Genomic DNA, 129,186 nt, shown 5'->3' on the forward strand with positions numbered 1-129,186 from the left:
AGGAGCAGAGACACAGGAGATGGAGCAAATGGAGAGTGAGGAGGAATCCGAGGGGGGTGTAGGCAGTGACAGTGGTCAGAGAGATTCCACGAGTCTCTCCAGCGAATCGGAAGATTCACAGAAAGGAGCGCCGATGGCCAGGGCAAGGGGGGTGCCAAGGGGGAAACCCCAGAAGGAAGGGGCCAGCGGGGACTCCCTGAGCAGCAGTTGGAAATCAGGACCAGCTGCCCCAACAGAGCGCAGTGGGGGGGAGGAGTCCCAGGCATCAGTCCCACCACCAGAGAGAGGAGATGAGTCAGGATTGACCACGCCTCCATCGGAGAGCGGGGAAACGGTCAAGAGGAAAGTTACAGGCTGGGCGCGCGCGCCAAGTTCAAATGTACAGGCGAGCGGCACAGCAGGTAGTCTGGATAGGGAGCCAGGTCCTAAAGCCCGTCGGAAGGAAGGGCAAGACTCAGGGGGGTCAGCATCAGAAGAGCCCAGGAAGGAGGAAACCCCAGGGGGCAGGAGGACCCAGAGGAGGAAGGAACAGCGCAGGAGGTGGAGCCGGGCTAGGATCTTAAACTGGTGCGGAAGGGATAGTGACTCAGAGGGGACTTCGCCGATCTAGAGTCAAGACGTAGGGCTGCACGCTCTGGGGTTTGAAATGGAAACTAAACTTCAATAAAGACTTTTGTACATTACATCAACCGGGCGTTGGTCCTCTGTGAGCTGGGACCTAGAGGCAGCTCTGACACCATGGTTAACCTGCTGGGCAGGGTGTACACATAACACTAAGCCATGGCTAGGGTTTCAGGCAGGAATATTTCCCAGTCCTACTTGGAAATGCTGGGACTTGAACTTGGGGTTTTCTTCATGCATAGTGGATGCTTTGCCACCTACTGCCCTGTTCCCCACCTCACTGGCCAGTGGCCACCACTGAAACTTCAAACGTGCTTCACAAATACCTGTTCATTCCAGCAGGGCTTGTGCAGAAGTACTTCCTAGTAGACTGTGCCCTACGGTAAGCTGTGGGAGGAACCACCTGGATTTTCATCTTCAGGCACCAAAACATATTGGACAAAACCATACTCAGCAAAATAAATAAACCCAAGTCTGAAGGCTGTGGAGGAGGGACATCAGATGGAAAAGGACGGGACTTGTCAGAAGTGGTAAGCAGAGCAAGGAGGGACTGAGTTGTGACTAGCTGGGCGGAGGCCTTGAAAATAAGCCAAGGCTGGATAGGCGGATACCAATAAATTGCAGGTACTGGATAAGGATCTTCAGCATCTGAAGCATGGATGTGATGAGCCAGGAAAGCAATTCCACCACACTGGCGAGGAGAAGCACACAGGCAGTCAGGAAGGAAGCCTCTTTCACACGCTGAAGGTGAGAAAAGAAAACAGGTGGAGGAGGTTTGTGTTATTATGCTGCAGGCCAGCATGTGAGCTGTAAACATTATAATGCTCATAGAATCAAACTGAGTTACTGTATTTGTTGGGATTGTTATGTTTTGAAATGATGTAATATTATTGTTATTATATTGTTATTGTAATGGTGTATCCATCTGCATTATTTTGTTCTGTCATGAAATGCTTTGAGCATACACATTTAAATATTAAATTAAGCAAGTAAGGTGATCTGTAGGTGCCACTGTTGAATAGCAGCTGAAACAAGAGTACAGGTAAGCAGCAGGCAGGCAGGTCTATGAGTAAATAAGGAGCCTGGCAGATTGGGAAAGCAGTAGGTAACATGAATTTGGGATGATGGCCGCTGTCTTTTAAAAAGGTATTGGGCAAATGCTTGGAGAAGTATGGGTCTGTCAGTGACCACAAGCTATGACCACTGACTGCTACATTCTGAGTCACTGTTAACACATAACACTGGTTACTAAAGCAGAGCAGGACTATTGCCTTCAAGCCCTTTTTGTGGTCTTCTCAGAGGTATCTTGTTAGTCACTGCAGGAAGCACCATGCTGGACTAGGTACCCACGTGGGGTTTTTCTTTTGTTCTTAAGCTGAGAGAGGTGGGGAGAGCAGGCAGATACCTGGTGCAAGAGAAGGGAGACGTAGGGAAGACAGGCCCCTGGACAAAGGCCCAGACCTGAAAGCAACAGTTCCTCTTCTTCTTTTGAAGTGCATCTTCAAAGGAATAATCTAACCCTGTGGAGCCTGCCCTGCATACGTCTATGTAGTGCTAATTAGGTCAATAATGAGGATATGTTCCCTTAAAAAATTGTCCTCTTGGTTCCTGGAGGCATCCAATTGCCTCAGCACAAAATGTTCCACCTGTTATTTGCCTTGAAATAAAAGAAAGGGGAGGCATTTCCTTTAAATGCAAATAGCAGGCAGGGTGGGCTCAGCCAAAATTTGGATCATAGCATAGGGGGCAAGGGGTTAGAGCCTGCCTCTCTGCCCAGCACACCAGGGTCCTAATCTAGATTTGGGCTTCCTGTGCTTGCTACTTCTACTTCAAATGCCTTTCACACATTTTCTAATTTTGTGTATAGTGTTTTGCTGCCTTGGCCCTGATGCATGTGGGTTGCGTCTGCCTATCGTTGGCTCTGGCTCCATGTACTTTTGGTCTCCCTGCCTTTAACCATACCAGTCCCAAGAGGAACAAACCACTACTGGGAATGTCCTCCTGCTTCCTTGTGCTGTAATGCAGTGGTCACTCAGAGACTCCCTAGAATTTTTCCTGTCCAGCTCTCCAGGTATAAGGTATCAAATTTTAACTCAACCATTGCACTAGTAGATGCCAGCACAAATCCTGCTAGGGTAATGGGGATTTCACCCTCTCCTCCCCCATGTGCCCTCCCCAAATCAACTCTGGCTTGTTGAGAAAATCCCCAGAACAGTACATTGTAGGAGGATGCAGGAGATCCTTTAATCTGGCAAGCAGAAATGCTTGCCCCGATGGAATGAACGTAATAGTATGGTGTTGCATTCCTCCAGAGGCATCCAACTTGCTGCTGGTTTGGTCTTAAGTATCTGGTGCTTGTTTTTGAACATTGCTTAAGTGTCCACTATATTTCTGAAATGGAGGAGGATGGGAAGTAAACAAGTAAGATGAGTATCTCTATTGACTTTCGGGCTCTACTGTCCATTAGCCGCCCTGCTCACTGGCTCACTAGCTCCAGTGGTCATCAGCCACTACAGTGGTACCTCGGGTTACATACACTTCAGGTTTAATACGCTTCAGATTACAGACTCCGCTAACCCAGAAATATTACCTTGGGTTAAGAACTTTGCTTCAGGATGAGAACAGAAATTGTGCTCCGGCCCATTAGCTAAAGTGGTGCTTCAGGTTAAGAACAGTTTCAGGTTAAGAACAGACCTCCAGAACGAATTAAATTCTTGATTCAAGAGACAAATGATTCATATGGGTTGATTTAACATTTTGGGGTTGAATCAGGCTGGGCAACTTTGGGAAATTATTACTATGCAGGCAGAGAGCAAGACTGTGATCATTGTTGTCCATGCATTAAGGTATCTGCCTTATATCAAGTCAGAACATTGGTCTGTTTGGCTCAGCATTGCCTATACTGAATCACAGCATTTCTCCGGGGATTCAGACAGGGAAGTTTCCGAGTCCTGCCTGGAGATGCTGGGGGTCGAACCTGGTACCTTCTGCATGCAAGGCAGGTGCTCTGATACTTCCTCAACACCCAAGTGTTTTTCTGCTGTTAATTACACAGTAATCCTGGCAGGGTTTCTACTGCAGGTATGCAGTCATGAAAAAAATAAAAGGTGAGTGGGTGTGTACCACTCTCTGCCGAAAGTGATCAAGGTGTTCTAATTAGCCTTGCTATCAGGAGATGCAGCCTGAAGTTGTTGGCGCTCTAGTTGGGCAAGCACATCTTGGGAGTTACATGACTCCCCTTTCAGAAGTTACTGTGTAGAGCTGCTCTGAGACACGTGGCCACCTCACCCCGCAAGTGGCTACTCTGTGGAATATAGACTGTTTAGGCACATGAGGCTGCCACCTTGAGTCCAGCCATTGCCTGAAAGGGTCTGACTTCATGGCGGTCACATGTATCCTGCCTTGAGATCCATGATGGAAGAAAGGTGGAATACAGAAGACAAGATAGTTAAATAATTAATTCCCTGATGAACACTGTGTTGGATGGCTGCACTCTTGCATCCACATTCACAAGTGATATGCTTCTGAATTCTAGCTGCTGGAAGCCAAAAGAGGAGAAAGTGCTGTTGCACTCAGGTCTTGCTTGCAGGCTTCTCATTGGGGCATTTGGTTGGCCACTTTGAGAACAGAGTACTGAACTAGATGGACCACAAGCCTGCTCCAGCTACAGGGTTCTTCTTATTGGGCAACTCTCATTTCCCACTGGGAAAACTTCCTGGTGGCAGTGAAGGGTGCTAAATGCAAGGTGGTTGAATTGAGTGGTCTCCCATTTTCTGGTGTAAAGGGACAGCAGGGAGCACACCCTGTCTCTTACACTCCTTTTCAGCCTTTCGTTGACAAAAAGTGTGGAAGGCATGCTCCTGTGGTGGCCTGACCACCAAGAAATGGAACAATAGCTCAGATGCTCTACAACCTATTGCCTTCTAGTAGTTTTGAACTAGAACTCACATCAGCCAATGGATAGGAATGATGAGAATTTTAGTGCAAAACATCTAGAAGGAACCAGGTTGGTGAAGGCTGCTGTACACCTTGGGTAGAAGCCTGTGACTCTTCAGGTGTTGTACCACAGTGAATTGGATCTGGAGTCCTATGGCTGTTGGGTGGTCACAGGTTCTTCGCCCTCTTCTCTATGTCAGTCTCCTGATTCCCAGTGTGGTGTAGTGGTTAAGAGCGGTAGACTTGTAATCTGGTGAACCGGGTTCACGTCTCCGCTCCTCCACATGCAGCTGCTGGGTGACCTTGGGCTAGTCACCCTTCTCTGAAGTCTCTCAGCCCCACTCACCTCACAGAGTGTTTGTTGTGGGGGAGGAAGGGAAAGGAGAATGTTAGCCGCTTTGAGACTCCCTAGGGTAGTGATAAAGCAGGATATCAAACTCTTCTTCTTTTGGCCCCGACTAAAAATAAAAGCTGCTGGAGAAAAATAACTGTAATGCATGAGGCATGAGGAATGGTGCCTCTATCAGCGCACAACTCACGGGGGGAAGGGAGAGGAAACTTAAAATGAAGTCTACCAGCCCCACCCAACCCTTCCCAATTTTAGCCAAATCAAGCTCCCTTCTAAAAACAGTTGTTCATCCTGTTGCTAGGAGACTTTCCTCTTCCCCCCTTCCGAAAATCTCCCTGTTCCTGTCGTGTTTCTCCTGTAACATAACGTCAACTTCTGTTTGTTTCCACATCTGTTATTTCTCCACATAAACACGTCATCATGACACCAGCTGCTGTCCAGCCTTACTCCTGCTATTTTTATGACTTATCTGACCACAAGTGGGGGCTGAGAGCTAAGTCAGCCTGTTGTCTTCAGCTCTTAACACTCTGCGTGTTGAAGTGAAGGTCAGACAATATGTGATGCAGGAGACACATAGTGCTAGCCCAAACGTACTTACTCAGAAATGGGGCTGACTCTTAGTAATTCTGTAGAGGATTGCATCTTCAACTAGCTATTAAAATAAGGCATAGGGGCTCTCAGTTTGACTAGAGCCATGATGTCAGAGGTGGGGGTGTTACCACATAACTCAGTGAAACACACAGGAATAAACTCCTACTTTCACTGACAGGGAGGAAATGCAGGGGCTTTTGTTGTATCCCCCCCCCCAGGGGCAAATATCAGATTTGTAGCAGGAGGGTGCACTAGACCGGGGGGGGGGGGAGAAGGTGTAGTGGGAAGGTTTGAAAGCCTTCAAAATACAGAGCCTTCTTTTAAATCAGTTGAGACACCTGATTGTTAATCTTCTATATCAGTGTTCTGCACGTGTTTTAAAACTGTGGGATGTTAAAAAGGACAGGGAACCTTTTTGGCTCCACAGGCCAGTCCTTATCAGGATCAGCCTCACTGGCCAAATTTGACAGGTGGGGAGGGCTACCCACTTGTCAGTTGCATGACATTACCAGATCACCTGATTGACAGACACTGACCACCTGGAAATATTTTGCTGGAGTGATGTTAAAGATAGGGAGGGGGAAATGCTTCAGAGAGGCAAACCACTCTCTAAAGCACCCCCCCCAATTAAAGGTTGCTCCAGTGAGCTTTAATAAAGGGAGGGAGGTGCTTCAGAGAACATCCACTAAAGGTCTCTCCATTAAAAAGGTAAAGGGACCCCTGACAATTAAGTCCAGTCGCGAACGACTCTGGGGTTGTGGTGCTCATCTCGCTTTAAAGGGCAAGGGAGCTGGCGTTCGTCTGCTTCCGCAGACAGTTTTTCCGGGTCATGTGGCCAGCATGACTAAGCCGCTTCTGGCAAAACCAGAGCAGCACGCGGAAATGGAGAGGTAACTATTTATCTACTTGCACTGTGTGGTTTCGAACTGCTAGTTTGGCAGGAGCTGGGACTGAACAACGGGAGCTCACCCCGTCCCAGGGATTTGAACCACCGATCTTTTGATCGGCAAGCCCAAGCAGCATAGTGGCTTAACCCACTCTCCAGCAGGATGTCCAATATGATGTCTGGTGCAGGGTAGGCAGGCACAGCTTGACCAAAACAGCCTAGTGGGCCAAATTGGGGAAGCCAACAGGCCAACATTGGCTCACATGCCAGAAGTTCCCCACCCCTGATTTAAAAGGTAGGAGCTGGTGGGAACATCTGGAAGACATCAGATTGGCAAAGGTTTCTTTCCAACTGGCCAGGACCCCTCAGATTATAGTGGTGTTAAGGAGCCAGACTTTTTCAGTGGTCCATTTGGGTCTGGAGTGCAATGATGTGTGGTCTCTGGGAGTATATAAGTATGTTCAAGTAGAAAGGAAGCATTCCAGAAATATGAATACCAGTCCACAGCAACAGATTCTGCAAAACAGGTCCAGAAGAATGTATGGCCCAGCTGCAGTTTCTGCAATTGCTGCAGTAGCTCCCAGCTACTGGAAGCACTAAACACAGAAACCCAACTATACCTGTGGGTGGGTTGATTCACCAATTACATCCAGCATTCCCATATTACACATTGTGGCTAGTTGCAATTTTATCAGTGAAAGCCTGCCTGCTCTCACATTCCTAGCCTGGCCACAGGAGCATATGAGCCACACCACACCAGGCTTCTTCCATAGTCTTATGTATTTGAAGTGGGTAATGGGGGCCCCTTGGACACAATGCTAATTACAATGATCACCCTCAACAGTTATTTTATTTCATAGAATTTATGCACCGCTTGGTTGTTTCACACAAACACAGAGCAGTTTACAAAAGGATAAAGCAGTGATATTATCAGTAAAAGCAACATTTTAAAACAATCAAAAGCAGATTGGCACCCAAATCAGTATTCTAGATATCTGGGTAGGCTTGTCTAAACAAAAATGTTTTTAGAAGGTGCCAAAAAGGGTACAGTGAAGGAACATGCCTGGTGTCAAAAGGCAGGGAGTTCCAAAGTGTAGGTGCTGCCATTAAAAGATCAGTTATTATAAATGTGAAATGAGTAACAGTGCAGTGCCACATATCAAAGTGGTTGAGTGTGCATATATGGGGTATAAAGTGTATAATGTATTTCCATGGTAAAGCATGGGTTTTCCCAGGGGAAGTGCCAGGACCAAAAGAAAAATGGGGGAAAAGAAACCACCTGGACACGGGTCTGGAAAACACAGACCTATGCCTAGAAAGTGTGGAGCAAAGTGTGAATGAGCCCTTAGTATATTTTCTCTCTCTTTATGGTCTAGGCTAATACAGAAAAGGGTTGGTGTGTAGCTAAAGATTTGTTCAACACTAACGAGCGAGATTTACAAGATTATCAAGCTCAATTAGCATTAGTGTCGCCCTCCAAAGGTGCTTAGTATGGTTTTCTTGCACTAAACTTTTAAATCTGGTATTATGGAGAATAGCTTTTAAAATTACATTATGAAACAATTAGTTTCAAGTTAAGACTCTAATGATCAGGATAAACCTTTTCTTTATCCCAAATTCTCCATGTGCTAAACCACTGTGCTCTGGTGCCAAGAATCTGTACCTTACAAGCTAATGCTGCGAGGTTTTTCTGCAGATCCACTTCCTACATGGGATCAGTTCTGGTTTTTGAGGCCTACAGATCTGGACAAGCTGCTTGCGGCTGTCTATCTGACTTCCTTCTTGGATCTTGCCCAACATAGCTCTTTTGGGCAAGGCAATGGAGAAGTAACCAAATGAGTCCAGAGCATGAGGAATACATCTTTATTAAGTCAATATTTTGATTTGTGCCCAGAAACACACTGGGAGCCACACTGGATGTGATCCTTCCATTCACCCAAACCTCCAGGCTTCCTAGTATGTATCACTCCTATGTCTATTTATTCAGATGACAGGAGGGCTGGCAGGACTGACATGTGCTGAGCTGTCCCCATAACACAAGAGGTGATATTGGGCACACCATCCTTACACTATCTGATGGCACACTCCAATTTGGGTTGCTTTGTCCAGGCTTCCAGTTGTGCAGCTTTCAAAAAATGAAAACAGAAGTGGCAGACTCAACATACCCTTGGCTTGTCTGCTGTTGTTGTGTTGTTGTTGTTGTTGTTGCTGCTGCTGCTGCTGCTGCTGCTGCTTGGGTGTGTCTTTCAACTACTTTGCAAGGGGCTGGGCTGTGTAAATGGCAGCTGTTATTTCTATTTGTAGCACTAAAAATAATGCACTCATCTCCAATTAACATAAAACAGTAATTTGCATTGCCTTGAAATGACTCCAAAGGCTTCAGAAACAAATAATTTTTCTGCCAATTAAGTACTGAGTAAGCTTTCTTAGAGTCACTAATAACAATGTAATTATTGTAATTCTTAGTATTTCAAATTGTAGTTTCCTATAATACTGAAACAACACTATGCTATGCTTCTATTTTTACTGTGATTCAGGAGCCCTCAGAGAATGTTTCCTGAGATGATTGCTGCTATATTAATTACTAAAATTGCCTGTAGGTAATATATATTTTATTTTATTTTCGTCTTGGTTTTTGATCCAGAAGGATCCTCAAGGCAGCTTACCTAAAATTACTAACATATAATTACGTTGTTGTTGCTTCTCTCTCCTCCAACACTTAATGTACCTTGGAAGTAGCATCTCTCTCCCCTGCCTCTGTTAACATTAGGTTGTTGTGGCAGCTCCCATTGGCTTTCATCCTAGCTCATCCCCCAGCTGCAGCAACTGTGTGGTCCTCTGTCAGGTGATGTGCTTTTTACTCTTGTTGTCCTCCATGGACTGATGCTGTTTTACTATCCAATGGCCAAAAAGAAGGAGTCAAGTGCAGCTGTTGTGCCTCAGGTGAATTTGTAGTTGATGGCATTTGGATGGTAAATCCTTAAAACATATCTGGTACATCATGAATACAATCCATCCAAACTTGCAGTGCAGTGTTAAGCATGTTTACCAGGGCTCATCAACCTGGAAAGGGAGCCCATATAGAAGAAGAAAAACTCTGATCCTAAACCTTTGCTGCCTTGCAGAATATCTTCAGGACAAGAAAAGGCAAAGGAATAAACCCTACACAAATCAAAGTGGAGTCCCTAAGAGTGGGTGGCACATTGTACGTCTCCTTCAAGCAACTCCTGCAACCAAGCTGGTGCCAAAGAAATTGCTTGGCTTTCCTTTGGACCGCATCAGTGAGGCTGATGGTAGGGGGTCTTGTCCTCTGAGCAGAACTCTCTTCACCTCAGCGGACAAACCTCAAGATACTTTGGGCAAGGGCTTACCCAGGGGTCAGCAACCTTTTCCAGCTGTGGGCTGGTCCACTGTCCCTCAGACCTTGTGGGGGGCCAGACTATATTTTGGGGGGTGAAATGAACGAATTCCTATGCTCCATAAATAACCCAGAGAGGCATTTTAAATAAAAGCACACATTCTACTCATGTAAAAACATGCTGATTCCTGGACCGTCTGTGGGCCGGATTGAGGCGACTAGGCCGCATCCGGCCCCCGGGCCTTAGGTTGCCTACCCCTGGGCTTACCGATTAGTGATGCAACACCAATACAGTAATAGAGAAAGGATGTCCTCAGATGCTTGCTAGCAAATTTCTGTCTTCTATCTACTGCCTTCCAAAAATATTTCAGGAAGCGCAGGAGGAAACCTCAATTGCCTAATGGCTTACAGTACAGACAGGAAGGGGGTGGGGAAGACTGGATGAATGAGAAAAGCACTCTGCTGTTCTAATTTGTACATGCCTCTGGCCTCTCTTTCCAGTTTCCCAGAACAGTGTGGGCCTCCCTCACACCTTCTGAAATCTCTTAGAGAATGAAAGAGTTGTTTCCATAACAGTGGAATCCAATCCAGGAAATGCCACTGTGTGTAAGAGACAGAGACAGAGACAAAGGGAGTCAGATTTGTAGTGGAGAGAGAGCAGTGAGCAAAAGGATTTTGTATTATTGCCCTCTGTCCCTTGCTTGTGTGCCATGTTTAGGAGTTGTACTTTGTTAAGGGGGGCCAATAATAAATAAAGATTATTAAGCCATTTGATTAATTATTAAATAAATTAAGGTAACCACAGATAAAAATTTTGTTCACTGCGGGCTAAAATGTAAAAATCCTGGTGTACTGGGTTTTAAAACTTCTGTTTCATTCATGATACTATTTTTTGAAAAGATAATCTTGTGGATTGTTCCAGGTTCTAAGGACATCCAGGCAGGGTAAACTTATGTTCTTTTTGCTAGCTACTCTCATTAAGCAAAGTGGCAGCATCAGCCAGGGGGCAGGTGCTGAGGGCTGTGGAACAAGGAGTGCTGCAGTTTGCTTTGCTATCACCCAAGCTAGTCTGCTGCCCTCAGGATCCTGCCTCAGTAGTAAAGTAAGATTCAAGTGCCAGTCTGACTGGCTTATGTATGAGGAATGGACAGTTGCATGATTTTGTCCTTATCTTCAGGCAGCAAAATGACTCAAGACTGGCTATCCCAGTCTTCGGTTTACCTGCTGAGGTACGTCTCATTGAGTTCAATGGGGCATATTTGCAGGGAAGTACCGGTAGTGTTATGTATTGAAGTTCTCACCCTGGCCACCAGGAGTATCATGTATATAGTTTTCACTCAGGTCCACGTCAGTTACTTTAGGTGGGAAACCCTGGGTTGTTGTTGCTACAATGTTGACAGCCGGCTGCCTATAAAAGCAGGCCGGCTGAGCTGTTTGCTGTTCAGTTCTGTTCTGGCCTGTGAATAAACAAGAGCTGTTTGAAGAATCGCTGTGTCGTCTGATATGTTCACCCACAACTTAACAGGTAGGTAGATTGTTGCAGCCATGGTTAGCTACCCTCAGCTGCCTGGCTTTAGAACAGCACTGTGAGTGCTGTTACCAACGCAGCAGGTGCTATGGTGCTTGGAAAACTGGGCAGACAATAATGACAAGGGAAACCAGCCAGTTCATTTTTTGCTTTGCTTTCTGGCTTCTTGCCAGAAAAGCAAAGGGCAAGACCTTTTCCTTTGTTTTCACTTTCAGCTCCTTTGTTTTTAAAACATATTTTTGGTCTGCTGTGCCCAAGCGTGAAAATGCACTCTTCTCCACCCACACAGTTTGAATGACCTGAGGCTGCACAGTGAGCTTAACTGCTGCCAATTGACTTTCCAAGTGAGAGTGGCAAGTCCCTTTGTCACCAGAAGCCATAACTCAGTAAGGGCTCTTCAGCCACTGTTGCAGCTGCCCACCCAGTACTGTCACTGCTCTGCCACTATCTGAAAATGTTCCCCCTTTGCTTGCCTTTGCTCACTTCCAAGTGCAGCCCACCTGCCTCTGCCATTCCTGACTGGGATAGCAAGCTGAAGCAAGCACTTGGAGCTGGGGTGTGGTGCATCTATGGGTCTGGATTATCTGGACTTTGTAAGGTGTGAGTGTTGTTGTTTTTGGTGTGTGCATGTGATGATGATGTAGTATAATTTGTGTGGGTTCTATGCTTGTGTGAGTCAGTTAAGATGAGATACGGTGGTTTGCCCAAGGCTTTCTAGGGAGCTTCATGTTTGAGAAGAGATTTTAAACTGGGTTTTCCATCTTCAAGCCCCAACCTGAGCCACACTAGCTCTGCACTCGCAATTAACAATTAAGGGTACCTCAGTCCTACTAGAGTCTAGAACTATTTAACAAAGCAAGGTGTCCATTATTCTGAAAGATAGATCTTTTTTCTCCTGTCATCCATTAGGCCTTGCCACTGTCTTACTTAGATCTATGAGGAACGTAGCCCAGGAACACAGGGAGCTGCCTTAAGTCAAATTGGACTGTGCGTCCATCTAGGGGATTATCCATACTTACCTTCCCTCTGCTCTTTCAAGGCATGGTCTGCGATTTAAAGCTCCATGTCTGGGCATTCCCTTTCTTTTTGCTCCACAGCTTTCCCCACAAAAACCCCTGCCCTTTAAAGTCTAATCAGAACAAACAGCAACCTACAGAAAACCTAAATTGAGATTTGCTCTGATTGAGGACTAAAGAGTGGGACTTCATGGGGCCAAAGAAAGAAAGAAGGTAAATGTAGATAAGCCATAGCTCAGCATTGCCTATTCTAGTTGGTAGTGGCCTTCCAGGGTCTCAGGCTTGTTTTTTTCACACTTTCCACTAACTTGTTGACAAGGATTGAACCTGATACCTTCTCATGCACAGCATATGCTCTACTGCCACTCAACTATGGTATGTCCCTAGAATTCTCAAGGTGGGGGCTTACATCTCTCCCAAGCTCCATGCCACACATCTCTGTTGAAGATTTAAGACAGCAGAGGCCCTGGTAATCTTCACTTCCTACACACTGCAGATCCTGCTTGGGTTCCCTTTTGGCTACTGCCATTAAAAGAGGTGGGAGACCAGAACTTCTAGATGCATTCATAGATCTAATATCATGACTGTTTGGGCCCTTGCAGAGAGGGGAGAAAGAACAGCTTTGTGCCCCAAAGACCTTACAGTCTAACAAATGTCAATAGAGGGAGGGGAGGTGAAGATGAGAGAAACAAGCAGCAGAAAGAAAATAAAAATGGGAGAGGCTGAGGAACAAGGGACACCAATGTGCCTGATTGGCATTTGCTTATTTTCATACCCTCCAAACTGACATTGAAAGTGTTAGTTTCTCATTAAAAGTTAATCTTTAATGACCTATAGGGAGCAGTAGTCAGAGCCCCCAGCTGCTGGGACAGGAACAGTGCCTGGGAGAAATGGAATAGCAACAGGTGTGAATTTATGTTCCTTGGGCACACAACAATTCTCATTCAAAGAAGCTGAGTGGAAGGCAGGCTTGGCTACAGAACACCATAGAGGAACATAATCAGGTAATCAGGTAATCAGAAACCCCAAATGCATTATGCTTTGACTATCGTTTTTAGCAGGGGTTGCCAATCTTTTTGGGCTTGTGCACAAATTTGCAAACTGGAGAAACTATCATGGGTGCCACACACAAAATGCAACCAAATACACAGCACAACTGACTTTATTTACTGCAGTAGAAGACTTCTTTCAAACCTAATTTTGGCAGAGGTAGTGAACTTTGGGAATCAGGGAAGCAACCTTTTATTTTATTTTTTAATTCTTTACATTTATATACTGTTTGATTGCAAGGGGGAAAACTTCCTCAGGTGCACGTTCATTCATAGTCACCACAATGTCTCCAGCAATTAGCAACCACGGAACCATAGTATTGTAGAGTTGGAGGGGACTATGAGGGTCCAACCCCCTGCAATGTGGGGTTAATCTCAATCCTGAGATTAAGAGTCTTATGCTCTACCAACTGAACTATAGGAATCTAGGAAGGTGCCTTACGTTGAGACATAAATTGGTCCATCTAACTGTATTGTCTACTGAAACAAAGTGGCTCTCCCGGGTTTCAAACAGAGGTCTCTCTCAGCTTAACAGTAAGGAAATTCATTAACAACAACTCCTCATTAGGACTTTGGCTACCATTATTGTAAAAGGTAAAGAGACCCCTGACCATTAGGTCCAGTCGCGGACTCTGGGGTTGCGGTGCTCATCTCGCTTTATTGGCCAAGGGAGCTGGCGTACAGCTTCCGGGTCATGTGGCCAGCATGACTAAGCCACTTCTGGCAAACCAGAGCAGTGCACGGAAACGCCGTTTACCTTCCCGCCAGAGTGGTACCTATTTATCTACTTGCACTTTGTGCTTTCGAACTGCTAGGTTGGCAGGAGCTGGGACCGAGCAACGGGAGCTCACCCCATTGCAGGGATTTAAACCACCGACCTTCCAATCGGCGAGCCCTAGGCTCTGTGGTTTAGACCACAACGCCACCTGCATTCCTACCATTATTGTAGCCAACCAAAAATGTCACAAGATAGTATGCAAGCTTTCAAGTTCTCTAGAACTCTTCATTAGGCTAGCATACCACCTAGAACTAACATCCAGCTTTGCACATCCAGCTTTGCATCATTTCCTGTGTTTTCTTCCTATCAAGGAAGAATAACAATTAGAGTTTTATATTCTAGAGATGTGGAATTGGCCATGGTATGAAATTTGAAAACTGTGTAGCACCTAACAGAGCCCACTTTAAATGTCTGCTACCTCCTCCCACATGCCATATTAATGCTCTTACCAGATGCAGACTCTACTCACCTGTAAAACCAGTAAGTCCAGGGTCTAAGGTTACCTAGCTGCACCCCTGAGCACAGGACAGGCTAGGAAGTGCAAATGAACACAACAAAACAGATTATTATCCTTCAGCAAAATTATGATGGTGGTGATTCAAAGCCTCAGGAAATAATTGTTGACATGAGAATGGGGTTGTTACAAGTGTGTGCCTACTTTCACCTGTGAAACGTTGGAGGGGTGGGTTGTTGTTTTTTTGGGGGGGGTAGGCTTCCCGCCCTTCTAAAAAAGAGGACCCTCTCTTGGGCTAATGAAGGTTTATCTGAATTGTCAGCTCCAATGTCATCTTAGACCCCTCATTGTTTTCTCTTGTAGGATTAGCCAGCAATGCAACTTCTCATATGAATTGTCAAAGACAACACACACACTCATGGATTTCCTTCCATCAGTGGCACCACGTCACTGCAGCCATAGCAACCGCTTTCATCTTAAAGGCACAGGAATGCGTAATGCTCCAGTTGCATGAATTCAAGGCAGCCGCTTTGTTAGCCTTCTTCAACAAGACAATGAATGATAGATTATTATGTCCCGTCTGGGAAGCGGTGGGGGAGAAACTCTCCTCTGGGATGGTAGTGCTGACTCAAGGATAATTTATTTCACTGAGGGAGGGTGGTACAAATCTCTTGGTAAGAAGAGAACAAGAGCAGCACAATTTGTGCCTCCCAGCCTGCATATTTTTCTTGTCCGCAGCAACAAGAACCAACTGTTCAGAAATATGCTGCCGTCACCAATATGGAAATAGATTGTCTGATAAGGAGCTACTGAAATAAACTTGCTTTGTAAAGACAATGGAAGCGACAAGTACCTGAATGAGAGGCTTTCACTGATTCTATTTTGTAATTCTTCTAAAATACTGAAGAAATGACCTTTAATTCATAGTTGTCCTACTATTGTATTTTTGTATTTTTATTCATTTTTATCCCTTGTGGCTTTAAATTATGACAAATACAATGAATTTCAACATGACAAAAAATAATGCCAGTGTTGTGGAGTGTTTTGTTCCTAGCTGGCTGTCCGGAACTCTGCTCTGTTCCAGGATATTCCGTTCTATTAACCCTTGCCCTTGGAGGTTTCGTGCCAACTCCTCCAGCATTCCATGGCCACTGGGCATGCTCGGTCTTCATTGAAGGGATTTCACACATGAGTTCCCCTCCCCCCTAAGTTTTTTGGTACTTCTGCAAACCCTGAGGTTTACCTAAGTCTGCTGCTACCTCCCTCTTGATATTCTTGATATCCTCTTAATAGACATTCTATTAAGGAGTAGAATATCTTTATCATTACTAAATATACAGCTCTTTATATTCTGAACTGAAGGCAAAGTTTATTCTTGTTGCTGAAGAATACTGTTCCTAGCAAACCCAAGATCATTGGATAGAATAACGTTTTTAACTGTAGCTGCTTTTAGAATGTTTTTAACTCAATTGTTCCCAGCATGTTTTAACTGTTCCACAGTGTATTCCTTCGGGAGGAAAAGAAGGTCAATCAATAAAATCATCCAGTCAATAAAATAAGCTGTGTTACATATCTAAGCAGGCTCAATAATAAAAGATCTCTGGAGGAAAGGACGCCAAGGCACAAGATTGCCAGTGCATCAGATTTATCATCAGAGGTCCCTCTCCAGATGCATCTGCCTTCAGAGATTAGATCAATGGAGGTTGGGAAGAGGCACTCTAGGGTTATGCAAAGACCACAGAGAGGCATTGTCTCCCCTGGAAACTTGCCTGCCACCTACATTTTTTGGTGGCAAGGGAAGACTTTTTTGTGATAGGGATGGAACAAACATTCAGAGCAAATGTGTTCACAAATGCAATCACTTCTGCTCAAATTATAAAGAGTCAGAATGGCACAGCCCATCTCAAGCATCGATTTTGATCATCTGAGTCCACCATTCTCCCCTGCTGAGTTCCCCATCCATGCCTCCCAAGAGGGCAAAGACCTCAGCTTAGGAGACAGAACCAGGATAACAGAGGGATTAATTGAAGATGGGTTGAAGCCTGTAAAGTGGGATCTTATCATGGACATGTGTGCGTGTGCGTGCGTGCCCACAAAAAAATATAACAAAGCATTCCACAAAGTCAAAATATGGACCACTTTGTACTAGGAATAAGTACAAGGACATTTAGTATAACTGTCACTTTAATTACTTTAAACACGAAGTAGTGGTTATCTGCTGAATAAAGTGTGCCTTTCATTCCGCGCAACTGTACAGACCGTGTATTGTTCCTTCAGGCTAAGGTAAAATAGACAAGAGAGTATGTTTGGTCTGCCTATAAGGAACAACCTGCTGAGAAACATCCTAAAAACTTAATAAAAGAGCTTCACAGGGCACAAAAATAATAAAAGAAAAATACTCCTATGGCTATTTTCTGATAAATCCAATGGGTGAAACAGGTATAGGCTTAGATTTCAGTTGTGAAGTAGAGGCCAATTTATACATGATGGATGGGGTGGCAGCAGGAAAGAAAAGTACAGAAATGTCTAAGAAACCTTGGTTAATAAGCAGGGATGGTGCATGGAAGCTATGATGCAGCAACGTATGGAGGGCCACTGGTTCTGATAGTGGCCTAACATGTTCCTTCTCATCAAAGAAGTGGCACATACCTGGGTGGTGGCTAGCTATGTACTTAAAGATGCCACAAATAAAGGTCCTAAGTGTGAGCTTGCGTCATATTTTGCATCCAACAGAGTGTGCACTGTTCCCTGTGCTTGGGTGTGGGTGTGCCTCTAGTCTTTTGAGCCAGGGATCAGGCAAGAGCACAGCACACAAGAGGCTGATAAAAGGCTAGGTCTGTCTTTATGCAATTTGCAGGCCTTTCTGCTGTTGCTGTCCATGCCTCTGATGACTATACATACCTTAGGACAGGGATGGGGAATCTTCGGCCCTGGAGATGTTTTTGGACTACAGCTCCCACCATCACTTGCTGAGGCTGATGGAAGTTATAATCCAACTGCCTTGGGAGGGCCTTAAACTCCTCATCCTTGCTTTAAGCCTCAAAACTCAGCAATGTAATCTTAAGTGACTTTTTAAAAAACTACTTTGTGACTGAAGGTGAGTGAAGAAGGAAGAAGGAAGAAGAGGAGTTTGGGTTTGATATCCCACTTTATCACTACCCGAAGGAGTCTCAGTCATTCTCCTTTTCCTTCCTCCCGCACAACAAACACTCTGTGAGGTGAGTGGGGCTGAGAGACTTCACAGAAGTGTGACTGGCCCAAGGTCACCCAGCAGCTGCATGTGGAGGAGCGGGGAATCGAACCTGGTTCACCAGATTACGAGTCCACAGCACTTAACCACTATACCACACTGGCTGTGACCGTGATGGTTATAACCTGGAAGAGTGGGTAGAAGCCTAAGAAGGTGGAAGGTCCAGAAAGTTACTGACCAAAACGAAAAGACTCAGTTCACGAAGTTTAGCAGCTACAATACTGTGATGACGGAGGCATAAAGTACTTATGCTGCACAGCTGCAGTGTGGATAACATCAGCCTGCATCCATTATGGCTGACCCCAATGCAAAAACCCTTTTGTATAACTTGTACTGTGACAACTGCCTTCACCAAGTTGCCACTCAGTGGAGGCAGATGGCAAGTACAATGTGTCATGACTGTTGTTGAGGACAAGCAGGGATAAAGAGGGCAAGAAATGTCACAAGCTTGCACTTCCTATTGTCCCTACTTCTTGTCATGTCCAAAGCTGATATTTAGGAGTGGCCAGAGTGGTGGGACAGTGCTGCAGAGCTGCTGTCCTGGCACTGATGTCATTGCAATTTTCCTGAATGGTGTGGGGGGCAGGCAGACAACAGGCAATAAGCTGAAAAGCGAGGTAAAATGTTTTACATACATAAATGAATAGAAATCCAGTGTAAGATACTATCAAACTGGAAAAGGAAGTGGGAGGAGGACATATCTCATGCACTAGCCATCAACTACCATGCAGGGTTAGTGCTACCAGTGCTTGACTTTGTGGAGTTTTGATAGTATTGTTTTTTGCCACATAGCTCTTGATAGCTGTTATAACACAAACTGATTCAGCATGATGGCCACTCAGGAAAGCCTTTACCTGGGAGCACTCATGCAGCTGAGTCCCATAAGGAGCTAAGAATACCTTGGTTCACAGGTACACCTAACAGAATCCACTACAGTATTGTTATTGTAGCTTCAAAGGAGCTTAGTCCCAATACAATGGAATTCGGTGGGATTTATTTCTGAAGAAACATGCTTAGAATCTGGCTGCCTGCATATTGCTAAAGAGTTGTGCATTTTTAATCACAACAACTATGCATATGAGCGGTTTTTATCTGAGTTATTTTTATCTTAAAGAACATCTAGGTGTTAGCTTCACACACATTTCTATCACAAAAGAATGCACGTGCATTCAAATTCTCTCACCATTTTATTCCTACAGAGCTGCCATGGTGAATGGATAACAAAGCTATATGGGTGAAATACCATGAACTCCATAGCTCCTGACCTTTGTTACAATTGGCAAGAAACTAAGAGATGTAATAGATCAAAGTCTGAATTGAATCATTAATTACAACATGTTAGACAAGCAGAAACCTGCCAGTTGTGCTCTCATTGTTTTAGGAGTAAAAAATAAAAATGCCTTTTTAGTTAGTCAGGTGACAACCAAAGGGGGGAAAAACAGAACCGGATTGAGATGCCCAGGCTTGCAAATCAATAAACAGACATAGGCAGGTTATGAAACATCCTCTTGAGTTGACTCATGATATTAATCTGCCTAGTGCAACAAAAAGCAAAAAAACCAGAAAAAAATTGCATTTCTGTTTTGCTTGTCTCTCACTTATTACTGGTGGGTCAATTCCTGAAAAAGATTTGAGAGTAGGAGGAGCAGGAAAACAAGGGAGGTGCAGGTCCGAAGTTTCATAACCTGGATCCAGTATTTCAATTAGGCACCATGGGTTGTCAGAAAAGTATTCACTATCACCAAAATAATATAAGGCATCGGGATAGCACTTTCCAGAAGGTGGGCTATGGAGATTCTTTAAATGAGAGATTCTTTGACTTTACTTCATGCTCACAATTGCACAAATAACCATAATTAGTTGCAGGATGCATATTCTGTCAGGTCAGCCTGGATACTCATCAAATATGTGGATGATACTAAGCTGGGAGGGGCATAAGAGCCAACTTCAGTGGGCGTGGGTGCTTGGGCACCCACAAAGTCAATGAGCAAAGTCGGAGAGAGGCAGTCAGCCAGCCTCTGCGGCACAGCCCCCAAGAATCAGTTCAGTTCCACCCTCCGCAGCCAGCGAGTCACCCTTTTCTGAGTGGGGCTCAGACATGAAGGTAGAGTCTCTCTACCTCCAAGTCTGAGCCCCTCCCAACGGAAAAGGATACCTCTCTGGTCGTGGAGAGGAGATGGAAGAGTCACCATCAGCCGCAACACAGATGTGTGACGTCACATGCACACACCTGCACATAGTGCGTATGATGTCACATGCACAACATGCAATGTTGCACTGCATTTTTAGAGGAGCCCCCTTCCCCCAACATGATGTGATGTTGCATGTCTTGTGTGTGACATCACACACATTATGTCAGGTGTGTGTATGTGACGTCACACATCCGTGTTATGGCGGCGGGCCCCCACAATCCTGAGGGCGAGATTGCACCCCCGGGGAGGGGTAACTAATGCAGCAGAAGACAGAATCGGGATTCAAGATGACCTTAACGGATTGGAGAACTGGCCCTAAACTAACAAAATGAATTTCAATAAGGACAAATGTAAGGTTCTGCACATAGGCAGGAAGAATCAGATGCACAAATATTAGATGGGGGGGACACACCTGGCTTACTCATCAAATATGTGGATGATGCAATAGCTACCTTCAAATATCTAATAGAAGATGGAGCAAGTTTCGCCTGCTTGAGAGTAGGACCCAAACAAATGGCTTCAAATAACAAGAAATGAGATTCCGACTAAACATCAGGAAGAACTTTCCGATGCTAAGAGCTGTTCAGCAGTGGAACAGACTCCCTTGGAAGGTGGTGGACTCTCCCTCCTTGGAGGTTTTTAAGCAGAGATTGGATGGCCATCTGTCATGGATGCTTTTGCTGAGATTCCTGCATTGCAGGGGGTGGGACTATTTGGGGTCCTTTCCAATTCTACAGTTCTATGATTCTATGATAGTGATGTTGTAAACAGACATCCTAAGCATAAGTCATTGTATTCTATGCTTTAGACACACCAGATAACTACGCAGAGAACTTCTGTCTCAGGATGTTAGATGACTGGGCAACTTGGTTTTCAACAGAAGTGGATTTAGGGGAGCATGACCTGCCTGGTGGTACTGTGCCTGGATGGTCATCTGTCTTGAATGCTTTAGTTAAGATTCCTTCATTGCAGGGGGTTGGACTAGATGACTCACAGGGTACCTTCCAACTCTACAAGTTTATGATTCTTCTGAGAAGTAGTTCACTTGCAAAACCAAGTCATTAGCTTTAGCTAGAAATCTATGTTGATATGAAAGATGATGAAATGTATTTAAAGAATTTGCTGGCATGCTCTTGCTGCCTTCTTTGCTGCTCTCGGTCACTGGTTATGTGACATGCTGTAGACATCTAGAGCAAGGCAAGTCTTTAACACATGCTTTGGCAGCCCAGTGTGACATATCTGTTGCTAGTTATTCATTCCTACTAGGCCGAAGGTTAATGCTGGTCACTGGCATCTCATGCCTTAAAACTGGTGTTTGCTGTTATATACAAGCATATTACAAAGCTGCACTTCCACTGCAGATATGTGTTTTGCTGGCTATTTATAATGCACAATGATTGTAAGCATATAAGCACACAGAGATGGTATTCATGCCAAATCAGAAGTCAAAAATAGACTTCAAGGGTATGTGACGGCAAAACTGCTGTACGGCAATTGATGGAACTACAATTTCTCAGTTTCTGTTCTTGTATGAATAATTTAACTTATCACCATACGGTTATGAAGTAAGTCAAGGATATATTTCCAAAAGGTAACATCAGTGGACAGAAGACCTTCTGGCTTGGATCTATTTGTCTGGGTTTTGTTGGTCACAGCCTGATCTTTTTTAAGTTTTCGGAATGAAATAAAATTCAGAATAAAATGTTTCTACAAAACAACATTTCTATACGACATGCAGTCCCTGATGCTTCTGCTTCTCCTAAAGCCATATCAGACCCAAACGTCTCCACAGTTTCCCGAGGCATAGGTGAGTTAGTCAGTATCAGCAAAACAACTACTTTTGCAGCCCCTCCAAAGGCTTGCCATACATCAAGAAAATTCCTGATGTGCCCTGACATGTCCAGCAGAAACAGTTTGTTCCCAAAAAAAGTATCCAGAGCTGTTTTTAAGGTTTGAACCCACATCACGACAGAGCTAGTGGGGGGAAAGGTGCCATTTTCAACAGAGAAGTGGACAGGAGAGGTGTTTCAGTCTCCTCCTGCCTTCCATTTCACCCCACAATAATCTATTTCATCACTAGCCAATTTTCTCTGTGATACAGCAGCATGTGCCTGAATATTTTGATAGCGCAGAAACCAGCTGTGGTGATAGTGTTGCAGAGGAAAAGCAGTAGCCTGCAATGACTTGTATTCAAACCAGGACTCGGGTCTGAAAGATGTAGACATGATGCAGAGTAAAAATAAACTGAGTATATCCGGGCATGTACTTTCCAACCATCACTGAGTGAACTCAACCATACATTATAGAAGTATATCCAGACTGAATGCCACAGCATTGGCATAGGCAACAGCACAAGGATATGACTTTTAAAATTAGGCTTGGATCTCACATACAAGCATAGGGTTATGATCCTATTGACCAGTTAGCTATTGTGTAAAAACAAGTGCCCTGACCTGTTAGATAAGGTGAAGGGTCCATCTACTCCAGCACTGCTTGTGGACATCCAGCCAGCTTTTGTGATATTCATAAGCAAGGTCGGAAGGCAACAGTACTCCCCCACCAGATGCCTTCTAACAAGTATCCAGAGGTACGCCGAACCTGAAAATTACATTTAAGCTATCATGGAAAATAAGAGTTTTAGGCATACACTCCATAAATTTATCTAAACCCCTTTAAAATCATCTTTGCCATGGCCATCATGGCCACTACACTGGGTCTGAAGTACTAAATGTTTTGTATCACTAACTGTCTAAAGTGGCGAAATCATTATTCCTGTGGACATGTAAGCCTACTCTCTTTTGCTACCTTTCCGTTCTGGAGAGTTTTGCAGAACTTGAAAGCTTACATAGTCTTTGGTAAACACACACAAGAGGTAGTTATGCTGGCCTGTAAAGGGGGGGGGGGGAATTCAAAATCCACATTAGGGCGATACCATTATTAGTCTAACTAAAATGTTACAAAATAGTGTGCAGGCGTTTCCCAGAACACTTCAATAGGCTATATAGTAAACAAAGAGGAAGTAGGAGAAGAAGAAAAAAATGGACCAGCAAAGCCAACAAATCTACATCAGGTTAGAAAGTTAGATTTGTTAAATTTATAGAGATCACTTCTCCCTACAAAAAAACCCCAAATCATGTACAAAGTAAAAATACAATAAAAATGACACAAGCATGCTAAAAAACATAGAATAAAATATCATAAATGGGTTAATCCCCATCACAGCCACCCACCCACCCATTCTAAGATGAAATAAAAACAGGACAAACATTTAGAGTCTTAAGATGGAGTGTGGAAGGAGACAGCAGATTGAAATTAGGGCCTGCTAGGAACTTTGTGGGTTTCAGGTTTCATCCATTAATAATAGAAATGATGGCCAATAATAGAAATGGGAAAATTAAAATGGCAGTATGTTGAAGGCACTAGAAATCCTTATGGCTTATTTTTTGGGTCTGCAATGTTTCATAATTATTATTTTTTGCATAATTCATTATAAATCTGAAGAATGCATGCTTCACTCAGGGGCAGATTAGGATTGGGTGAGCAGTACACACACACTGGGCAATGAGCCGAAGGGACACATCATCTCTAAGGCCAGTCATGTTGATTGCCTTTGATTTAATTGTGTTCCCTTAGACAAAGAAGATAACAAAAAGAGCTGCTTGGAAAAGCAGACATGATGCTACAAATTTACCTAGGTTTTAGGCAACTATACAGTAATGAAATGGGCCTATATGCTGGTCTGCTGGACAAGTAGGGTTAATTGTTCCTCCGATGTCACTTTCCGATATAGATCTCCCTTCCCGTCTTTAACTGATATGTATTGAAGTTCTCACCCCGGCCACCAGGAGTATCGTGTAGATAGTTTTCACTCAGGTCCACGTCAGTTATTTTAGGCGGGAAACCCTGGGTTGTTGTTGCTACAATGCTGACAGCCGGCTGCCTATAAAAGCAGGCCGGCTGAGCTGTTTGCTGTTCAGTCTTCTGTTCTGGCCTCTGAATAAACAAGAGCTGTTTGAAGAATCACTGTGTCGTCGGATATGTTCACCCACAACTTAACATTAACTATTCTGTGCCTATATGGAAATGTTTTCTCCAAAGCGGGTTCTCCTTCATAGAGAGCACGTGTTGTGGTGGGAGTAACCATGACCTCCCCTGTCATGGGGAAGTGTAGTGATAAAGCGGGATATCAAATCCAAACTACTACTCCTCCTCCTCTTCTTCTTCTTCTTCTTCTTCTTCTTCTTCTTCTTCTTCTTCTTCTTGTCATGGGGGCGTCTGCTTTAGAGCGGGGGCCCGGAAGAATTTTACTATTTGGCTGATTGGCTGTTGCCATTTGGGTTTTGCCTACTGCATAGCAAATCATCACAACTTGTAAGGTTGTGGTTAGGCATTGGTTAATTTTTGGTTGGTGGAGGGGATGTGGTTGGCTGTGCCTGCTCCTCCAATGCTGCTTCTGCAAGGGTATTCTGTTAAAGGAATCCAGGGGCTCGCCATGCTTTTGTCTGAATCCCTGGCAAAGGGCCAGGGCCACACAAGAGCCCCTGGGAGCATTTGGGGAAAGGTGAGAGCCTGGCACCCAGCTTTATTCTCTCCCCACGGGTGTGGTTGTCAGTTCTGTTCCTACCTCCAAGTGGGAACAGTCGCTAACCAATGCCTAAGCAACCACTCACATACTGTTGTGGCCAAAATTATGCCAAAAACCAAAACAAAAATGATGTGTGAACCGTGTTTTATTTGGGGGTGTCTTGGGGGTCCTCGACACTCAGTGGGACAAACAGCAGCTTGTTTATGTTCGTGTGCACACAATTTAGATTGAGCAAACAGTATGAGGGGAAGGATCATATCTCGTTTTAGTGTTGCAGACTAGATCCAATTTGGGATCTGAATCCAAAAAACATTGGGGAATATGATCACAGATTTCCTGTAGTTTAGCTATTTTGGCCCTCAGAAAGCAGTAAGAAGTCTTACTGTTCAATTAACAATATAGTGGTACCTCGGGTTACAGACGCTTCAGGTTACAGACTCCACTAACCCAGAAATAGTACTTCCGGTTAAGAACTTTGCTTCAGGATGAGAACAGAAATCGTGCGGCGGCAGCAGGAGTTCCCATTAGCTAAAGTGGTACTTCAGGTTAAGAACAGTTTCAGGTAAAGAGCAGACCTCCAGAACAAATTAAGTTCTTAACCCGAGGTACCACTGTACAATTCACCTTTCCACTTAAGGCCATGGAAATGACCCACTGCCTTATAAAGGCTGGATTGCTTCTTTAGTTAACAAAGAGGTTCTGAAGAACACATTACAGATATGTGTGGCATAATTTCTTTATCCTGAGTCAGTTCTAGCTCGGTACTCTGCTGGGCAGAGGCTATTCAAGTTTCAGGAAAATGTATTTTCCAGTCTTTTTACCAGCCTTTTACCCTTCAAATGTTTTGTACTACAGCTCCTATTATCCTGTAATAATAGCCATATTTGTTGGAGCTGACAGAAGTTGTAGTCAAAAATATCTAGAGAGCACCAGGCTGAGGAAGGCTGAGCTAGGAGTTAAACCTGGTACTACATGCACAAGTTGTCCGCTTTTTCTTTTTTTTAGTGCACTTGTATGACAGAAGAGCAAACGAAACAAAGGTGTATTTATAAACTATTCACAAAAAGGGCTCATCCACACTTCCACTTGTCCCATGGCCTAGAAATTACAGGGCAAATGGAAATGCGAATGAACCAAAAGAGGGAGAAAAGTTTGCGCAGCAAAAAAAGCAGAATGCCATTGAATACCAGCTGCTTGGAAATGGAAGAGTGTTTTTGTGCTCAGATCCTGCTTGCAGGCCTGACATAAGCATCCATTTGACCATAGTGATAACAGAATGCTGGACTAGACAGGCCCTTGACATGATCCAGCAAGCCTGGTATGAAAAATCCAGTATCTGACAACCATATCCACTCATGCTAATAATATATGCAACCTTGTAAGCTAAGATTGCATTTCTATCTCACATGAAAGAATAAGGAAGGATTTAACTGGATGTTGACTACACATCCATCCACTGTTGTAACAGAAAGGGGAGAGGAGGTAGAAAGTGGGGTTTTCATTCAAGGATTAGGCAGGGAACGTGCGCTTAAACCTTAGGAATCAATTAACAATTTTGCCTTGGTATTTCCCAAAACAGTTCAAGGATTTGGCACACTCATCCAAAACAATTAGAATCACATTTTGTTGATTTTAATGGACCTTCATTCGAATTTTGAATGAATCACTAAATTCCACTATAGCTTGCTGCAGTTTTTTTGTTTTTTGTTTTACTATGTAGTCAGAAAAGGAACTGTGACTGTTGTGATCTCAGATTGGATGAAATGGGGGTGGGGAGAGATTCCTCATCCTCTGTGTGCTATATACAGCAGAAAAACAAAGCCTTGTTGACTGTGTTCTTCCTTTTCATTTGATAACATCTTGTACGTAACTTCAACCCCAAAGAATCAGTTCTGAAGTCCTACACCAAATATGGTCATGTCTTTAAACTGGAAGTTGAGGGGATGAAATCATGGGAAGAGTTCAAGTTTCAATTATTTGCATGCCAAACCAGTCTATTGAGCACACAATATTTCATACCAGTGTGTACAAGGCCACTAATCCAGAATTTGAAAACGTCTATGGGAATAAATAAATACTTAGATTATTATTTTTACAATGTGCATTTTAGCACAAAGATCTGTCCTAGCTGCATTTTCTAGTTCCTCTTATATCAACACTTTAGTTTCCATTTCCCACTCTTTTCTCATGAGTCTCAAGTTACTGATTTTACGAAAGAGTTCAACCACCAATTTCATTAAGTGACTTCTCAAATGAAGGTTTAGCGTAAAAAATTAATCTTAAAGATGAGCAAAAGGGTTTATTTTTCCCTTTTTCAATTTCACACATTTTAAAATAACCCACAAGGAAGTTTATTGTATGATTAAGTAGTGGATCTATATTTCTAAACTGCATTGAGCTGCAATTACAGTATACAAATAACAGACATCCGTGGACTTTGATTTAATAATGAGGAATCTGGATATTAAGCTAACAGATCTGATTTAAATGTCATTGAAACTGTCAGTACATACCTGCCTCTCTCCGTGCTACAAATAGTAGGTGTTTAAAGCTGAAATCCAAACACACTTTCTAGGTCCGTGTTGGTGGGAAGAAGGAAGATTAGCATCTACTGGTAGATCTTCAGGTGACATCGATTTCCAATTGTCTAACAATAGAAACAACTGAAAAGCTTGCCTCCACATAATATTACGGTAGGTTGCTGAAAATGTATGCTTGGGGGAAAACCCGAAGTGATTTTTTCTCTGAAAGTATTTGTAAACTTGGTTCTGGTACTGATCTCAAATTCCTGGGCTGAGCATTTGTTCAGAAGCACTCTACTGTATTTCATAGCCATCTGGCTGAGCCACTATTTTGCATCTTGAAGTGGATGTCAGGGATAAACTTAAAAAGGCAAAAACCCCAACGTTAATCCTACAAGGCTAAGATCTGCTCACCCACGTTCTAGAGAATAGGCCCAACTGAGCAAAGTAAAACTTACTTCTGAGTAAACAAGAACAGGGTTGCACAGAAAAGCTGTTACCTTATTCAGTAGTCTAACTGTGCAGTTTCTGCTTCCTATGCAACCACCATATGCATTGCTGCTATGTATGAGTATCAACATTAATTGGTGTGTGCACTGACTGGCCGATATACATATTCTCTCTACTTGGGTACTGTGTTAATTACTTGCCTACCCTCCAATATTTCTCTGATGAAAATAGGGACGTCCCATTCCATAATGATAATTTTACTATTTATACCCCACACATCTTATTGGGTTGCGCAAGCCATTCTGGGCAGCTTGCAGCATATATAAAAACATAATAAAACATTAAACAAACCTTCTCTATACAGGATTGCCTTCAGATGGCTCGGGGGTTGGATAATTCCATACCCTCCAACATTTCTCCAATGAAAATAGGGATGTCCTAAGGAAAAGCAGGACATTCCAGGATCAAATCAGAAACTGGGATGGCTTTTCTAAATTAGGGATGTCTCTGGAAAATAGGGATACTTGGAGGGTCTGTACAGTACTTGGACAATGTATAAAGCATCTCTAATCAGTTCACATTCTCTGATACCCATTTGGTGATCATCCATTGTTAACTGGGAAAGATGCAAAGTCACTATGTGACACTATTTGTGTGGCTTCCCCATGTGAACATTCACCGCTACAGGTGCATTTGGTTAGTTAAGCTGTTTCTAACCCAGCTGAGTCCCCATTTCTGATGCCTGATTCAGTACCAGAGCCAAGTCTATATCCTTTTACATACACAAATTCCAGTTTTTCACCTAAACATGCTTTGGGGTGGGGGGGGCAGGGATAGCTGTTGCATTCTTTTTTCTACAGTGGGTAAACAGAACTATAGAAAAAGAGGAAGGGGGATCCTTGAGCTCCTTGCAAGAAAAAGGTGTGATATAAATGCAATAAATGAAAACATGAGGGATTCGGCACAGGGGACTGCTGTGGGGAGGAATGGGTGGGAAACTTTCCTTCACTGAACTTACTTAATAGTGAAATCCTATACATGCCTAGCCAGAAGTAAGCCACACCAAATTAGACTGGCCTTTTCCCAATGAAAATGAATACCAGATTGCGGTCCAAGTAAATATATCTTATGATCCAAGATTCTGTGTTTCCATCATAATTTTGAATAACATAATTTTGTTTAATAGCTTGAGATTTTACACTAGTTTATCATGGTTTTCAAGAAATTATTGGTTGTGGCGACATCAAGTTTACATGATTTTATTGTGTTTTGTGTTGGTATCCCTCTTTCTCAAGAGACAGTGAGTAAGCCTCTGGAGGTGAAATCAAACTGTTGCGTTAGCAGCACCAAAGTGAACCTCCCCAGGGCACATGCCTGAACAGGGTGAATGGAGTCCTAGGCTGAGTGGCTGGGGAAACCCAGCCAGATGGGAAGGGTATCAATAATAAAATTATTATTATTATTATTATTATTATTATTATTATAGGCTGCCTCCTTCTCAGCCTCGGTGATGTAGTCCAAAGGAATGAATAGCAATACGGTTGGCACTAGCTTGGCTGCAGGAGTCGACAGAAGGAGGCATACAAAGTGCCATCCAACCATCTTAGGGACTCCACTCTAGATTTGTGTAGGGTTTACTCCTTAGCATTTTCTTCTTCCAAAGATATCCCACAAAGCAGAGGAGGTTTAGGGTCAAAGTTTTCATTCTCCTAGATGGACTACCTTCCCAGGTTGATAAGCCTCATCTGCCCCTCACTTCTCTCTACAGCACATGCAGAAACCTCCTTGACCATTGACCCTCTATTGGTTTTGTCTGCTCAATCTTCTAGAGTCTGTCTTCTCATTCAGGGGAAGTCACTAACTTATGAGGGTTTGAGACCAATCAGCTACCCTCACCTGGTTTAGCTGGCCAGTTGAAGCAATTTCCTGGGGGTTGCCATGTGTCCTCTTTTTCCAGGACACACTCTTTTTCAGGGGTAAAATTTGAGACAAATTGCATTTATTTCCTTTGAATGGCCGTCATAGCATCATCTTTTTTACTCTTCAAAATATGGCAACCACACTGGGGTGTGACCGCAGTCGCATGCTGACAGCTTCTAGGAGCCACAGGTGAGTTGAGTGCAGGGTAGGGATCAAAGGAGGGCAATTTATCCCAGAGAGAGCATGATGTATTCCCCACCAGAGCTACTACTCCTCCCCTAACACACCATACACCCTACAATTTTATTGTACTGTTACATTGTTCATAGTACTGCTAATGGATTTAACTCACATGATTATCCAGTTAGATTTCACTTAATTTTCTTGTGCTCTTAACTTAACTGGGGGTCATGAAGTAATTTTCTTGAATATTTCATTGTGTCCTTAAATTAATTTAACTGGGGGAAGCCACTGTTTGATTTGTCCTTTTATGATGATTTTTTGTGTACCAAAATTATCATTGTTGCTGTTAATGAACAATTACAATTTTGCTCCAGCCACTCTGGGTGGCTCCCAGCAAAATATTTAAAAAACCATAAACCATTAAACATTAAAAACTTTCCTTTACGCATTCTGCCTTCAGATGTCTTCTAAAAGTCAGTTATTTATCTACTTGATATATGATGGGAGGGCATTCCACAGAGCAGGCCCCACTATCAAGAAGGCCCTTGGCTTGTTTCCAAGTAACTTCACTTCTCCCAATGAGCAAACCGCCAGAAAGGCCTTGGAGTTGGATCTCAATGTCCAGGCTGAATGACGGGTGGAATCACTCCTTCAGATATACAAGGCCAAGGGCATTTAGGGCTTCAATTGTCAGCACCAACACTTTGAATGATTCATGGAAATGTACTGGGAGCCAACATAGGTCTTTTAGGATTGGTGTTATATGGTCCTGGTGGCCACACCTAGACACCAGTCTAGCAGCTGCATTATGGAGTAATTGTAGTATTCATGTCACCTTCAAAGGTAGCCCCATGTAGAAGCTCACTGCAGCAGTCAAAGCGGGAGATAACCAAGGCATGTACCATTCTAGCGAGCAAGCTCACAAACTTGTTTTGATTTTCCTCTTCCCTCCCTGTCCCTTTTTCCTTGTGTGCAGTGTACTTTTTCTTTATTGTTGTTGTTGTTACCCTGAGGGTAGGGACTGCTTTGTTTTAACTGACTATGTATGCTGCTCTGGCAGCCTTTCTGACTACTTTAGAGTAGGGCACAAATGTTCATACACACACACAAAGATATTTTGAATGAAGGGCTGTATAGAAATTTAATAAGATATTTTGGATGAAGGGCTGTATAGAAATTTAATAAATAAACCTATGAGAGACATATATATGTCTGATCTGTTATACGTTGGCGGTCAAAAAACCAAAACCAACAACCCAGATCGAGAGAATAGCTTGAATTCCTGTCAGACCTCGCGCTCGCCCACCGCCACCTCTGAAGAGAACATCGCCACCTCTCTGGGCGAGGCTCTCTTCCTACCTCGCCCGCCTCCAGCCCATCACTTCACCCTCCAGCCGCCTGAGCAGCCGACGCCGTCGACGAAGACGACAACACCGTCACGGCTCCGCTGTCACCACCACCAAACCTCCCACCCACTCTCTCTCTCTTTCGCTCGCGCCCTCCCTTCCTCCTTTCTGTGAGGCTGCCCTTCGCATCAATCAGCAGAGCGAGGCTTCGGATTGGTCCACGCGCCGGGGCACACACCCACTCCTCCCCCTCAATTCCCCTCCCCCGTGTTACCTCAGCCGGCTCGGCCCCCGCCTCCTCTCCCGTGGTCTTGCTTCGCTTTCTTTCCCCCCTCAGCCATTTTAAACAGCGTGAGGCGGGCAGCGGACCGGCTTCAGTTGCGGGAGAGGAGAGATTCGGTTACGGCAGCCGGGGACAGGAAAGAGTTCTCGCTCGTTCCCCGCCCCACATCACGGTGAGATTCGCCTGGCGGCGCCCCGCTTCTTAAGGGGGGGGGGGGAGGAGATCGCTTCCCGCCCATTTTTATTTGGGAGAGATTATTCACCTGCCCACCCTATATATAGGGTACATATATATGTGCCGGAAAGGAGTCGCCTCTGCCTTTCGCCGCATGAGGTGAGTGATGCTGCGTGGCCCTTACGAAAGACAGTTTGCTTCCTTCCCCCCAGCCGTCGCCAAAGGGGATGAAAGCTCTTTCCCCGGTCGGGTAGAAGCAGGAAGCGGGGATCTCACTTCACCTTTTCTTTCAAAGCTGGCTTTCGGGTCGCTTTCCTCTGACCTCGCCTTTATTAACACGCCACCTGCGTTGCCCAGCTTCCCTTTTCTCTGAGCCACCCATTTCCCCCTCAGCCTCACTGACCCCCTGCCCTCCCCTCAGTGTGCGATGTAGCGGTAGATCAATCAGCTCAAGGCCATCCGATTAATCGGCAGGGGTAGGAATCCCTACTCAGGTGGCGCTACTTTTGCCTAGACAGGTGTGCATCCTCAAAGCCGCTTGCTGATAGGATGTAGGGGTGTGTGTATGGAAACCTCTTTGTGAATTTGCATGGCTGTGATGCAGCCTAGAAAAGTAAGGATTGCATTCCTCCTCCTCCTCACACTTTTGCTTCTGGCCATACCGCTATATTCCCAAATGGTTGTCCATGAGAAGAAATGTGGTTCTCTGGCAGGGAAAGGGCATACTGCTTTGCTCCCTAAGCCAGGGTTTCTTTAATCAAATGAGAGTCCTAAAATTTGTGTTTGTATGTTTAATGTTAATCCATTCAACAGGATTTATATTCTGCTTTGGCGTCAAAACTTCAAATATATGTTGTTATTAATGCCATTTTTGTTTGCCTGTTGACCTTCTGAATGTTGTTTTTTTAAAATTAATAAAAAATACAATAACATCAATAAAACATTACAGAAACTCAGTATACATGGGGCCCTCACACTTGAGTCGTGTGTGTGTGTGTGTGTGTGTGTGTAACACATACATTTTATACACATTTCATAGATTAATCAGGTCAGTTAAAATTCATACAAATACTCAGCTAGTAGTGCAATCTTCTATATGTCTGCTTATTGAGTTCAGGGGGGCTTACTTTTGGTAGGTGGGTAGAGGATTCCAGTACAGTGGGTACCTCAGGTTACAAACACCTCAGGTTACAGACTCTGCTAACCTGGAAGTAGTACCTCGCCCCAGGACGAGAACAGAAATCGCACCATGGTGGCAGCGGAAGAACCCATTAGCTAAAGTGGTACCTCAGGTTAAGAACGGCTTCAGGTTAAGAACAGACCTTCGGAACAAATTAAGTTCGTAACCAGAGGTACCACTGTATTTGGTTTCCATGCAGTACAATTCTAAGTTAACTGGCAGTGTAAAATTGCTGCCTTTGCTGTTTATATGTATGAGTTTTGACTGATTTAGGCTAAATTTTTCTCCCAATTACTGTACCTAGGAGTCTACACTACTGAACTGAGAGGGTCTTATTTCTAAATAGGCATGTATGGATTCTGCTACAAATTAATCTCTTATATCTACATATAATTGCTTATGAGGAAAAAACAATGGGTTATCTTTCTTTTCTTATTTAGATGATGCATTTGTGGGCTGCAATAGGTATCCCAGAATAGGTCTTCTGTTTTCTCTTGCACAGGATAAAATTTTTCTTCAGGGAGAACTTCTAGAGGGGTTGCCATGGTAGTCTGTTATAGCAAAAACAACAGGGTCTTCAGGTAAATTGAAGATGACCAGATCTATTGTGGCATAAGTTTCCATAGTTGATGAAAGCTTATGTGACAATATATGTGTGTGTCATTATGATGCCACAAGACAAGAGGGTGTTGCTAATTAGAGTGTTTGTTTTTAAAATGTTTAATAAATCTGATTGTGGAAGCACCTTTTAGCCAATCAGAATGCTTTGTGCAGTACAATCCTCTCTGCATGTTTACTCAGAAATAAATCCCACTTTGTTCATGTATGTTTAGGGGTTGCATGTAAGTATGTTTCAGGTTACAGCCTTGGCTAATGTAATCACTTAATTGACTAAGGGTGCAGTCCTAAGATCTTGCAGCTGAGGAAGTCTCTGTACTTGATGCCTGTGTAGAGCAGATGTTCATCCTGAAAATGAAGCATGTTGAAGGAGGTATTGAATGTATCATACCCCGTTGTTCCCTAACATGCCTCCAAAAAGGCCTAAAACTGTGTTAGTTAGCCCTGGAGCGGGTGTATTTAGTCCTCCTATTAGTGTCAAGATGAGGAAATAAAACGGAGAAGGGGAGGGTGTGTAACAAAAGGTAAAAAGGTAAAGGACTCCTAGACAGTTAAGTCCAGTCAAATTTGAGTATGGGGTGTGGCGCACATCTCTGCTTTTAGGCCGGGGGAGTTGCCATTTTTCTTCAGACAGCTTTCTGGATCATGTGGCCATATAACAGAACAGGAAGGTTAGGAGAGCCTGGCTCTGCTCTTCCTTTGCACAATGGCTTTGTAGAGTAGGCCAGCGGTGTCTTAACTATCAGGTAATTGCTGCCATTGCACCTGCCAATTATTTCTTTCAGCTCCCAGGCATGGTGAATTTTGAGAAAACGAAGCAATTGCTTTCAGAGGGATCCTGAGGTAGCACACTCTGCACTTCAGTCAGTACCCAACTTATCTGACTCCCAGGGAACAAAGAAGTCTGTTTTTATCTACCCCCACACTTTCACCCAGTAGAATACGCTCAGTGGTTACGCATGTAGGAGATTTCTAGAATTCTTGAGGTTGGTGTAAACAAAATTTGGAATCCAGAAAGCAGGCTTCTGGTCTCATGAGTAACACACCATAGGTCGTCTGTTGCAGTGGTTTTGATTATTGATAATGGACCCTGACATGAGGGACTAGTAGTCTGGCATGGAAAGGACAAAGGGTTGCATATCACAGCCCATTTTTAAGGGCTCTCGCACCCAGGTTGGATTGAGTGATGGTATTTTTTAGTATACAGGTTAGATTTGGCGGGTAACTAGTGTGATACTTTGTCAGGAGATAGTGAGATGGCATAAACCCCAGAGGAAGGCAAAGGTTATTGCTTGTGAAAATCAACACTAGATTTTTGTATCTTCCTGCCAGTCAAAACATTCTGTGCATTGTGGATTCAGGAGTTGGTGAGAGTATGTGTTGGCCTTGCTTGGGCAAAAGGAAATGTATAGAATCATAGAACTATAGAGTTGAAGGGATCCCAGGGGTCATCTAATCCAACCTCCTGCAATGCAGGAATTTCAACTAGATCATGCATGACAGAGGACTTTTATCTACAAGAAAACTGAGAAATGCCGCACACACCTCATGTTTCACCCTGGATAGAGGAAGTTATAAGGGCTAGGTAATGGTGGTTCCTGCGCCATTTATTTCCCTTCCCCAAAATAATAATCTAATAGTCATAACATACTTTGAGACCATCTTAAGATAAGCAGATAATAGTTAAAATGATCTTCCCTTTATCCTGATAATGATCTTGCTTAGAAGAGAAAGCTACAGTTGTGCTTGAGTTGATGGACTCATCTGTGAGCTCACTTTCTTTCTGTTGCATCAGAAAGGATGGGTTGGGTGGATGTGGGTGAGGTTGTTTGTGGGGTTGTCATAGGATTTTTCACTTTCAGCAGCACAAATACTTGTATCAACGGTCTGCAGCACTTAAGTTCTCAGTAGGGAGATAAATTGCTGCTATATTATTTTTTAATTGCCTCTTTTGTATATTGTTTGTCACATTAGGCTACATTTAGGTAAGGAGACTTAGCTACAACATAATTTCCTATATATCTATTCATCTGTAAACGGATTGAGTTCAATGGAATTTACTTCCAGACAAGAGTGCAATCCTGGGTACACTTAATGCTTGGGAGTACAGCCCATTGAAGACAAAGGGGCTTAACCACAAGTAGACATTCATAACTTTGTGTGTAAGATATTTATGAATAACACCAATTTATATATGTTTTATGATGAATAGAATTTGAAGAATTATAACTAACATGGGATATATTTGCAACATTAGGATTGTAATCTGTTTTAAAAGCAATTTAGCTTGTATGGAACAATCTAATTCTTATCGCTGTCTTGGTCAGTGAAATGAATCCCAGGCTATTTGGTAACCTAAGTTGAGAAATTATTTGATACCATGTGTTTTCCCTAGCTAAACTATGCAGAACTTTCATTTCTTGGAAATTGGTAATCATGCTATGATGATCACTTTATGGACTTTAGAGGAAAGCAAAGTTGGACAACACTGTTAGGAAAGTGGGAGATGTAGAAGCAGAAGAGTAGGAGAGAAAGAAAAGCAGAAATGAAGAAAAAAAATAGGATAGAAGGAGAGGAATAGGAAGGGACGACATAGGTGTGTGGTTCTGAAAAAGTATCACAGTGGAGTATGAGCAGTGTTAGAAGCAGATATAATTATTATTTTTTGCCAAATGGTGCCTTAAACCTAGGTTACAGGCTCACAAACTGAATGTTTAGGCGCCTTTTTTTTTTTACAAGATTACAAAGCTGAAAATGAATTGTGTATATTATCAGTTCCATCTAAAATCTGACACATGGCATAGCACAGCAGCAAAAAAACCGCTACTGTGCACCAGCCAGCCAGATGGTGGAGATGTCAGGCACCATCTTGGCACCCAGTCATCTTTACTTGGTAGCAAGTGGCCAATAGCCAGCTGAAAAGGGGCTAATTTTGAACGCTGAGTATGAGGTGGTCACCTGGGATGAAGTTCATGTGGACAACACTGAAAAGAAGTGTAGAATTGGCAGAGGAGTGGGGAGGAAAGCATCTGTAAAGTTGATGAAGTGTGGCCAAATAGGGATTGGATCCTGAAAGTTGGAGAAGCATATGCATGCCGATCAGGGCTAGTGGCTCAGATTTCAAGATGTAATCTGAGGCAGTTTATTTCAGGGTATTCCAGATAGCCTTCTTATCTGTAATGGGGTGCTGCAGTAGTAGGGTGAATATATGTGGGCCCATGTTATTTAAGAATATTTTTGTTAATATTAGAGAGATCTATAGGATAGGCTTAACAAAACTCAGCAGCAGATGTTTATTTCATATTTATTTTACTTTTAGAATTTTTTACCCACTCTTCAGCATAAGGTCCCAGGGCAGATTCCAGCTACATAGATTGCAATTATAAAAACAGATAAAACTGTTAAATTTATATTATTTTGTTCCATTTGGAACAGTTTTACTTTTGTAATTCTAACAGTTTGCAAGAGGTGGGTCTTGCAAAGAAACAAAAGCAAACCCTTAATTGTCAGTATGTGTTGTGTAGCCATTGTGAGAAATGCACTTTGACTTGCATAGCATTTGGAATGTTGCCTTTATTAGGGCCTCAGGTACGGGTGTGTGTGTAAGTATATGTGGCTTATCACTGCATATGTTCATCACTGTTGCTACACTCTGCTATAATTGTCATTTCACTTCCACCTGTCTGCCACTTTTTTTAGTTCTAGCATTACCAAATGTTTATATTTTGTTGCTTTTGAGAAAGAGATGTTATATTTATTGTTAGTAATGTACCCTAAAGAGTTATATTCTGGATTACAAACAACCCTGTGAGCTGATTCTGGCCTTTGTCCAGCCAGAGTATCTCCTTCCCAGGAGCTGAATGAGAAGTAAGCAGTTCTTTGTGATTCTTTCCCTGAATCAGTAGCATCTTTCTGGCTTCAGACCAGATGGTTTCCTTTGGTCATTGGTTTTCAGTAGCATAATCTCCTCCCTCTCACGCCCCCTTTGTAGACGCAGCACAGGAGGCTGGGCTCAGGATGTGGCCTGATGCTGATGTAACAAGGAAGGGGGGAGGCAGAAAGAGAGAAAGAAAACCAAGAAAATGTGATTCACTGTTTAGCAGCTTCCAAGGTTGCATATTACATCTTGTCTATTATGATAAGAGTGGACACTAAAGTGTTATCTTCCGCTTGAGGTAAAAGGCTACATCAGCTATGTTTTGTGTTCTCATATGAACTAATTGATGCATGTGGCTTTCCTTGGTTGGGTAAAAAGTAAGCTTTCTATTTAGTATATACAATATATATTGGGAAAGCAGTCACTGATAAGGCAGCAATTAGCCAATTTGTAGATATAAAGCCATTATTTGAACACCACAGGGTTTAATAGCATTGTCTCATGCAGTACTGAAGAGCAGGACATTATATATTTTTTACCTTTCACACTATCACTCTTTTGTCATCTTCCAAAATAGGCACGTTAGTATAAGGATATGAAGCTTTGTTATGTCCCAACATAGAGGGATGACGGCAGGATATAAATAGTCAGTTAACTTTTATTCATCAGTGCTACATTCCTAATTGTTTTAGGCTGCAGACATAGCCAGTTGTGCTTTCCCTTTCCAGCTATTCATATAAAAATGCAGTTTTGTGGCTTGGGTAACTAGAAAAATGAATATTGTGATCACAGTATTTTTCTTTTTGGTGGGTGTTCATAAAACAAACAGGGCCATTGCTGCTAAATATGATCAAACATTATCTCTGGCCAAAAGGTTTGTAATACAGTGGTACCTTGGGTTACATATGCTTCAGGTTACAGACTCCGCTAACCCAGAAATAGTACCTCGGGTTAAGAACTTTGCTTCAGGATGAGAACAGAAATTGTGCTACAGCGGCAGCGGGAGGCCCCATTAGCTAAAATAAGAACAGTTTCAGGTTAAGAACGGACCTCCGGAATGAATTAAGTACTTAACCCGAAGTACCAGTGTAGAAGAATGGCAATTAAAACAGCCTTTGTGGTCATCTTTATTTGAAAACTGTCTATCAGACATAATACTGTTTATTTGTACTCTTATGCAATCTATACAACTTTCCCATACTTAATTGTTGATTGAAACCTTAATGGGGATGCTTTCATTGTTATCAATGGACTGTTGTATTGACTTCTCATTTGTATCACCCCCAAATCTAAGAAAAAACTATTGAATGACAAAAATATTAATTACAAAACAGTGTAAGCTATCAAACACTAAAATAGTGTTCTTTATTATTGAAGAATAGCAATCTTAATTAAATGTATTTGGAATCATGATATATATATTTGGCTGAATAGACAAAGAAAATAGAAGCATTTGCTCTTGGTTTGAGCAGGTTAATATGTAATGTAATGTAATATGTAATGTAACAGCTCTTGCCAACCTAGCAGTTTGAAAGCATGCCACCACAAGTAGATAAATAGGTACTGCTGTGGTGGGAAGGTAAATGGTGTTTGTGTGTGCTCTGACTTCCGTCACTGTTCTGTTGCACCAGAAGTGGTTTAGTCGTGCTAGCCACATGACCCGGAAAGCTGTCTGCGGACAAATGCTGGCTCCCTCGGCCTGAAAACAGAGATGAGCACTACACCCCATAGTCAAATTCAACTGGACTTAACTGTCCAGGGATTCTTTACCTTTACCTTTTATCTATGTAATGTGATTATATATTATTACCAGGAGGCGGGGTGCAGAAGGCAACCAACTCTTGTTGCAGGAAAACATGCAGAATAGAACCTTTTAACAAAATTAAAGCTGTTTAAAACTGAAATTTTATACATGAGACCTGCGAGTATAGGGCGGTATGCAGCAACAGTAGCAGCAGCAGCAGCAGCAGCAGCAACAACATCATGGTGTCATCTCGAAATTAAGGCTCACTGAGTTTTGTGGAGTTTGCTCCCACATAAGCGGGAGCAGCTTAAATGGCTGAAGTATTTGTTTAGTTTTTCATGTTATATTTGTTTATTTTTGACGTAGGATTTTGTTTCTAGTGTGACTGGCTTTACATGGAAGGGAAATTTGAGCATAGGAGTCACTTCCTACAAGGGTACTGGATTAACAATAGCTTCATAATGTCCTTGTATTTTAAATGGTGGAGGTGATTTGCTTTTGAGTAGTCATAACTACCGTATTTTTTGCTCTATAAGACTCACTTTTTCCCTCCTAAAAAGTAAGGGGAAATGTGTGTGCGTCTTATGGGGCGAATGCAGGCTGCGCAGCTATCACAGAAGCCAGAACAGCAAGAGGGATTGCTGCTTTCAGTGCGCAGCGATCCCTCTTGCTGTTCTGGCTTCTGAGATTCAGAATATTTTTTTTCTTGTTTTCCTTCTCCAAAAACTAGGTGCGTCTTGTGGTCTGCTGCATCTTAATAGAGCGAAAAATATGGTATTTTGTAGTTGTACAAGCATTATGCTTCCTAGAATGGTTGTAGTGACTAGCCCTCCTCCTTTTCTCGGACATGCTGATTCTGCTAACGTGAAATATGCAAACACCAATACTTATCTGATCAGATTGTTTCTCCCCTTGCCTTTTTTGAATCCTAGTCATTCACATCTCTAGACCATAAGCATGACAGGGCAGAGTCTTAAAGAATGTTTAAAGAACAGGTAGATATTCAGTTACAGATAGGTAGCCGTGTTGGTCTGCCATAGTCAAAACAAAAAAAATTCCTTCCAGTAGCACCTTAAAGACCAACTAAGTTAGTTCTTGGTATGAGCTTTCATGTGCATGCACACTTCTTGAGATACACAGAGTGTATCTGAAGAAGTGTGCATGCACACGAAAGCTCATACCAAGAACTAACTTAGTTGGTCTTTAAGGTGCTACTGGAAGGTAGATATTCAGTTATATGATTGTTCAAGGAAGGATGCGCACTTAATATTCTCATGTGCAGTTTCTCTGGGAAAGGATTTAAATAAATGGAAAAGTAGATAAGTAACGTTTTATAGAAGTCTTGCTTTCTAGAGCTCTTAATCCACCATTCCTAGGGGTATGGATTTGTCCATATACAGTTGCCCTTTTGGGTTGTCACACATTTTTAGAGTTGAGGCAAAGACTGGTCTGGAACAAAAAGTTTTTTCCTTTTATGATTTCTTGCTCAGTGGAACAATTTCTTAATTTCTTCTTGCAGTGGGTTTTTTTTTAAGCAACAATTGGTGTAGCAATAAAATTGCTAGCACATTTGTAAAGCTAAGCAGGGTCCAGTATGGTTTCACATTGGATGATGGTGTTGTTAAAATTTCTGCATTGCAGGGGGTTGGACTATGAGTTTTAGAATCCCTTCCACCTCTATAATTCTATTATTTTAGTACATTTGGTAAATGATTTTATAATTTCAGAGTAGAAGAGTCCTGTAACTGATGCCCCAGTATAGCATTCTCTTCCATGTGCAGAAGATGCATGCATAGAGTACCCATAAATAGATTCCATACTAGTGATGTTAAATTCTTGAGAATAGTCTTTTAGAGAATATTCTTGATTTATGAGAATATAAGAGAATTTTCATTTAAAATAGGAGAATATTCATGTTAATGCATTGAAAATGATATAATTTTAATGCATGGGAACTTATATAATTAGTTAATATACATGTAATATTCATGGGTAATCTTGTTCAGATCCAGCCAAAACCTGTACAGCCAAAACCTGTACAGATGCTTTTATTCAGTGGGGCAATGCAGTGAATTCACATTCTTTGATTTTTTGCGCCAAACTTCAAATTGAAAATTCAACGTGAATGACTCATGTTAACCACTAAGCCTGCCACTAACTGTATATTTAGTAAAAGAACCACAGTGAAAATATATAAGCACAAGCCTATTTGTCACTTGTCTTTCAAGTATCAAATTAAAAAGTAAAACATGTTTTATAGTTAAAGTTAAACCATTCTAAGGTGATGGCACCAGTAATTGTCATGTTAAGGTTTGGTATAAGGAAATTCAGTAGTTAAATCATATTTTATTCTTCCATCAGAAAATGTACATGTTAAAGGACAAGTCAATAAATGCAATTGGCATGTTAAGGTTTGATACAAATAAGTTCTGTAATAGGCTATCTTGTGCTTCTAATAGTTCTAATACTTAATAACTGTTTTGGTGACTAAAACACAGCTTGATAAACAAAACTACATTAATACCTCATGTTATGTTTGCTTCAGGTTGCACGTTTTTAGGTTGTGTCCCATGGCGACCCAGAAGTACCAGAAAGGGTTACCTCTGGGTTTCGCTGCTCACACATGCGCAGACGCGCAAAATGACATCATGCGCAAAAGCGGCGACCCGTGTGTGCGCAGACGCGGGTTGCGTTCTTTTCAGGTTGCGAACGGGCCTATGGAACGGATCCTGTTCGCAACCAGAGGTACCACTGTATATGCATACATATAAAAAAGAAGCTATTAACATTAAATATATTATCATTATATGATAATATATTTCAGTATGTCAATCTCTGGTAAATGGCACCTTGTACCATTGAATGGTACTGCAAAAACCAGTTACTGGCACTAAATAAAAATATAGAAACGTCAACTGTTTTAATCAAGGCCACCTCATATGCTGTTACACATATAGGCCTAGGTACTTTAAATGTATAAAGCATTAAAGCTACTTTCTGTAAAAAAAATCACACTGTATGGCCAACGGTATAGAATTACTAAGAATAAGGTCACACCAAAATAGAAAAATGGCTATTACATATAGTTGAAATACATACAAATTCAAATGTTCAATAAATTAAAAGTATAGCATTTTTAAAACTAAAAAAAGGTTTTCTGTAGCTCACATTTCAAAACTGCTAGTGGTGAATGACATAATGCCCAGTAATGTAACTGGATAAAAAAAAATCATTATTCATTACTAACACTGGCAATATCGCAGCTTGACTTATTATTTACTAGATTTTTTTAAATGTGGGTTGTAAAACTGGTTCTTACATTAGAATTTACAGTTTGTGGAGAATATTCTCCAGAGAATTTTCTAGCAGAGAATATTTCTCAAGAATATTCTCATTCTCGAGAATTTTCTCACCTCACATCACTAGTCCATACTTCATTTCAATTGCTTACACATGGACTAAATTAAAGCCTATAATCTACTGCTATTTAAGAAGTAATACTTTCTCTTTGACTATTTTATGACTTGATCCAGTATCTGGCTAAGTAAGAACAGGATGTGGATCAATATTTTTTTAAGCTGGTTTGTGAGTTGTTAAATTTCATTGAAATTAGCTGTAGTAGTGATTTATGGAGCACTGATGCTACCTGACTCTTTGTGAATTTAATAGCGGATTCAAGATGCCAGTGGATGCAAGCAATTTTATCCTGTGCAAACAAGTCACAGCAATCAATCTTTGGTTCCACCACCTCCTTTGGGCAAGAGTATATAAGAGGCCTTGCAATATTCATAATAGTTATTTGCCATGTATCAGTTAGCAGAGCCTAAAATTACAACAATTAGCATATGGGTGTCTGCAAAATAATTCAGGTTAAAAAAGGACCTTGGGTTCATAAAAGTTGGGAATCACTGCTATATGAGAAGTAATAAAGCCTAAGAACAAGTTACAGGATGCAGTATTGGAGGTGGTGTTATTGAAGAGGGGAACTGGCAATAGCGCCTTTGGAATTGTTATGAGATGGTTCTGGGCATCCTTACACAAACTCCATGTAAAAGTAGAAAATGAAATGAGTGAGTAGGGTAGCCAACAAATAATTATATTCTGTAGCAGTTTTAGATGGGCTTGGGGTAATGTGATTCCCCTTTGCTAGAGGAACAGCGTCATTTAATGGGTAGTGCAGTTCTGCCCCCCCCCCCCCAGGACAGCTGCAGTTCAGTTTCTCTTAATATATTCCGTTGTCTTACACAGGTTGGCAAAAAGGGATCTGTTGCAGACATTCTAAACCAGATTATGATCAGCTCTTAGAGAACCTAATGATGTTTCTCCAAAGAAGCATTTTTGCTTTTATCTTTATGTGTGTATTAACTCTTTGAAATAGGTTATTGGTGCTTATAAAGACTACAAATTTGGTATTTAACAATCTTGTAAGTGTTACAAGAAAAAAATAACTGTATGGAGACCTTAAGCAGGTTCCCTCTCGGTAGGAGAAAATAACAGAGGCCAACCAGAGAATATTGAGAAGCAAAGCAGCTAATAAGCCCGATCTTTATTAAACTGTTGCAACAGGGTCCTCCACTCACTCCACACAGGGAGGGAGGAGAGGAACCCCGAACAATGGTGTGCAAGCCCTTATATAGACTTTTGAAATTATCCACCCTGTAGCTCAAGACTACCCCCAAAACACCATACAGTGGTACCTCAGGTTAAGTACTTAATTCGTTCCAGAGATCCGTTCTTAACCTGAAACTGTTCTTATCCTGAAGCACCACTTTAGCTAATGGGGCCTCCCGCTGCCGCCGTGCTGCCCGAGCACGATTTCTGTTCTCATCCTGAAGCAAAGTTCTTAACCCGAGGTAATATTTCTGGGTTAGTGGAGTCTGTAACCTGAAGCGTATGTAACCTGAAGCATATGTAACCTGAGGTACCACTGTACATACATCACAGAAGGAGGTGGTCTCTAACACAAATACATCACAGGGCAGTCTACCACAGAAATCCTGTTTGTCAGGATACATGACAGTGATCACTGATTTCTCCACCTAGGCAGCCTGGCCATTCCTTTTGAGATGCTATATACTTAGTTACTGAATCCAGGTCACACGCTCACCATAGGTAAAGGTAAAGGGACCCCTGACCGTTAAGTCCAGTCGCGAACGACTCTGGGGTTGCAGCACTCATCTCGCTTTACTGGCCGAGGGAGCCAGCGTTTGTCCGCAGACAGCTTCCGGGTCATGTGGTCAGCATGACTAAGCAGTTTCTGGTGAACCAGAGCAGTGCACGGAAACGCCGTTTACCTTCCTGCCGGAGTGATACCTATTTATCTACTTGCACTTTGATGTGCTTTTGAACTACTAGGTTGGCAGGAGCTGGGACCAAGCAATGGGAGCTCACCCTTTCGTGGGGATTTGAACGGCTGACCTTCTGATCGGCAAGCCCAAGGTTCAGTGGTTTAGACCACAGCGCCACCCGCATCCATATTCATACACAAATACACCCTTCAGACTGGATTTGAACAAAGGAACAATGGAGAGGCTTTCCCATTTCCTTCCTCACTGCAGAGAATATTTGAGGTCACTGGAAGAGTCCAAATGGCTTCAGGATTGCTCTCCTGTACTATTTCTGAAACATGGTATATATACTTATGTAATTTAAGTAGAAGACTGTCATCTTATTCAATGTTATGACCATCTTTATAATGGCAGTAACATTCATAGTAAGAATCTTTTTTTTCTTTATCTTGTTATGGTAAACATGACCATTTGGCAATTATGCCAAAGAGGGCAACAGTTCCCTCATAATCCTTGTACAGTAGTTTAATGTTGATGTTACAACTGTTACAAACTTACAATAACCTTTTGATTACATGGCTTGTGTTTCAAAAGCCAACAAATGAAATATGGAGACAATGTGTGCTTGCACCGGCTATCTAAAGAGCACAAGAGGCTTGTGCTAATCCAATGCTGACTTTAGCCGGAAATTAGTGAAAGTTCCTTATTTTGTGTTTGGAGGAGTTGTAATTGGATTGGTAATCTAGAATGTCCCAATTGAGCTGATGGAAATTTGCTTTTTTAATAACCTACATAATGTGGTTACTTGGTCATCAACTATTGTACAGCTATATATCTTCTTAAGAATATGCTTCATCACTTCCGTAGTCAAGAGGTTATTCTAGGACATCACTGATAAACTTGTGTGCTTTTCCTACAGGAAGTACATTGCTATTGAGCAAGTCCTGTGAAAGCTGTTTTCTGATACGTTGCAACTTAAAATTGCTTATGAGTGATGTCCCTTTTTGCAGGAAGTCTGCTACTGCACCATTTCTGTCAACCCTAACAATTTTGCAATCCTATTTGCTATTGATCTACAATTAGGATTTTATTCAACATGCACAAACTTATCTTTTGTATTTCCCAGTAGTAATTTTAAGCATGCAAGTTGCTACCCCCAATTAAATGTTGTGGCTTGTTCTGAACTTTAGCACCAACAAGGAAAAATGTTTTGGAAGGGGTGAAGGGGACAAAGATTACTTTTTCTGTTTCCATTCTGAACACCCCATTAGCCAACCATACTGAGAGCTAGCTTTATATACTGGGACACTGGTAAGCAAGCTACAGAACTAGGTTATTAGGCTGCATCTTGTTCTTTCACAAAAACAGAAGTATCATGTACAGACCGTGCTCCAGTTGTTTTGTGCCAAGAACAGGAGTTAAGATAAGGAAATGGTCAAAACATACTGCCCACCTGAACATTTAAGGTAATTTTATACTTGGTTAAAACTGCAAGTAGGAATGATTGAATAAATCTGAGAAGTAAAAAATTTGATTGTAGAAAAATTTAAGGGATTGTGTTAAGTGTTGCTGTTCATCATTGCAACAATGAGGGTTCCAATTGCCACCAAGGAAAACTTTGGACAGCTATATCAGTTCCCATTGATGATATAAGCTTTGCAGAATTGTTCCACTGACAACTCCACTGGCACTTGCAGGAACCAAATGTGTGGAACCTACTACTGATTATTTGATAGTGCTCTGCGACTTCTTTTCCTAACCAGTATATTGATCCTTCGACTGACACTCCCCTTGATCTGACTCTTTGTGAATGTCTCCAATGATCAGTGTGAACTGCAAGCAGGTGTGTGTGGAAAGCATGATCAACCAACCACTCCCTCTGCTCTCCCCACCACCATATACACACACCTCACACAGACAGAACTGCCAGGCTGTGTGAACATAGTTAATAGTCTACATTGCAATCATATATTGGGTGACCTGCCCATTTTCTCATTTAGCTTCAAATGTTGAAAGCTAATGTTCCGTGCACCTTTAAGTTGTGAATTGGGAAGTGAGATTAACTTGCCTAAAAGAGGCCTTAAGAATTACAAAACGGACAAAGAAGTTTGGAGCCTTAGCGGACAATAAGGACCAATCAAACTTTTGTGGGCTCATAGTCTGCTCTTCTGTGCTGCCTACGCCGCTCAAGCGGGGTGTTTCTTGTTTCTTTTTTCTTTTTTCTTTACGTTCTTTTTTTTTACGTTGCTGTTCCTTAGGCTGCTGCACGTTTTTACGTTTTTATGTTTATGTTGCTCAAACCGCCTCCTGCTTCTACATTTTTCTTAATTAATTAACACTCCGGGTGTTCCTTACGCCTCCCCTGGAAGAAATATAGACTGTATGTTGAGGATTTCTGAGGAGCGGACGGATCATTTCAGGAAAGAGGCGGTAGCAAAGAGGAGAGAGAGGTCTAAAGTGTGAAGACCTCCCCTCTGTCCCCCGTCTCCGTTCCTCCTACGCCACTGCTCCCTCTCCTTTTTCACTCCTTCTCTTGTCTGGGGGAGGACACCCCCGGCGGTCGGACGTGGGCTAAGGGGGTTAAAACTGACGAGGCTGTGTGGCTCTTGGATTAGCTCCACGCGGCTTAGAAAAATCTGTGTATACCACCTCGACCTGGATTCTGATGGCGGCATATAGAAAGGAGACTTTGAATTGGAGTAAATCAGATCAAAGTGGACAATACACCTTTAAAGCTTGATTGCGGACAGTTAATCTTTACTGCCTCGTGACTCAGGACAAGTGGGGGAAATTGGACTGGCGAGAGTGAATTGAAAGACAACGTCAGGATTCTGGGTCGAGCCACCCCGCACCATATCTCCCGCATCCCTCTCTGGACGTATTACAGAACTCTGCTCCGGGGTGTCTGGGGACTACGTTTGGACTTAACACTGAAGGGGCTGGTTATATTTGGTTTGGAAAACTGCCTTATTTCTGCCTTGTTTTTGCCTATAATTGTTGATATCGCTGAGAACTAGGGGATCTAAGGGGGGGAGGAAGTAGGGGCGGGAGGGGAAGTGAATTGGCTGGGGGAAAGATTTGGAAATGACGGGGAAGGACGGAAAGGATTGGAAGAAAGGGGGCGGGACCCCGGGGGAAAGGAAGCTGTCCCGCCAGGAAGAAATTAAGGATTTAGACAATTTGTGGGCGAAAATAAAGGAGGAATTTAAACAAAATGTATTATACATGGAAAGCAAGCTAGGAGAGGTACAGGAGATGATTGATAAAAAGATAGAAGGAGCAGTGGGAGAACTTTCAACTAAAATTCAAGACCTCTCTGTTAAGTCCAAATTAATTGAGGAATCTAACAAGAAGCTGCAGAAAGAGATGAGGGAACAGAAAAAAGAGACAATGAAGATGAAAGAAGAGTTAAGAGAACTAAACAGCTCACAAGATAGGATTTGGGATAATCTAGCCATGGCAGAGATGCGACAAAAACAGCTTCATTTGAAATTTAGGGGAATAGTAGAGGAAAGAAATGAAGATATAAGAGGAAAAATGATTAAAGAACTCTCTAAATGGCTAGGTATAAGAGAGGAAGAGATGGCCCTCTCTATAGAGAATGTATTTAGGATGTCAAGACCTAAACACTTAAAAATTAATAAATTCTTGGGGGATTGTTTAGTGATCTTTAACTCAGTGGAAATGAAAAACTTAATTTTAAGAACGAGCTACCATAATAGATTAAGAATTGATGGAAGACCTATTATTATCTACAAAGAAATACCGGTTAGGTTATTACGTAAAAGAGAGGGATACAAACAAGTGGTAGCCGTTTTGAAGAGAAACGGGATACAATTTAGATGGGAGTTCCCGGAAGGGATTACCTTTTTCTATAAAGATAAAAAATTCAGATTGATGGACACACAGGAGGTTGAGAAGTTTTTGAGAAGGTATGAGAAGGACTTGGGAAGGACAGAGAATAGACCTAGGAGCAAGGGGGAAGAGGAGGAGGAGGGGAGAGGAGGTGGAGGGGAGGGAGGGTGGGGCGGGGAGGAGAGGGTAGTGGAAACAGAGGAGGAAGATGATGAGGCCGTAGTGGGAGAAAAGACGGCAGAGGAGGGGGAGCCCTCAGGAAATAGAGGCGGTAGATTTTAGTCCGGGACCCCGGCCAGAGAATCCGTAACGGATAAAGGAAAACAATTACACATATATTAAAACTTTTATCCTGGAATGTGAATGGGCTGAATGAGAAAGCTAAAAGGAATAAAATCGAGAGAGTGTTGAAAAATAAGAATTACGATGTAATTTGCCTTCAGGAAACTCATATTGCGAAGAAACATAAACATATTTTGATGAATAAAAAACTGGGAGTAGAGTTTATTAACTCGGAGGTAAACAAAAAAAAAGGAGTAGTGATATATGTAAAAGAGAAGTGGGAGCCCGTACTGACTTGTAAAGATGAAGAAGGAAGAATTTTAGGGATCCAATTAAATTTCCGGGGGGGGGGGGGGAATTAATGTTGTGACGGTCTATGCCCCGAATACAAACAGAGCAGAGTTTTTTGAGAAACTTGAATGTATTTTATTAGAGTTAGAAGTGCATAAATTAATCCTGCTCGGGGATATGAATGGTGTTCCAGTACCGGATCTGGACAGGAGTGAAAAGAGGGGGAAATTAAACAGAGGAAAACTGCCGAAATCTTTTAATGATCTAGAGGAAAATCTAGATTTAATCGATATCTGGAGGCATAAAAACCCCACTTCTAAACAGTTTACTCATTATTCAGAACCCCATCAAAGTTGGGGCAGAATTGACCAGATTTGGATGACAAGAAATCTTACATCGAGGGTAAAGAGATGTGAAATTCTACCTAGGACACTCTCTGATCATTGTGCCCTGGTTATGGAAATAAAAAGTGGGATGAAGGGACAATATAGGTGGAGACTGAACGAAAATTTATTGGAAATTGAAGAGGTGAAGGAAAGAGTTAAAGGTACTCTAAAAGATTATTTGGACTTAAATTTGAATAAGGAATCCACCATAGATACTGTATGGGACGCCAGTAAGGCGGTCATGAGGGGTATCCTAATTCAACAAAATAATTATAGGAGGAAATTAAGGGAACAAAAGAAAGAAGATATCCTCACTCAGCTGAGAAAATGCGAGAGGAAATTGACTATAAACCCGGCAGATGATGACGCTATTCGAACCTCAAAAATATTGTAGTCTCAATATTCAGCTATATTAAATCAAGAGACACAATGGAGAATCAAATTTATGAAGCAGAGGTATTTTGAATCGGCCAATAAAATGGGGAAGTTACTCGCGTGGCAGTTAAGAAAAAGAAAGAAACAAAATGTGATAAATAAAATAATAATGGAAGATAACATCATAGAAGACCCAGATGAAATAGAAAAAAGGTTTGTTCAGTTTTTCGAAAAGTTGTACGAGAGAGGAGCGGAAGATAGTGTAGAAATTAAAAACTATCTGGATCAAAATAGAGGGAAATATATATCGGAGGAGGATAGAACACAATTAAACAAGGAAATTACAGTAAATGAGATCAAGGAGGCTATTAACAGGATGAAAAATGGAAAGGCTCCCGGGCCGGATGGCCTGTCCTCAAAATACTATAAAACGCTAGGGGAACTCCTAGCGCCGGTGCTTAGAGATGTGATTAATAACATCCTCCAGGGAGGAAAGATCCCCGGTTCTTGGAAGGAGGCATATATAACTTTGATTTCAAAATCGGAAACTGAAAAAACAGATATAAAAAATTATAGGCCAATTTCATTGCTTAATAGTGATTATAAGATTTTTGCCGATATTATGGCAAGTAGACTTAAGAGGCTATTAATGAAATACATACATAAGGACCAAGCGGGATTCCTCCCTAATAGACATCAAAAAGATAATGTTCGCCATATATTAAATATCATTGAATACCTAGATATGAGGATAGACACCCCAGCAGCATTAATTTTTATAGACGCCGAAAAGGCCTTCGATAATGTTTCCTGGGAATTTTTATCACTGTGTTTGGAAAAGGCAGGTATAGAAGGTCCCTATATGAAAGGTATCAAAGCAATATATTCAGAACAACAGGCCAGGCTGATCATAAACAACAATTTGACCAAACCCTTTAAGATCATGAAAGGCACAAGGCAGGGCTGCCCTTTATCCCCCCTGTTATTTATAATGGTTTTGGAAGTTATTGCAAACAGAATAAGAGATGCAGCAAATGTAAAGGGGATAAGAATTGGGAAGAAGGAATTTAAGCTGAAGGCTTATGCCGATGACCTAGTCCTGTCCTTGGAGAATCCAGTAGACAGCGCTTGTAAGGTGGTAGAACTATTGGAGGAATTCGGCAGATTGTCAGGATTCAGATTAAACAGGAAGAAAACAAAAATCTTAACAAAGAATCTGGCCGATCAGGACAAAACCCAATTGGAGCAAAAGACTGGTATAAAAATTGTGAACAAAGTAAAATATTTGGGAATTTGGCTATCACCGAAAAATATAAATCTGGTTGAAGATAATTATGACAAGATTTGGCAGGAAATTAAAAAAGATCTGGATTCCTGGCATAGGCTGAAGCTCTCATGGACAGGGAGGATGGCAGCGATTAAGATGTGTATTCTTCCGAGGCTATTGTTTTTGTTTCAAAATATTCCGATAATTAAAGGCATCACCCGTTTTAGGAACTGGCAAAAAAATTTGACTAAGTTTATATGGCAGGGGAAGAGAGCCAGGACAAAGTTTAAATACCTAACAGACATAAGAGAGAGAGGTGGCTTTGCAGTCCCGAATATAAGGCTGTACTATGAGGCAGCTTGTTTATGTTGGGTAAAGGACTGGGCCACCCTTAGAAATACTGACTTACTGGATCTGGAGGGTTTTGATATCAGGTTTGGGTGGCACGCCTACCTGTGGCAGGAGAAAGGTGGGGTCCACAGAGGGTTTTCTAATCATATAATTAGAGGCTCATTACTGGAGGTGTGGAACAGGTATAAAAAATTGATTGAAAAAGGGACCCCTAGGTGGCTCTCCCCAGTTGACATTATTAAAATAAAAAAAACAAACATGACGGGTGAAAGATGGACCTATGAGGATCTTTTAGTTAAGACTGAAGAAGGGTGGAAGGTGAAGTCTTATGAAGAGTTGAAAGACAAGATAAAAGAATGGTTGCACTTCCACCAGATTAATGCACTGTGGAATGAGCACAAGAAATTGGGGATGAGTGATAAAAAATCAAGATTCCAGGTGGAAATCCTGGAGAGTAATGAGAAACTCCTCTCCAAACTATACAAACAATTATTGGAATGGGATACTAGAGAGGATTTGGTGAAGGGAGTGATGGTAAAATGGGATAGAGACCTTGGATATAATATTGATTATAATAAATGGCAGACACTCTGGAGGAAAGGTATGAAATTTACAGCGTGTGCAACCCTCCAAGAAAATTTAGAGAAAATGATGTACCGTTGGTACCTGACCCCAGCAAAGTTAGGAAAGATGTATAAAACTGCTGATAACAACTGCTGGAGATGTAAAGACAAGGTTGGGACCTTTTTCCACATATGGTGGACCTGCGATGTAGTGAAGGAATTTTGGGGAAAGATTTACGATGAATTGAAAAAAATTCTGAAGTATAACTTTCCCAAAATACCTGAGTTGTTTCTCTTAGGTATGATTGGTGAGGAAATAGGAAAATCAGATCAAACCTTTTTTCAATATGCCATGGCCCCAGCGAGGATCCTAATTGCACAAAAATGGAAATCCCCTGATATGCCCACGATTGGAGAGTGGCAAGCGAGGCTATATCAATATTTAGAATTAGCGAGACTAACACAGAAATTAAGGCAAAATAATACAATGAAACTTAAAGATGAATGGAATAAATTTTTAATTTATGTTGAGACCAATATGGGAATTACTAACATAACAGCAGATGATAATTAATACCTTCGATGTATAAAACTAATGTTAGTTCTACTGCAAAGATCACCTAAGGATATGTAATCCAAGACCGAGTTGGACGGAAGTCTGTTTTATCGTTTTTCTTTTTGTTCGTCATTTTCTCTTTTATCTTTTCTCTTGTAATCCTTTTTCTTTTCTCTTTTTTCTTTTACTTTTTTCTTGTAAGCATATATATGTATATGTTTTTATTATGATATGTGATTTCTTTGTAAATAAAATTTTCTAATTAAAAGAAAAAAAAAAAAAAAAGAAAGCTAATGTTCCAAATACATAGCTGATTTTAGACTATGTGTGTAGTCTATAAATGAATCCATCAGAAAGTGACTTTCTTTTAAGCATGTTTCCGATTCCCTTGGAGATTCTTTTTTAATGAGCAGAGATCATTTTTTTTTTTTTTGTAAAAATGCTAATCTTTAGTGATCAGAAGTTGGGGAAGCTCTGTGGCTCCTAGTGCAACTTCCTATTCTGCTATGCCAAATCTTGATTTTGCCATAGTTAAAAACGTTGTGGCAAGATGCAATTCAGACTGATGGAATACAGCAGTGTTAACATGGAGAGCCTACAATTTCAAAAGCCCTAGAGGATGACCACCTATGTGATGGATGGACAGTCTAAAACTAACAGCGGGGCTTATGCCTATGAAAGAAGCAAACATCAGAAATGCAGTGTATCTTAATTTACATTTATGAAAATAACACCGAAGGCAGCATAATTAAAATAGTACTCAAAGTTATTTGCCAATTGCCCTTTGCTCTCAGTTACGTAAAAGTGGGCAGCTTGTATCAATGAAGCAAGAAGGCACATGCAATTTGTTTTCCTTTGTACCAAGAGGAGTGTGTGCTAATGATCATACGTCAGTGTGATATGTTATAGCTTGCAGCACTATAAAAACATGACTCTTAAGGCTAGATTTATAAAATGTTACTGTGCGGGGGTGGGTGGGCGGCGTTTATGAGCCTGCTATTGTGGCAGAGAGGTTGGAAGAAGAGAGATAAGGAGCACCATGACTCTTCCAGCAGCTCACTACAGTTCTACACTTGAGTGTGAAAAAGAGGGCTTTTTCCGCAATTTACTTAGTTTCTATTCTGGGGCAAGAGCACAAAATTCCTCTGCCTGTTCACTCGCCAGTGTGGAATTTGTTGTTGTCTATAGTTTCCAAGCAAGTGTTTAAACACAGCTGTTGAAAACTTTGCTAGGTTTATCTAAACTTGCCAGCTAAAACAGTTAACTTTATCCTGTAATTTCTTTGATCCTTGGACTCAATGAAATTGTGCTTTTTGCCAAAATGATTGCTGTCTGCCACCATGTAAAAAAAATGTGGCTGACAACTTCAGCAATGCCAGTCCCATTTTTTGCAGCCTAGACCTACTGATTTGTCTCCCTATATTTACAGGATCCGAAAGGGATATTGTGCTTTTTGGGGAAAGAAGAATATTTGCTCCCTAAATGTTAATAGAATTTTTAAAAGCAATACAGAGTATAAACAAATAAAAGGGCACTGTAGCTAGCATGATTAAAAATTATTAAAAGCCTACTAGAAAGAAAATGTCTTAACTGCTTGTCTGAAAGATAAGGGGCCAGATTACATTCTCCACTAACAGTACACTAATATTTTATCACATCCTTTACAGTTCATACACTAGTGACTAGCTATTCAAGATGAACATCAGCTCAAGGGTCAACCATGGTTATTAGTCTCTGCTGTAAGACAGATGACTCCTCATTGTAAATAAGCTTTTGGGGATTTATAATACATCATGAGAACATTTGTGGCTATGTAGGAAAGTGCTTAACCATATGCACAATATTTATATTACAACAAAACAGGAGTTGCAAAAATGGTCAGTTCAGTTTGACCTTTCAGAAACATCACCGTTGCCACGACAAGTATTGACTCATTTCCCCAGAATCGGAAGTAATAGGTCATAATGCTTACTTAAAAAGAAAAACGTATTGTCTTAGTAGGCGTGTTCTTGTAGCCTTATAAGTTTCCTAATGCATATACAGACTAGCAGACAGACTTGGAAGGCTTCGCTTGGTGAGTAGCTGCAGTTTGTGTGCATATTCGTAGTTTGACTTGGATGTGCAAACACCTCTGGTTCAATAGCATTAAATATTCTGATCTTAAACCATTTGTTTTCTTTTTTAAGCTGCTAGCCTTTTCTGTGTGGAAACGGAACAGTGCTTTAAAAAGTCACATATTTAACTTTATACCTGCCCTTGATAACGTTACAAATATTTTGTAGTGGACATAAAAGTTTCAACTTCTACAACTTTGTAAACCTTTACAACTTTGAACAAAAGTACCTTTTAATTATGCAGTACCTTTCAAAGCCTTCTTTGATAGAAAATAACAAGTATATTTCTGTATGAATGTTGTAATCTCTGGTATCATTTATTTCACATTAAACCTTGGAGTGGAGGAAAAAAGCAGTTATGGAAAATGTAATCTTGTCTTCTGCTTATTCCATGTGCCGCATTTTAAAAATTAATGATACTGTAACAAGAGGGCCTTCTCATTATTCTTGTGACCTGTTTTTGCCTCTACTGTACAGGTCATGATTAGTGGGGAGAAAGCTTAACCATGTGTCCCAGTTTTGGCAACATGCTAAACAAAACCTTGGCTTGGCACGACAGTGAAAAGGACCAGGAGGGAGCAAAGCAACTGCAAACTCCCCTTGGTGAACCTGTGCTATCCTGGTAAACCATAGTTTGGCTTACATTGTTGGGCAAACCAGGACTTGACAGAAATAAAGCTGTGGCTGAATTTTAGGACATTGTCACCTGAACAGAAATAAACAATGTCCTAGAATTGCTGAGTTGTAGTTTCACATCTGTCTAAATTCCACAATGAAAAGTGCACCCAGGGTATGATTTTTTTGTCTGATTACTTTTAAAGAACCTATATTGGAGACCGAACAAGGATTAGAAGCTGCTTTTAGTTTCAACAGCTCAATCATATATGTGGCTACTCAGAAGTATTATTGAGTTCAGTGGGGCTTACTTCCAAGTTACATGAGCATAAGAGTAAAGACTTACTATGGTCATTAATGCCAGTGGAGATTTAATGTTATGCCATAGATACCAAGGGGAAGAGGTGCTGGTGTATTTGAGTCAGAATACTCCCAGTAGCCAGATAATACCATCTGAATTTGATCTCTGTAGTCCAATTTAAACTAGACACAAACAGAGTTATAATAGTCCCAGTTTTGCTCACTCAGTCTTCAGTTTTATAATACCATAGCATCCCTGACTACTGACTGCATATATTACGATAGAAGAGTTCATTATTTATGACATAAATAAATTCTCCTCTCACAATCCCATTTCAAAGGCAGTTACACTATTAAGAAACTCTATTTTTGGTTCCTAATATGTTTTCTACAAATGATTGTTTTTAAAAAAACCAATTTAGCAGTCCAGAAAGGAGTGTGTGTGTGTGTGTGTGTGTGTGTGTGTGTGTGATACTGCATATCAGCTAGGCCTGGGCAATATATCCATATATCGGCCAGGACTGGTATTAGGGGTAGATCTCAATGACAGTTTCACTCAGTGGTGTATATCTGGTGAAACCACCTCTGCCTGAGTCCCTTTGCTACCAGTGCCCTGCACGCTGAGGGAAAAACAAGCTGCAGCCGGGCATTGGAGGCAGAGGGACTCGGGAGCAGTAGCAGTTTTACCAGCAATATACCGCTGAGTGAAGCCATCATCGCGGTCTGCCCTCATACTGCTGCAGAGGGAGAAATAAGCTGCATCAGCGAGGTGTGATACAGCTTGTTCCTTCCTCTGCTTCAACAAGCCCCCATCCCTCTGGCAGATGCACGCTGGTTGTGGTTGCTTAGCCAGGGGTGAGAAGACTCCTGCCCCCCAGCTGAGCCTCACCAGTCCCTCTGTCTCAAGGCAGCAGCAGATGCTGCCTCAGCTCCCACTGCTGCCTTTGGACGGATCGGGGGAGGCACAAACAGGCTGCTTCCTCCTCCCTGTGAGGGAGAGGCAGCCCACCTGCATCTCTTGCCCTTCCCAAGGTAGTGGAGGTTGCTGCCCCAGCTGCCTCCATCACCTTGGAACAGGCGGAGGAGGTATAAACGGGCTGCTTCTTCATCCAGGGAGGGAGAGGTAGCCCATTCGCTCCCACACTCTGTCCATGCCAAGGCAGTGCATGAGGCAGGCAAACAAACAGAGTGTTAGCACACTTGCCTCATCCATTGCTTTGATATGGGCTTCTTTCTGACATTGTGATATAGATTGCAGTGTTTAGCTGGTGGTATATTACGATGTTGGAAAACAGTTACCGCCCAGCCCTAATACCAGCCACTGAACTGCCTCAACATGAGCCAGTAACATTCTTGTTGCAGTTGTGGTTGTTTTTCTAGTATTGCAGGCAGATTCACTGCAAAAATTTGTGTCTGCATTGATGATCTTTCTTATAGGATTGATGGTTCTGAAGCATAATCAACCCTGGTACTACTTTGGTGATACAGTCATACCTTGGATATCAAATCCCTTTGCTCCCAAAGAAATTGGTTCCCAAACAATCAAAACCTGGAATTGAGTGTTCTGGTTTTCAAACAATTTTTGGAAACGGAATATCTGGCATGGCTTCCGGATGCTCCTGTAACCAATTGGAAGCCATGCCTTGGTTTTTGAATGGTTCCGGGAGTCGAACAGACTTCCAGAACACATTCTGTTCAAGAACCAAGGTATGACTGTACTGCTATCTTGTTTTAGGGATGAGAGAGAGATTAGGAGTTTGTTGATGTGCCGTCCACTCCACTTTCAAAGATGCCCTGATAGAGCTGATACATGATCAGTAGTAGTAATAATATAATAATTTATTATTTATACCCCACCCATCTGGCTGGGTTTCCCCAGTTACTTCTCTGTGACATCAAACCGGGATATATATATATATATATATATATATATATATATGAACTTACCCCTTTCTCCCCAGCAGGGAAATGGGGGTGAGAGGTGGGAAACTTGAATGTACTTGTAAGTAATACCCTATATTGTCAAAAATAGAAAATGTACTCAAAAGTAGTTGAAAACACAAATACTGTAACTTTTTACAATTTCCAAGGAAACTCTTACAATTTTGTAATATTAAAAATGCTGTCCTTCGATGTTAGAAGTGGAACATGCAAAAGATAAGGTCATGTAGCAGGTAACCATGCAACATAGATGGAGAACCTTTTTCAGCCTGAGGACCACATTCCCCCTGTGGTTGGTGATGCCAGAGACAAAAGTGAGCAGAACTAATGTAAATTTTACTGCATTTGACTCCCCCGGGTCTGAGGTTTCCTACCCCTGCTGTAAATGAAACACTAATGTGCCCATTGTCAGTTCAGTATGTACATTTTTCTCAGAAACAAGTCCCACTGAGGTCAGTGGTGCTTACTTCTAAATAACTGTGCATAGGATGGCAGTCTGAATGACTGGAGAAAATAAAAAATATGACATATTTGAAACAGTGCCCCCCTTTTCTGGTTGCAATTTTGATATCCTACCCATTATATAACATGCTTTAGAAACGCCTTCAAGAGAGCACAACTGCAATTTTCCTTGCATGCAGTCCCTTCTCACCTGTGGGTACAGGGCTAGTACTTGAATACAAGGCTGTCTTAATTTCTAATTATGCATATGTAAGAAAACTGTTTATTTTGTAGTGGATAAATGTATGGGCTAGGTTGTCTGTCTCACTGATTTTACTATGTGAAGCAAATGTTGTCACAGAGTATACTTCTGCTAGTGTTCTTTCCATTTGCTTTATACCATCTGTGCAGCACATGCAGATTTAATAGCATACTTATTCAATGGTGGTCCTAATTAAACGTTTTGAAATTTCAGTCTTTATGGAAGGCTAGTGGCCTAATTCACACAATCAAATCCTAGTTCAATAAGGCAGGGTATGCACAAACTTAAAGCACTAGAACACAGTCCCTTTGATCTTCCTTTTGTGCAAGCACAGAAACAAAAGCTACAGTTTACTGTAGTTTCCCTTGACATGCGATCAGGCACTATGATTAATAGGTTCCAAACAAGCAACGATTCAGAAATCAAATGTTTTGATTGCCTGAATGGCATCTCATTGTTGGGCAACATGATCATCTTGTGTTTTCAGTTCTTCTGTTCCAAGAAGCCGTTTGTGATATTGTAGAATTGTAAGAGGTTCAGAAAAGAGCAACCAAAATGATCAGTGGGATGGAGCGACTCCCGTATGAAGAAAAGTTGCAGCATTTGGGACTTCTCTTAGTTTAGAGATCAGGCTAGTAAGAGGTGATATGATAGAAGTTTATAAAATAACTATGCATGGCATGGAGAAAGTAGATAGATAAATGTTTTTCTCCTTCTCATAGCACTAGAATTCATGGACATTCTATGAAGCTGAATGTTGGAAGGTTTAGGACAAATAAAAAGAAGCACTTCTTCACTCACTACATAGTCAAACTTTGGAACTCCCTCCCCCAGGAGGCAGTGATGGTCACTAACTTGGAAGCTTTAAAAGAGGATTAGATAAATTAATGGAGAAGGCTATCAATGGCTACTAGCTATGAGGTAGCAATATCAATTGCTGAGGAAGGGAGAATGCTATTGTGCTCATGTTCTGCTCACTGGTTTCCCACAGACATCCGGTTGGCCACTATGACAGCAGGATACTGGACTAGATAGGCCATTGGCCTGATTTGACAGACTATTCTTAAGTTCTGATGTTGCCTTTTTAAAAACAAAAAAACTATCATTTTGTTGAAAAGCAAAATTTGTTTATGATAAATAGCCATATAAAACTTGAAAATTAAAGTTCTGTGTAACTTTAAATCTAGAGTTACAAACAGTCATCCCCATCTTACTGTGGACTGAGCAACTTCTGAAGAGTTCTCATTTCTCCTGGAAAAACTGTAAGTTTGAATTTTGGTATACTAATAATTATTGTTGAATATGTTTCATTAACGTATCTGTTTTTTATGTACTGTTTTTAAAGTGTGCTGATTGAAGTAATTTCCTGTTTAGAAATATATCCTAAATATAGCCCGTATCTTTCTGCTGTCATATATTTAATGTCTACAGCAGTATTTGATTGGGTGTGTGGTTATTATCAACCTTTGAATTGGGATGACTAGCAACTTTTTCAAAACAGGCCTTCTAGGTGTTTAAAACATCTGGATCTGAAAGTTTCTCAGGTGCAATTTACCATGCAATTTTCATGGAAACACTTCAGGTATTGCTTGGAAAAAAGATGAAATAAGATATTTGTGTGACTATTAGAATTACCCAAACTTTTAATAGGTTATGTGGCATTAACTCCACAGTCAGTTGGATATAAGCTTTTTTCATATCACACTCTGTTTTTAACTGGTGGAGTACTCTGAAGTGCACAAACTTTTAATGAGATTATGTGTTTAAAAGCTTTGAAGTGCACTTTTCTTGATGCCAGTGGGTTGACCTTAAATAATATGGAAACAATTAAAACACTGTTTAATGGTGAGACTTTTCCTCATCATTTCAAAAACAAACAAACAATAAATGGAGCACCTTTGGGCCATGCTACTTTCTACATTAAGATACCATAGTTTTCTGTGTATTAGACGAGGGTTTTTTTACTCCCAAATAAAGTAAAAAATGGGGGGTCATCTTATACCTGGGTAGTGCAGAGGGGGGATGGGCGACAGGTTGCATCCGCGAGCAGGATCTAGCGATTGGGTGGGTGAATGGTGTCTGCTGCAAGGGCTGCTTTGGATTGGCTGCTGCTTTGTCAAATGGGCAGGTTATTAGTGGATGTGGCAAGGGCTGCTTTGGATTGGCTGCCACTTTGGCAATTTGGCTTGCGTTGCTTGCGATTGTTAGCGTTTGCCAGCTGGGTGAGTGATATTCAGTTCGGCATCCCCCCCCCCCCAAATTGCTCAACAACCATGGGCATTCCCCCCTGAAAAAGCTCAACAACTCTAAGCCATCTCCCCCCATTTTCTTAAATTTGAGCACCCCAAAATAGGGGGCGTCTTATACATGGGGGCACCTTATAGACAGAAAAGTACAGCATATTTTCATTGTATAGCTTTTTCAGTCTGTCAGGGAGGTGCTTCTTAATAACTACTCTTAAACTTTGCACAGTGCAGTTTCCATCAGCCTTAGTATTGAATGATTATTTATGTTGCTTAGGTAGCCTGCGTTGATTTCAGATCTTTTATTGTGGAATTGGTGCTATTAATTCATTATGAATAGAGATGACAGCACTGAGCCTTTTGCAAACTGTATATTGACCGGCATTGGCCAGTTCCGAGCATCTTAAATGTATATTGCACGAAACTGAATCCTGAGGGAGCCCCTCCCACAGCCCAAAAAAGTTACTTTAGGAGGAGAAGATTGGAAGTAATGGTGGATGATAGCGGGGCCCTAACCAATCTGCTGCTTCTGCTGCATCTCCTCCATGGAGCCCAAGTGCATGTTTTACATTTTGGACCCAGGTGAGGGAGACAGGGTGGGAAGTGATGGGAAGAACAGAAGCAGCTAAGAAATTGTGCACGCACGCATACACGTGCGTGCGTGCGTGCACACACACACACACACACACACACACACACTTTCTCCAGTCAAAATCTCCCCATTCCAAAGAAGCTTTTCCTGGAGGGGAAGGAGGAGGGTGCACACATTTATGTATAAATGTAAAGTTAGGCTCTGAATTGGTGTTGCATGCTTTGTCTGTTGTCAGACTTCGAACACAAATTTTCCAGATCTTTTCTTAAATTATGTCATATTGTATCACTGTTCCTCACTAGAGCTTTAACTAGCTTTAACATTTCTGCCCATGTGTTTTTGTGTTATGTGCAACTTACTGCTACTGGAGTGTTTAATTAACTGGGGGCGGGGGGGGCATCAAAACAGGTTTTAAGGAAAGAGCTACTGTATTGCAAATTAATGAAATTTACTTGAAAGTCTTGGGACTACCATTTTGTTTTTGGCAAACACAATATATTTTTAGAAGTCCTATTTGGAGCTGTCAAAATATACTTCATTGGAGAGCCATGGCTGTCACATTTTAAAATGGGAAAACAAAATGAGCATGCCATTATGCGAAAAATAACTAAATTTGCAGATAGCCATGCTAGTTTATCAAGAGAAATGTAAAAGCAACAGTAGTAGCTTTTATTCAGAACAATTCAAATATCAGCAAATACAGAGCAAGCTTTCATTTTTAAAGAATTCACCTTCAGCTAGATGCTAAGCTTAAAAAAAGAAAGGGATAGGATAGGAAAAAATGAACTTTTGGAGCATGATGGGGGGAATTAAAGTGTCTATAACATCAAAATGTAGCATGTCAATTGTTATATAAAGCTACATTAGATCATGCTCAAAATCTAGCAAACACTGTCTTCCATCTTGCTACAGCTTGCAGACTTGGGGGGGGGGTATTTTAATCATGCCCTCAGACAGAGGCTTTTAGATAAATGGAAGTACATAGTTAAACTATGGAATTTACTCCCACAGGAGGAAAGATTAAAAGAGGATTAGATAAATTAATGGAGAAGACTATCTATCAATGGCTACTAGCTATGGTAGCTGTGTTCTGCCTCCACAGTTGGAGGCAGCAATACTTCGGAATGGCCACTGCTAGAAACAACAGGAGGGGAGAGTGCTTTTGTGTTTGAATCTTGCTTGCTGGTTTCTCACAGCTATCTGGTTAGCCACTGTGAGAACAGGATGTTGGACTAGATGGGCCGCTGGACTTGATGAGTCATGGGCCTGACCCAACAGGCTTAAACTGGTTCTCTTAAACTGGTACACAAGCCACCAGGTGATCCATGTTAAAGGTTGCAGAAAAGTTGAGGATATCTGTAGTTTGCACTTTACTCATTTTTTGTTTTGATCAGAGCCATATTTATCAATAAGGCCAACAAGGCCATGGCTTAAAGCATCATAATACAGTGCTGTTTTTAACAATGTCAATATGGAATACGAAAAAGTGCAAGTTGAAACTCCCAGAAATTTTCAAGTCATCCACACAAGCACAAAGGTGTTCAGAACTGCTGCCGTAGAACCATATTTTTTCCTCCCCACTCCCCCGGCCTTTTTTTTTTTGTTTGTTGAACATCTAGCAGCTCAGTGAAAGTCCTGGGAAATTGGAAAGCTTTCCCACTTCCTTGTGATATTTTGGTTGACTCTGATAAAAGTTATTGTACCACAGTTGCTTTGGGATTTAACTAAATTAGATTTAAATTCATGGGAAATGTCTTTTTTGGAATATTGGTAATGCAAAGCATTTTCACCTATGGATGTAAATCATATATTTATGTTTCTATAAAAGCTAGACACTCTGTAGGAATTACTATTCCAATTTGATAAAATGGAAACTAGGGGATTTCTTACAAGTCATATGGCAGTTACATATGAAGCACATCTTTTTATTTATTTTTGATGGTATACATGGCTGGCTTCTTTGCTAAATTTCCTCAAAGGAATTGAAGCCTTGACAGATAAAGTTTTACTGTGATTATAAATATGAATCAGAAATTTATCATGTTGCACTATATAATTAAATAACATTTATCAGCTGAGTAATACATGCTACTAGTCTGTAGCTGCTGCTGTACCTTAGAGCAAATTCAATTATCATGATTAAATAATGGGTCTGCAGAATCTTAATTATTGACATGCTAGTCAGTCATTTAAAATCTATTTTTAAAGCACAGCGTGTTTCATCCTGAAACATCAAATATGTTTATAAATCACTTTGAATACTGGGGTATAGCTGTCTGAATTCCTTGTTCCTGAGGAATTTCCTGTTCTGTGGTTCCTCTGCATTATGCTTCATCAATCTGTCCAAAATAGTCCTTATCCTGGAGCACGCTGCAACCCTCCATTAAGTGTGGAAAGAGAGGGTCCTCACTTCTTTCTCCCTCATATCAGAATGTTTTGGGCCCATTTCACAAAACAGTGTTCTGTGCAGCTTCCAGCATTTCCCCTGGAAATTGTGAGGAATATTTAAGAAAGCCCTAGTGAAATGAGAGTGAATGTTGTTCAGTCAGCGCCTATCATTTCTCTATCCATCACTCACTTTCTCCGTTTGCAAATTTAAACCCTAACTCTCATATAGAATCAAAGACCTATGAAGATGGAAGGCACCCTAAGGGTTATCCTGTCTAATCCCCTGCAATATGTCCGTATTGTGCACAAGACCACTGAGGCTGATCTGATTGCATATAATAATAGGTTTTATGAAACCATGGTTAAACTGCAGTGCTGTTATTTGAACAGAAGAAGCTCCTTCCACATAAGAAGCCAAAATCACATATCTATATTGGCTAATGCCTGAATATTAGGATATGTTTAAGACCTTGTTTCTATCAAACTGTTTGCCAGTCTTAAAGCAAGGTCAGAAGGGAGGCTATGGAAGCATTTTGCAATAAGCAATTGCAACAGTTCAGTATTTTGGCCTGCCAAGGAATCTGAATGTACGCAAGTCCAGTAAACAGTGAATTAATGTAGCTTCTGAGTCATAAACAGCACTGCTAAATCCTCTCCTGCTCAAGTAAAAATATTTAAAGAAAAAGCTATGAACTTTTGAACACAATGATGCAATACTTATTTGCTAAACTGGATTAAAAGTATAACATTTTAAGAGTGCTTCTCAAAAATATTTGAGATGGGGTAGATGGAACAAATATTTATTTGAATTTTATTCTCCTTAAAATCAGTTATGTGATGTATATAAGTATGAAACCAGTTTTTTCAACCTCCAGTATCTAGCTGCATTTTATGATGAAACCAATAAAGGATTGAAGCTAACAAACTGTTACTAATTTTGCCTCCTGTTATCTGATTACCTATGATCTTCAACCACCAATAATCTGCTGCTGGCTTCCAGTATTTCTAACATTGCAGTGATTACTCTAAAACTGAACCACCTAAACCTTCATTCTGCTTTTGTCTGCGGCTGCTTCCACTTTTGTCGTGCAAAAAACTAAGGCACTTCGAATCCCTGAAGAACAGGAGACAGAAAGCCATCCATTATGAACCCTAAGCTAGGACTACGCATCTTTCTCTTGCTTCCTGTGTACTTGTTGATAAATCTGTACAGTGCCCTTATATTCATTCCATGGTATTTTCTTACAAATGCTAAGAAGAAAAAAGCTATGGCGAAGCGATTAAAAGCTAAACCCGTCTCGGACAGTCCTGGAAGCCCATACAGAGCCATTTCACATCTTGAGTCATTAGCCACTATAGACTTGCCTGGAGCAGACACTTTGGACAAATTGTTTGACCATGCTGTTGCAAAATTTGGGAAAAAAGATTGTCTTGGAACAAGAGAGATCCTGAGTGAAGAGAATGAAATGCAGCCCCATGGAAAAGTATTTAAGAAGGTAATAACTTTGGTAAATGTTTAAACACCATTAATAAGGTATTTTTAAAAGGTTGATAATGTCTTAAATATCTTGCTTGCAATGAATTGGGATCATTTTTTAAAGCACTTGGTATGTTTAGAGGGTCTTGAAATCTATGCACTTTATTATTTGTTATACTATTCAAATAGTAAGTTCAGGTTTTTTAAAAAAAAACAAATACTTTTTTTGTTAAATTAGTAATACATAGGTCTGCTCATTTCAAAAGGCATCACCCACTGTTAAGTTACTTTGTCAAGCAAACATAGATACTGTATGAAGTTTAATACTTGTTCCAAGTACTGGAACTATGTGCTTCTGTCTGAAGATATTTACTTTGTATATATTTCAGTGGCATTTCTATTGCCATGTGGATTGTTGGCTGCTAATCAAGGGAGAGGATTCTAAAGTACTTCAGAGAACAATGTTATTGAACAAGCTGTATTGATATAGTACGAAAACATCGTATTTGCACAGACACCTTACTGGGCAGGTTTCTTAGCACTACAAACACAGCTGGCCTATCTTGAAAGTTACCTGCATTTCTTTTAGACCAACATTGTGGCTGACTTTCTTAATGATGAATAAAATATTTAGTTTTTAGGCACTCTTGTTCTAGCAAATACTTTCTCGTGTTATATTGATCAAGTGATTCAACAGTATATTTTACTTATTTATTTAGGAGCCTACTAACCAAAGTTCTTGTATATTAAACAAGTGTTTTACTCTTTAACCAGCTGATCTTAGGAAACTATAGGTGGCTGAACTATGAGGAAACTAACCAGAAACTGAACAACTTTGGGAGAGGATTAGTTTCACTTGGGCTAAAACCAAAGAGCACAGTTGCTATTTTCTGTGAAACCCGAACTGAATGGATGATTGCAGCACAAACCTGTTTCCGATACAGCTTTCCTCGTGAGTATTGATGCTTTATCTGGCATATATGAGCAAGTTTGTGGAAAAATAGGACTCTGATCCCCAGGATCCTTGTTCCCTCCTTTCCTGGTCCTATATTTCCCCCCTCACTGCAATGTTATCTCCTAGTTATCAAAACTGGTATGTAACTTTAAAATACAATGCCAGAGTTTACTGTCCATGATGTTTCTGTGTAAAACTCAAATGTACACAAGGGTAAGCACAGTCGTCATTTGGAAGTCTCTTGATTTGCATGAATAGTCACTGTATTTTTCTTACAAACTTCAGAATTTTGCATTGGTATGTCAGGTTTATTCTACTTTGGGATAGTGATGGGTTTTTTTTGCAGTAGATGTGAAACATAAAATGAACATGAAAAACCAGAATGCTTTTACTCATTCCTCAATGCAAAATAATTGATGATGACTAAGGAAATACAGATTTGGTTTTAGCTTTTTTTTTTTTTTTTTAAGCAGTCTCCCTCTTTCTGTTAAACAGTTGTTACTTTATATGCGACCCTTGGAGAAGATGCTGTAACCTATGGACTGAACGAATCTGGAGCATCTTATCTAATCACTAGCACAGACCTTTTAGAAGGCAAACTCAAGGTAAGTCTTGATGAGATATCTTCATTTGGTATAAATATTAGTAATCTTGCAAAAGATATGGGTTGGGTTGCTGTTAAGTTTCATGGAAAACTAATTCATCATTAGGCTGAAATTCTGGAGATCGTGTGGGCTAACTTGTGGCTATGTGTATTTTGTAGTGGGGATGCAAAGTATTGTCTTGGCTTATAAATCAGTGGGACTCTCAATAAATTCCCTTCTTTGAAATTATTTGAAAATTCTAAACAAACAAGTAGCACATTGACCACCATGATTTGGGCACAAAGCTGGAAAGCCAAAGTGCAAACATTATTGATAGCTTCTGAAGGTTCATTTGAAGGTTTTCATAGTTCTGGTATGAACTAATATATAAAAATATGCTTCCATTTGGACTGGATGTTTAATGGCTGCAGGTAAGGGGAGTAGATTTTTAAAGCACTGATCTAGCTCAAACCACCATAAGGATAGAGGTATCAAAATAAACATGCAGTACGTTAAGATCCTTTGCTGTACACTGTGTAATCAACCGTCAAATATTTCTTCATCAGAATGTTTTGTCAGAAATCCCCTGCCTCAGACATATCATTTATGTGGACAAGAAGACTATCAATAAGTCAGACTATCCCGAAACACTAGAGATCCTTAGCATGCAAGCAGTAGAAGAACTGGGAGCCAAATCAGAAAACTGTAAGTGGACCATGTGAGAGGCTATCACAGCTGCTTAAAGTTATAAAACACCTCTTTCACTATAGTAAGCAAAGTTGTAAATATATGTTAATCATAAGGAAGAAGTTTGAAACTGTAAGCTGTTTAAAATATAAGCTTCTCCCTCAATATTGTATGCACATGTGTATTTATTTAAAATGTTTCTAGCCCATCCTTCATCTATATCAGGATAGGAAACTCTTTTCAGCCCAGGAGACACATTGCCTTATGGGCAACTTTTTTGGGAGCCAAATACCTGTGGTGGTGGGTCCAGATGCAAAAGTGGGCAAAGCAATGGTGTGACTCTTACCCTTGTACCCTTGTACTTTTTGACCTTTTATAGGAATGCAGATAAGAGTATTCGGGTTTTGGTTTCCCACACAGAAAAAGCACTTACAGTCAAATTTCTTTATAAATTTTGTTTATACCTTGTTTTTCAGCTAAGATTGGCATCAAATATAAAATACAGTTTAATTCATTTTCTGTGATGTACTGATCTGTAATGTTTGTTGCCCCTGATCTTTTTTCTAGTAAATATCTCTCCAAGTCGACCTACTGCCACAGATATGGCCTTAGTAATGTACACCAGTGGCTCCACTGGGAAACCTAAAGGAGTGATGATGATGCATAAAAACTTGATAGCTGGAATGACAGGACAGTGTGAACGGATACCAGGGTTGGGGTAAGCATTTCCTGTTTTTCAAAGATGTATGTCAAAAACTCAAACTCCGTTTTTAAAGACAACACCGTCTTTCTGTAATCATTTATGGTGCAATCCCGCTTTCTCCCCATGGAGGATCAGGGCATAGCACCATACCTGTCAACAGCATGGCAACCAGAGGAATTGGGCCAATTAACGCCTTTTTGGTGCTTCCTCTCACCTTAGCAATGATTAAAGTTCATGTGGGTGGGTGGCACTTGCTGTTAACTGCAGCTACTGATGGACAAGCAAGGAGGGAGGGCAGAGAGGATTAGGTTGGCCCATTCTAAACCCTCTTCCTATCACTTTCCATTCCTTTCTCTATGTGTTTTTACATCCTACCCCCAGCAGATAGAGAGGGGGATTGCACTCTGGCTGAATCATTAGCATGAGACTTAACTGACAAGGACTAGAATGGGTTAAACAGAACAGTGTTCAAAAGAAGAGATAAATTATTCTGTATAAGATAAAAGTTATGTGCTTTTCCTAGGAAATGTTATTTATTGATCCTAGGTTCATACTTTGGCTATTTACTTGCTTCTTACTGGATTATAACCTTGTACCTTGGACAGGATCATTCTAAGGCTTTACTACAGCAACAGTAGTGGTAGAGTATTTAACTCTGGTGCTGCTAAAGTTAAGGGGGAGACATAGGAATGGAAAACAAACAAACCCTTTATAAAACAGAGGTCTGAAATGTTTGAATACTAGTCTGAGGATTTTGTAATAGACTTTTTGGGCATCGTATATGGGGCCCCACCAAACTGTGCTAGATATGTGGGGAGAAGACCAGACAAAGGAAACCTAAGTGCTGGTGGCTGATACTTCACCAGTATTTTGGAAATTGGGTACATCTTGGAACTGACATGAATGCACCAAAGGGAAGGTTTATTTTTTTTATTGCCTGGAAGACAATTGGTGAGGAAGTGGGAGAATAGAAACATACTTTAAATGGAAACCTGTTGTAGCCTTAAGAAGGGCAATAATAAAACAACAGTGGAAACCTATTTTAACCTGACGTCTCCAAGCTGGAGAGAATACTCTGCTTGAAAATAATTGAGAAGTCCAGGAAGTTGAATAGTAGGTTCAAAATTCTTTCCACTGGTGAGATGTTTTTAAAGCTTTCATCTGTTAAGTAATCTAATGTGCCTGGCTATATGTTAGAGGACATAGATCCAAGAAGCCCTCAATTATGAAAAAGGAATGTAGAACAAAAATTGTTTTCTGTGCTTTATAAAAAGAGGATTAGACAAATTCACAGAGGGCAAAGCTATTGGAGGTTAGTCTCCACAATGGCTATGTTATACCTCCACTGTCAGAGGCAGTATGCCTCTGAACAAGAATTGCTGGGAATCACTGGTGGAGGAAGGGCTGCCGCACTAAAGCTCTGCATGCAAGCTTTCCATGGACATTTGGTTGGCTACTTTGAGAAGAGAGTGCTGGACTGGATGGGCCTTTGACCTGATTCAGCAGGGCTCTTTTTAAGTTCAGATAACCTGCATGCTATACTGAATCACATAATTTTTCTCCTTTAGACCCAAGGACACATACATTGGCTATTTGCCTCTGGCTCATGTATTAGAACTGACAGCAGAAATTTCCTGTATTACTTACGGCTGCAGGATTGGATATTCCTCTCCTCTCACACTATCAGACCAGGTAAGCAAATGTATTGACCTCTCCTGTTGGTTGTTCAGAAAGAAAGAAATGTATTAACATTCAGGTGAATTAACACAACAGTTGTGAATAGCATGGAGATGATTAGCAATCCTAGTCTTGCCACATTGAAATGTTCAAAGCGCAGTAGTGGCTAGTGTAGGAAAGTGTAACATCCAAAAAGGCACTCAGGAAACCTTGATCAGGAAACTGGTTTTAGAAAAATCTAGTTCAACAGCATAATCCACCCCTCACCACCCATAGTCATCTTTAGGATCAGCTTTACAACTAAATAAAAATAATTGTACCCATCCATAGCACTCTTAACAGCCTGCCCATATATATGCGTATATAATGGAGTGTCTTGAATAGGCAAGCCCATCAGTTGCTTACCCTGACGCACTATAATATGCTGAACATGCAATAAATAATATTTATCTTGCTCACTAACTGAATAGCATGCACAGATCTGTGATGCCAGGAAAAGTTTTGCAGCTCCCTTATTGTGTGAATAAATGGATTTAAGCTAGGTTTCAAAGAGCACCAGTCCTCAGTATTTTGTCTCATTACTTAGTTGCATCAAGGCCTGCAGATAACCACATACAACTTTGCTGTTTCTTTTAGTATTGAAAAGTGTATTGTTAGTGGGCTTCCTTGTGTTTTTGAGGTTCATTCTCTTTCACTGAATGGAATAAAGTAATTGTTTTTGGAATGTGGCACACTTAGGGCTATTAATGTACTTTTAACCGAGATTCTCATACTCTTTTCTTGCAGTCAAGTAAAATTAAAAAGGGAAGCAAAGGAGATTGTTCTATTTTGAAACCAACATTGATGGCAGCTGTGCCTGTAAGTATGGGCTGGGACAAGTGGCTAGTAAAATACTTTTATTTTCCATATTAAAAAAAATAAATTATTAAGTGTTCCAATTTAACAATCGAATAAAGGCCACATTAAAGATATTCCGAATTTTAAAATATCCAAACAGTCCAAATATTAAGCCAAACCACAAATCTTTGTTTGACTTCCCATGCTCTGAGGTTGGAGGATTGCCATCATCTCACATTTGCGCTGCTTTTTTAATTAGTTCAGGTGGTTCCCATAAATCAGTCCGATGTTAATCCTTCGTTCATTTTCACAGCCTCTGAGTTCGTCCAGCAAGCAAGTTATATCAAAACAGTATGTTTCTGTGTGGGTGTTTATTTTCTTCCATGTTTTTCACTTTGGCTTCTTCATGCCAGTTGTTACCCAATACAATACATCCCAAAATGGAAGAAATCTGGCTTTCTGTCAGTTGTTACAGGCATATGTCCAAACCTTTCCGTTTCGTCTCATACCATACCAGAACAGATAAGCCTGTACTTTGGCTAGAAGCCTCAATTCCCATCTTTCGCTCTTAACAGTCCCACCAGAATTAATTGCAAGTTCGTAAATCTTTTCCACACAGTTAATAATTAGATCAAAATTATATCAATATTACGATACAGTCCAGTCTCACTTGCATGCATAATCAATCGGTATTCAGACTTTCCAGGGGGATTTGCCAAGTAAAATAGCAAATACGCAGTATATCAAAAAGAAACAAAGGTGGCTCCCTCCCCCCCCTTCCATTCTGACATACCAGTTTTATAGTAAAGATAATCTCTCTTCCACTCAAATCATTTAGCTCCTCAGTGGCTGAATCAGTTGGCAGAGTAGTTTATCTCCCCTCACTCAGAGCATGCTCGTTAATTAAGTCTGAATTATCATCTTAAAAAACAGGAGTTTCTTCGCTCATGGTGGCGACTTTGGAGAGTTTCCAAAGAGACACACAGTGTTTTCCACCCAGCGCCCCCTCATTCCTACCAGATTGGGGGACAGGTGTTGGGCGATCTGCGGATGAAGCTGCCTCCCCCCCCCCCCAGCCCTGGGGTGGTTGGGAGGATGGTTACTTCCACCTCATCCTCAAAATATCCTGCACAAAACGGCAGAGATGTAATCAACAGCCTCCGCCATGGCAAGCCAAACCAGAAGTCTCCTTTTATTTTCCATATCATTCACTCCCAACAGCCTCAACACTAAGAAGTAGAGTGAATCTGTATGGTAACTTTTTATTTTAATTTAGTAGTTAAAAGGTACAGTGACATATCTTCCCCAATAAGTGTGTACATAGGATTGCAATCCAATATATATATTATACATTTTAGAATTATATTTGGTCCTTGAGTCTGGGATATTTGAGTGCATGATTGAGTGCAAATAATCCATGCTATTACTATAGATATCTTAGCAGCTAGTACTTTACATAGCTGACTTGCTGTTGAATATAGGCAACCTAACTTATCTTCATTCCCTGCCACCACAAAATATTGTGATTTTAACCAGCAATTGAGGCTGCAAAACTATGTCCACTTTCCAAAGAGTAGGCTCCGTTGTATTTCACTGGGATTTGCTCCTGAATAGATATGTACATGACTGCACTGTGAAAGACCTAATGCAAGCTATATCAGAAAGTCCAACTTGCAGAAAAAGAACTTACTTCATTAAGTTTCATGAGTGTCCCATAAGTCTGACCCATATAAAGTAGCATGCTCAGAAAATAAAAGTCAGTGCTGGGGCAATTGGAAAACTCCTTTATGAGTTGTTGTTTTTTTAACAAAAAGAAAAGAATGGGGTGGTTAGAACTGCAGACCTTGAAGGTTGTCCTCAGATACTATAGTGATGCAAATTAGACACTGTTGTAACTATTTCTTAAACATTAAAAACCAATGTGCTATACTAAAATCTTGTTGAAATAGCATAGCTCAGAGGGAAAGGGAGGAAAGCTCAATTTTTCCATTGTGCATTTCAGCTTGTGCCTACGCAGAATGGCTCCCGGCTAACATTGACCATAAATAGATTAACTAGACAGTACAGTAAGCATTGCACAACTAAGGAAAAACTAAGCTGTTTAAAATGAATGAGATTCCTGTTTCCTGTTGCCTTTTTAGATTGCCAGACTGTACTAGTATAAGCAGGAATGGTATTTTTTCTCAACACTCACCTTTATAAAAAAATATTTCTATAGGAAATCATGGACCGAATTTATAAGAACGTTATGAGCAAAGTTCAAGAGATGAACTATATCCAGAAAACACTATTCAAGATAGGATATGACTATAAATTGGAACAAATAAAAAGGGGTTATGATGCACCTCTGTGTAATTTGTAAGTATATTTCATATATGTGCCAGTTAATATGTTAAAGCTACAAGTAATTATATAGCTACGAGTAATTATATAGGGAGCAACAACTGACTAAATGCATTTCTCCTAATTTTGTATTCTAAAGAACCAGTGCAAGAAGCACCCCAAATATGGTCCTGCTGCTGTACATCCTCAAATGTATCTGAATAATTATTATGTAGGGGTTAATGTTAACCCCTACATACATGTTAACCCCTTTTTACTTTAGGCTACTATTCCAATATCATCTAGGTTACGAAACCTTTTTAACCTTTCTACCAGATGAAACATTTTTAGTGCTAGCACTCAACAAAAGGCATAGAGTGGAAGTTAAAACCGTAAAGTTTTCTCCTGACATTTCAGTGGGCTTTGTATGAATGCATTGCAGTCAGAATGTGCACATTTGGATTTGAACTGCACAGTCTAAAGCTGGTTTGAAACACAGCCATTATTATTGGATGTCATATAAATATGCCTCCATTTAGTTTCTTAAAAATGGGATGGCTAGCCACTGCTGTAACAATAGGGCATAATCCAGTTCACATTGCTTGTCAGGAAGGAGATATTGGAATTGCCCATACTTGTTTATTAAAGATAGTTTCTTTTCCTTTAAGACTCTTATTTAACAAGGTGAAAGCACTTCTAGGAGGGAATGTACGCATGATGCTTTCAGGAGGAGCACCCCTTTCACCTCAAACACAAAGATTCATGAACATTTGTTTCTGCTGTCCTGTTGGCCAAGGATATGGGTTAACAGAAACCTGTGGAGCAGGGACAATTACTGAAGGTAACAATTTAGGGTTACATCATCTCGGTTTCCAGGAGGTCAGTATGGTTTCCTGCTAAATACTGTATTTTTTGCTCTATAAGATGCACTTTTTCCCTCCTAAAAAGTAAGGGGAAATGTGTGTGCATCTTATGGAGCGAATGCACGCTGCGCAGCTATCGCTGCAGCAATCCCTCTTGCTGTTCTGGCTTCTGGGATTCAGAATTTTTTTTTCTTGTTTTCCTTCTCCAAAACCTAGGTGCAACTTATGGTCAGGTGCGTCTTATAGAGCAAAAAATACAGTAATTGAATTAATTTTTCGCTGGTTGTTCTTTTATCTAGTCTCTATAGTTTAACTTACAGTGCTTCCAAAGAATCTGTTTTTTGAGCATTCATCTGATTTGTTATCTTAAATGTATGGGTAGGTTACACAGTGTTGCATCAAGCAGTTATCTCATGATTTTCAGTCATTTTCCCATTGCTTTCTTTACCAAAAAAGTCTTATTTTGTTTTATTTTGGAAGTGGGTTTGTTGCACAAGAGTGTCAAATCCACTTTAATTGCATTAGTTGGATTTGCCTGTTTCTGCTTGAATATCATCCACAAAACAGCACCTAGGTCTGGAAGCACCTAGAATTTTAAAATGGAAAAACTCTTTTGGCTGTTGTCTTAAATCTTTTCTGATTTTCCTCTAGTTTCTGACTACAGCACTGGCAGAGTAGGGGCTCCTCTAATCTGCTGTGAGATTAAACTGCGAGACTGGCAAGAAGGTAAGAGAGCACTGCATGTCCAGTACAAATTACAGCTGCACTTTCCATTTTTCAGTTACTAATATAATGCACGTATAAACCCTGAAAAACTTTTCCAGTCAAACTTACAGACCAATCCTATGCATATTTGTTCAGAAGATAATTCCAGTTAAATTGAATAGGGCTTGCTTAGTAAGCATGTACAAGATGGCTGTGTTAGCTGCAATTGTATGCTCACTTTTTTTTGGGGGGGGGTCTTAATTCTGAGTAACCATGCATAGGCCAGAGTTTGTGTCAATTTCATGCCTGTCATGTAACAGGCTCAATTGGCTTGGCATTAAAAAGGGGGGGGGGGAGCATTTTAGGCATTTGTCATTCCTAATAAAGGATGGCATTTTGTTGTCCCTGTGAATTTGGTATCTTGATACAGTTAATCATTGATGTTCACTTCTTCAGTACAGCATTTTATTTTTATATAGCTTTACTGCTTATTTTTATAGCCTTCTTTATAGCTGCTTTGCTTTATTTCTCATTGATTGCAGGAAAGCAAGAACTATAATTGTTATTGCTAATTATTTTATATAACTTTTTCAGGAGGCTATACGAACAGAGATCAGCCAAACCCTAGGGGAGAGATTATAATTGGTGGACCTAATGTCTCAAAGGGATACTTCAAAAATGAAGAGAAAACAGCAGAAGATTTCATTATTGATGAAAATGGTCAACAATGGTTTTGCACTGGAGACATTGGAGAGTTTCATCCTGATGGCTGTCTGCAAATCATAGGTGCCTTATCTTTTTTCTGCTTGGACAAAGTTTGATACTTAAACATTTAATATCCAATGTGTGTCATACTGAAGAAGATCTGTAGAAATCAGTGGACTTAAATAGCTTCCATTTATTTCAGTGAATCTACTCTGAATATGAGTTGGTTGGATTTCAGTCACCCATTGTATTATGTCTTCCTGTTATACAGGAGTGTGCTATATTAGAGCCTTAACCAAATTCTGTCTTTCCGTACATCTTAACAGAAATTCTTTTAATCTTGACTTTAAATTTTATGTATATATTTTTTACTTTGGCATCAAACTCATAGTAGAGTCCCTGTTGCAAAGGCAAATCCCTTGTCACTTTGAATAACAAAATGAAACATCTGATTGTATATTGAGCTTTCTCCTAACACATGGTGTAAATGGAAACATTTATCTGGGTGTTTGCTTTACAAATACAGTGGGACACAGTTCTTAGTAAAGATGTATAGGATTAAATTGCATGCTCTCTCTAAAGCACCATTTCACCCAATTATTTCCCTAGATCGCAAAAAAGATTTGGTGAAGTTGCAGGCAGGAGAATATGTATCGCTGGGCAAAGTTGAGGCAGCTCTGAAAAACTGTCCACTTATTGACAATATATGTGCTTATGCCAAAAGGTAGGTTTGTATGAATTTGTGTGCTCATAAATTTGATTTGCTGGTCTCTGGGAGGCTTTTAAAAAACCCAAATTACTTTGAAAAGCAAAGTAGCATATTTAGTTAAAATGAGCCTTGTTCTTTACTATCTAAAGGCTTTCTTGCATGACTATAGAATTGCAGGAGTGGAAATTAGACACAGGGCTGCTTCAACAGGTTTGGAGCTGACACACATGCCTTTCCCTAGCTCAGGTTACAGGTACATTAAGTTGGCACAGAGAAACAGCAGCTGTTAACTCTCTCATAGCTCTGGAAAGAATTGCTGTATTCCAAATAGGTAGCACCTGAATGTCTCCAGGATTTTACAAGTAAAAAAGCAACCCTCTTTTTCTTCATCTTTAGTCTTTATATAGAAATGAGATAATTAACAGCAACAGACTTTTCCTATAAGTAGCAGAAAAACATGGGGCTGTATTTTCCTTTTTGTTCTTACCAACACTTCTGTGTTGGAATTGTGTTGAATCTTAAATGCACTCCTTTTTTTCTTTTCACGACTATTAATCAAACGTTGTGATAAATGAGTTGTCTCCAGTGGTTTATATCCAACTACATTTTACTTAGAGCTGACCTATTGAAATTAATGAACCTTTTAGTTGTTGCCATTAATTTCAGTGTGTCTACTCTGAGAAGGACTAGCCTTGGATACAACCCACACTACAGATTTGAAGGATTGGAGTACTTTTCTAGCTAAAGCACATAGGAGCACATATTTTTTGCAAGCAAAGAAGTATGATTATGGGTCCTGAATGAATTTCTCCTGCATTATTTTCTAGTGACCAATCTTACGTCATCAGTTTTGTGGTTCCTAATCAGAAGAAATTAACTGCTCTTGCTGAACAGAAAGGTGCAACTGGCAGCTGGGTGGACATCTGTAACAATCCAACAATGGAATCTGAAGTCCTGAAAGAGATTAAGCAGATGGCTAACAAAAGTAAGCAAACAGCTATTTCTGGGTATCAGAATACCATTGTAATGATACGAAAGTCAGACCTGAAACAAAATGAGACAATAGCAGGAGTGGAGGACCCTCTTTGGCGCAAGAGCCACATTGAGCCCCACAAGCTTTCTAACTAGCCCTCAAGACTCTTCCATGCCACTGCCTCTCACCCCAGGCCATATATAGCCTTATTGCCTAACCCCACTCATACTTGGAGTGTCAGCCATGCCTTCATTTTGGGTTTGTTTATTTTTAAAATACACCCCTAGAAACCTGTTTTCCCCAAACATAGTGACACTTTCCTCTTGTTTCCATGCTCGTTCTGTTTCTTTGGGTGGCAGGCAGGAAAAGGTCTGGACAAACACTTTTTGGTTACTTGCCATAGAAAGTGGGGGATATTGTGTGACTGATTGAAATGCTGCCTTTTAGGGATCCAATTTTCCCCTCCTCCCTTTCATTTTAAAAGAAGTTGTACTGGAATAACCCGTGGGAATTCGGTATTCAGCTGTCCAGGACTGCCATCCTTTCCATTCCCAAGATTCCAGCTCCTGGATGCATGCTGAATACACAGCTTACTTACAACATTGCTGTGCTTCCTTTTACTTGAAACTTGCTGCATGGTATTTCATGCTATGAACCGTGCCAAGCAGTGTAAGTCTAGTACTCGAGCACTGCAGCATAGCTGAATGTGTCGTGGGCATAGCAAGAACTGTACTGCAAAGAGAATTAAGAGTTTTAGGAAATGGGATCTGATTAAAACCCGAAAGCATTAGGAATAAATGCAAAAATGGATCCTGACCTGGGTTCTCTCTCAAAATGTAGGGACTGGATATGCCATAACTGTTCAATAGATTTAAATATATTGATTACCGGGGGTGGGGAACGGTCAGTTAAAGTTAACTGGGCTGTGTAAGGGTAGAAAAAGCAGAATTGCTTCTTGGGATACAGACAGCCCTTGGGAACATCCTAATTCATTACTCTCCTGCCATCTAGTGGCTATATGTACACCATTTCTTTCTTTTTTTAAAAAAAAAAAAAACACCCGCAAAACATTTAGGCTTTATTTAATTCAATTCATTTATTTTGCCTCATATTTTTAGCAAAATTCTCACAGCAGTTACCAATTCAAGTTTATATTAACATACTATAAACAGTAGAGCAAATATTCTAAAACACCAGTTTATGCAGTAATGTGTTGACAAAAAACAACAATGAAATGTAATGAAAGAACAGTATGACCATTCCTTTACCCACAGAATAACAAAATTACTATGTTCATATGGGAACAGGCAGTCTTTTAATAAGTACTTTCTTAACAAAAATTGGTACATTTTAAATGGGAGCTTTCAAATTAATTTCTTCCACGTTGGCAGTTAACTCATCATAGCTTGCTTGTTCCTACAGCAATAAAAACAAGTTGTTAACCAATTGCTTTCCAGAAGTCCCAGTTTAATTCATTGTAAGCCAAAACTGGAATTCTTACTTGAAGAAGCACAACACACCGAAATTAATGTTTATTACATTCTGGCAAAATCAATAGCCTTAATTTTATTTCAAAATTTGTTTAAATGTTTTGTTATATTATAATGATAATTTAAAATTAAATATACTTATTGAGTTACATTCCTGCTCACACTTCAGAAAAGCAGCACATGAAGCTCTGCTTTCTTAAATTAATTTATACCATACTTTTCTATATTACCTTGAATTGATCCTGTAAACAAATTAGCAACCAGTGAAGATGTCTAAGGATTGGCATAATTTGATCTGATCCGCTGGCCCTGGGCAAAAGCTTGGAGGTGCCGTCATACCTCGGGTTAAAGTAGCTTCAGGTTGAGCATTTTCGGGTTGCGCTCCGCTGCGACCCAGAAGTAACGGAACGCGTTACTTCCGGGTTTCGCCGCTCATGCAGGTGCTCAAAATGATGTCATGCGCAGAGGCGGAGAATCATGACACGCGCAGACGTGAGTTGCGTTCTGCTCTGGATGTGAACGGGGCTCCGGAACGGATCCCGTTTGCATCCAGAGGTACCACTGTAAACAAAATGCTTTGGAGGTTTCTATATTGAGTAACCAATATGCATATTTACATTTTAAAAAAACCAAAAAACTAAAATTCATATAGTCTATCTAGTCAGTTCCCTGGTGTTCCTTGGAAGATTATCGGTGAGGGGTTCTTCAGTGAAATTAGCAGCAATGAGTGATGTTCACTTAAAAAAAAAAAACCTACTGCAATGTGCAGCTGCAGGAATGTCTTGGACATATTCTTAGTCACTGTGAGTAAAGCCCAACAGACTTGACCTGAAATGCAGAATCTGTTTCAGTGCATGAGGTTTCCATGGCAGACATTCAGGAGAGCAGTGATAAACAAACATCTGTGGTAAGAGTTCCCTGAAGCTTGAAAATCAGTGTTGTTTCCTGTGTTAATCTAGGCAGTAAAAGCTCTCTCTTTACTAGACTTCACACAGTTGAATATTTTGTGCAGGCCATGTTCATGAGCTCACATCAGTTGAGTATTAAACCACTGTCATGTTTCCTAATCTCCATTTTTCACTCTCCCAAATTGATCCTGCAGTGAAACTTGAAAGATTTGAAATACCAGTCAAAGTGCGGTTAAGCCCAGAGCCCTGGACTCCAGAGACTGGGCTAGTCACAGATGCTTTCAAATTGAAAAGGAAAGAGCTGAAGAACCATTACCTCAACGACATTGAGCGAATGTATGGCGGTAAATAATCTCCAGACATCGGGAGTCAAGATGTTGTGCAGGATTCCTTCTAAAACAAAGCAACAAATGTCATTCCCCAAACGTTGGCTATAATTATAAATGGAGAAGTGGCATTTTGTGAAATGGATGAAAGCTACACTTCATTTTCAAGAAGGAACAGTACTGGATTCCTGAACTGTACTTTCAAGATGCTGTCCAAATGACTGACCCACTGCCGTAGTTTCATTTTTTCACTCCCAGTAAAGAATGGTTGTGTCCATATGAAACTCCCTCACTGGGTAAACCATTGTTTTTATCTTTTTATATTCTGGCTTCCCTTACTCATAAGGAATTAAATCATCTTTAATAATTTCACTATGATGATTTTCAAGTGGAGGAAAAAATGAGCTTGTATTTAATTTATGTGTTGTATATGGAAAAACTGAAGAAAGAGTAAGCAGAATGAAGCTTATACTTTCCAGAGTGCTGCTCATAAATCTGCAATCTCAGGTCCTTTGGTAGAGAAAGTAGTTTCTTTTAATTTGACTGTCATTATGTAGAGCTAAAAGACAGAAAAATATGTTTCTCTCTTGAATGCTACTTTCACACAGCCAAAAACAGATCCACAATGATCCTAGCATGCATCTGCTTTGCACCATGTGTGTTTGGTAAACACACAGCAATTTAGTTTATTAAAATGTAACCAATCAGATTTTTTTGGAACAGAAATGTTACCACAGGGTACTGTGGGTTTTTTTTGATAGTTAACTCAATACACATTGAGTGCAGTTGGCCGTAGTTTAGGCTCCTAAAAAGCACACTTTAGCTGTGTGGAAATACTCTGGAAGAAGAGACACCTGTGGTACTTTTTATGGTATTAAAAGACCATAAAAGACCAGTTTCGTTTTACCCTACACTGAATAACTGTAAAACTAGCTTCTGCCCTTTATTGATCACAGACCACATCATTCAGTTCATAAATTTAATGTGGACGGGGCAAAGAATGCACTACTGGTGAGATACTCCGCTTGCCAGTTTTTCAGTGTTTTTAGTGTCTAAAAGGGAAACAAGTACACTTCAGAGCTGATCTGTAATCCATATTCAGATGCATCCTATCTGCTCCTTAAGGGTTGTGTCCTATACTATCACAAGGAGACTCCCCCTATTCAAACACCAAAGGATCTAAAAATCCTTTTCTAAATGATGACAAGTTTGTGATCTTTACCACCTCCAACACTACGCTGACTTCCAATGATAATGCAGCATCCATAAATTTTCAGATTATTAGCACACTCCCTTTGAAATCAATGGGACTAAACAAGTTTGATGGCTACAGTAGTCTCTGTTTTCTTAAGCATTCATTTTTACTTACCAAGTATGGTGAATTGGGATCTCTGCCTGCTCTTCCAAGCACATCAACACCAGAAATTAAGTCCTATGGGTTTTTATGTTATTTTTTTCCCTCTGAAAGGGCATTTCTATTTCTTTTAATACACCACACAAGTCATATGTAAAAGCTTAATTTTGTATTTGTGAGTGATGAATTTGGTCTTTGAAAGTTTTTGTTCAAGGATGTGTTTAAAGGGAAAATACTGTATTTAAAACTTCTGTTTTGTGAAAACGTTTGTTTAAAAACTGGAATTCTTGGTGTGTTGAGAAGAGAGTAAGGCAGCAACTCTCCTGTATTTTGTGTTTTGTGTACTGCATTCAGCTGTCTCTTACTTTTTCCCACCCCCTTGAGTTCATGCTCTGGACTTTTATATCCTTGCTAGCAGTTCACACTTGAATTAGAAATGCTGTAAGATGTGGCAATTCTTGATGCTGTTCTATTTTGCACTTTTTTCTTAATACCTTTTTATACATTGCTTCCAGTTTTGTACAGCTGTGACCCTTGATTGCAATGTGTCATACTTTGACTTGGCTCTAAAAATATTTATAAGATAGATTTCTTTTATTCATAATATTTAAGTGTGTATATTATGGTCAAAAGAAAACAATCCAGTATTGTTTCTAAATGATGAAGGGATTTTTGTATGAAATGTTGTTCCTGTACTCAAGATTTGGGCAAGATTTCCTTCTATGAAGTGTATGTGTGGGTCAGTCAACCTTCAGAGCAACAACAAATCACCAGTTTCAGTTATTGTCAAACCTACTGAGCCATTGTTCTGGCCAGAACTAGCTGTTCTGTCTTTAAGGACCAATTTTAATTTTTGAGGCACAAGGATAGTTTAGACAATTTTTCAACCATCCTTCTCCCATCAAACCAGCACACTGCCAATTGAACTTGTCGAGTCCAATCTGAGGGCTGCTAATGTATGACGAGTCCTACATTGGGACCAGAAAAACGCCTCTTGGTAGTTCCTCACTAAACACATACACTTGTTTACATAAACAGGAAATCCTTCCACTATTGATTGGTGATTCCCCCCCCCCATGAGCTCATTGTTGAAGTCTACTATATTCAGTATGTGATAAAAATTGCTCTTTCTTAGACACAAATTTGCTATATTGACTTTGTCAAACACGACAAATCTTTAAACAACAAATGTATGGAGTTAATAGCTGTTGTGTGCTTTTAAATCTTAACAGCAGCTTGTGGTGTTTGTTTAGAATGCACTGAGTATATCTCTGACCTATATAGTCTCTTTGCTCTGGTGTTAATGTGGCCTTTATTGACTAACCTCATTTTTGGTATTCATGAAGATATATTTTTAAAAGTTCCCACTGTGAAAGTCTCGCAGTTTTCTTCCACAGCTTAAGACTCGTCATAGTTGTTTTTGTTTTGTTTTTAAAAAAAGTCAAGTCCATATAAGATTCACATGACTTTCTATTCCATAAAATACATTTACAGCACAATCCTTTACATTTCTATCCAGGAGTAAGTCCCATTGAGTTCAATGGAACTTACCTGCAGGCAAGTGAATATAGCCTTAACTAGGTTATGCAGCCCCTGCAGCTTACATCCTATGTAATTACTATAGACAAACTAGTGAGGGAACACATTCTGTGGAACTCATTTGTTTCCAGTTTTCTAACCTCCATAATTTGAATCCCTGCATACCAGTACACTTTCCCAGCAGCTACAGATGGACTGTTACATAATTTTTAGATACCGCCTACATTTTCATATCTTTGTCTTGGAATGAAAAATATTCTAGGGCTTTAGCAAGAAACTGCAGAGAGATAAACAAGAGCGTGGGTTTTTTTTCCTTTTAGGGAACCTGAAGTAGGCAGAGCCCAGGTGATGGTACTACAAATAGAGGCCCCCCTGTATCCAATGCCTCTAAGGCTATGATTTGCATGAAACAGTAAGCCAAGCTTTAGCAAAGTACTTTTTCCTGCTGTGCCAAACTAAACCAAGATTTGGTTTTACCATGTCAGCTGAATTGATGTTTAAGTTCTCTCACTAACCACAAGCTAAAGTCAGGGTTGTTCTTGGGTATAGCTTGCTGTTACCGCAAGAGCTTAAATACAAGTCCCCCAGTTGGGACAACACACTAAGCCAAGCCTTGGCTTAGCTTGGCCTATATAGAAAATAGTAGATGGGAACAAAGCAGCAGCATGCTTCTCTGCAGGAGGCTGCACATTTACGTAGTCTTGCGAAACTTGTTTGGCTTACTATGTTGCGCAAACCAGGTCAGTCGCTGATTGGAAGGCTCCTTTTTGTCACTGGAAAAAGTATGAAATAAGCCCTAAAATTTTCCTAAATTGATGCTGGGATAGCTGGGAAGTGAGAGTAGACATCAATAAATTTGTCAGTTGAGTTGCAGATTTGTGGCTGATTTGTCTGTTCTTTGCTCTTTCTTTGCTTTTTTATTAGATTCTCCTTTTTAAAAAATACACCACTCTTCAGCCAGAGGCTTCTAGAGCACTGCATTATAGAAAGTTTTCAAGAGTGAAAACTAGCTCTAAGTGGCTCTTCAAGAACTAGCTTGTAAAAAAAAAAAAACCCTTGATATCAATTAATTAGGCACTAAGTCACCAAATTTCAGATCAATTTTCTTTCCCATGTGTGAAAATATAACTGGAATATGCACGTCTTTAAGGAACTAGCATTTGCCTGTTTCAAGGCAAGGTTTTGTGGACAGCACATACTGGCTTTTACTCAGATCAGTCAGTAAAATGTGGCTATTACAGAGAATAAAGCTTGAGAGAGGCCCTGGTTGGTGTTACTGAGATGACATCTTAATAGTTCATATTAAATAAATAAATAAAAAGTTTAACTATGGGGCTGCCTTTGAAAAGGAGGAAAGAAAGAAAGAAAACATAATCAAAGACCCTTGCTTGCCTTTAATTGCCAGCTATGACAAAAAATATTAACTTTCAGCTATGTCATTGTGTTCCCTATAATTAGATTTGCACTGCCTCAGTGCTTGAACAGGAAATAAGCCAAAACAAACCACCTTATACATCCAAAGATTTGCCAAAACAAATGAAACTGCTTAGTATTGTCTGAAAACACATTATTCTGGCTATAGACATGTGAGTTACTAAGAAATGTTGGCTGATCATTTTATGGGTGGTTTCTGGCTACTGCAAAGAAAACCGCATGCATTCACAAAATGTTATAAAACAAGACAAGTTACTCTCTGAGGTCCTATTAGAAGTTGCTGAAGACAAAGATGTATGCTTGCACCACATGGTAATTCTAGCTGTGAGCCAAAATTTAAAGAAGAGTATCTTGGTGACATAACAGAAATTGGGGATTAGATCACAGGACACCTATGAAGGCTCCACCATTGTAGGGTGATAGACTACTGATCACTGGAGCTTGCATATTTTCCTCGATTAGAGGAGAAGGCAAAGTAACGTCTACATGCCTTATTTGCTGTCTCGGTACTGTTGATTAGGCCCACAGGGGGAAGCAAGTAAATGGACAGGAACAGGCTGGAGGCCACTAAGGAGACCCCCCCCCCCAAAAAAAAAAAATTCCAACAACCTGGAACCAGCACTACTGAGTGGCCCAGGTAGGGCAAAGTGGGGTTAGTAGGTTTGCCTATGCCATAGAACTATATACCTGCCTACTTGTACAGGGGCTGTGGTTGTGTTAGTTCCAGCCTTGTTTTGAAGCAGGGAGCCTCATGTACTCCTGGAGGTGCACTGTATTTTAGAACCCAGATTTTCCAGGATTCTATAATTTGGGAAACTTCCATGTGTACAGGGGCATCCTCACTTCAGATTACTTTGCACAAGTTGAAGGACAATAAGAACAGCAGTGGGGGATGGAGTTAGCACCTTAATCCCTGTCAGGGATCAGCAAACTTTTCCAGCAGGGGACCGGTCCACTGTCCCTCAGACCTTGTGGGGGGCCAGACTATATTTTTTTTTGGGGGGGGTGAACAAATTCCTATGCCCCACAAATAACCCAGAAATGCATTTTAAATAAAAGGACACATTCTACTCATGTAAAAACACGCTGATTCCTGGACTGTCTGCGGGCCGGATTGAGAAGGTGATTGGGCTGGATCCAGCCCCCGGGCCTTAGTTTGCCTACCCATGCTGTAGACCCTACTCATGTGTTTACTTGAATACCTAAAGAGTTTTTGCCATTTTGCACTAGTTGGGCACTAGCACACTGAGGATTTGAGGTGGGGGTATTAAACACCTGTTTCCGTGATGTGATGATCAGCTTATGTGAGCATTGGGACCAAGAGACCGAGCACAAATCAGCAATGTTCTGGGTTTCTGCCACAAACCAGGAGACCTTAAGACTAGCTACTCTCAGCTCCAGGTTTGCAATATGGGGATGTTGCCACATAACTTGCGGAATTATTGTGGGGATTTAAACCACCTAATGCATATGGAACTGAAGTTGACACTCCCACAGAACCAAGATGCCCCAGTGTAGCCACTGCTATTAGAGCATATAAACTCAGAACTGAATTATTAACATTACTGTGATTATGCCAGCCTTTATTGGTCCTTCCTATTGCAAAAGAAAATACAATAGTATTTGTGGAGAAGAAATTCAGAGGTTTTTGGAAGTGGAGAATATAGTGCTAATGAGGGCATTTGATTTAATATTATGGAAGAAAAAAAGCTAACTCCTGGCTACATGCTGAAGTCCAAAATTTGATCACCCTACCCACCCAGCAACTGATATTCTTAGTTTGGATCCAAAGATAAGGATGTTCATAGAAGGAAAGTTTCCTGCCCCCTCCTCTTCATCCTGCCGCCCCCTGTGACCCCCACAAATCTCTGAAGGGTTAGGGGACCCTCCTGAACAATATGTGATGGAGGCACAGACCCAGCTGATGTGGCAGATGGTGATGGCAGCACAACAGGCCCCACAACAGTTTCTGGGTCAGCATAGGTATGCCAGGTCCCACTGGCTGACACTATTTGCAAATGTTTTTGTTGGCATGGCTGAGCAGCAAGACATCTAATGTCATTTTCTACAACAAAATGGTGCTTACTCCCAAGTATATTTGTGTATCATAAAGACAGCAGAAGCAAAGTCCCAATTTATTCCTACAACCATGATGGTGCCGTGATTTAAGTGAGTTCTTAAACTCAAAACCACCTGTTCATATACGTCTTTTTTATTTATGGTATTTTTCAGCCATCCATTTGGCCTAAAGGAATACAGAGCTCCACAAGCTGCCCCTTGTTAAGAACAGGTGCCAATGCAGTTGTGGTCTGAGCCTTTTTTGGTCATTCTGCTGCATTGCTCTGTGCATGGAGGAACTGTGAGTTGGCTGATGGAGAACAGATCTAGCCGCTTTCGGCTCAGCAAGTCCCAACCTTCAAATTTCTCCCATATAGTAACAAAAGGGAAACTAAAGGAAAGAGAAAGCAAGATCTAGAATTAGCAGTGCATGCCACAGGTTTCTGCTTAAGGGCTCGTTAATGCCTTCACACAAACAGCTCTTACCTTAGCCCAGCCTTACCAGGTCTTAAGAGCTTTGAGAACGTAAAGAAGAAAAGTCACTTGATTCAGGGATGGTCCACATATATATTGGCCTGTTCCGACCTCTTTTTCTTAATGGTGACATGAACCATTCATAATGTAGGGATATTCGTCACAACTGTGAGCAGGACAGTGGGGTGGGGTAAGTGAAAACAAGTTACAACAATTAATTTTAATGCTGTTGACTGCTCCTGTTCAGGCTGCACAGAAAAAAGTAATTTTGGTTCCTGAAATTCGTTCTGATCATGCAAATAAAATATAACTGATAGAATTCTACAGGTTGTGGGATTACTGTGTTAAAACAGTCAAGATCCAAGGATCCCCTGGTATGCACTTCAGATGGTGGAGACGTCAGGCACCATCTTGCCACCCAGGCATCTTCACTTGGTGACAAGTGGCCAATAGCTAGGTGCAAAATGCGTCTGTCGCCTGGCTAATTTTGAAATCTGGTGATCAGTAAAATGACTCCAGGCAGCCCACAAGCAGGGATGCAAGATCTGTGGCCCTCCAGAAGTTGCTGAACTACAGCTTCTATCACCCCCAACCTCAGGCTATGCTGGCTGGCGATGATGGGAGAGCCACAGGTTCCCCACTGCTGACTTAAAAGCAGTAGCCCTCACCTACTGTATATCTACCCCAAACTGGTGTTCAGCCTTGCTGTGCCATAGTGAGTGGTAAACTGCTAACTTGTCCATTAACTAATAGTCAAGGACAGATAGTCAAATATTTAGTAATATGAAGGAGAACTTCCTTTCGTCTCTCCAGTAGCTACAGCAAGTAATTTGAGGGAAGCTCTTCCCAAGGCCTTACAAGGCAAAAGTTTACGGGTGAAACAAGGATTCGATCCAGCTTGTTGATTGTGAGTCTTAAACATTCCAGATGAATTAACACAGAGGATAGCTCTGGGTTTTAAAATGTCCTATGTATGTCACACAACTTTTATTATTTACTTCATGTATGCATAGCCTACACAAAAGCATCTAGGTGACTTCGTTAAAAGCAACTGCAATAGCAATGCATTTCCTCCCAAAACAAAAACAAATCACAAACAGCCAACAACAAAAATCCCTCTTAAAGCTCAAATGTGGATAAATTGCCAAAGCCACATTCAAAGCTCTGACAACCCCAATAAATATTTAGCCACCACCTGAGGTGGGCGGGGGGTGGGGAGAATAACAGTGTTTAGTTTTTTACAGTCACCTTGAGAATTGCAGCACACATACACCAGCAAAAAGAAATAAGGGGAAAAGTCTCCTGCTTCCCAGGATTCTCATGTATGTCTTAATTTGGACAGTTTGACCTGAGGAGAGAGAGTATTGTGCTTAAAACAAAGTAAAGGTTTGACAGCTAAGAAAAATTCCAAAATCCCTACTAGGGCAGTACTTTTATTAGACCAACCAATGTAACACAAAATATTGTGTGTATTTTCACACCAGTGTGGCTAATAACCGCTTGGGCAAAAAGAGAGATTTAGATTGTAGGAAATGGCAAAATGCAATTGTTTCTCTGCATTGCGAGTCCAAGTTGCCACCCCCCATTAAAAAAAGGCCCAGAGATGGAAAAGTATCCTGTGGTGATGCTTGGCAGTTGAGACTTTAAGTGCATGAAACTTCAAGCCTGCCTTCCTCATGCACCAGGAAACAGTGTCAGAGCACAAATTCTACATGGGGAAGGTCCCTTTGTATAGGGTTGCCATATTTCAGTCATTCCTGACACCCACAAAATTGTTAAGAGTCCATCCACATCTGGAGTGCCACAGGCTCCCCAACACTGGTGTAGGCCAGTGTTTCCCAACCTCTGGATGATGGCATGCAGGTGAGTTGCAAAACTCACACAAGTGAGTCATGAGCTTTATAAACAAACCCTAAATAAGAATGGTTTGTAATCCTTGACTGGTATGATGGGCTTTTTTGTTCATGTATTATAATGCTGCATCAGCACTTGCAAATGAATGTCACAAACCTCCAATTCTTGCATTTCAACCTTGGAAACTGCTGTCTGGTGGCTGGCAGCAGAGAAGATCCAAGGTCCAAAATGTAATGTGATAATAAACTGATGGGTCACCATACCAAGTAAATTGGGACTTGTGGGTTGTCATAGCAAAAAACTTGGGAGCCACTAGTGCAAACATTGCTTGGCCTGACAGACAAATAGTCTGAACTGCAGCTTCCTATGGGTGTCCCTGTGTCCCATCTGGTTTTGGCCCTTCCGAAACCACAGCAACTGCAAGCCTCACTCGCAGAGATCATGGGTGCCACCTCTCACTCCCAGGGCCTTGGTCATACAGCTTGTATTTTCCAGAGAGTGGTTCTGAGGCTGGTGGGAGTTGTGGTCCAAATCATCTGGAAGGCACCAGCTTGGAAAAGGCTGCACAGAAATTTTCTCAAGCATTATTGTGCACATTTATGCAAAGCAACAAGAAGAGACCCAGTAAGGATGCCCTTGCCCCTCGCTTTTCATCTGCACCACCAGAATTAAAGCAAAGTTCTAGACTTAGCAAAACGATGATGACAGCTAAACCTTTTTAAAAACAACAACAAACTGATGGATCCATACCCCCCAACACACATTCGCTGAGCGTGATAGGTAAAGGGGGGGGGGCTCAGATCTCAAAGCAGCAGCACCCCCCAAAAATTCAAAGACACCTTCCCATATTTCAGTTCATGGGCGAGTGGGCGGGATGGGGGGTGGGGGCAGACCACTGGCAATATCATAAGGCAGCCAGACTCCAGGATTGCCAGTTAAGGAACAAAGAAGCTTTTTAGAGGCGGAGAGACTCTCCCCCCCCCCATCCCCCTTGGAGAGTTCTGGGTGGCAGGCGGCCGAGAGAGGGGGAGAGGCAGGCGCCCCCTGCTTTCTCCCGCAAGGGGGTGGGGTAGGCTGCAGACGCCTTTGTCCCTCCAGCGCCAGGCGAGAAGCAGATGGCCGAGGCGTGAGAGGCCAGCAGGCAACGGCTGTGTTGCTGCTGGGTGGGCGGTGCGCGCCTGCAAGGAAAGGGGCGCGGAGCAAGCAGGCCAAAAGGGACCAGAGGCTAGCCAGCGTGCCAAGGCGGCGGATGCAGGGTCCGATGAACTGCAGCGAAAGCCTCCGAATCCAGGTCCTCCTGAGCCGGCTCTGGCAGGAGCTGCACGGCGGCGGCGGCGGCGGCGGCGCTGCTCCCAATGCCATCCGCAGAGCCAGCAGCCTCCTCGACGACTCACTCCCGGCGCCAAGCCAGGCGACAGCGTCGGGCAGCAAAGCGGGCGCAGACGACGCTTACCTGTACATCTTGCTCATCATGATATTCTACGGCTGCCTGGCCGGGGGCCTGATCCTGGCCTACACGCGCTCCAGGAAGCTGGAGTCCAAGCACGACCCTTACCACTTGTACATCGAGAGCGACTGGACGGCGAGAGCGGGAAGCCTGGGAAGGGGTGCAGGAGGACCAGGAGCGAAGCTGGCGGTGGCGGCCGGGGAGCCTAGCCTGGGCGAGGGGATGCCGGCGGCTGCCGGCGGGGAGAGGGGGAGCAGCGGCGACGACAGCGAGCATCTGTGAGAGAGCGGGAAGGCTCCGGAGGAGGATCGGATCGGCCCACCCCAAATCTGAAGAAGTGCTCTCGGGGGTGGAGGGTGCGGTCCGCTCAAAGGCTGGAATTCTGAACTGCGACCTACGCCTCTCAGCTCGGCGGGGGCAAAGAAACAACAACAAAAATTAACCAAGAAGCTTCATTTGCCCCACGAGGAAGCCGCGTGCAAGCTTTGAATGGGGAGGCAGATGGCGCTAGGCAAAAAGACGGTTCGGTGCTCAGCGTTGTAATTAGTCTTAAGCGGAGGGAGCGTTGTGCTGTGCAGGTATATATAGGTGTTTACACCAGCGGTGCAGAACCTGTCTCGTCCCCCGGATGTTCCCACTAATACTTCCAGCTCCTATGATTCTTCCGGGGTAGCCATGTGCTTTAAATGCATCTGGGGGAAACTTAGGTTCTCCATCTCCAGATTAGACTGTGCTGACTGCAAAACAAATCAGTGGACACATATGCCAGAGGCCATGTGGTGGTGGAGTTAACCGTGGGATGCTCTCCCTTAGAGAACACAAGTCACCAGGACTGGGATCTATCTCTGGCTCTGTTTGGAAGACAGACAGGTTTATTGGTTCCCTTGGGAGCTTGCAGGACTTAAACGTCTGCCTGCACACCATACATTTAAAGCACATTCCACCGCCCACAACCCAAAAGAATCCTGGGAACTGTAATTTGTTAAGGGTGTGAAGATAAGATTCTTTCAGGGTGGTAGGCACTGGAATGTGCTTTATATTGTGCAGTCAGCCCTGTGATAGAGAGGATTTCATATAAAGTATCTGTAGCTGTTTTGCTGCTTAACCTCCATTTTGATGATGGGTTTCCAATTAAAAGGTGCCCACCACCCTGGAAAGGAGAGGATAATTTATCTTCAAAATATCATGTTACAATGAGCTTTGGCTGTGAACAGACAAACCCTGCCATTCAAGCAAATACTTTTCTGGGGCCCTGAGTTCCAAGCTTCTCTCCCCACCGCAACAGCCCCCTGCAATCCTCAGCAGCTGCACAGCCCATCAATAGTCCTAAGAGGAGGGGTGCTGGCCAGGGAAACAAAGAGAGCAAGCCATGCGGGTTGTAAGGGTGTGTGTGTGTGTTGAGGTTGGAGACCTGGTATGACACTGCTTTGGATTTTAACAGCACAAACCTTTTGTTCCCTTTAATTGCCCCCAGAGGAAGAGAGGACCCCCTGCCCCAGAAATGAACACCGGTGCCTCTACTTTTCAGTAGGGGTGGTGGGCTACCTCCAGTCTTGTATGCTCTGCCATTTTCTCTTCAGCTGGAAAGTGTTCTGGATCTCTTGACACAGCCTTAAACAACCTGGTGTCCTCCGGGTGTTTTGGACTACAACATCTATCAAGAACAGTCAGTAGAACCAGGTTGGGAAAGGCTGGCCTGCATCATTAGGTATCAGGCAAGATTTCCCTCTGGTGCTTTTAACCTCTGGTGTACGTTTGATCATTTTTTAGGTGTCATTTTTTAAAAAACAACAACCCCCAAACCCCTTTTCTTATGCTTTTTAAAGTGTTTGTATTAAATATCACAAACCACCCTGGAAATTTTGAATTAAAGGGCAGCAAAGTAATGTTTTGTTTTGTTTTTATAAAAATGTTAGGTCCTGTTGCCAACATCTATATGGAATTGTCTTCCTCCCGGTGTAGATTGCCATATTTCAAAAAGTAAAAACCAGGGCACCCCAAAATTGCTTTTTTTTATACCAGTGGGAAGATTTTAAAACAATGAACTTGCCGTCAAATGCAATGTAACTGTGGAGTGAATGTCTTCTGCTGACTTCTATGACTTTCTTAGTGTCTACAATCTCTCTCAATGTGTTCAATGGGGTATATGTGTGTGTGTATAGAGAGAAGAGTAAACCCCATTGAACTCAGTGGGACTAACCTCTAGGTAGACATTTATAGAATTGCACTCTAAGGCTGCAGTCCTAAATACTTATTAATTAACACATTGAGACTTACCTTTGAATAACGTGCATAGAATTGCACTATAAGTTAGTTGTGCTGAAGACCCATTAAAATCAATTGTGACTTATCAAATTTGTTTGAATAAGATTTAAGTGCAACTAACTTAATCTGGCTCCAGTTCAGTGATAATAAATGACAGTTGTAATTTGCGGTTACTGGGAAGCAAAAACATTTGGCTGACAGCAGGGACCTGTTATAGTCTCTCTTGGGTATTTTACTGGTTGACCTTAAACTTCAGCCTAAGTCCACTATCAACAGAATTTTGCAGCTCCACAGTGATAATAAATGACTACGGTATTTATTATCCTTGTAAACGATAGTCATTTTCAGTAACAGGGAATTTTCTGTTCCTTTGATAAAGGTCCAATACATGTCAAACACTGCCGTGCATTTAGAAATGAAGCAAGCGAGTGCTTGTTTGCTCCTGTCGAGAGAATAATAATCTGAAATGGATTAATATTTTGCCTGTTGTGTTCATGGACTTTGGAGCAATTTTATACCCATGTATAGACTTTGATACAATCTCATGTGTAGACCTTGATACACCTAGCAACTGCATGTATTTGGGAGACAGGAGTATTTATATTTCCAGTGTTTTGTTTTGTTTTCTACCTTGATTTAGATTAATATACCATTCCTGTGACTTTTTCTAATTACTGTATTTGTGACAAGTTACTGCAATGATTAGCTTTCCACTACATTTCCGAGAGGCAGACTTCACGTGCCCCTAATTTTGTTGTCATGGTTCACTCTTCTCCTACCTGCATTTGGGACTTGATGTCCTGCATAAAAACATAAGATCCTGCTGGATCAGGCCAATGCCCCATCTAGTCCAACATCCTGTTCTCACAGTGACCAACCAGATGCCTGTGGGGAACCCACATGCAGGATTCATGCACTAGAGCACTCTTTTCTCCCATGGTTTCCAGTAACTTGCATTCAAAAGCATTGCTGTGGAGGCAGAGCATATCTATTGTGGCTAGTAGCCACTGGATAACCTCTTTGAATTTGTTTAGCCCTTGTCTAGCATCAAGAGAATAGGGGCAGTAGCAGCTGTGAGTGAGCAAGTGACTAAGCCCCAGTTCCCTCTACTGTTAAAAGAAAGTACTAGACATCAAGGTTTCAAGAATGACATTTTGCCAGGGTGGGTAATCTGATTTTCCTGTCCGTAGGCCATATTTCCACATACGTTACAACAGCCACATGCATCGTAACATAGTTCTAAGGCCGAGCTATAATGAAGTGGGGCAGGCAGGAAGAAGGTGGTGTAAAATGGGACATGGCAAAAGCAAAATAGGCAGAATTTAGGAGACATCAAGGAAGGTAGAGCTGGGCTGGGTGAAGATTTAGGACAAATGAGGAAGGTGGTGGTGTAAAGAAGGGTGAGCCATGGCAAAGGAAGGCAAAGAAAAAGCAAGTTAGCTGGAGAGACCCTTCTATGAATGTAGCACCTCTTTATAGTCATGTTTCAGTCCACATTCCCACAATTTGGTGAGACTCTTGCATATGTAAAAGCTTCTGGATGGAAAGATTTCTCTAATACAGTGTCTTTCAGAAAGAACATTTTTGAAAGGCAAATTATATAGTCCTGAGCTTCGGAGGAATCTCTCCATATGGATATGTAATTGATTTTTTAAAATAATTTTGCATTGTAAAAACCAAATAAAAAATGATTTCAAAAGAAAGGCAAATTATATTAATGGGCTTCACACCATTCTTCAGTTGCATATCCTTTGAAGCTTCTGTAAAGTAAAAAAATAATTTAATTCCAATGCCATGCATTTATGGTTGAAAGTATGCATAAGGTTTATGTACATTTTAAAAAAAAAGATTACAGCATACCCAGGGGCATTCTACTTTATCACATAGGACTCCTGCTAATACAAAGACAAATGCCTGCACAATGAAACATCAGGAAGAATAAATCACATGCAAATGCACATGTCTTTGTCAAATGTTTTTGAGTTAGCAGTAAAGCATTATGTGGCAAATATTCTTTTTTTTAACAGCCTACAAATTGAACAAGAAAAACACTGTTACAATGCTGTGATTGGGGTCTTACTATAGACTAAGAACTAGGTAAAATTTCACAGTTGTCTGAGGTGTCACTCATCATCTGAGCCAAACAGTCCAATTCTACACACAGAATTATTCTGAAGGCTGCACAAAAAGCCATCCCAAAATATTGATTAATCACAAGAGGAGGCTTTGTCTTTCAGATGGTTCAGACAGGCCATCCACAGACAATGTTTTTCTCCCCACTATATAAGGCGTAAGGCACTTGAGGGGGGCTCTTTCTCAGGAGAGGCTGCCCAACACTATTTACTGCATAACATGGGATTCCATCACTTCATCTATGAACAGAGGCTTACTGCCTTTCAGCAAATGTGTGTCTTTTGCCACAACCTCGTCCACATTGAGCAATTCATCTCACCCATCACCCTGTTCATACATTGAAAGCTTGGATGAAATAGGATAGCCATACATTCGGAATTTGGACAAAACTAAAAAAGTACCACAACTTTTGTGTCCAGATTTTCACTTTTTGAAATATAGCAACCCTAGGATGAAGGGATTGCTGGGTCATTCTGGTTAGCCCAGCCCTCTTGCCAATGAAACAACCACTCACCACAATGGCTTTTTATGCAAAGGCTGTGTGAAATAAATAATAATAATAATATTTTCTTTATACCCCGCCCTCCCCAGTCAAGACCAGCCTCAGGGCGGCTAACATCAGGTATAAAAACAATTGATTACCGTATTTTTTGCTCTATAAGACTCACTTTTTCCCTCCTAAAAAGTAAGGGGAAATGTGTGTGCGTCTTATGGAGCGAATGCAGGCTGTGCAGCTATCCCAGAAGCCAGAACAGCAAGAGGGATTTCTGCTTTCACTGCGCAGAGATCCCACTTGCTGTTCTGGCTTCTGAGATTCAGAATGTTTTTTTTCTTGTTTTCCTCCTCCAAAAACTAGGTGCGTCTTGTGGTCTGGTGCGTCTTATAGAGCGAAAAATACGGTAAAATACAAGTTAAAAACAGGATTAAAATACAACTTAAAATGCAGCCTCATTTCAGTGGAAGCCCAGATCAAAAACTGTTTTGGGGAGAAAACGTCAAATCTTCACCAAGGCCAACTATCCAGACTGGTCCTATGTCGGCCAGAAAAAAGCCAGGAAGTCCCCAAATAGGGGTTCCATCACAGAAAGGAAAAGGAAAGGGGGGATCAGGCTGATTCCAAGCTAAAGGCCAGGCAGAACAGCTCTGTCTTACAGGCCCTGCAAAAAGAAATCAGATCCCGCAGGCCCCTGGTCTCATGAGATAGAGCATTCCACCAGGCCGGAGCCAGTGTTGAAAAGGCCCTGGCCCTGGTTGAGGCTAATCTGACTTCCTTAGGGCCCGGGACCTCTAGGGTGTTGCTATTTATAGACCTTAAGGTCCACCGTGGGGCATACCAGGAGAGGTGGTCAAATAGGTACGAGCGTCCTAGGCCATAAAGGGCTTTAAAGGTCAAAACCAGCACCTTAAACCTGACCCTGTACTCCACCGGGAGCCAGTGCAGCTGGAAAAGCACTGGGTGAATGTGGTCCTGGAGCAAGGACCCCGTAGAGCCTCACCGCAGCTTTCTGCATCTGCTGAAGTTTCTGGAACAACTTCAAGTGCAGCCCTGCGTAGAGCGAGTTACAGTAATCAAGCCAGGAGGTGACTGTCACATGGATCACTGTGGCCAAATCAGGGCGAGAAAGGTAACCAACTGTTTGATACAGCGGAGATGGAAAAATGCCGCCTTTGCAGTAGCTGCACCCTGCGCCTCCATGGAGAGGGAGGCGTTGAAGGTTACACCCAAACTCAAAGGGCCCCACACATTTGTACCATCAAACACACACAAGTACAATTCCACATGATAAGAAAACCCAATTGGCCTAGGGTTCTACCTTGTGTGGAGCCCAAAATGAGTATGCAGATACTCATATAGGACTCATTCACACAAACCACCATGTGGCTGGCGTTTGTGGCATCATCAAGAGGGATAGCTAACTTGTGTGACCCAGTGAAATAGCCTTATGTGTTTTCAATATATAGAGGCCAAAGGATGACACCCACCTACACCCATGTGCTAATGAACCCCTACAGTGAGGGTATGGCAGTAGCATGAGACAAGAATTCTCCAACATTTTCACCCCCAAAACCATAAAAATCTATTTTTACTGCTTCTGAGGCAACCTCACATCCATCCAGTCTAGGGTACCTCCTACTAACAGTGCTTCAGTCTTACCTGGATTGAGCTTCAGTTTGTTGGCTCTTACCCAGTCTGTTACTGAGGCAAGACAATGGTCAAGTACAACCACTGCCTCACCGGCAGGTGTAAAGGCAGTATGCTGAGCTTGGTTACTGGCGACGTACTCCGGAGTTTCATGTAGATGTTAAACAGCATGGGGGATAAAACTGAACCCTGAGAAACCCCACACTGAAGGCTCCAAGGTGAAGAACTTCCCAAGCATCACTCCCTGGAAACGACCACACAAGTACAACTGGAACCACCACAAAGCAGTGCCACCCACCCCCAATTTGTGTTGGCATGCACCGGCCAGTGTACTGGGTGAACTCCAGTCCTTGGTGCAGCATGAATCTCCGACCCGAGCTTCAGAAGCTAGGGCACGCTACTCAGCAGAGTAAACGCCGCACAAACAGAAGAGGCAGGAGTTGTTGTGTGAGCATATTTACAAGCAGTTTATTCAGCGTACATCAGGACAAAAGGAAACATGTCTAATCTCCTTCGTGTCCAAAGCAAGAAAACTAAAGCAAAAGCAATACACAAACGGAAGTTTCCAGCATACTGTGCTGGAGTGTAAACAGATATGTGACACACAACAATCATGCCTGTTCCTTAAGGTGGAACAGAATATTCCAACAATTTGGATAGCTGCTCCAGGATACCATGAGGTCAAGAATTAACAAGGAGACATTTTCCGTCTCTCTCCTAACAGTGGTCATCATACAGGGTGACCAAAACAGTTCCTATGACAAAACTGGGCCTAAATCCCAATTGAAATGTATACAGAAAATCAGTTTCCTCCAAGAGCACCTGGATCTGATCTGTGGCCACCCACTTCAGGGCCTTGCCTATGGGGAGATTAGGAACTGGCCAACAGTTTTTCTGAGTCCTTAGATTTTCCGAGTTCAGTGAGGGTTTCTTAAGGAGTGGCTTTCTTAAGGAGTGGCCTCCTTCAAGCAGGCAGGGACCACCCTCTCTTGCAAGGAGACATTAATCACCTCCCTGGTCCAGCCACGTGGCCCCTCCCTGCTAGTTTTTATCAGCCAAGATGAACTAAGGTCCAGAATGCAAATGGCCGTCCTGATCAATCCAAGCACCTTGTCCACATTCTCGATCCTTACCAGCTGAAACTCATCCAACACAACAGGACTAGACAGTGCTCTGGATACTCCTTGGTCACCTCTGCTGTAACAGCGGAGTTAAGATCCTGGTGGATGCAAGTGGTTTTATTATTGCAAAGCTAAGTGTCTATGATGTATTCCAGCTCAAGTATTTTCATGGGGAACCTATATTTAAAGGTGGATGAGGGTAGATGCAAAATGTAACCAAGTTTTAATATGCTTGGAGCAATCACCATTGGGCGTAACTCTGCTACAAAAGAGTCAAAATCTCTCTTCCAAACCCCCCCCCCCTTTTTTAGAAAATATTTTTTTTTATGTAGCCAGTAAAATGGTTACATACAAACTCAACAAATCATAGATAAAACAGCACAAAGCAACATAGTGTATCAAAAGCAATTCCAAAGCAGCTAAAAAAAATAGCCTTGGGGTGTTGAGGTCTTCCTAATATCTCTCCAATAGCTTCTTTTACTAGAAATACATGGAAGCCCAGAGACAATTATCATTCTCCTTCACACAATCTTCTCCCAGCTGTACTTATTTGCACCAAGATTTTCAAATTCTAGGAAGACTTCAAGTTGGTCAGGATCTGCATCCTCACCTTGTTGTTACAGCTATTTTAATTTCTCACCAAAACAAATACAACTTGTGACAGATAGTGCCTGAATACAATGTGTATGAATGATTCATCAATGCAAGTAAACCATAACAGTACTGTATTTTCCTATATTGATTTAAATACCAAAGCCACAGACAGCATTCTTAAATAAGTACGTTTGATTTTTGCTGTTCTGAAGTTGGTAATTCCTGGCAAGAGGAAGTTTCTTTCAAAGAGAAGGTACTTTCTCACATCCAGAGTACGACCATCCTGAAAGTCAATTATCTTGTCCAGAGGAAGTGTAGCCAACTGCTGCTCCCCACTAATTAGGGCAGTCCTGGAAGCGGAAGCAGTCACTCGCAATCTTCCACACTGTGTTGTTGTTTGTGGTTTGTGCTGTTAACAAGAAGTTCTGATTGAAGTACTGCTGCTTGCTCCCATCAAATTTGACAGACCCACATGTCACAACAAGGATGGTGTTATGGTTCAGAGTGGCTTGCTCTAAAGAAAGAAACAGAACAGAAGATATTAAGGCATGCCAGTATATCACAAGCCTACTTTTATACAGAATTTCTATCAAGCATTTCAAAGTTATTGCTTCTTCCTCCGCTTTCTAACTAAAATACCTGTAAAATGCAACAAACAATACAGTCAGTATTATAGAAGCTTGCAGTGCAATCATGAAACAGGTATGCATATGTGTGTGAAGTTCAGTAAGTATTAGTAAGTTCATCTTGTTATTATACTGTTTAACCCTAGGATGGCTAACCTGTGGCCCTCCATGTATTGTTGGACTCTCATTTCCCAGCATAGCCAAAAGTAAGGGATGGCGAGAGAGTCATTGGTACCACAACTTACCCACCAATGGTTTAGTCCAAGGTGACACTTTACAATGTTCTATGAGTGTCTAGAAAGCAGCTTCTACCAAGTCAAAATATTGTCCACCTAGCTCAGTGTTGTCTACACTGAGTGGCAGCATCTCTCCAGGATTTCAGACAGGGAGTCTATCCTAGTACCATCTTGAGAGGCTGGAGGCTGAATCCGGGACCTTCGGTGTGCAAAGCAGATGCTCTGCCACTGAGGTATGCCTCTTCTCTAACTTGCCAACTAGCAAACTCCTCCCCCCCCCCCATTATTTGTTATTTCATTTTCAATATGTATATATCCAATAACAATACTTCTGTTGATAGTTTAGAAGTAAAAATTAAAACCATAAAATACAAAAATGAAACATGAAAACAGAATCTACAAAAATAGCAATAATTTCAGTGCTATTTTTCGCCATCCTGACTATGTTTTGCTTGTTACTATGCTATGCATACTTGTTTTATAGAAGTGAGTCATGGGCAACTTACACCTGCTAGGAGCAAAGCCCCAATGCCTTTCACTTGTGCTGCATCAGGAACATTTTGGGCACCACATGGCAAGGCAGAGTCTCAAACAAAGATGTGCTCTCCCAAGCCCACATTCCTTGCATGTTCACATTTCTGTTTCAGAAACATCCACACTAGTTTAGTCATGTACACAGAATGGAAGATGGCAGGATCCCTAAGGATGTGCTGCAAGTGGAGCTGGCTTCATGGACTAGGCCTGCTGGCAGACCAACTCTGTGTCACAAAGATGTCTGCAAATATGACATGGAGGCTGGGATTGCCGCTGTATGGCAATCCCTTACAGACAATTGCAATGCCTGGAGACAGACAGTCAGGCTGTGTGTCCACAGCAGTGACCAGAGGATGAATGACCACTGAAAGGAGCACAAAGAGAAGAAATGCCACGGTGCACCTGCAGCAGCAAAACCAAACGTCTTCATCTGCCCTACTGGACTCTACAGCCAAAGGTGAGCTCTTCAATTATCTCCCTAGACAGATGGATGCTAACATTGTAAACCGCCCCGTGACCCTCAGATGAAAGACAGTATAGAAATGTAATTTTAAAAATTAAAAATATGAAATAACTTGGGCAAAGGACTGTCCAAAGAGGTGACTTACAGGAAACTCAAATTAAACCTTAAGGCTTCTAAAAACAATTATATTCAGGTTATATCCACACCAGCAATCTTTCTACAGTTCATAGGATTTTGCTCTATCCTGTCCAGCATCCTTTAAGGTGGGATAGGAAATGATGTTCTAAAAAGCATACTGTCCAACAAGACAATGACTTGTTCCCAACAACAGCATACAAATCAATATGGCCAATCTGACACAATACCACCCTTCCACACACATACAAACAAACCATACTGCAGCCAACTGAATGCAACCAACCAAGCTCTGGACTCTCCAATCTCTCACAATGCCAATAAAAATCAATAACTATATAAATAAAGGACCTCCCCATGAAATGCTGACACAAAAATATTGCACAATAGAATGAAAAGACCACTATCCCCCCAACCCTCTCCCTCCTTCTTTTTCTCCCCTGTTCCCCCTAAGTCTGTGACAATAGTGTCTCATACCGAACGTAAGCAAACTGTGAAAAAGACTCTATGAGTTGAAAGTGGAGACACTATATGTACTTTTCCTTGTTTATTTGTTTGTTTTGTATCACAAAAAATATTTAATAAGCACGTTTTTAAAGCATGTTGTCACACTTTTTGCACTAGTTTTCTGCTTGAGCTACGAAGATCAGTACAAATAGGAACAAAGCTGCTCCTCGCAAACTTTTCCAAAAGACCATCAGGGACACTATGAATGCTTTTCCATTTCTACAATTTTTTGGAAGAATATGCAGAAACATCAGAAGAACAGATTGGGTAGACATAATTTAACCACATAATTCAGAAACGCAAAGAAACAACTGAAATTTCTGAAACTGGGATGATTGCAAGTTACATAATGTGAAAAGGTTAAATAATTCTGCTTACATATTTAGAATCAAGCTATCTTCCCTGATTTGTGGGCTACACTGTTTGACAAGGCATCTTACCATGAACAGGCTGGCAATCAAATGTGGTAACTTGAAAATCACTTGAAGGCAACATTTCAAAGAATTCTGCAAGTGCTGCTTGCCCAGATACTGCATTCCCATTCCAAACCAGGGTCGCTTTGTCCAGGTAGAGTTTGGTCAACACCTGAGAAACATTAGGAAGCATTACATGAACTCCAAAGGGAAACTGTGCTTTAATTACAGCACCCCTTCCTATATAGGTTGCTGCATCCAGATACAGTATTTACAATTTCGCCTTTCCTTTAGGGTTTTTTTATTTTTTTTAAATCTGAAAGGCTTTTTAAAGAAGTCCCCCCACAAAATGCACAGAGATGCATTAAAGTCTTGTAATTAACACACCCAAATCAAAGCACCAAGTATAGGATGTGGGAGACCTTGCTTGGCAGCAGTACACTGGAAAAGGAACTAAGTATCTTAGCTGATCACGTTCTAAGTATGAGCAAGCAGCATGATGCACCTGCTAAAACAGTAAGAGAAACAACCTAACATTAAGAACTGTTTTAACAGTGAAATAGACTGTTTCAGGAGTCTCCTTTGCTGGAGGTGTGTAAGCAGGGGTTGGACAGCCATCTGTTAGGGATGCAAGAAGTTGCACCCTGCATTGCAAATCCTACACTGAGCTGGGACTTGGCTTCCAAAGTCCCTTCCAATTCTTTGGTTCTACATCTACAGAAAGGTGAGCCCCACTGAATTCAAAGGGAGAAACACTCAGGTTAAGTAGCTACCATTTCAGGTCAACTAACTGGAACTGCTCAGTCATTGCTTCTACACTTCCATGTACCTGTTTGCACTATTTATAACACAATCCTATACATGTCTATTTAAACACCACTGCATTCAATAGGACTTACAGGCAAGTGGTATAGGATTGTAGCCTTTGGATGCAGTCCTTTACAGATATTCTCACAGAGTAAACTCCCACTGAACATATTTTTGAGTAAACATACAGAGGATCAAGCTGTTAAGAGATAGAAACAAATGACATGTGTTTGAAGGCTGTGTCCATGACAACATGGAATGATCTAATAATCTCAGCATTTACATATATGTATATTAGCATGAATAATATCAGCACATACAACATCAGAACTCAGATATATACTTTGTGAAATGCAGTAAATAATTCTTCTAAAAAAAACCAAACCCCACACCAAACACAAAAGCTGTTGGGAATCTACATACCCGTCTCCTTTTATCCATGGTTTCATAGTAAATATTTGCAAATTCTTCAGCAGCTCTGCAAGCTTGATCCACATAGGTTTTAAAGTTCTAAACATAAAAACACAGCTCAATGAAACCATTTTTGAAGAGTGTCAACAGTAAGGTAAAGATGTCAGATGCAGAGAAGGGAACTCCATTTTGTAAAGTTCTAATTGATTTCCTTTTTGTGACATACAAGAGTTAGTATGGCTAATGGATGGAAATCTCTTCCATAGTTTTGCTTTGTTGTAATCCCTGCCCCAAAGCCATACAACTTTATATAAGTGACTGGCAGAAATCACCTATGACTATGATTTTGTCGACCATAATTACATGAAACAGTCCCAGACAGTATCAGCATAAACAGAGGAAGAGAAGCAACAGTGAAGTTATGCCTTCAGCTATGTCCTAGGAGAAAGGCAAAGGGATTGTTTCTTGGGGGGGGGGGGGAATGTGCTCCTGCACCATGAACTTTGTAGTGGGCCCTTCTTCCGTGATGGTCACCTAGGACCACATACTTGTTTGTTCCATCCCTCCCCATTCCATTCACATAAGAAGCCTGTAAGGTTAGGCTGAGAGGGAAAGAGAGCACACTAGTGGCCCGATCTCTCCCAGTGGCCTAACAGCTGAAACTCTTGAACAAAGCAACCTCCAAGGATCCGACAGCAGCGGAAGCCTGGCAATACATTCCTTGGAAGCCGGTTCTTTCGACCGAGGAGGTGGCCTCACATTGCCTCATGGGCCGGCCCTCCACTTAGGATGTCGCATGTGTCCCTCCCTCGCTTATCAACACAACGAACCCGGGTAGGCAGGCAGAGGCTAGGCCTCCCTAAGAGCTACGCGGCAGGGCGACCTGAACCCACGTCCTCCGTCTCAGGGGCCGACACTCTAACCACTGCCCCGCGCTACCTCCTCAGCTTCCACTCTTACCACAGATGTAGTAGCCATGTGGGCGACGTCCCTGGAGGACTGAGGTAGAGAAGTGAGAGGCCAGGCTCGCCTTAGGGGCAACCTGCTCCTCTGGAGGAAGCACGCACAGGGGTTGGCTGGAAGAGAAGCGCGAACAGTCAAGACGGACCCAGGAGACGGCGAGACAGGTAGGCGGAAACGGAAGCGCGGTCTCCGAGGAAGAAATTAGTTCCGCCATAGAGTTGCCGAGGCCTAGAGCGGCACCGCTCTAGGAAGAGATTCTGGCAAACGGGTAGCTTCATGCGTCGGCCAGAACTTCCGGCCGCCTGTCGCCATGGCGACGAATGACAGGCCTTCCGCTGCATTTGGGCTCTTCCCCCCCCCGTGTTCCGGTTTAGCGTAACTCTTTCTCCCGCCCCCTCCGCCACGTGCTTTTCCTGCTGCTTAGCATTGCAGGATCCACCAGCTTCACTCCAGAAAGGCAGTCTGGCATAGTGGTTAGGGCGAGGGTGGTGAGTCTGCGGCCCTCCAGGCGTTGCTGGACAGCAGCTGCCATAATCGCTGCCCATTGGCGGTGTTGGCTGGGCTGATGGGAACTGGAGCCCAGCCACATCTGGAGCGCCAAATGTTGGCAAACCATGCATTAAAAAGAAACACACATATACAAAGAATCCTGGGAACTGTAGCTTACCACCTAAAGTGCTGCAGTTCCCAGCACGTGGGAAACTATAAAGTTCTCGGGATCCTTTGAAGAGGAATGTGCCTAAATGTAGGGCGTTCAGTCTCATCCTTAGTCGACCGTGTGCGGCATGAGGCTTTTTTACTCTGAGTGAGCCCGTCGCTTCCTCTCTCCGCCGAATTTCACCTCGCAGGGCTGTTGTGAGGATAAAAAGGAAAGAGAAGGAACCAAGTGTGCTGTCTTTCGCTCCTCAGAGGAAGGTGGTATGTAAATGTAACACATATATAAATGTGCATGAAATTACACTCCTGGTCACCTATTGCCACACAAAATGTATAGCGACAAACTTCTACTGGGCCTCAGCTGAATGTCCAGGACCTTTGTAGGAAGACTGAGCAATATGTTATTTCGGCGTCCACAACTCTTTAGCGGCTCATACAATATCTCCCTTTTATCTTTTATCTTTTAAATTCCAAAGAGCTAGATCTGCCTGCAGATATGGAAAATTCCACCACCTTTTTCTGTTATAATGCTAAGTGGGGATGCAGCAACGTGTAAAATTACAGTAGAAAACAAATCTATCCCAAACTTCCCTTGGTGGGCATAAATTAGTGGGTGCTTGAATCTATCTTTAAAAATATTAAATCTTTATTATGACCATTTCATTTCTTTCCCAACTTTTTCTTTTTCTAACTGTCTTTTAAGAACCAATAGGGGGCATAGGAGTGCTTTGCATTGGTAGAAACTGAAAAATGAACTGCTTTTGCTTTAGGATAAATAATTACAGTAGAGAAGTGAGCTCCAGTGAAACTGATGTTAACTCAACATAACTGCTGATTTTCCAAACCAGCTAATAAAAATAAGTGGGTAAAAAAATAACCAAAAAGGTCTGGATGACCCAGAGACAGGGGGTGGGTGGCAATTTCTAAGAGGGTGTTTATTTTACCTCAAATTCTGGTTACCAAGATTTCCAGCTGTTCAGCAGGCCCTTACTGGTGTACTTTTATCTAGGGTGAGCATGAGTCTTACTTGTGTCTTACAGAGGACAGTCCTCTATTATGAAGGTTATAAGAGGACAGTCCTCCGTCTGAAGGGTTGTCCAGGGCAAGTCCAGTTTAAAGAATAAGAATCCTAAGAAGAGGGCTTTGAAGTTAGCAGCACCCATACAGCAGAATGAGAGGGCAAACAGAACACTTGGTCACAGGTGAGATACCTGGTGATAATCAGATTCTCACATTTCTATTATGATAGCAAATTTTCTGATATTGCATCGATACCTATAAGTTAACATAGGCAAATTTGATGCTAAATGGCGCCTTTTGTCCTCCTTGCTGTGATGCAGTTCCTCCTCAGTCTTTTCCCCTGCAACAGTGCTTAAGTGGCTACCGTATTCTTTGATCTTCAGCAACAACAAAAAACGCTTTTCAGAGCATGGATAGCTATTTATTATACAACAAATGAACATGGAACTTTACAGCGTGAGTGACATAAAAAACAAACAAGAAGCTACTTTCATTCAGTTTTCAGCCTAAACTTTGGCTCTGTACATATTACCGTTTACTCTGGCTGCAGTGCACTCCAACCACTGGTGTTCTGAAGCTGTGTACACATGACATTAGCCACAATCCATATTTGTCCTGTAGTTTCTTGAAAAATACAGCATTTTCTGTCAAACCAGATTCCATCCGATTTGAAAATGTAAGTCACATTCACTTTGCAGTTAAACTGATGTATGTACATTTCAGGCAACCATAGCCCATGCACAGATAGCAGCTTCACTGAGTAGGAGTTTGCAGCGGCAGGAGGGGTGTGTGTGGCATGCATGGGGAGGCAAGTCAGGTAAAGCACATCAGGTGAAGACATTTCTGCCCCACTTGGGCATGTGCAGCAACATACAAATATGAATTGAAAAGCAGCATGGGGCGCGGAGGGGGTGACCTTGTTGCATTTTAAGTCAATAATGTATACATAGCCTTTGACAGAGGGGAAGACAAGCGCTGACTCAGATAGTGGCAGATTTTCGACACTTAGTATGAACATCTTGGCCAATATGAGTGGGGCCACCAGCTTCGGTGCTTGTTGCCATAGCATCTTATTTTAAGAAGTATTTTATAGTTGGCCCAGACATGCACATGATTACAGGTGCACATTTTTTAATTTTTTACTTTTAAAACAAAATTGTGCTTATTTCCAAGTAAATGTATCTAGCATTATCCCAGCAGAAGCAACCCCTGTTTTATTTGTCTACTCCTGGGTGTGTGGTTATCTCAGTGAGTTTAAATGCAAAACTGCACATCTTAAAGCAGGGTTCTTTCTCAAAGCAGGGTTTAGGGATATGGGAACCTGAGGGGGTGGGAAGAAGAGAAAGGTGAATCAGAGAATCAGAGAAGTTGGAAGGACCACCAGGGTCACCTAGTCCAATCCCTTGCAATGCTGGCTAAAGTGGGACCACCCATAAGTTCAGGGTCTAACTCTGCTTCTGGGAAGGAAGAACAGCAGGAGCAAGGAAGAGCAGGACAGACTTTTGGAAATTCAGTCACACACACCACTTGTTTCCTACTGCAGATTAAGCCACCATTCAAGACAGAGCATCAGGGTTTAGCTGAAAAGTTGGCAATCCATTACTGATCATGAGAGTTATTGGCAACCTCTGTTGCTGTTTAAAACCACGATTTTCCTCTCAGTGGTGCAGGAGGTTACCATGGGGGATGGTTTGTTTGTTTGTAAGGAGCTGATTGCAGAAAAGGAGGGTGAGGGGAGACCTGGACATGGATGTGAAGGTGAAAATAGGTGCAAAGCATGGGTGCAGAACAGAAGAGAAATGGGGTTGGGATGGTGAAAAATGAGCTTAGAAGGAAAGGGAAGCTCTAGGAGGTTAATGTGGGGGAAATTGTCAAGGATTGGTGGGCAGAATGAGCAAGGGTCCAAGCGCTAGCACTGAGATATTTTTGTTTGTGTGCAGCAAAATAAGAATTGGAAAAACAGGGTAAAAAAAACAGACAACTTTTATTTATCTCACTTCTCAATGGTCTCTGCGACAAAGGGAGCCATCTCTCTACACAAAGGAATAATAGAATCTCATGCTGGAAGACACTTATTAGATCATAGCCTGTCTCCCCGCCAGTCGGGCAGGATTGTTCCTGACAACAGATTAATAGTACCATCCACCAACAAGTGTTGCAAGCAAACAGATGATCTTTTCTTTTGCTTGCTATTCTTGTAGAGAGAATATTGTCATTTTAACAAGATTTTGTTCTTGTTGTTGTTACTACCAATGAAATACTGTTCCTTAAAAATAAAATCCTGCAGATGCCTCCTCCTGGATTGTTCCTAAGTGAGGTTCTGTCTTCTTCTCAAGTCTGTGTTTCCTTCCTCTGAGTCTGCAAGAAGCTGGGAAGGAGACCTGGCTTCCAAGCTACTTCAATGGAGCCTTCTCATCCCCCAGACAGACTAATGCTTGTTAAAGGAGTCAACAGTGGAAATGTCCATCCCATGTGCTTGCGCACGCGCGCGCACACACACACACATACACATACACAGAGACCCATACCCCAAACCTTCTGTTTACCAGGGATGTTTCTGCAGCAAGTGATATATTTTTATTTTCAGATTATCCATTTCAACCAAACTTTACATGTTTTTTTAAAAAATGTTTGATTGGATGTAATCTTTTATAATTTTACCACCTGCTGTTTTTAAAGTCTGTTTCTGTTGCTAATGTTTAATGAACCACATCTACTCCTTTTGCAGTGCTTTTCTCTCTCTCAATTTGACTCAAGAAAATCACAATTTTATAGTTCAAATCGGGGAAGATAAATACAGTAAATGGACAAAAGTATGAAGATTCACAAAATGTTTAGGGGTATGTGTACCTCTGCGTCCCCCCAGAAAAAGAACACTGCTCTTATGTGAACCTCTCTCTCCCACTGTGTGTGGTTATATACATCTAGCCATTGTTGGTGTTCATGTTTCTCTCTGAACTTTCTGTAATATTCACAGTTAGCACTGTGTTCACAGCCATGAATGATACATTAACTAGGATTAAATACATCAGATATATGTCTTTAAGAAGGGTGCAGAATAAATAGTACACCCCTGTTGGCATTCTCTGCTATGGGAGAAGAAAAATCATGAGTGTAAGATGTGAACAGGGTGGACATCTAAAACTCTGTCAAATCTGGTCTGTTTGCCAAGATCAATTCCTCAAGGTTTGTCATACTAAAATCAAAGGGATTTGGTCAAGGAGGCCACACAATGAGTGTGTGTAGTTCCTTTGTTACAAAGGATGGGGTGACTCTGACATTTCTTGTTTCTCTCTTTAAAAAATAATAATAAATTCAAACTTTATCAAATTTCAAAATATACAATAATCACAGCAAACAAATATATACACATTATAAACACTTATAAATATTAATATCTTACTACACAGAACACTATTACATTCTCCCATCAGATGTCAAGGAAATAAACAACTGCCTGACTTTTAGAAGAAAGAAACCCTGTTTAGGGAGGTTTCAATGTTTGATGTTTTATCATGTTTTTAATGTTATGCTGGGAGCCACCCAAATCCAGCCAGATGGGCAGGGTATAAATATATTATTATTATTATTATTATTAACCATTTATATTATATATATTCTTTACAAACTTAATAGGAGGATTCCACTTATCTTCAAGATTTTCTCTTTTTTGTATACCAGCTCTCTGATTAACTGACAGGGCATACATATCTGTTGAAAAGTAAATCTAATTGAGTCCAGTGGGTCTTACTTCCAGGTAGTAATGGACAAATTTAAGAATTGGTATGGCGTTTCCGCAGACCAGATCCTAGTTTTTTCAACCTTAAATTAAATCCCCCTTATTTCCACATATATTTTTTTGAAAAAGAAACCTCATGAAAATTCAATAGCATTTTACTGCAATTTTCTCCAAATATTCACATTTTTGCAAAGCAATTTCTCCTAGTAAAATGCACTTTCTTTATGTTTTGTTGCACAGTGGTACCTCAGGTTACATACGCTTCAGGTTACAGACTCCGCTAACGCAGAAATAGTGCTTCAGGTTAAGAACTTTGCTTGAGGATGAGAACAGAAATCGGGCTCCAGCGGCGCGGCAGCAGCAGGAGGCCCCATTAGCTAAAGTGGTGTTTCAGGTTAAGTACAGATCTCCGGAACGAATTAAGTACTTAACCCAAGGTACCACTGTACATTACTTTCTCCAGTATAAACATTTTAATGGAGGAGTGCACTGTAAGATTTGGAGAAGTGTGAATTTTGAAGGATGGCTGTTTCTTTTCAGTTCACATACTGTTTTGAGAAAGTGCAAATTAGGTAGGTCTGCCTTTAAATGGAAACTGAATCCCCCCATTCCTCGTTTGATACCAGCACTTCCCTTAAACAGGGTTGAGAAGATTGGGAAGGAGAACAGAGCGTCATGATTGAGACATTGGTTGCCACCACTTTGGTACGTGGTGAATAGGCCATTCCTATAGTGTGGAAGCAAAAGCTCACTTTTCAGATTTCATTATTCCATATGAATTAAAACCAAGTGGATATAGGGAAGCCGGCTCTTGCAGCATCAACCTGTTTAATACAGCCCTGGGTGCATATAGTCCTACAGGGACTCTGACCTCTGCACTGTTCCGCCTCGAATTCTTGCCGTTCCAGAGGTACAACGTTTAGTAAACAACTTCTTCAGCAAACAAGGCCTAGGATGTGTATGCTGCAGGACTCATTGAATAGGCACTTTCAGACTGTCATTATTTTGCAGGAGGGATTCAAGCACATGCTGGAAATTTAGGTTGGTGCAAGTGAAGTGGATTAAAGGGCTCTGTTGCAACAAATTCCACCCCCACCCCCCGTACAGTGGTACCTCAGATTTCATATGCTTCAGGTTACATACGCTTCAGGTTATAGACTCCGCTAATCCAGAAATAGTTCCTCGGGTTAAGAACTTTGCTTCAGGATGAGAACAGAAATCGGGCTCCTGCGGCGAGGCAGCAGCGGGAGGCCCCATTAGCTAAAGTGGTGCTTCAGGTTAAGAACAGTTTCAGGTTAAGAATGGACCTCCGGAACGAATAAGTACTTAACCCGAGGTACCACTGTACCTGACTTTTTTGCAGTTAGGAAAGTGGTGAGGAAATGCAATAAAAAGTGTGGGATAACTGATGGGAAGATGTATAATAACATCTGTGCAAACAAATTGGGATGAATGTTCATTGTCATATAACCTCCCTGCATACTAATTAGAATGAATGCTCAGGAAAAAGTGGACACACTATAACTTCTGTGTAAGTTTTGTACAAGCAAATCAGCATGAATGTTCTGTGACCCTGGTGTAACAAGTCCAGGCTTTTCGGAGTTACCAAAGCTATGATGGAATGCACTGGGAAGTGTGAAATGAACAAATGATTAACAAGACGGTGAACAAACGCTGCACAAGCAAATCAAGATGAGTGTTCATTGTCATATAACCTCCCCACACACTAATCAGAATGAATGCTCAAAAAAGTACAGACATGGTCTAATCTCTGGCTCTACCTCGGGCCATCAAATCAGGATGTATGGTCATAAACAGGTTATCTGGAGGAGTTCAGTGATGATACACCGAAGACAAGCAGGACCCCAAACAAAATGTTGTGGTTGTATCCCCCTTACTTCTCCTTGTGGTTCAGGGCTCCCATTTGCTACAAGGAGCTCAGGCATTTCACTCCCACCCCCACCCTGCAAACCAGTTTCCCACTTTTATTTCTCATCTGATCCTTAACATTCTGTGGCTACTCAGTATGTTCATTCCTCATTGAGCTGGAAGTGGTTGAGGGGTTCTGAGGGAGGAGAATTGACCGCAAACAAACAGATAAACCAAAAACCTCTCTTCTTCTGCAAATGAAAATGCATTTTGCTCTGATGTCTTTTGCCATCCTTCATAAACCCACCAGGGGGAGGCACCTATCAGCTGGTGCTCCAACTTGTCTCACAATTTGTTACGATCCGCCTTTTCATTAATTTTGCTTCAGTGAGAGAAAGAAGAAATACATATGTTATTTCTGCATATTGAAAGCCATTGAAATAGAACCCAAGGTATAAATTCATACTTAAATGAGCTTAAATGTGCACATGGGAAAGTATTTGTGTTTCATCAACATCTGAGCTGATGTAGGCAAACTGGTGATGCTGGTGAAACACTTGTGTTCTCCCCAAAGGTAATAATATCAAGATAACTGAGAGCTAAATGTTTTGTGGGTGCTTTTTATATTTGGATAGTTGTGATTAATAGCATTAGTTTTTCACACATTGTGCACCGTTTTTGAATAGGATGAAATCCACCCCACATCCATATGAACTCCTCTCAGCCCTGCCCAAATCTATTTTGACACTGTTTCCATTCCATTTTGAATATATGTTATTGGAATTTGGAAGAAAATATGAAGATTAATATCAGATATTAGTAAAAAGCTAATCCAAATAAAAACCCAAATCAGAAAGGAAAAAGGAAAAAAGAAGATGAGGAGAAAAGGAGAAAGAAGAAAGGAGAGGGGGGAAAAGAACTTCTGATTCTTCATCTGTCAGCTGCATGTAGAAAATTATTCAACACATCAACCCCAGAATAACACTCAACCAATCTACTTTCTATAAACCAATATTATCTTCAGTTCTCAAAACCAGATATCATAAGTTCATGTGATGAACTTATAAAAGTTCATAAAAGTTTTCCAGTCTTTAGTAAATGTTGACAATGATTTTTCTCTGATCAAGCACTGTTTTTAAAGGGGGGAAAGGCCGAAGCCAGTGGGCGTTTGGTGGGGGGGCACAGGCAGGGTGCTGCTGCACACCTGCCTCCCCCATGCTGAGCATCGCTGCTGGTTCCTGAGGGGGAGAGGGGTGGTGTGCTCAGCATGGTGTAAACGCAGAGGCATTGGACTGGCTACACTCGCACCCCACTGAGTTCCCTGCATTTCCCACCTCTGCTCCTCATGAAGCAGCAGTGATGCTCAACAATGGGAGAACAGATGATCATCAGTTCCCTTCCCGTGCACTCCACTGACTGCTACTCTGTGGCAGGGCACATGCTTCAATCCCAGGTTCAATCCCTGGCACTACCACTTTAAAAGATTAAGTGGGAGGTGATGGCAAAGACTTGGAGGGACTGAGCTGTGTTCACACTCCAGTTTCCTTTGCACTTGCTGCATTTCCAGTGTTCCTGCATTGCACAGTGTCCTGCACTTTCTTATAAGATGCTACTGATTAATGCGTTGTTTCTCAAACTGGCTTCACACTGCTTGGAGTCCTTAAGCCATTCGTAATTCATCTGTAAACATGAGGTGAACACCTTTGCATAGCGTAAATGTCTGCCTGCCCTGTCCCTTGGTGCGTAAAACAGAAATGTATTGAAGCCCTGCTGATGTGAACAGCTGAAGGGGGAGAAGAACAGTGAAATGCACCAGGGTGGGGCCCCCAACTCTTTGTTTAAAAAATAGGAAATGGTTGGTTTATAGCAGAGTTAATAGCATGGATCTACCCCGACCCTCCACCAGTTCTGTTTCATTCTCTAGCTGCAAAACACAAAACAAAACAAAAGATAAATAAAACACACTGAGCTCCCATTTGCAAAGGAAAAAAACGCTATTTGCTTATAGTTTCCTCATATTTACAAGGATGGCTTTGGATGCTGAGTCTACATGGCTGCACCATACAGGAGAGTGTGGGGAGCAAAAAGCTTGCAGGTTTAGTGGTAAACCACAAGCTATATTTTCCCTGACTATCTGTTAGGGCTCACCCGCATTTCCACTTGACCTGAGATTTCTAGGCATAGGTCTGTGATTTGGAGGCATGGGTCTGAGCAGAGTTTGTCTTTTGTCCCACCACTTTCCCTGGGAAAACCTGCTGTTTACAGCTGAATCGGAACCAAATTCAATCCATGGAAAACCCGATTCACATTTGTTCTGATTCAGTTTCCATGGGGAAAGTGGCAGGACAACAACAACAACCAACGCTCAGACCTTTGCCTACAATGCCTAGAAATTGCAGCACAAACAGAATTGTGTATGAGCCCTTAGTCTCAGCCCTGCCCTCTGCTGACTGGAGGCATGCAAGGTTGCCTATACAACTTCACTGTGCTCTAAGGCAACAATGTGAATATACCCTGAGATCCTGGAGATCAGCTGCTAGTCAGAGTAGATCAGGGATGGGGAACATGTTGGCTTTCTAGATGTTGCAGAACCACAACTCCCATAATCCTGAATGTTACATATGCAGGCTGTGGTTCAAGTCATTTCTCCCCTGCACCTCCTAGCTGCTTTCCCCTACTTGATGCAGCAAGCGTATGACTGGAACCTCAACTAATCATAGAATGGTAGAGTTGAAAGGGACCCCACTGGTCCTCTAGTCCAACCCCCTGCAATGCAGGAATCTCAGCTAGGAAAGTACTGCTGTTTGGGTGTGGGTGGGTTGTTCGGCATAAGCAGAGAGTGGGAGAAGGGTTAAGCACAACGCCCCCCTCTCCACCATTTCTCTGCTGCAGATCATTTCCCTCTGCCACCCTGTTATAGCTGGTGAGCAGCAGTGGAAATGGAGTATTTTGCTGCTTGTTGATCATCTGATTATGGGCTGGGGAGAACTCAGTAGTCCACCCCAACTCATGCAGGCTTGATTTGTTGTTGTTGTTGTTATTATTATTATTATTATTATTATTATTATTATTATTATTATTACATTTAGATTCCACCTTTCCTCTGAGGAGCTCAGTGTGCTGTGCACAGTTTCCCCACTCCCTGTTTCATCCTCACAACAACCCTGTGGAGTAGGTTAAGGCTGAGAGAAAGGGACAAGCCCAGCAAACTCCACAACTGATCAGGTATTTGAACCCTGGTCTCCCAGGTCCCGATCCTACACTCTAACCACTACACTCTAAGCACTATCCGGGGAGCCAATTTAAAAGTCAGACGTGAAAGTGGTCTGGAATTTATTAGGCATCATAGGCTCCTCCTGGCTCCGTTCCATTGCTAACCCCTGCTGAGTACATAGTTTGACTGCCAACACCCCGTGAACAACTAGCTTACTGTCTGATCAAATGTGACGGGACCATGGAGCCCCAGGGGTTGCAAGATTTTCCATTTGCAGCGTGGCACCTTATATTTAAGAGACGTTCAGTGACACATTTTGTTCTTTGCCAAGGCCTTTTGCAAAACACAGTGACATTTGGATGGCTTTATCTCTGTTTTTAATGCACTTAACATTGCAAGGCATTCAGGACTGCCAAGGCGGATAAGGGTTCAGAGAATAAAATCTTATTAGCATAATGTAAATGATTTCTGATAACTGTTTACCAACTGTGGGCACCTTGTCCTTTTGAGTGGTTAGTGAAATTCCTTGTGACCTCAAATGTGAGCAAGAAAGCCAAAAGTTAATCTGCACTTGAGCCCCCAACACCCTGGTAATGGGTCCCATTGTACTGTCATTATCTAATGACATTAGGAGTGAATTACACAATGTGCATTTTGATCCCTATGTTTCAGAAGCCACCCTTACCAAAGGCAACACACAGGCAGTCCCCACCATTTTTTTAAAAAATGATATTTTAGAGGCACTTCCAAACATCTTTTTTGTTGTGCGTTTATGATTATTTGTGCTCATATTGCTATTGCGATGCTCATTTGTGATCCCGCTATCAATACTGATTGCTGCTGCAAAAGGGTTTGTGGTGGTCACACTGCTTCATTTCCAGTCAATGCATATGCTGCTGAAATCCCGTAACTCTTTATACCACTGTTATTGTGTTAAAAAGAACATGCCACAGAAGACACTCATGATAAAACATAAGACTGGAGAGGCACAGAATGGTAACCAATCTGTACAGAGAGCAAAAATATTTCATTGACCTGTTCTAAGGGTGGCACAGCCACCAATGTGCAATGTTTAACAGTGGCAACCAAACATTAGTACAGTACTGTAGTGCTGATCAAATGTTTATTTAAAATATTTCTATTCCTCCCCCTTTCAGTCCTGAGAGCTACAAGGTAGTTCACAGTTTACATTAGGACAACGTACAGCAAGGGTGGGGAACATCAGCTCCTGGGACAAATTGCAGCCCCCATACTTCTCTACCAGGCCCTTGGGACTCTCTGTAGCCCATTCCCCCAAGGCCACACAACCCTCACCAGCCCTGCCTCACACCATCCTTGAGCTGAGTACTGAATCAAAAGCCAGGATATTTTGCATGCAGAAGGTTGTAGGTATGTGGCATGGAGAAAATTTCATTGCCCATGTGACAATGAACTGCTGAATATGAATCACGTGCCATTTGGTGCCAGTGCAGTTCTGTGTTTTTGATGGTTTTTAAACACACACACACACACACACACACACACACACACACACATTGTAAGTCGCTTGCAGACACTTCAATGTAGTAATTAACAAATAATAATAATAATAATAATCATAGTCCAGAACATTATGGCTAGAAGATTAGCAGGAATCCAGTGAAGAGATTGTATCTTTCGTGCCTGTATTGAAACAATTCCACTGTCTCCTGGTAAGTTTCCATACTCAATCCAAAGTGCTGGTTTTAACCTTTAAAGCCTTATATGGGCTAGTTAGAAGGACCCAAATACCTGTTGGACCACCTTCTCCCACATCAACCTACATCTCCACAGAGATTGCGTGGCGAGTTCCCTCCCCCCCCCTCAGAAATAAAGACACGAGACACAAGAATTCAGGTTAATGGGTTGAATTAGGCCAAAACTTTATTGATTACAGGAATTGAGCGGTATTGGCTTAGGCATTGGTCCTAACAACTAACCGGCTTCAGCCCGCTTGCTTGAAGACCGGTAAGGGTTAACCACCAGTAGGGGGAGTCCTGCTGAGGCACGTCAACTAGGAGCTCCCCCCAGAGTTACCGCTTGGGCCCACACCTCCATAGGCTTAAGACAAGGCCACGCCCCCCCGGAATCCTTTACCGGACTACCCTTTTGTTTGGGGGAAGGTGATGGCGCTACGTTCCCCCCCTTAATCTGCATAACAATAGAACAATACCTTACCAATGCCTAACCGCCAATACCGAGGAGTTGTGACGGATTGCTCCGAGGTAGGCGAAAACCAAGTGGCTGGTGCCAATTGTCCCACATCAACCTACATCTCCACAGATATTGTCAAGGGAACCCTTGAGCTGCAGATGCCGCCATTTTAAATATGGAGTAGCTCATATTTTACTGCCTGTTTGAATCAATCATTCCTGTTTGAGTTTGTTGTGCTAGTTCATATGCTTACTTTTATTGTTGTTGTTTTTTAAAAAAATGCACGAGGAACACAAGTTTATAACTTATGTAAACAAATACAGTTGCTCAAGAGAGAAAAAGTGTACAGTGGTGCCTCGGGATGCAAACGGGATCCGTTCCGGAGCCCCGTTTGCATCCTGAACGCAACGTCAGATGCAATGGCGCATCTGCATGTACACGGGTTGCGTCTTGCCGCTTCCATGCATGCGCGTGACGTCATTTTGAGCGTCTGCGCATGCGCGAGTGGTGAAACCTGGAAGTAAAATGCTCCATTCCTTCCGGGTTGCCGCGGAGTGCAACTCGAACGCGCTCAACCCGAAGCACATTCAACTCGAGGTATGACTGTATAGGCGAGTTTGATCAAAATTCATTTCACCCAATGCTGGAAGCAGATAAGTAGTACAGTGGTACCTCACAAGACGAAATTAATTCGTTCTGCGAGTTTCTTCGTCTTGCAAATTTTTCGTCTTGCGAAGCACGGATTCCCATAGGAATGCATTAAAAATCATTCCCATAGGAATGCATTGAACATTTTTGTCTTGCGAAGCAAGCCCATAGGGAAATTCGTCTTGCGAAGCAACTCAAAAAACGAAAAAATCTTTTATCTTGCGAGTTTTTCGTCTTACGAGGCATTCGTCTTGCGAGGTTCCACTATACTTAGTCATTACTACTGTGAGGGAGATTTGCTATTTTGTATCTGATATGAACAGTTAGGAACATAGGTCTATAAGTCTCAGTATTGCCTACTCAGGGCCAGATTTAGGTTGATGAGGCCCTAAACTACTGAAGGTAATGGGGCCATTTATATGTCCAACTGTCCTTTGTCAACAACAAATTGTCACAGTTTTTTGTGTTGAATATATATGTGGTAATTTATGGACCTAATAGGTATCTAACTAGTGATATTTTAGGGAGCAGGCTAGCAAGCAGGGCCCATTACAGTGGACGCTCGGGTTGTGAACACGATCCGTGCAGGAGGCATGTTCACAACCTGCAGCGCCTGCACACGCGCGGGTTGCGATTTCGCACATCTGTGCATGCGCAAAGCACGATTTAGCGCTTCTGCGCATGCACAACCACAGAAACCCGGAAGTAACCCGTTCTGGTACTTCTGGGTTTTGGCGTGTCCGTAACCCGAAAAAACGCAACTTGAAGCGTCTGTAACCCAAGGTATGACTGTACTTACATCATAGGAGCCTACACAACACAAAACACTGCTGCTGTATGTAGGTTTTATTTTACAGTATTTGTTTTTTATCTTATATTTTGGAAATGTACACCCAGGGGTTTTTTTTCTTTAAATTTTGTGGGGCCCCCAAGAGAGTGGGGCCCTAAGCTATAGCTTGTTTAGTAAAGGTAAAGGGACCCCTGACCATTAGGTCCAGTCGTGGACGACTCTGGGGTTGCGGTGCTCATCTTGCTTTACTGGCCGAGGGAGCTCCCGGGTCATGTGGCCAGCATGACTAAGCCGCTTCTGGTAAACCAGGGCAGCACATGGAAACGCTGTTTACCTTCCCGCTAGAGCGGTACCTATTTATCTACTTGCACTTTGACATGCTTTCTAACTGCTAGGTTGGCAGGAGCAGGGACCAAGCAACAGGAGCTCACCCCGTCACAGGGATTTGAACCGCCGACCTTCTGATCAGCAAGCCCTAGGCTCAGTGGTTTAACCCACAGCGCCACCCGTCTCCAATAGCTTGTTTAGCTTATACCTAAATCCGGCATTGCTTACACTGACTGTACCACTTCAGAATTTGAGATGGGACATTCGTAGCCCTACCTGGAAGTGCTGGGCATTGAACCTGGGGCCTTCTGTATGCAAAGCAGATGCTCTGCCATTTAATTATGGTCTATTGAACTATGGTCTATTGTAACTATAGTGAAAAGAAGCTATATTGGCTGTTGTGCTATCTTTATCTGATTTTAAGCTCTGGTCCCAAAGGCAATCAATTTTGCAACTGTTTGATGCAACAAGAATGTCCAGTGATTGTATGAAAACATACATGTGTTGGCAGCCGTTTGAGATCCTTACCTCTGTACCCTAGTCTGTTCAGCTGACTCTACAGCAGAAACTCAACATACCTCAGCAATCTTCTTAATGGGGGCTGCTGTAACTTTAATGTAGATTAATTAGATTCTTGCCATAAGGATAAATACCCAAAAAACGGTTTCAGGAACATAAAATGCAATCTGCCTCATTCCCACTCATTACACATATTACAAAAACATTGATTGAAAAGCAGTCAAATTTTATTGGCAAAAACAAAGCACCTATTCTTGTCTATTAAGATGCTTGTTAAATTATATGGAAAGTGAAGCACATCGTCTTTATGTTTGCTTTCTTTAGCTTGGTAGTTTGCTAATTTATAATCTGGAAACTTTTGGTCTCTCTCTCTCCCACCTCCCTTTATGACCTGCCGAGATAACTGAAGGAAATTACCAGGAATGTTTATGCAAAGTGAATGTTCTGCATTGCCTTACCTTACGTGGCAAGACCCAGGCAAAATCCTTGGGTGCCTCCAAACTCATTTTGTGGGTGGGATTCAAGGACATACCAGAAACTTAAAAGAGTTTTTTGTTTGTTTTGCACACAATCATAGGATTGTGACTTACAGCACATCAGTGCATTGGTCCATTGAGCTCAGTACTGTCAACACTGACCGGCAGTGACTTTCTAGGGTTTCAGGCAAGGACTCTTTCCCAGCCTGGGGGATTGAACCTGGGTCCTGCTGGGGGCCAAACAGGTGGGAAAGGTGGCAGCGGAGATGCCTCTGCACTGTCCCCCTTTCTCACAACTAGTGTTGTTGTTCTTAGTTTTTCTTTTTATGAAAAAGGGTGCCAGTACTCTCCATGAAGTTGTTACAGTAAGTCCCACACTTTTAATATGGGGGGTGGGGTGGATCAATCGCTGCTGCTTGACATAAACCTAGGGCTTCAAAAAAAGTTCAACTTTTGTGTCGGGATTTTCACTTTTTGAAATATGGCAATTCTACATAAAGCAGAAACACTGGTTGGGTGCCATGTTCGCCTTCCTCTTACCATCATATTCAAAACAAAACAAAAAAAATTCCTTCCAGTAGCACCTTAAAGACAAACTAAGTCAGTTCTTGGTATGAGCTTTTGTGTGCATGCACACTTCTTCAGATATCTGAAGAAGTGTGCATGCACACGAAAGCTCATACCAAGAACTGACTTAGTTGGTCTTTAAGGTGCTACTGGAAGGATTTTTTTTTGTTTTGTTTTGACTATGGCAGACCAACACGGCTACCTATCTGTAACTGCATCATATTCAAATTAAACTAGCCGCTAGCTGCGCTACCACAACATCCAACACCAGCTGCATAGCGCAACCAACTCACTCTCCCCAACATTAGGGCTGGCTCTGCATCTGTCCCAGTGTTTCTTCAGGTCTTTAAGGCTTCGGAAATCGCACCTCAATAGCTGCTGCTTATGTATTACAGAGACATGTGGGGAGCGGCTGGTGGAATGGGAGAAGCATTGACTGAACAGCTTCACTATTCCATCTTGTGTGAACACTCCTTGTGTATGTTTAGTTATAACCAGAAAGCTTTTGCAGTAGAATAAAAGCCAGTGAAACAGTCTGAAGGAAGATTTTTTGGTGCCAAAACAGGAGCAGAGCTACTTGGAACAGACAAATCACGTCTGAAATAGAAAATCTACCAAGTGATATGTAGCGCAAGGTCAACAGCCTCCTCCTCCTGAAGCAGTAACTCATGAATATATCTGTTTCCAATTTCTTGTTCACCACATTTTATTTTATTTTTACAAAGGCTGTTCCCAGAAAAGACGATGCCCCAATACAAATGAAGACATTTGATATTTGAAATTGTTTGATTTACATGTATTGTTTTCTTCATAAGCTTCCTAGTCTAATTTTTGTTTGATTTGGGCCACCTCACAATGTCCTTTTTTATTGCATATTCATTATGATTTGTGCTCAAGATGCTATTGGGCCAGTCATACATAATCCCCCTTTCACTACTGATTGCACTTGCAAAAGGTGTGGGGTGGCCACATTGCTTCATTTCCAATGGGGTACCTCCCATAACTTCCTGCTGAAATCATAACTTTTTATGCCACAAATTTTGTTGTATATTTTGGTTACACTTTTGTTGCGCTATAGCCTTTCTAAAGAGCAATAATGTGGTCGCTCTGGGGAAGCATCTCTGAACAGACTGAAGCAGAATAAATCCACCACTAATGCCATATTATCATGTCAAGAACATGTTGCAGGAAGATATTCACATAAGAAAACCAAAAGTCTGAAAGGTCCTTTCATGGAGCATTAAAAAACAGCCAAACAAATTAAGGTACATTAAGGTGAGCAGCATTCATGAACATCTTTAGTAGAAGCTTCCCTTCTGAGGCTATAATATCTTCTGTGACAAGAAAGTCTCTAAGGGAGCAAGCTTATGCCCAAGAAGCTAGTATAAAGCAAGCCAGTGTGAAGTCACATCAGTTCTGCAGTGGGACTGCTCTGCTGAATCTGGCAGAGTGAACGCAAGCCTCTAAAATAGTGTCTTACACTGGGTTGCCAGGTTACAGTCTAAATCCCCTCCTCTCTGGTCCTGCCCCCATAATGCCCTGGAACACCCCTTTCAAGGTACTGTACTTACACTTGCCCTGGATCAACCACTGAGTCAGAGATCTGCTACATCCTAGCTGGTCATCCCAGCAGAACTTGCCATAGGGGACTGCCCCCATAGCGACTTGAGAAGCTACTGTACTGATACTGTGGATTGAAGTTTATAAACTGGGGGATAGTGTCAGTGCTACTTTTCTAGAAAAAGAGGTGCCGGAACTCACCATGAATGCCTTCTTTGTGCTCTTATAATAGCAATGGCACCCACTGAAGAGGTGCTGGAACTTGGTTCCGGTGAGTTCTGGATGAAAAAATCATTGTATATCTTCTTGGCTCGTGGGCTGCATAATTCCATGCCCTCCAACATATATGTCCCTAGTCCCTTGTTGTGATCCCTTTCATATCTTTCTAGAGCTGTGTAGCTGTGTCAGTTAGGGATGGAGGAGAAATTCATTTCGGTTTGCATTTAAAGGCAAACCTACATAACCTGCACTTTCCAAAACAGTAAGAGAACCAAGGCACAATCTTTCCTTCAAAAGTGGCACTTCTCTGAATTTTGCAATGCAGTTCTCTAGCCAAATCAACGTATGCAAGTATGCATATACTAGGGCTCTGTGTGCTTAAAAAGGCATATACTGTATTAGTGAAAATAACATACAAAATGGATTGTGTTCAGGGAAATTGCTTTGCAAAGTTATGTATATAAGGAGAGATACACACTAAAATGCTGATCAATTTTCTTGAGGACTTAAAAAAATATATCATAAACAGATATGAACATATGGAGAACTGAATTTAGGACTGGGAAAATGAAAAAACAAAATTGACATATTTGCCTACCCCTAGTCTGGCCACCATTAATAAGTGGCAGATCTTGGCTTGACTTTTTAAGTTCTGTATTGTTTTCAACAGAAAAATATATATATTCAGAAGTGCTCATCATGGATCAAAATCCATGTTGATTACCTATCACTTTTAATTGCTGCAAAACCGGAGACCAAACGATTTGAGCTTTGGGATATGCCACCTCTCAGCCCTTCTGTACATGTTTCACTTCTGAAGGTTGATGTAACCAAGTCAAATAATCACATACAGAAATGCTATAGGAAATAATCTCCAGAAATGCCATCATGACAAAAATGTACGTCTCCCTTACAGCATTGTTTGGTTCCAGAGAAGGGCACCTGGGCCTTACAAGTGCTCAAACATGTTCCATCTGCAGCAACAGCTGTTTGCTCAATAGTGTTCACACACAAACAATTGCTTGCTCAATTTGTAGTTAAGCAGTCAGTACTTTGGTTGAAATATTGGAAAATGTCATGTTGTACTTGGATGTGGAAGACTCTTGCCCTGCCTTTGGAATGCCTTCTTGCCTCAAGGGCTTAGGAAATGCATTTTGTCCTTGGCTGCCTCTGTATTGGATTTCAAAATTGTTTTTATATATGAAATAGATTTAATAGGGTTCTCTCTTTTTTGGTGTGTGTGACAATATTTTAATAGTTTTTATTGTTGACGTTTTAACTGCTAACCCGCTTTGAGATGTTTTGTAGGGAGTGATTCCTAAATGGAAATAAATACCTAAATAAAATTTAAAATGTAATTAGAGCATATTTCACTCTGCTCTGTTCACTTATACCTTCCTTATATTAAAGGCAGATCTAGAGGCTATTGGGAATGCAGGGCTACTGCTGGGGGCGGCGGATTTTTCTCCCAAGTTTCCCCTCTTCATAAAATGTAGGGTTGCCAGACCCTCCAGGTCTGTCCTGAAGTCTCTGGGTTTGCCTTGGTGAGTTAGGGACTTTCCCCTACATGCAAAGACAGGCTTTGATGGATTGAGTGGATAAGACCAATAGTGGACCCAATTGTCAAGAAAGAAGTTTCTGCATGTGCTGTAGAGGTTAAGTGTGGAGCAGATGGAGCTTGTCAACCTGGGAAGGTAGCTTATCTAGGAGAAGGAAATCTCTAGTCCTAAACCTCCACTGCTTTGTGGGATATGTTTAGGAGAAGACAAGGCTAAGGAGTAAAATCTACACAAATCCAAAGTAGAGCCCCTAAGACGGTTGGATGGCACCCTGTACTCCACCTTCGAGCAACTCCTGCAGCCAAGCTGGTGCCAAACGTATTGCGCTGCTCTCCTTTGGACCATACCAGTGAGACCAAGAGGGGGACTCTGTTGTATGGGCAGCCCAGGACCTCCATACACACTGCCCAGGTTTGTGGACTGCCCAGTGCTGCTAACACAGATGTTTTTTTTTTTGTTGTAAAATATTTATTAAGTTTTACAAAAACATCAGTACAAAACCACATAAAAAGAAAGAAAAGAAAATACATCAAAAAAAGAAAAAGTAGGAATATATAAAGAAATACAACTTACAAAGGTAATAATAATAATAATAATAAAAACCTACATACAAAAAACAAAGGAAAAATAAGAAAAAATTAAAAACAATACCATTTTTCATAACTTTAAACTCCTTAACTTGTTCCTTTGACCTCCTCACACCTCCACTTTTTGTATTCCCATTTACATAATCAAGTCAGCAAATCCTTACCCTCTTTCCTTTAGGTAAAGGTAAAGGTACCCCTGCCCGTACGGGCCAGTCTGGGGTTGTGCGCCCATCTCACTTAAGAGGCCAGGGGCCAGCGCTGTCCGGAGACACTTCCGGGTCACGTGGCCAGCGTGACATCGCTGCTCTGGCGAGCCAGAGCCGCACACGGAAACGCCGTTTACCTTCCCGCTGGTAAGCGGTCCCTATTTATCTACTTGCACCTGGAGGTGCTTTCGAACTGCTAGGTTGGCAGGCGCTGGGACCGAGCAACGGGAGCGCACCCCGCCGCGGGGATTCGAACCGCCGACCTTTCGATCGGCAAGCCCTAGGCGGCGAGGCTTTTACCCACAGCGCCACCCACGTCCCTTTCCTTTACCTTCGCTCTATTTCTTAACATTTATGACTCTATAATTTCATGTAATATCTATTCATTTTTACATTTCTTATTAATTTTGTCGTTAATACCACTTATTTTCAATCCAACATCATTTTAACATTCATTAATTTTACAATGTTTCTGCAGATAGTCTTTAAATTTCTTCCAATCTTCTTCCACCAACTCTTCTCCCAGGTCTCGGATTCTGCCAGTCATTTCCGCCAGTTCCATATAGTCCATCACCTTCATCTGCCACTCTTCCAGGGTGGGTAAATCTTGTGTCTTCCAATACTTTGCAATAAGTATTCTTGCTGCTGTACCATACATAAAGAAAGTTCTATCCTTCTTTGGCACCAATTGGCCGACTATGCCCAGGAGAAAGGCCTCTGGTTTCTTCAGGAAGGTATATTTAAATAACTTTTTCATTTCATTATAGATCATCTCCCAGAAAGCCTTAATCTTTAGGCACGTCCACCAAAGGTGAAAGAATGTACCTTCATTTTCCTTACATTTCCAACATTTATTATCAGACCCATGGTAGATTTTTGCTAGCTTGACTGGTGTCATGTACCACCTATATATCATTTTCATAATATTCTCTCTTAAGGCATTACATGCCGTAAATTTCATACCGGTGGTCCACAACTGTTCCCAGTCAGCAAACATAATATTATGACCGATATCTTGTGCCCATTTAATCATTGCAGATTTAACCGTTTTATCCTGCGTATTCCATTTTAGCAGCAAGTTATACATTCTTGAAAGTATCTTAGTTTTGGGATCTAACAATTCTGTTTCCAATTTTGATTTTTCCACCTGGAAGCCATTTTTTTTTTGTCTAAATTGTAGGCCTCTCTTATTTGATAATAATGTAGCCAATCTCGCACTTTATCTTTTAATTTCTCAAAACTCTGCAATTTCAATTTGTCTCCATCCTGTTCCAAAATTTCCCAATATTTTGGCCAATTGGCCTCCATATTGAGTTTTTTTCTGAGCTTTTGCTTCCATTGGTGACAACCACCTTGGGGTTTTTGTTTCCTAACACAGATGTTTAACCCCTGGAAGTGCACTCCATTGTCTTTCGAGACAGACAGGTGCCAATAGCAACAACATCATATAGCTGTGCATGCAGCTTTCAATCTTCAGCTGGAAGGAGCTAGCAGCAAATTATAGCACAGACACTCTGGGGATCTGCCCTCCTCCTCTCCCCTCTCCCAATTAACCTCCATTTGTTTTGTAACATAGCTCCTGACTGAGCCAATTCATTGTAAGCAGCAACTGACACAAGCAGCCTACCTCAGCAGTGAAAATCAGTACCCTTCTAGATCAGCATGCACCCTTTGCTCACACCAGATTTAAGCAATCATTCCCCACAGAGATCAGTCTGGAGACAACTCTTGTTGTCTGCTTTCAACTTTATTTATTACATGTGATTTACTAGGGTCGTTTAAAAAAAGAAAGAAATGTGGTTTTGGATTCTGGCTTGTATAAGTACATTGAAATAGCAACTTGATCCCTGGGCCTAGAAAAACTCAGTTGATATGGAGATCTTGCACAACAAACCCACTCCCTGCTCCCACCCCTGGGGACTTTTTGCAATAAGGAAAGCGATGGGGAAATGTGCTGGAAAGTGTGGGGTAACATTTGCTAATCTAACCTTTCCACAAACAAATGAAAATGGATGCTCAACAAAGCAAATCAGGATGAATGCTACAGTAGAGCGGTCATCTGGAAGCGACAACAGAATGGTTATTGCACTATTTCTCATTGGATCAGTTCCTATTGGGGGAAAACAATATATTATTCTGAAGCTATGGGGAGCTTGTGTAATGTTTGGGCAAATGGTCAAGTCGCAGCCTAGAACTCTCAAAGGTGTAATCTATTGAGTCAAGTTACCCAGGACACTAATGGCACCATAAAAAGGAACAAATCATTGCGGCATAAGCCTTTGTGGACTAAAGCCCACTTTGTCAGATGGGTGAAGTGTCTAACTCTTCATACATCTGACAAAGTTGGCGCTCATCTTTGAGACCTTCTGTCACAATCAGTCTGTTGGACTAGAGATTCCTGAAACAACAGTGGCGTAATAGTTTTTCTTGCGACCAAGTAAAAATTTGTCTGTTTAGTGAACATGCTTTTGAGTTCCCCAGAACTCTTTTTCTGGCTGAATTGTTCAGCAAAAGCAAACCAACATGGAAGATCAGGCAAGAAAAGACATGGAAGTCCTCCACACTCTGGTCAATAGTGTACTTAACCTAGCTTTCCCCAGCTCTGAGGTCTCCAGATGTTGTGGGTGAATACTCCCATCAGCCTAACCAGCATGGAAGCATGTGGAGGCCACCAGGTTGGGGAGGACCGCTATGGTACCACTTGGGAGTAATCTCTATTGGACACTTTGGGACTTACTTCTGTACCTATGGGGCAGCTAGCATGCATCCCTCCAAGGGTGGTTGGACTACAGCTATCATCATCCCTGACTGTTGGCCATGATGGCTCAGGATGATGGGAGCTGGACTCTAACAATATCTGGAGGGACACAGGTTAGTCACTCTTGCTATACCCACTTACCTGGGAGCAAGATGCACCTGAAAAGGATATTGTAGAGCTAGAAAAGATGCAGACAAAGGCAATGAAAATGGCCAAGGGAGTGAAGCAGCCAACCTGTAAGAAAAGGTTACAATGTAAGGGTTTTTTTTTAGTTTGGGGGGAAAAGCAAGGAGGATCCTGAGTGGGAAAGTGCCTTTGTGCTCAAATCCTCCTTGTAAGCTTCGCATAGACATCTGGTTGGCTACAGTGAGATCAGAATTATGGGCTAGATAGGTCTTTCACCTGGTCCAGCAAGGCTGTTGTTATGTTCTTGTGCTTAGATGTGTGCTGCTAATATGGAGAAGAAGATATGTTAGGCAGGTGTGCAGCAAAATCCTGTGCATTTTCACTCAGAAGTAAGGCCCACTGCTTTCTCCCAACTAAGTGCATATAGCTTTGCTACTTATTTGTAGGGGAACAGTTAGGGTCAGAGGCGCCAGCCAGGTGAGGGGGAGAGGGATGTCACACATGAGCATTGTGCCTTCCTCCCTAAGCTGGGTAGAAGCTTTCTGGGCTTTGGGAAGGTGGCAGGAGGGCTCTTGGACCTGTTGGAGCATCATGCCTCCCTCCCTAAGTGGGACAGAAGCTTCCTGGGGTTTGGGAAGGAGGTGCCAAGTAATCAGTTAGGGGACTGGCCGCATGCTAATGAATCCTGTCCATATTTGCTTGGAGGAAAGCATGACTGAACTTAGTGAAATTTACTTTTAAATTGCCATAGTGCTCCCTGTTCATGAAGTTAGATCAGGGAAAGCTAACCTGTTGTGCTTTGTAGTTGTTGGACTACAGCTCCCATCATCCCCATGTTGGCTACAGGGGCTGATGGGAACTGGAGTTCAATAGCATCTAGACAGCTCCATGTTGATTACCTCTGGTTAGATCGTGCTAGATACAAGACAAGCTGTACTGGAACATAAAAGTAATTTGGAATCTGCCTCTGGGATTACCGGTAACCTGAACACATGTTGAAACAGTTCCGCCTCTCGCCAACAGGTGGCACATAAGCAGCACATGTGGATTGACTTTGACACATTCCGTCGGGATGACAGCATCCTTCATGTATTGCTACACCCCTGTAACGATTTCTGCGTAAGGTCAGAACATTCTATGACTACCAAACAATATATGCTTTGAGTTTTAGGTCGAACATCTATGTGGCAGTCATCGTTGTGTCCAACTAAAGTCTAAAGGCCAACATTTGGTGCAATATGTTTGCCGTCCACCTAGAGCAGAACTTTGGTTTCATTTTGAGAGAGGGAGGTGGGGTGGGGTGCAGTATGGAGAGAAGTTACAGGAAATGTAACTGAAATATGAGAACGTCTTTAATAATCTTGAATTGGTTGCAAAGAAAGCTGTTTGTGTGGAGGGAATATGGTGGTCAGCACATTTTTTCATTGTTAGAAAAAGAAAATTGAAATAAAGGTGAACGCTAAACATTGATGAAATACCTGAAGCCACAGTGCTAAACACACTTACTAGGAAGGAAGATGAGAAATAGATGTGTATGTGTTTTATCTTATATGTGTGTGTGTTTTATTTCTGAATAAAATTATAAATTGCACTTGCAGAATTGAGAGGGATGGTGGAATTTGCTGCAGTCACATTTGTGGAAGCAAATAGCAGCTTGGGTGTTTTTTTCCAGGAGGAAAATAATATGTGGGACTGTGATTTACTTTAAAATGGGGGCTGAGTCTCACCTGTGGGTGAGGGAGGAGCACACCTCTCCATTTTGGTTCCTCTCCATTTCTCATTTTTCTAATATTAATTCTCATTCTACACATTTCCACAACAGTCTAGATTTTAAAAAAACTCTCATGAAAATTCACCAGAATTCATATTGCGAATTTCTCCTAACACAAAGACAATTTCCCCCTAATATATACACTCTTTTTTGCTAAGTAATTCCCCCTAATACAATGCATTTTTGTATGTTATTTTCACTAAAATATAAATTTTTGCTGGAGTACAACAACATAAGGTGGGTCACAGTTTGTCCATCCCTGTCTTAAGTGTGCCACAAGACAGGAATCCGATGACAGGAATGATGATGACAATGCTATACTTCTGGATTGACAAGGTGCACTTAGAAATTAACCATATCCTGTTTCAGAAGCCCAGGATAAAGTAGAATGTATATTCCAGTGCTTTTCTAATCAGTTTCCACATTAGGGGACAACATAACTTTCTAAAAGTTTGAATCTAAGTACGGTAATTCACTTCTTGTTACAGTCTGATTTGAATGATGTACACATTCAGAAACTGTAGTGCTTATACTGGGCCAATGTTGGCCTTCTGAGGAATGGCAGTTGTTAATGTACTAGAGCGTACAGAACAGGAATGAACAGTAGCAGGCCATGTGGTGGGGCTGTACCACTCGCTTGTCCTCCCTTAGGCTGAGTCACTGCTGTATTTGGGGATGAGGAAGTGCACCACAGCTGTGATATCAGTGTGGTGCAAACCTACGAGCAAAGCCAATCCAGCACTCCTACCAGTACATTGCACCACATTGACTACATCCTGGTTTGCAATGACATCCTGGCTGGGTGGAGGGAGTTCAGGTAAGCAGTGCATCCCTACCATGCTGTCTGCTGCTGGGAATGGAGAACCTAGTGCCCTCCAGATGTTGTTGGACTCCACTTCCCATCAAGCCCAGTCGGCATGGCCAATGGCCAGAGGTTATGGGAGTTGTAGCCCAATAACACCTGGAGGGCCACTGGTTCTCCTTCCCTGGGATAGAAGGGGGAATGTGATGTTCTAGGAGATGCAGGGGAGCCCCAAATCAGGTCCATTCCTGCCTACTCCCCTACTAGTTGCTAGCCAGGGCACTTCAGCTTCATGGAAGAGTCCGATTCTTACATTGCTGCCAGACATGAAGCCAAAGAGCCCAGAATAATGAGCTGAAAGCCACTCTCATGAGCTCAAGTTGATCCTTATAGGAGTGCAACAAGTCTTTCAAATGTAACATTAGAAAGCCATAACGACATTAAGCCACAACATATTGGCTCAATGGAACAAGCAAGGAGATGGTAAGGACTGTGCATCTCCTGCTTCCCTAATGTCATGAGTTCCCCTTGGCGGGAAACACAGAGCAGGATGTACTATGGTGCAATCTGAATGGGTGGGAATCGTGGAGGGAGTGTGAGCTAACTGAAATGCTGAGGCAATGGTAACAACGGCATCACACATTGTGCCACCTTTTGCCTTGAAATACATCAATGTATCCAGATAAGAGGAACAGGATGTTGCTTGAGACCAGCCATGTAGTGAAGTCGTTTCTCTTTTAAAATATGGGAGCCTGAACTTCAGGCTACAATGTTGTGTCTGCATACGCTGCAACTGTCCTCATAAACTAGGATTTGTCCAAGCCTTGAGGAAAATCTAAATTGCTGGGATTTCAAAAGCACGGTACAGCAGGGCAAAACTAGGCTTTATTTCACCCGGGTCAAAGACCCAGCTTGGCTGGCGTGTGCACACATTTGCGTGAGCATGTGCACACACAGGTTGGGAGTCTCAATGGTGCCCCTCTGGGCTCGCCCCCTCCATCCCCGCCATAGCTATGGCTCTGCAGCGCAGGCACTATGCTTTGGCTGCTTGTGATTGTTCAGCCAAACTGAGCAGGTCTGAACGCACCTGATAAGCAGATGGTTCAGTCCTGCTGGGTGCAGGGGTCTGCTTCATCAGCGCCTTCCTCACAGGGCATGGTTTTGGGGG

General features: G+C 41.8%; 3 protein-coding genes and 1 long non-coding RNA gene across 13 annotated transcripts; 2 read left to right on the forward strand and 2 right to left on the reverse strand.

Annotated features, from left to right (window-relative positions):
- Positions 1-1,238: 1,238 nt before the first annotated feature.
- On the reverse strand, positions 1,239-31,111 carry LOC310836832. 3 transcript variants are annotated; one of them, XR_014560245.1, is made up of 3 exons: positions 31,028-31,111; positions 22,462-22,606; positions 1,239-1,362 (listed from the first exon to the last, which is right to left on the reverse strand). It is a non-coding gene; the product is annotated as an uncharacterized lncRNA (long non-coding RNA). The 3 variants fall into 3 exon arrangements; XR_014560246.1 differs by lacking the exon at positions 31,028-31,111 and adding an exon at positions 23,842-24,158; XR_014560247.1 differs by lacking the exon at positions 31,028-31,111 and adding an exon at positions 23,842-24,158 and having other exon boundaries at positions 22,462-22,624.
- ACSL4 (acyl-CoA synthetase long chain family member 4) lies at positions 1,258-82,687 on the forward strand. Of its 7 annotated transcripts, none has more exons than XM_083722215.1 (16): positions 1,258-1,368; positions 58,965-59,039; positions 64,001-64,496; positions 65,252-65,429; positions 65,928-66,037; positions 66,583-66,721; positions 67,271-67,421; positions 68,975-69,098; positions 69,870-69,941; positions 72,139-72,278; positions 72,911-73,083; positions 73,757-73,831; positions 74,405-74,596; positions 75,125-75,239; positions 76,052-76,209; positions 78,790-82,687. In XM_083722215.1, the coding sequence occupies exons 3-16, from the start codon at positions 64,146-64,148 to the stop codon at positions 78,945-78,947; spliced, it is 2,136 nt and encodes a 711-aa protein (XP_083578341.1). In that variant the 5' UTR covers positions 1,258-1,368; positions 58,965-59,039; positions 64,001-64,145; the 3' UTR covers positions 78,948-82,687. The 7 variants fall into 7 exon arrangements, with proteins under 7 accessions (XP_083578341.1, XP_083578346.1, XP_083578342.1 ...); XM_083722220.1 differs by having other exon boundaries at positions 64,257-64,496; XM_083722216.1 differs by lacking the exon at positions 1,258-1,368 and adding an exon at positions 31,073-31,469 and having other exon boundaries at positions 64,257-64,496.
- A 3,798-nt stretch (positions 82,688-86,485) lies between these two features.
- KCNE5 (potassium voltage-gated channel subfamily E regulatory subunit 5) lies at positions 86,486-92,017 on the forward strand. Its single transcript, XM_083722641.1, has 2 exons — positions 86,486-90,459; positions 90,491-92,017. The coding sequence occupies exon 1, from the start codon at positions 88,884-88,886 to the stop codon at positions 89,361-89,363; it is 480 nt and encodes a 159-aa protein (XP_083578767.1). The 5' UTR covers positions 86,486-88,883; the 3' UTR covers positions 89,364-90,459; positions 90,491-92,017.
- A 4,045-nt stretch (positions 92,018-96,062) lies between these two features.
- On the reverse strand, positions 96,063-102,597 carry NXT2 (nuclear transport factor 2 like export factor 2). 2 transcript variants are annotated; one of them, XM_083722643.1, is made up of 5 exons: positions 102,430-102,584; positions 101,482-101,568; positions 101,151-101,257; positions 100,279-100,423; positions 96,063-97,851 (listed from the first exon to the last, which is right to left on the reverse strand). In XM_083722643.1, exons 3-5 carry the CDS (start codon positions 101,226-101,228, stop codon positions 97,673-97,675), a joined length of 402 nt encoding a protein of 133 aa, XP_083578769.1. In that variant the 5' UTR covers positions 101,229-101,257; positions 101,482-101,568; positions 102,430-102,584; the 3' UTR covers positions 96,063-97,672. The 2 variants fall into 2 exon arrangements, with proteins under 2 accessions (XP_083578769.1, XP_083578768.1); XM_083722642.1 differs by lacking the exon at positions 101,151-101,257 and having other exon boundaries at positions 102,430-102,597.
- Positions 102,598-129,186: the final 26,589 nt, after the last annotated feature.

The sequence above is a fragment of the Podarcis gaigeae genome (assembly GCF_964106915.1).
Source record: "Podarcis gaigeae genome assembly, chromosome: Z".
Lineage (NCBI taxonomy): Eukaryota > Metazoa > Chordata > Lepidosauria > Squamata > Lacertidae > Podarcis > Podarcis gaigeae.

Coding starts and splice junctions, on each gene's coding strand:
- ACSL4 (XM_083722215.1), top strand. CDS start 64,146: ATGAACCCTAAGCTAGGACTACGCATCTTTCTCTTGCTTCCTGTGTAC. Junction 64,497..65,251: donor ATGGAAAAGTATTTAAGAAG/GTAATAACTTTG, acceptor CTCTTTAACCAG/CTGATCTTAGGAAACTATAG. Junction 76,210..78,789: donor TAAGCAGATGGCTAACAAAA/GTAAGCAAACAG, acceptor TTGATCCTGCAG/TGAAACTTGAAAGATTTGAA.
- KCNE5 (XM_083722641.1), top strand. CDS start 88,884: ATGCAGGGTCCGATGAACTGCAGCGAAAGCCTCCGAATCCAGGTCCTC.
- NXT2 (XM_083722642.1), bottom strand. Junction 100,424..101,481: donor CCATGGATAAAAGGAGACGG/GTATGTAGATTC, acceptor AATGTTTCTCAG/GTGTTGACCAAACTCTACCT. Junction 97,852..100,278: donor TGATTGCCAGCCTGTTCATG/GTAAGATGCCTT, acceptor TTCTTTCTTTAG/AGCAAGCCACTCTGAACCAT.